Raw genomic sequence first — 143,360 nt, forward strand, 5'->3', positions numbered from 1 at the left:
ATATTAAGAGTGTCTTTGACTTTTTGATACCATCCATTCTTCCTATAAATCTGAGTTTGCTGTGATTTAAGAGTCAAGACATTAGCCAGGCGTGGTGGCACACGCCTTTAATCCCAGCACTCGGGAGGCAGAGGCAGGCGGATTTCTGAGATCGAGGCCAGCCTGGTCTACAGAGCGAGTTCCAGGACAGCCATGGCTACACAGAGAAACCCTGTCTCAAAAAACAAACAAACAAAAAAAACCAAAAAAAAAAACAAAAAGAGTCAAGATATGGCTGGGATGTTGTGCAGTGCAGAACACTTGCATTTGTCTGAGGCCCTGGTTTAAGTGAGCCTGAACTTCACAGTGAATCCTTATCTTAGGCACACACACATATGCACACATGAATCAATATGATTTTAAAGTCAAATAACTCTGGGAAATCTGAAGGAGAAGCCAATAAAGAACTACTGAGCTGTGTTTTCTTCCACATCTTTCTCCTGAAAATCTGAACTCCTAGCCTTTTATTGCCAATTTCTTTTTTTTAAAGATGTATTTTTGTTTTATATGTATGAATGCTTTCCTTGCATGCATAGCTGCACCGCTTACATGTAGCGCCCTTGGGTATCATAGATGGTGGTTAACCCCTATGGTACTGGGAATGAGCCTGAGTCTTCTGGAAGAGTGGCCAATGCTTTTCACCCAGGTCCATTTCCCAGCCCTATTATCAACATCTTGTTCAACATCTACATTTACAATGGAGACAATTGCTGTGTGCGATGGCAGCTTGACTTTCTCCAAGTAACCTTTCTTCAGTTTTCTGTTTACAAAGACACTACAGGGCTTATTATAAAGAATCTGGAAATTGGGCAAAGTGGTGTCTGTCTGTAATATTACTCCCAAGGTTCAGGCAAACTCCAGGTCAGCCTGGGCTATGTAACATAACCCTGTCTCCAAATACTGAAACAAAAATGTTAAAAAATAGAAAAAATATACTCTGTAATTCTGAGATGTGAGAATCATCACTGTTAACATGTAAATTCTGTAATTTTAATACATATTCATATATGCAAATACAGACAGGTTTGAATGCTATACTTAAACTTCAAATCTTGCTATTAACTGTGTGTGTGTGTGTGTGTGTGTGTGTGTGTGTGTGTGTGTGTGTGTGTGTAAAAGAAATGTTCTCTCATTCACAGAGGCCAGAGATCAACTTCTGATGTTGCCTTCAGGTGACATCCTTTTGGTTTTTGAAACAGACTTATCACTGATTCTGCTAAGCTACTGGGCCAGGGAACTCTCAGGATCCTTCCATCTCCACCTGCCTAGTGCTGAGATTACAAAAGTATGCCACCACAACAGGCTTCTTCTTTATTCTTAAATGCATGTTCTGGGAATTAAGCTCAGGTCCTCAGGTTTGCAAGACAGGCAGTTCACACACTGAGCTACTGCATGAGCCCCGATACTGCTTGCTTTTTAAAGCCTAAAAACTATCATTTGTATCTCATCAGTGAAGGATAATCAGTCCCATCCGCACTTGTCACAGCTCAGAGACTTGTAGTGGGGGAGGGGGTCTTGCAGCTTTGACTTGTCAGAGAACTTAGGATGGGATGGGGCGGAGTGAGTCTTGCTCAAGAGGCTTTGACTTGTGGCTCTCAAGGGCAAACATGTCTATATCCTTTAGTTTCCCTATCACTTTAACAGAGAAATAAGCCAGCTGTGGGTCTTGCCTCCTTGTAACATGAAGAGCTTGTCTCTGGTCCCCAGCAGCCTTTCTGCTCTATAAGCAAAGTGTTTCTCTTCTATGCCTGCATTGTTCCTTTTCCTCTCCCCTTCCCCACACGTCCCTAGAGTATCTGAAATCTATTACTAAATCATGGTCACTTACAACACTCTCCAGGATGCAAACAGTGAAGAGCACAGACAGGGTTTATGAAAACCATGGCTTCCTACTTGTTCCCAGGGCATTTCAATGTGTTAGCCAGAGTCACCCACCTTGATCATCTCCAGCCTGCTATTTGGTGAGATATTCCTGAAACGTTGGCAAGGATCATGCACTGAGCCAGCTAAAGTCTGTGCAAGATGGAACAGTCCCTTCAGGTTTGGGAACCAGAAGGACAAGGCTGGCCTATTTAGTCTGTTGTTCTCTGGCCACTCCCAGGTGACAGGCTTGGGGACTTCTTTATTTCCTCATACAGATCTAAGGATGTATTTTATAAACTCACAGAGACAGCACTGAGCCTCGGTAGGCTTATGGACTTTTCTAGAAAGTTTTTCTTGCCCTCTCTTTGCTGGGGAACATGGAGGGATGGACCCACAAGAGCAGATCTGGTGAAAGAGCTTAGGCTTTGGAATCAGACAAGATAAACTACTTACCCATGCTGCGGTTCAGATTTCCCACTCAAAAAAGGAATTCGGTTACACCCACATTTTCTGCCTATCATGGGGACTGTAAGAGAGAGCTTATTTATGACAAGAACACCTGCGGCTCAGTCCCCACGCTGAGCTGATCGCTCTTCTACACCCTTATAAGCTCAGCAGTGTGTTATAAGCTTCGTGTGACACACTGTGGTTACAATAGAAGAAGTACAGGACTCGGGTTTGGTCTGTGGTCTCTCAGTCAAAACCCCTCTTGGTTCTGGAGCCGCCGTGTTTGCTGACAGTTGGTGTTGTTTCACTTTGTTCTTCTGGGACAGCGACTCCTTATGTAGCTACAGCTGGCTTTGAACTCACTACGTACACCAGGCTGCCTCAATAATCACAGAAAGCTCCCTGCCTCTGCCTCATGGCATGTGCTGCCATGCCTGGTGTCTCCTCAACTTCTCCTCCAGTACTGGGTACTGAACCCAGGGATTCATTTTTGCCAGGCAACGCTCTACCACTGAGCCATATCCCCAGCCCCGGTGCCACTTTTTGTGGGATAAAATAAAGCCTGGAGAGTCTTGTGATTTCTTCTCCCGAGTATCATAGGACTCCTCTCTTCAGATCCCCATCTAACATGTTTTCCTCCCTCACATCTGAGGCATGCAAAAATAACCCAGCTTTCAGACTACAGCAGAGCAAAGCAGGCATGCTAACAGAGTAATGGGCAGCCCCAGCTCTCTAAGGCATGAACACTGAACACAAGGTAGAAAGTGATACCTGCATAAAAATGAGGTATAAATATTTGAGAAATGTCGTGATCCTCATTTCACAGATGAGGAAACAGGCTCAAGGAGATTAAGGGCTCTCTCAGATCTGGAGCACGGATGGTGGCTCACCTGAGACCTGAAATTTATCCTTTTACCTCCTAGTTCCTGTTGTTCTACAAGAGCCAAGGGTGGCGCACACCTTTAATGCCAGCACTTGAGAGGCAGAGACAAGTGGATCTCTGAGTTCAAGGCCAGGCTGGTCTACAGATAGAGTTCTAAGATAGCCAAAGCTGCACAGAGAAACCCTGTCTGGAAAAAACCAATGAACAAATGAATGAACGAACAAATGAGCGAACGAATGAATGAACAACAAAAGAGCTAAAATACCCCCTCTCTGGCCCTGTCCAAAGACCCAGTTATTTGCCCCGATCTACAGTTATGTGCCAGTTCTTCCACATGTTCACCAATTCTCTTGACTTCAGTGGACTTTTGCAGTGGGTTCTAAAACATGGAAGATTATAAACAGAGGTCTATCGTCTTTTAAAAAGAGGTTTTAAAAAGAGGTGTACATGTCTCATTTGGATATGTGCACATGAATGCAGATGCCTGCGGAGTCTGAAAGAGGATACAGAGCCCCTGGAGCTGCAGTGTCAGGAGGTCATAAGCCAACCAACACAGGTGCTCAGAACAGAACTCAGGACGTTTGCAAAAGTGGTATATGCTTTGTTTGTTTGTTTGTTTTGTTTGTGAGACAGGGTCTCTCTATAAAGCCCCGACTCTTCTAGAATTTACATCCACAGTTGAGCAGTATATGGTTTTAACCACTGAGCAATCTCCAGACCCTGATCTTTATTCTTAACTGTCAGTTTGATTGGATTTGAGATGCCCGGGACATTAGTGAAGCACACCACTAGGTATGTCTGTGGTGAAGTTCCTAGAGACAAGTAGACATAATGGATTAATCCTGCATGGATTCATAATTCAATGGCATTGTTGGGACGTGATGAAAAGAAGGAAGTAGAGCCTAGTTGGAGGTGTAGGTCCCTACTGGGCACGCATGCCCTTGGGGGATATATAATCAGGTCCCCTTCTGTATTTTCCATTTCCACTAACTGGCTGCCATGATGTGAGTGGTTCTGCTGCCATGCTTTCCCTACCATGATGGACTGAGACTTTTGAAATTAACAAACAAAATAAACAACTCCTTTTACATTGTTCTCAGTACTCTGACAGATATGTAAAAATAAGTAATTAAAGAAAATCAATAGCCAGAGTGGTTGCTGTGACTAAACCTACCCATGTGCTTCTTGAGCCTTTGGAGTTGGGATGAAGGGAGAACTTGTAAATGTTAGGAGATGTTTGCTAGAGAAGTCCTGAAATACTGTATGCACATAAGTGGTTGGTAGCTCAGAAGATACCTACAGGAAAGGCAAGCTGATGAAGGTCCCTGCAGACTGCTCCATTAGGAATAGACTAGAGTCTGCTTCAGGTTACATTCTGACAAAGATTTTAGTTACATTTAATCTGTGTCTGGAGGCTTTGTAAGGCTGAATTTCCAAGTAAAACCACTGGGAATGCAGCTCCGCCTAGCATGCTGGAAGCCTGGGCTTCAGTGTCTAGCACCGGATACATGAGAGTGTGGTTAGATGTATGACGACAACTTTAGCACTCAGAAAGTGAAACGGGCGGGGGTGAGGTTGGGGAGGTCATTAGTAAAAGATCATCCTTGGCTATAGAGTGTATTTGAGACCCCCAAAAGACAGAAGAGGGCATCTGATCACCCAGAGTTGGAGTTACAGCAGTTGTGAACTACCAGACATGTGCAGTGCTTTACTGAAATCTCTCTCCAATCCGAAAACAGAAAGGATTTTTTAAATTGCAGTTTGAAGCTGGCAGGATGGCACATTGGGTAAAGGTGCTTGCTGTCAAGCCTACTGACAGGATTGAGTAATCCTCAGGACGACATGGAAGGAGAGACTATAGTCCCACATGTCATCCTCTGACCTCCATACACACACAGTGAGACACTCACATCCGTACCTATGGGCATGTACACTCAAACTAAAAAACTAAATACTTTTAAAACATTTAAGATTTGTTTTTATTTTTTGTTTGTTTGTTTTATGTGTTTGTTTTATCTGTGAGTGCTCTACTGCATGTTCACCTGCCTGTCAGAAGAGAGCATCAGATCCCTTTATAGATAGTCTTGAACCACCATGTAGGTGCTGGGAATTGAACTCAGCATCTCTGATAGAACAGCCAGTGCTCTTAACCATTGAGCCATTGCTCGAGCCCCACAGATAAATATTTTAAAAACTATCAGTTTGGTCAAAAAAGGATGAAGTTATAGACAGTAAGGGCATGCTTGTGAAAGAAATTAGGGCCTTAAAAAAAGAAACCAACGAATTTGTATTGAGGCAATAAAAAAGGTACCTTGAGGGCATCTCATTAGAGCCCACCTTCAGCAGGCTCCTGGGTATCAGAGCAGAGAGATCCGCTGGACCCTGCTTTTGTCAAGGTTTAGCCACTCAGGGACTCAGAGGCAACTCCAATCAAGGTCCAAAGGAAGACTGGCAGACTATTGTGTCATCCATATAATGCTTGCTTTGCAGACATGCGAAATTCATGAGTTATGAGGTTCCAGAGGCTTTTACCTCTATGTCAGAGGAAGGCCTGGAGGTTAGGCAGCGAGTGACAGAGTCAAGATCTTAGAGGCAGTCCCCAAGAGAAGCTGTAAAGCTGCAGATGTGAAGCCTTAGCTAAAATGGAGACTTGGAGATGCTGGGGTGTCAGGAACATAGGACAATGTATGGCCAAGAAAACCAGATGAGTGGATTCTGCCTCAAAGGAAGGGCACACGTAGTGTAAGAGGCAAGACAGCATGCATGGCTGGATGAGAAGTCACATCATGATGCCATGTGGTCTAGGGCCAGACACGGAGCTGCAGGATTTAACATTTGTTTTTCAAGTTTTGTTCTTTCTTGAATCAAGGCTTTCCCATTCTTCTCGGTTTCGATGGGAACACTTATGCTGCCTTATTGTATTTTGGGCTATGTAAAATTTTTTATCTTTTGTACAAAGGCTTAAAGCCAATGCTACCTTGAGTCTCAGAAGAGACTTTGGACTTCATTTAGTTGGTTTTGTTTTGTTCCTTTTTCCATTTTATTTATCTTATGTGTTTGTATGAGCATGGACATTCAGGGACCATGATGTGTGTGGAAATCAGAGAACAGCTCTTTCTTCTACCACGTGGGTTCTGGGGGGGTCAAACTCCAGTTGTCAGGCTTGGAGTCACTCCAACTATCTTTGATGGCTGTCACTTGAAGGTTAACTAGACCTTTCAGGGCCATAGTGAAGATGGGAGGCCCCTCAGGTCTGAGTCCTGAGGTAGAAAAGGCCATACCTCATCTCAAAAATATCAATCAGTAAAAAATTTTAAAAGGCATGGAAAAAGACAGACAGACAGACAGATAGACAGACAAAGTGGGTGAGGTTATCAAGGGCCATTTTTGTGGGCAATGATGTTTGGAAAGCCAGGTCTGAACTATTGGAACATTCATGTTACAGCTAAATATTTGCTCCTACATTCTCAGCAAGTAGAGCTGTTTACCTGTTGACTCTCCTGTTCCCCACCCTCGAGCTCACAGCTTTGTTTTCTTTACTCTCTCTCTCTCTCTCTCTCCCCCCCCCCCCGCCGTGTGTGTGTGTGTGTGTGTGTGTGTGTGTGTGTGTGTGTGTGTGTGTGTGTGTAGTGCATGTGAGTGTTGCATATGCACACAGAACCAAGGCAGGACGCTGAATGCCTTCCTCTGTCATTCTTCAGATTATGGCCTTGATATGATCTCCCACTGAATCAAAAGGACACTGTGTCTGTTAGGCTGGCTGGCCTGGGCCTCATTGAGATCTGCCTATCTCTATTCCCCTAGGGTTACCGGGATACGGAGTCATGCTTTGTGTTTCACACAGGTGCTGAGGAGTCAAGCTCAAGCCCTCATGTGTGTGAGCTAGCATCCCCACCCATTGTTGGCTTCCCTCTCCACCTTGAGGTCATCACAGGAAGCCATGACACTATTTCCAGTACCAACCATCACAGACCCAGTAGGACCTGAATTTATCCTCCATACACAGTCACCCAGATCATGCCTTCATTTCTTGGTCTTCCCAAGCATGTTATCCTAATTTACTTTGTTTCATAGTATACTTCATGGGCAAATAGCCAGCCCTGAGGAACCCTGCCCATTGCCTGTCTCACACTGCTATCAAGCTGCCTGTGGCTAGGGACCACAACTCTATACTCACCCAATCTCCTTCAAGCTTTTGATTTGGGATTATGTCCAGCCTTTGATACAGTTCATAAACAAGTTACACAGAATTTCTCTGATCCATTCTATTTCTGCCCTCTGAAGCCCCTCCCCTCTCTTCTCTTCTCTTTCTCCCCTCTCCCTCCCTCTCTCCCTCTTCTCCCTCTCCCTCTATCCCCCTCCCCCTCTCCCTCCCCCTCTCCCTCCTCCCCCTCCTCTCCACTCCCCTCCCCTCTTCCTTTCTCTCCCCTCCCCTCTTCCCTTGTCTCCCGTCCCCTCATCTTCTCATGTACACCACACCTCTTCTCCATCTCCAGTAGAGGACGTTGATTACCAACTCTAAGTCACAGTAGACCCTTTCACCATAATCATCATAGGTTGAATTGTTAGAGTACAATAATAAAACTCTTACAAAAGTTATAGAAATAAATATTTGTGACTTTGAATTAGGAAATTGTCTCAATATGATGCCAGCATTCACAATCAACAGAATAAAGATAAAAAGGACTTCACTCAAAAATGTTTGTTGGGGGATGAGGCTTGGTGGCCGCATAAACATGAGGACCGGAGTTCAAATCTCCAGTGCCCATGTAGAAAGCTAGGAGTGGGTGCACATCTGTGACCCCAGTGCTGAAGGTGCACAGGAAAATTGTCTGGGGCTTGTTAATTTAGCTCGAGGTTCAGTGAGAGACCCTGCCTCAAGGAAATAATGTAGCGTGTGAATACAATGAGAACCACATGGCCACTGATCTTGCATCACTGATCTCAGTCTTGCCTAGTTAGGTCATTACCATGCCTGACACAAAGCTGGTAAGCAGTATATGTTTGCTTAATGATTAAATTATTGTGCTGATTTTGCTGAACAGTGTAATACTGAATGATTTACTAACTATATAAATTAATCAATTGATAAGTCCATATTACTCACCACTCTAATGATATATCTTTAATTTACCGTGGCTGACTGTGTTGGCTGGCTAGAGTCATCTGAAAGGAAGGAACCTCAATTGAGAAAAATGCTTCTGTAAGAGCCAGCTGCAGGGCATTTTCTTAATTAGGTGGGGGAGGGCCCAGCCCATGGTGGGTGGTGTCACCCCTGGTTTGGTGGTCTGGGTTCTAGAAGAGAGCAGGCTAAGCAAACCAGTAAGCATCAGCCCCTGCCTTTATGTTCTTGCTCGGCTTGGTGGACTATGATATGGAAATATAAGCTAAGTGTGGTGGTTTGAATAAGTTTAGCCCCTATGAATTCATGTGTTAAAATGCTTGGCCATAGGGAGTGGCACTAATAGGAGGTGTGGCCTTATTGAAGTAGGTGTGGCTTTGTTGGAGGAAGTGTGTCATTGTGCAGGTGAGCTTTGAGGCTATGCTCAGGCTTCGCCCAGTGTGGAACAGAGCCTCCTCCTGGCTGCCTTCGGATCAAGATGTAGAACTTCCAGTTCCTTCTCCAGCACCTTGCCTGCCTGTAGGCTGCCATGTTTCCTGCCATGCTGATAAGAGACTAAGCCTCTGAAACTGTAAGCCAGCCCCAATTAAATGTTTTTCTTTATAAGAGTTGCTTTGGCTATGGTGCCTCTTCACAGAAATAGAAACCCCAAGACACCCTTTCCTCCTCAATTTGTTTTGGTCATGGTGTTTCATTGCAGTAACAGGAGCCCTAACTAAGACACTAACAAACACTGCTGGAGCCAAGATTCTGGGAACACACAGAGATTAATAACTGCAGAGGTCAGGGATATTATATTCTCCAAATAGATGGCCAACATTTCTGGAGAGCAGATGGTCAGCATGAAGGTGCTGAAGTAGCTAAACTTGGACACTGGAACCCTCCAGTTCCCTTAGTTTCCTCCCCGCAGCCAGCATCCCCTAATGGCCACACAGCTCCTTCCAATCCTGTTTCTGAATTGTCCCTGTGCCTTGGTATTGGCACAGCATCTCACGTGGAGCAGGCTCTCCAGAAAGGTCCACACTATGGGTTGTTCCACCTGGCCTAATAGAAGGAAACATCTACTTGGCCAAAGTCCAATGGGAGGAAATCTATGGACAAAGGCCAAGACCATGGGAGGGAAGAGGTGGCAGGTCCTGTCATCCTTGTCCTTCTATTCCACTGAGGGGTAGGCCACACCCCCTCACCCCAGCACCTTGGGAGGACAACTCAGGCAGTTCCTTAGGGTGCCGGATAAGATTCTTCCTTGCTCATATGTGGCATACATTTGTGTGGAAATCAAAGGTCAATGTCAGATGTCCTCCTGGATTGCTCCTGACTACCCTTGAGATAATCTTGAAATCTGGAGCTGGCCAACGTAGCTGTACTGACTGTCTATGGTGCCCAGAATCCTGCCCTCTGCCTTTCCAGTGCAGAGCGGCTTTAACATGAAGAACAAGCACTTATGGACAGAACCGTATCTCCAGCTCCCTTACTATTTCCTTAAAGAAGTTTCCAAAATCTCCTTTAGAACTGCTGGAATCACATGTGAGCATCTAAGGTGAGAAACCTCTCTTCTCTGTTAATTCACTTAGAGTGACAACCTGGTACATGGGTGCTGTGGACAGCAGCTTCTCTCCCTTTTCAGGGTAGCCTTTCAGAAGATGAAAGCTGGTAACTGAACTTTAGATACAGAGGCTAGAAAGAAACTCACATCTAACTGTAATCCCAGCACTCAGGAGGCTAAGGTAGGACGGTTGTGTAGAGTTCAAGGCCAGCCAGAGATACATAGGAAAATCTTGTTTCAAAAACAAACAAAAATCCCACAAAACAAAAAGCAAATCCCTAAAATTTTTATGAGAGCTGGGGATATAGCTCTGCAGCAGAATGCTCTTGCCTAGAAAACATTGAAGTTCTTGTTTTGATTGATTGAGAGAGAGAGAGAGAGAGAGAGAGAGAGAGAGAGAGAGAGAGAGAGATGTCATGAAACAGCAACTGCTTTTTGTTTGTTTTTGGTTTTTCGAGACAGGGTTTCTCTGTATAGTTCTGGCTGTCCTGGAACTCACTTTGTAGACCAGGCTGACCTTGAACTGAGAAATCCGCCTGCCTCTGCCTCCCAAGTGCTGGGATTAAAGGCGTGCACCACCACGTCCGACCAGCAACTGTTTTATTTTCTGCAGTGGGTATGGGCATGTCTTCAGCTCCAAAGGCATGGAGCATGTTTGGGGATGTCCTGTTCCCTAGACTTGTCCAGTCCCTTGGTTTCCAGTCATCCCCACCTTTGCCCCGCTCATTCTTCCCAGAGTGCTATCCCAAGACGAGGGTTCTAAGGACCAACTTCCAAAGCAGGTAGACTCCACTTTATCTCCCACCTGACTCTGCTTCCTGGTGAGGCATTGCCTAAGCACTGTGGGGACAGCACATCCTGACCCCATCTCACCTCATAACCAGAACACCATTATTTCTTCCATGCCTGCCCAGAAGACCCTGCTTGGCAAGAATCCTGCCATCTCCTTACCCACTCTGTTCCTGCTAGGAAGGGTTGAGAGAAAGCCAGTATGTCTCTATGAAGACACATGCATAGAAACTTACACAGAATAGATCCCGGGCTGCCTGGGTCACTATGGGCTGACGTTAATAAACAATGCATGTTTTCTGGATGAAGAAATGGTTATTGAATGAAGGAATCATTTTATCCAGTCACTCACTCTGTTCACTGTAGACTCAGATATCTGACATTAATCAATTACTTCTCTCCAGCCAAAGAAAGGGAGACTGTGTGCTCCCACAAAAAACACTTGGCCCCTCTGCATTTGAGCTACACTCTCCAAGACCTTTTCCTCCTGTCATTTCAGCTGCCCACTCCTTATGGCCACACCCTGTGCCTCATCAGCAGCTGAAACTGCTCCACCTCTGAAATCTTGAATTCCAGTATCCCACTCTCTCACCACAACCTGCTGCTCCTCCCACCCCCTGCTTGCCTGACTGCACCTCCCCTTATCCTGCATACACAGTCTGCATTCTGTCATCTTCTGCTTGTCTCTTCCAGCTGGGACTGAGCCATGACCCAGTACCCTCAGTATGTGGATTCCATGCATCCACCGTCTCTGCTAGTCGCCCTGCCTTGGTTCAGTGAGGGCCTCTTATTTAGAGTTCTCCTCCTCCATCTCAGTCATGATGAAATGGGTCACACTGCTGGGCCAACTGGCCCTGCTATTGGCACAGGACCTTTCTCTGGCTGTCCCTTTCCTTTGGCTACTTGGCCATTCATGCATTCAGCAAATACATGTTGCACACTTGCTTTGGGTCAGTACTGAAACTGTGGGAACACAGTTATTGGCAACACAGGCCCTGATCTTGGCACTGACCTCTTATTGGGAGAGGCAGTAAATAGATGCATAATCACGATCAAGGGGCAGAATTAAGGGATGTGGTCAGTGGTTATCATATACATAAGAAAAAGGTTGAAAAGAACTTTAAAAAGGAGAGAAGAGCTTACAGTTTCAGAAATTTAGTCTATCATAGTGCAGAAGGCATGGGGGCATGCCTGGGTGGTAGCGGGGGGTCTGTCTGTGGTGGAGGCTTATTTCTTTTTACAATTATTTTTATTTTATTTTTTAATGTGCCTGGGTGCTTTGCCTACATTGATATCAGTAAAGCACATGCATGCAGTGCCTGAGAAGACCAGAAGAGGGTGGTGTATCCCTGGAACTGGAGTCACAAATGGTTGTGGGCCATCATATGGATGCTGGCAAACAAAGGTGGTCCTCTGCAAGGGCTACAAGTGCACTTAACCACCCAGCCATCTCTCCAGGCCCCAAGGTTCCTTTCTCGTTGAGGACCAGGAAGCCTAATGAGCTGACTAGCACCAGGAACAGATCCCAATCAGAGCAAGGACAACTTTCAAAGCCCAGGCTGCAGTGACCCACACCTGCCAGCCAGTCTACACACCCTTAAGGCTGCAAAACTAATACCACAAGCTAGGGACTATGGTCAAACCACAAGCCTAGCAGGGGGGACATTTTGGATTTGAACATAACAATTTCTAGAATTCATGACCTTCTTGCCCCCATTTACTAAATACTGGGATTACAGGCATGAGTCACCAGGCCCCAGGCTTGATGTCATGACAACAGAGCAGTCGTCTCCTGCAACTGGAGGTTTGGGGTTTAGTTTATTTATTCATTTGTTTTTTTTTTTTTTTTGTTTTTTTTTTTTTTTTTTTTTTTGACTTTTCAAGACAGGGTTTCTCAGGGTAGCTCTGGCTGTCCTGGTCCTTGCTCTGTAGAACACGCTTGGAACTAAGAGATCTGCCTGCCTCCTGAGGAGTAGGATTGAAGGCTTGTACCACCACCACCTGGATGGGTATATATTTTTTAACTGGCTTATGTTTTTATGAGCACGAGTCTCCTGCCTACATGCACATATGCATATTGCATGCCTGGTGCCCAACGAGGCCAAAAGAAGGGTGATTTGGGAACAAAACACCCATGGAAGGAGTTACAGAGACGGAGTTTGGAGCTGAGATGAAAGGATGGACCATGTAGAGACTGCCATATCCAGGGATCCACCCCATAATCAGCATCCAAACGCTGACACCATTGCATACACTAGCAAGATTTTATTGAAAGGACGCAGATGTAGCTGTCTCTTGTGAGACTATGCCGGGGCCCAGCAAACACAGAAGTGGATGCTCACAGTCAGCTAATGGATGGATCATAGGGCTCCCAATGGAGGAGCTAGAGAAAGTAGCCAAGGAGCTAAAGGGATCTGCAACCCTATAGGTGGAACAACATTATGAGCTAACCAGTACCCCGGAGCTCTTGACTCTAGCTGCATATATATCAAAAGATGGCCTAGTCGGCCATCACTGGAAAGAGAGGCCCATTGGACTTGCAAACTTTATATGCCCCAGTACAGGGGAACACCAGGGCCAAAAAGGGGGAGTGGGTGGGCAGGGGAGTGGGGGTGGGTGGATATGGGGGACTTTTGGTATAGCATTGGAAATGTAAATGAGTTAAATACCTAATAAAAAATGGAAAAAAAAAAAAAAGAAGGGTGTGGAAATCTTGGATTGGAGTTAAGGATAATTAGAAGCCTCTGCTGAGTGCTGAGAACCTAACCTGGGTCCTTTACTAGAGCAGCAAGGACTATTAACTACTAAGCCATCTCTCTTCTCCAGACCTGTTTTGTTTGAGACAGGGTCTAAGGTAGACCAGGCTGGCCTTTAAAGTGTTACACAGCAGGTGATGACCTTGAATTCCTAATCTTCTTGCCTCCGTTTCCTACGTGCTGATATTATAGACATCAGCTATCATGTCAGGCCAAAGCCCTGGACTTGATCCCTAGCATTGCAACAAACAACAGTGGCTTCCTAGAACTAAAAACATTTAATTTAATGTTATTGCTGTTGTGTATATGTAATGTGTTCATGTTTTATGCGTGTGAGGTAGGCCATACATGACATTGTCATGTGGAAGTTAGAGGGCAAATCTGTGGGGTCAGTCCATTTTCTACTTTTGTGAGGGTTCTAGGGATTAAATCCGGTAGTGATCCTGACAGCAATACCTATACCCACTGAGCCATCTCACTGGCCCAGAAATTTTTTATTTTAAACAACCAGATATTTATGTACGTTGTTTGGTCCTACTTTCCTGATGACTACTCATGTAGCCGACATCCACATGCTTTTATTGGTCATAAAAATACTATCATATATTTTTATTAGATTCCTTTATCTTTATTGAGTACCAGGAGTTCTGTTTGGTTTTGATTAGAAGTTATATTTGTTTCCTTTACAATCTTGGAGATTGAGCCCAAGATCTCATATACTAGGCAAGTGTTCTGCCAACAATTACAGCCATCTTTATTTTATATTTTTCAGTTTTGAGGCAGTATCTCCTTAAGTTACCTAGGCTGGCCTTGAACTATATATTTGAGAGTGGCTTCAAACATGAAATTTTCTTGCTCCAGCTTCCAGTTTCCTGAGTTGTTGGGGTTATGGGGGTGGGGTGTCTGTGGTCAAGGCTGGCTTTTGTTTTTTTTTTTAAATTAAAATTTAAAAAAATTTATTCCCCCCACAGGCCCACCTACACACACACACACACACACACACACACACACACACCTTGAGACAGGATTTCTCTGTGTATCCCTGGCTGTTCTAGAACTCACTCTGTAGACGAGGCTGGCCTCAAACTCAGAGATCTGCCTGGCTCTGTCTCCTGAGCGTTGGGATTAAAGGTATGTATTACCATACCCAGCTAATTTATTTTAAATTTTTTATGTTTGTGTGTCTGTGTAGAAGAAGTGTGTGCCCAAGTTGCCCTTAGAGGCCAGAAGAGGCCATGGGATCCCCTGGAGCTGGAGTTCCAGTTGTGAGCTGCCACATGTAGTTGTTGGGAACAGAAGAGCAGCAGAATTGCTTCTCCAGCCTTCCCTGGTGACCTAAATTAGCCATGGACTCAGAATCTTCTTTCTTTAGCCTCCCCATGGCTGGGATTACATGGGTATACCACCATGCCTGGCTAAGGGCTCTTCACAGACCCCAGACACTAGTCTGTTAAATGTGTATTTTGTAAATATTTTTCCCAGTCTAAATACATTTTCCCAATTTATCTTCATTTATTTACATATGTGTGTATCTGTGTGAATGCATATGTATCTATTTGTGCAGGTGGGCTTGTCTTGAGGACACAGGTATCAGGAGAAGGCACTGGATCCCTTGGAACCACAGTTACAGGTCTTTACAGGATACAAGGATGAGGTTCATTGTGCCGGTGCTGAGATAGAAACTCTGGTCCTCATGGGTGTGCTGTTAGCGTTCTTAACTGCTGAGCCATCTCTCGAGCCTCAGTCTTGATATATCTTCTTCATTTTCTTAAACAAGTCTTTTAATGACCACTGGCTATCATCTCTCATTTCAGCAACAGTGATGGGAAAGTGCTAAGCCATGTGTAGTAGGCCCTTGTTATCATCTCTGCCTGACTAAATCATCTACAAAAGGAGCTGTGTTCTTGAACTTCTGTGTATTTTGTCTTTTGTCATAACCTGTTCACTATGATTAGTCTGGTTAAGTTAAGCATTCACAGTGCTGTGGTTCAGTTACCAGGTCTGACCACCAGAGTTAAATGGTGAGCATGCACCAGTGTTGTGCACATTACACTGCTAAATTGCCAACCGCTGTTTACATTTATTGAACGCTCACCCGGGGAGCAAAACTTGTCTCCTCCAAAACTCGGTGTCCTGGGTCAGGCTGATGATCACCTGACTCTGTAAGGGGGTAGAAGAGGAGAAAAATACGCGCCTAAGAGAATTTAAAGCATCTTATCAGGCTGGAAAGAGGATTCATCCATGAAGAGTACAAACTGCTGTTGCAGAGAACCTGGTATTGGGCCCAAGCACCCACATTGGGCAGCTTACAACTGCCTGTAACTCCAGTCTTACAAGATCCAACACCTCTACCCTTCACTAACATTCACATACCTAAATACAGACACAACCATAACTAAAAAATAATACAATAGTTTAAGGAATTTGTATAGCTGAGAACAGCTACAAGGTAAAGTATTTCTAACAGATGTTACTGTTGTTTAGCTTATCTATAGTGGGAAAAGGGGCCCAGAGCTCACCCATGGTGAGTTCAGTGGAGAACTCCAGCTGACTCCCTTACCCTTCTTAGTTGGCTTCTGCTGGATGTTTATAAAGTGCACAAACATGGTGGGGATCTTGACAATGTGACACATTGTTCTCCCAACTGGGCCATTCCAGTCATCTCGGTGTTTTTAACACCTGATTTGATGTCTTCTTGTTTATCTGCTTTTCTGTCGGCTACCTGCTATTTATTGTTTTTTACTTTTGCTTACTTTATATTTAATAAGCTCACTCATTCAAACCCCAAAGTATGGCTATTAGAGGCCATCTCCAGGGCTGTGCAGAACAGGCAGTGACCCGCTGTGCAAGCTTTGAGGGAATGAATTCAAACATGGTCACAATGTCAGGCATCAATTTCATCATAAGGACAGGGGTCAGGATTGGGGAAAGCAAATGCAGTCTTGTGGCCAGATTGTAGTTCACAGATGAAATTAGTTAGCTTACTCTTGTTCTCAGGGAATATCTGACACTCTTTAGCCAAAGGATTCTTTTAAATACATATTAAAGCATTTTAAGATAAAGAAATGGGAAGACAGATATGTGGGGTCAGAGGATACTCTGTTGGACTCAGTTTATTCCTCCCACCTGGGGATCAAACTTAGGGTTGCTAGGATTAGCAGCAAGCACACTTACCCTATGAGCTACTTCTACGGCCCTCTGTCAAAGGATTCTACAATTAAACAGCTCGAGCCTGGTGTGGCTGCACACGCTTTTAATCGCAGTATTCAGAAATCTGAGGCAGATGGATGTCTGAGTCCAAGGCCAGCCTGGTCTGAGTGGCAGACACTCTGAAATCAGTGATTTGCGGCATTTTACTCTCACAACAGCCAGCTGCAGTATGAACCAGAGGCAGGGGGCTAACTCTCACTATGCAGCAGCACATGTTAGAGCTAGCAGTGAAGCCCAAACAGTCTAGTTCAGAAGTCTGTGTTCCACAGCCCCTCATCAAAGTTCACTGCCCCCCGCCCCCCCCCCCCACGGGGGAGACTGGGTGCCTTGTTAGACAAGATGCTAAAAGCACTGGAGCAGCACTGGAGCAGCACTCTCTGAGTCCAGCTACTCCCTCAGCTGAGTCCAGCTACTCCCTCAGCTGAGTCCAGCTACTCCCTCAGCTGAGTCCAGCTACTCCCTCAGCTGAGTCCAGCTACTCCCTCAGCGGCTGTCGGCTGGGCAAGGCAGGTCAGACCTTTGGGGTTGGATGCGCAGAGACTTTGCTCATGTTGAAGCAAAGCCTGTGTTCTCTTCTGTGCAGTTGCTGACTATCAATTGTGCTGTTCCTGTTGGAGAGACAAGTGGATGTGTTTGAAATAAAAACCATCTTTGTGGAGCTATGTGGTATCAACAAGGGCTAAAGCGTATGAAACGCTGAAGGCCTTTGGGTCAGGATAACTTCTCCCCCTTCTTTCTATTTGTGTGTGCTGGGATCACACCCACAGCCTTGAGCTTGCAGGCAAGTACTGACCCACTGAACTAAATTCCTAGCAAAGAGTGCTATGTTCTGTATGCATCTCTTCCCTCAGATTTGGATGTTGAAATCCTCAAGGGGATGGTTAGAGGAAGGGGAATGGTATTAGAGGAAGGGGTCTGGGGAGTGGGGTGGTTGCCAGTCAGCTTTCTGAAGCTGTGACTAAACACCTAAGAAAGCAACTTGAAAAGAGGACAGGTTTACACTGGTTCTCATTCTCAGAGGTGTGGGTCCCATGGCTTCGAGGCTCCATGGTGGCAGGAACATGTAGCCCAGGAGGGGATATGTGCCTCAAGCTGTCAGGAAGAGTGAGATTAAAAAAAAAAACAGGAGAAAAAGAAGGTAGAGAAAGAGGAAAAAGAGGGGGAGAGAGCTTCCATAGGCATGCCCCCAGTGAACTACTCCTCCAAGCTGGCCCCTACTTAAAATTTTAAAAAATTCTTTACATTATTTACTTTGCATGGGGGTGGGTGCACATGTGTTTGGAGGCCACAGAACAACTTGCCAGAGTTATCTCTCTCCTTCACTATATGGGTGCTGGGAATCAATATTAGATCACCAGGTTGGGTACAAGGGCTATTACTTGTTGAGCCCAGGCCCCAACTCTTAAGAGCCTATTCAGGTATCTGTTGATCAAGTTGGAGCTGTTATAATCCAATCACTTCTCAATATTATCATCAGCTGGGGATCAGTGTTCAACACATGAACAATTTTAGGGAGTATAACAGTTCATATTCAAACTATAGTGGGGGATGATAGGGTTAAGGGTGGAGTTCTTATAAATATGTTTTGTGGGTTTGTTGTTGTTTTGTTTGTTTTTAAGACAGGGTTTCTCTGAGTAGCCCTGGCTGTCCTGGAACTCGCTATGTAGACCAGGCTGGCCTCAAACTCATAGAGACCCGACTGCCACTGCCTCCCAAATGCTAGAATTAAAGGCGTGTGCCAACACTGCTAGGCTGTAACTGGAGTTCTTATAAAGTAGGTTTTAGGAAGCTCAAGGTCTTTTCTACCATGTGTCTTTCTTAGTAGTGAGAAAATGCCCATGAAGGAAGTCAGTCCTGACCAGAGCTGAGGGTACCCTGAACTTTGACTTACTTGCCTTCAGAATTCTGAGAATTTTCTGTTGTTTATAAGCTACCCAGTCTGAGGTGTTTTGTTACAGCAGCCAGAGTGACCAATGGTTTCATCTATCAACAAGTATTTACTGCGAGGGTCCTACACACCTGTATTGGCTCAGGCAGGGGCCATACCGATGTCACTGACTGAGGATGAGGGAGGTGCTCAGAGAACTACAATCCTTGATGCTAATCATAGGTTTGCTTCAAAGTACCCAATAATCCAAGGATGCTGAGGTCCCTAGCTGCCTAGTGAGGCTGGGCAACATATAGAGGCTCTAATATATTATTTAATATTTAGTGACAAATACATAAAAGTAGACCCATCCTAGGATGAATAAAGACTTGTAGGTTCTTTAAAAAGGACAATTTTTGGAGTTGGGAGAAATGGCTCAATGGTTAAGAGCATTTACTGCTCTTCCAGAGGACTCAACTTTGGTCCCCAGCACCCTGACAACCACCTGTAACTTCAGCTCCATGGGATCCAATGTCTTTAGATGTAGGTACCTGCACTTCTGTGCAAATACACACTCACACACACACTTTAAAATAATAAAAACAAAGTAAAATGAGTCCTATTAACTTCAAATGGACTGCCATCTTAAGGGAACTATAGTCCCCATAGAAAAAAGCCAACTTTAGAAACAACAGCCTTACATTTAGTTCAATACTATCAAAGTTGCAGGATATTTTAAATAATTGCAAACCAGTCAGAGAAAAAAACCCAAATCTGTTATTAATGACATTCATACAGAACAGAAAAATGAGCAATATATTTAACAGGTGAGTCTTGGTAAACAGGTAGAACTTGGGTATAAGGGCATGGGAGGTATTCTGAAGTCCAGCACAGCAAACCTTCAGATATGACACCAAATGCTCAAACATCTAGGTGCTACAGGAGACAGTACTGAGCTGAAACAAAATGGCCTAGGATCTTTAACCACATTAGAAACAGAACACATCAACAAACTGTCCAATGTTCTTGCTTTGATTTTTCTTTTAAAATGTTTATGTATTTATTTATTTGTCTATGGACATGAACATGCCACTGAGGGTATATGGAGGCTGGAGAATAATTGGCAGAAGTCTGTTCTCTACTTCTGTCATGTGGGTTCCAAGGACTCAGGTCATCAAGCATGGTGGCAAGCACCTTTACCTACTGAGCCTTCTGCCCAGGGTGGCCTTGAATTCACTATATAGGTATTATCTTCAACACCTCATCCTTTTGCCTTCTCTGAAGTGCTGAGACTGGATGCACACACCACCATGCCCAGCCTTTTTCATTCTTCCCTTTTTTAATACTACAGAGATGCCAAGGTTTAGATCTTCAATATGGGAACCAGAGGCAGAAACGGGCTACTCTACAGATTTAGCCAAGGTGACTATGAAGACAGCATTGAGCTAATAAAAAGTGCATGGTGGAACAGTGAATTAAGGAAGCTGGTTTTAGAAGTAGGCAGTCATGGTGCTGGCAGGCAATTGTGGTGATAAATAGATCACAACTAAGGTCTGGAGGCCAGAGAATTTTCTAGTTTTGAAGACACAAAATAACTTTTGATTGAGTTGAGATATTACACGCTAAGTTTTGGGATTCTAACCTCTTTATACATTTATTTATTTATTTATTTTTGTTGAGACTGTAATCCAGGCCTTGGTAATTCTCCAGTCTCAGTCTTTTAGACACTAGAATTTTAGGTGGGGGTCACTGTGCCTCGCTTGGGAATTGGCAATTCCTCAGTCTAATTTGGAATACGAGCACAAGAAGGTACTGTTTCAATCACCTAAGTCAAAAATTCTTGAGCACATCTATGGGTGATCCCAGAGGAAAGATCAGTCGTCCCAGAAAGGAGTGAAGCAGCTGTTTGAACTTTAAGGGGCTGACAGGGACCTGCAACTCAGCACAAGGTGGTCTGAGTGGTGTCTACATGGCACCATCTTAAGACCTGGGAGTCCGGGGACTGTGCCAACACTACTTGATAGAGAAACAGCACAGAAAAGTTCTGTAGCAGATCGCTCTGCTCAGAAAGAAAAGGCTTCCACCAGAGTACAAGCCTTTGCAAAGCCAGCAGGAACTAGTGAGCCATGGCCCAGGGGCAAATGAAGATGAAAGCACCCGACCGTAGTTGCCGAGAGGGCTTGAGTGGACCCTGACTATGAGAGCGTAAGTGCCTATCAAAGAGTCGACTGGAGCCAGGGTTTGATAGTGGTTTCACATGACTTTGGAGAAAGCATTACTTAACCATTCTCTCTTTCCCAGACTCGTCTTTTCATAATGTGTTTGGAAGAGGATATAGAGAAAGACTGGCGAGGGTCCTCTGCTGTTAGAAAGTCATCCCAAGGCCTCTGATGTGGACAACAGAACTTCCTAAAAATGGTAAGTGGTTATAACTGTCACATTCTAGTCTCAAACGATATCAGGTTCAAACTCACTTCCCCATCTCATGCTTTCTCGTACGATTTTTCTTTTCATTTTCGCTTTTTCCAACCCCAGAGCACATCTCCCCGGACCCGCTCTTGCCGCCTCTAGTGCCTCCGCCCTGGGGCAGCCTAGTGAGCGCGCACTTCCGGAGCCAGGAAGTGCGTCATCAGCTCGCGCCAGTTCCCGCACGTTGTGCCGGTTCGCCTCGGGTTTGGATGCTAGGGTATTCGGGTGGGCCGGCGTTCTGTGACTGCGTGCCGGGCTCCGGCTGCTCCGCGCTGCGATGCAGGTCTCCAGCCTCAACGAAGTGAAGATTTACAGCCTCAGCTGCGGCAAGTCTCTTCCCGAGGTGAGTTCTCGCCCCCTCGCCATCGCCCTGGGAGCGTGTATCTCTAACTTACCATCGGCTGACCGTGGTGGCTGGTTTTATGTCAACTTGACACAAGCTAGAGTTAACTGGAAGGAGGGAATCTCAATTGAGAAAATGCCCCCATAAGATCTAGCTGTAGGACACTTTCTTAATGATTGATGGGGAAGAGCTCAGCCCTTGGTGGTGCCGTTCCTGGGCTATGGCTCTGGGTTCTATAAGAAAGCAGGCCCAGCAAGCCAGTAAACAGTACTGCTCCATGGCTTTTGCATAAACACCTGCCTCCAGGTTCTTGCCCTGTTTGAGTTTCTTCAGTGATGGACCGTGATGTAGAAGTGTGGCTGAAATAAACTCTTTTCTCCCCAAGATGCGTTTGGTCATGGTATTTTATCACACTATAAAAACCCTAAGACAAGACCGTTGTTTTGCCTGCATTGGGTTCACGTGTAAGAACGTGCTAACTGTTTAGAAACTACTCTCACGTGCTTTAATTAAAAACCTTATTGCCTGAAAACAGTCAGAGCAATACAGTCACAGACTGCAGAGAGGAGGACTGTGGCTCACCCTTAGTCTGTTTAAAGTCTCATCCTGTTCCAAATGCAGACTGCCTTGGTGTATACTTAGGGTCTAGGGAGGTGAGTTCACATGTTTAGAGATTATTTTGCCATAACTAGTAAGAATAGTACATTGACTTTTCCCTTTTAGAAAGGATTTTTTTTTCTATTGGGGGCATTTAACCTCAAATTTATTGACGTTTTAAGCTGGACAAGTCTTGTTGCTAGTGTTGTTTGCCAGCATCCCTGGTCCATACCTACAAGATCCAATTGTGATGACAGACTAAAATGTAAAGACTTGCCATAAGCCATCTGGGAAGCAAAATTGTCCCGGTAGAGACCCAGCCACTCAGTGTCACGATAACTGACTAGTGCTTTGGTTGCTGTTCATTCAACTGTTGCCTGTAGAAGAAAATCAGCTTCCAGTGAATGTGCTGGTAAAAACCACTTCTTATCCAGGGTCGTCTATTAGGCCAGTCATAGGTCTGTTTCTATTCTTTGTAAGAAATACATTTGGCTGGCAAAGAGACACGTTTATAATCCCAGTGCTTAGGGCGCTGAGACAGGACATTTGTGAGCTTGTGTTCAGCCTGGGCGACAGAGCTTACATTGTGTGACTCTATCTTAACACAGGAATATGCACACACATTGGGTGCACTCACTCCATATAGAAATTAAAACCCATCATTTCAAGAGTTTGCATTATCTTAGCTTAGATGGATTAATTTTATGCTTTTATAATTCTTTGTAAAACAGATGCTTTAAAATTGTTTAGTATATGTAAATATATTTTTTAGAAAGTCCAGAATATGAGGGCTGGAGAGATGGCTCAGCACTTAGATTACTGACTACTCTTCCAGAGGTCCTGAGTTCAATTCCTAGCAAACACATGGTGGCTCGCAACGGTCTCTGATATGATCTGATGCTTCTGGTGTGTCTGAAGACAACAACAATGTACTCACATATATAAAATAAATTAGTCTTAAAAAAAAGCTGGGAAGTGGTTAAGAGCACTTTCTCTTCTTCCAGAGATCCTGAGTTCAATTCCCAGCAACCACATGGTGGGTGGAAATACTTTATTCTGGGATCTGATGCCCTCTTCTGGTATGCAGGCATACATGCAGACAGAGCACTTACATACATTAAAAAAAAAAAAAAAAAGTGAAAATCCAGAATATATGTTATCATGGAGTTAAGATTATAGAATAGTCCTACTTTTCATTTTATTATTTCCTGTAAGCATACATTTTCTCAAATGAACATTATTTTGCATGTGGAAGATAATTTAGGTGTGTTTTAAAGTGCACTGTCTGCTTTCTCGTAGTGGCTTTCTGACAGGAAGAAGAGAGCACTGCAGAAGAAGAATGTCGGTGAGTATGCAGGGTGCTCCAGCTTGTCATCTGCCTGTGGGCAGTGTCCTCAGTTCTCTGGCTCTCAGGCATGGGCTGTGGGAAATAAGCTTTTTGCCTTCTGTCTTTGGCATTGTTGGCCACTGTTCTCCTGGTGGTGTGATGTCCCCCTTCCGGTTAACAAGGTAGCCTCTCCCCCTCTTATGGATGGCAGCGAGGCTCCTGGGTTAGAGACACAAACTTCAGGATGCACGACATGGCAAGATGGCAGGAATTTCAGCATGTTTATCCCAGTTGTCCCTTGAGTCAGCATGGTTTGGATGAGGCCTGTACACAGTGGGTCTACGTTTCACAGAGGAGCCCAGAGGTGGGAAGCCCACTGTTTTGGTAGCAGGCAGAAAACAGGCCTGCCCTTCTATGACCTCCTTTGTCAAATTCCTCAATTGCCAACAGCCCTGAGACATGGCTCAGGTAAAAGTGGTCAGACTCTTGCAGGACTGCCATACTCAGCAAAGTGGCCCAAGGAGGACTGTCGTTCAAAACAGTTCTGTAACTGCTTTGTTCCTAATGTGTCAGAAGTTTTATCTGTTAGTTGAATCTCTGTGTTTTGCAATAGACAGACAGTAAAAGTTTTCTTTATAAACAGAAGAACTTTGTGTGTAAAATGTCTGGATGTAAACAATGAGACCCATTTGTAACTCACAGTTTATTCCCATTAAACATTTTCCAGTTCAGGTTGCCACGAAAGGAAGCTTACCTTCCTGAAGATTTCAGATTTTAGCTGAATCTCTAAAAATGGAGAGCTAGGAGGGTTTCAGCATGAGATTGAGATCTTTTGGCAAGCTTCTTGGAAAAAACGGGCTCTATATAGTACTAAAGTCGGGTAAGAAGTGAGATTTTTAACTTGGAGGAAACAAATGCTGCCTGGAGCTTACAGACTGGGGCTTTATCTGCTCCCCTTCCAGGGCGTTCACGTGTAGCAAAATGGATTCAGGTTATTTATGGGAAGAAACTGTTTTCTGGCCTGCGCAGGACTAATAGGTGTCTAGCAATTCAACTTGTTCAGTATTTGATTTTTTTGTTCCTTGTGATGCCAGGGATTGCACCCAGGGCCTCAACATGCTAAGCATGCTATTTAGCACTATGGCACATCCACAGGCCTTCCTCTAATCTTAATATCTGGGTTTTATATGCAAGGCATAAATATGTCATAGATAAGCTGTGTTCACAGTAGTGACCAGTCAGAATTCTTACCCTGGTAGAGAAAAATATAGTTTTTTGAGAGTAGGTCTTAGTGCTGTGGTCCACAGAGGCTGCACTAGGTCTTCCTCTAGCCTGGGCCCTCTTGGCCACAGAGAGGCAGAGCTAGCAGGCAAGCATCAACTCTACGCTAATTTCTTTGATAAGCCTAAGATTTTGGAGGCTATGCCTAGATATGTTTAGTGGAAATGCTGTATTTTGTTGCAGCAGTGACTGATGATGTGTTAGTGTTCCTCCTTGACTGAGGTCTTTAAACTCTTTCTGATTATCATTGTGGACTTTTCAGTTAAAGAACATGTTCTTTCTTTTTAAAACATGAGAAAAAAGTCAGTTTTCCATTACGGTAGCAGAGTACCTGAGGTAACTCAAAGGAGGAACGCTTTGTTTTGCCTGTACAAGTTGTTTTGTTGCTTTCAGGCCTGTGGTGAGGCAGCACCTAGTGGTGGGAACTCATGGTGGAAGGGGCTGTTCACTGTTTAGCATCTAGGAAACAAGAGGAGATGGAGCAAGTGAATATCCTATAGTCTCCTTTGAGGGCGTGACTCCAGTGACTAAGACCTCACACCCCTCCCCCAAAAGTTTTACTACCTCCCAGTTAAAACTGGGCCCAGGAGCCAGACCTCTGGACACTTGGGTCCCTGGGGGGTTTCGGATCCAAACTGTTGCCTGGTAGGAGCGAAGCAGAAAGCTGGGTGGGCTGCTGGGGTCGTTCTCAGGGCTGGGAGCCGTTGGATTGAATCCTGCTGCCTGCAGTAGCTGTGCCTGTCCGGCATGCCCTGTGCTCCTTCTCTGATGCTCGTGTGGAACAAGTTTCCATCTCTCCCCCTTCCCTCTTGGCAGATGTTCGTAGGAGAATTGAACTTATTCAGGACTTCGAAATGCCTACTGTGTGTACTACTATCAAGGTGTCAAAAGATGGACAGTATATTTTAGCAACTGGTAAGCATTTCTGTGGTTCCGATTTATCTGTGTTCCTAACAGGAAGTGCTCTAGTAGGAAAAGGTCACCCCTTTGTTTACCTCAGTGTTTCATTATATACCTTTTCAGACATACAGAAATACTCAGAAGAGTTTAATGAGCACTCATTTATCTGTGACCTAGATTCTGCACTGAATAGTTTACTGTGTTTATTTATCAATCTATATCTTTTTAAAATGAGTTTTCGGAGTAGGTCACAGATAACAGCTTTTTCATTTTATTTTTAACTTTTGGTCTCATTATGTATCCTAGACTGGCCTCACAGTCTTCCTGCCTCCACTTCCAGGTGCTGAGATTGCAGGCATGTGCATCCATTCCAGGTTTTGCCCATTCCATTTTAATGGCTTCATGTATACCCAGCCAATCCCTTTGTGCTGTATTGATGGCTGGCTCAGTACCAATGCTGTCCATATCTGTAACCCTGTGGGTTGGTTTTTTTTTTTAGGATTTATTATTTTTATTTGTTGTTTTTATTTTATGTATAGCAGTAGCATGTAAGGTTAATGTGTGTATGCCTAATGCCCAGAAAGCCAAAAGAGCTTTGGATCCCAGGAACTGGACTTACATACAGTTGTAGGCATCATGTGGGCCCTGGTCCTTTGGAAGAGCAGCCAGTCTCTTAACAGTGATACCTTCAGCCTCTGTTTTTATTTTGAGAAACTGGGAAAGAGAGTTGAGAAGACCTGAGATGTTTGGACACAGTTACTGAGAGCTGGAAGGAACTTAGACCTTTAATTCAGGTCTTCTAGATCCAGAGATACTGAAAGATGGGCCCAGTGCTCTTTGGGGTAGGTCAAGTGGTAGGGTTTTGTTACTATTTGATGTAAACAGGCTCACACTATGCAGCTCTGGCTGTCTTAGACCTGGCTGTGTAGAACAGGTTGGCCTCAAACGCACAGAGATGCCCTTGCCTCCCAAGTGCTGAGATTAAAAATGCATCACCAGGGTTTGGTCCCCAGCACTGAAGAGAAGGAAAGGAGCACGTGTGAATCTGGCCTGACTCTAAACTGAATGTTTCCAAAAGAAGCCAAGAGGCTGCTTAGCTCTGTGACCGGTCACAGCTTGCACATGCCCTGGTCTGATTCCTGTGGATAGTAAATGTCCCTGTCTTGACGTTTCAATCTCCAGGAACAAATTTTATCCAACTTATTTTTAGCCACAAGTCCTAGAGCAGTGACAAAGATGGAGGCAGTGGCAGAAGCCAGAGATGAAAGGCCTAGCTCTACCACCCTAAGCAGACAGCAGTGGATTCCTAAATCCACTTCTATCTCCAAGGAAAGGGCCAGAGTGGAGGTAAACAAGAGGACCCTACACCCAACCACACTGTCCCATAACAGTCACTAGCTGTACAGAGATATTTAAATTAAAAGCAATTACAATCAAAACTTCGGTTCTGGGACTATCAATGTTCATTATTGATGTTCATCATTGATGAAAAGTCTCTAAGATAAAAGTAAAGCCTACCTGGTGGTGGTGGCGGCGGCGGCGCACGCCTTTAATCCCAGCACTTGGGAGGCAGAGGCAGGTAAATCACTGAGTTTGGGGCCAGCCTGGTCTATTAGAGCGGGTTCCTGGACAGCCAGGGTTACGTAGAGAAACCCTGTCTTGAAAAACAAACAACCAACAACAACAAAGTTATCTTTATTTTTCCTCACTGCAATGCAAGCATGGTACATTATATGGCATGCAAACATTATAGAAGAACGTGACGTAAGATGTGAGCATCCCTAGGCAGTTGCTGTGTCTACACTTTCTCTACTCACCATCTCTATGCAGCTGCCTTTAGCTTCACAGAATTGGGATTATATGTACTGTGTTGCAGTCTTCGAACTCACTTCTCTTACCATTTGGGAGCTGCTGAGGTGGCTCAGCCAGTAAGGGTGCTGGCTGAGGAGCCTGAGTTCCATCCCTGGACTCCACGTGGTGGACAGAGAGAACCAACTGCACGGCACACATTGGGAGTCTGTTATTGGTGCTGCGGCTCTGCTCATCTTTGTGTGCACCATGTTTCCTGGTGGGGGTTACCACCGTTTATTTAAGCAAGGCCCTATCAGTGGAGCCTGTTTGCTTTTAATCTTTGGCCGTGTGTGACACAAGGTGCAGTGACATTCTTCCTGTAGCTGTTATGCTTGTGGCTGGGTTTCTGTAGTCCTAGTGGTGTAAAATGAAATACAGTTTCAAGGTGAATTTCTGTCACATACCTTACATGTATTGGACATTATCAGGGAAGTTGACTGACACAAATATTAAGCATCCTTTTTTGTCTTGTCAAGCTGTTTGATTGTTTCTGTCTTCTTCGCTGGATTACTGTGACTCTTCTAAGGTATTTTAATTTCATTCTCTGTGGTTCTTTGATTTGAGGATAATTATCTTACCTCAGGACAGAAAGAGCACAAAGCAGTTGTATAAGGTGTGGCTATGCAACTTTGGTTTTGCATCATGCTAATTTTTTTTATAGGAACATATAAGCCTCGGGTCCGGTGTTATGACACATATCAGTTATCCCTGAAGTTTGAAAGGTGCTTGGATTCTGAAGGTAAGAGGCCAACCCTGAGTTCATAAATAGCTTTTCATAATTGTCTATTGTACTGCTCTTTAAAATGGGAGTGAGTAGTGTGGTATGTTTTGGTTGCTGTAGATTAAGTAGTTTAATATGATGCTGCACTTAATAGACCGCAACCTGCACTGGCCATGCTCTGGGCTGCGCACAGGGCTTCTCTCAGGGGATCTGCCAGGTGGGCTCTTACCTTTAAGGCTGGTCTAGAGTAGGCTTCCAGCCTCACAAAGGTATGGCTATGGGACTATGGGTCTGGAAGGTAGTGTCTCCCTTCTTGCTGGGTCTCAGCTGGACTCCATTTGCTTTATAAGGCTGCCAGCATTTTTTAAAAAAATCTTATGTGTATGGGTATTTTGCCTGCATATCTGTGCACTATGCATGTGCCTGATACCATAGTAGGCCAGAAGAGGGCATCTGATCCACATAGACTGGAGTTACAGATGTGGTGCATGTGGGTGCTGGGACTTGCTCGAACCTGGGTGTTCTGGAACAAATGCTTTTAACCACCGAGTCCTATCTCCCTCCCCGAGAGACTTCTTCTTTTAAGAGGTTCATGTGATTAAACAAATCTTCCCTTGGTCATATTGTATAATGGAACCTCAGGGAGCATCTACTCTCAGCAGGGGCCTGGTGCCCTGTGAAGGTCACAGGGGGCATTTTGAGAATTCTGTCTAATACAGACAGCAAGGTAAAATGGCAAGGGTCAGTTATTATCAGTTAACCAGTGTTTTAGGAACAATGGGAGAGAAGTAAATGGGATACAGCGCTGTGTAGAATAACCAGCATACCTTCCTAGTCTCACCCTTGCTGCTAGAGAACATAGAAACTTTGTATGCTATTAATAACACATCTTTTACAATGTTTTTGTGTAGAGGTAAACTTGGTATAGGCGAAGAGTTACTGTTGCCTTCTTTCTTTCTTTCTTTTTTTTTTTTTTTGTTTGTTTGTTTGTTTGAGACAGGATTTCTCTTTGCAGTCATGGCAGGTTCAGAACTCATTATCTAGACCAGACTGGCCTTAGACTCGCAGAGGTCTTTCTTTCTCTCCCAAGTGCTAGGAGTAAAGTCCTGCACCACCACAGGAACACCCAGCCTGGGGTCCCATTTTAAAGGCTGCTGTTTAGATTATATTTCAAAATCTTAAAACTACTAAGAACATCTCAGCAAAATTATGGCAAAAATGTTTAGGATCATCCTAAATTTACTTTAGTTCTGTTAAAAAAAAATCTAGATGTAAGTAATAACTTTCCATTTAGTATTAGTGGGGATGTTCTTCTTGTTGCATGGAGAGGTAGGACAAACACAGCAATTATATATAATTATTCACCAGTTAAACCAGTTAAGAGGGCTGGGGAGATGTCTCGGTGGTTAAGAGCACTGATTGCTCTTCCAGTGGTCCTGAGTTCAATTCCCAGTAACCACATGGGTGCGCAAAACCATCTGTCTGATGCCCTCTTCTGGTGTATCTGAAGAGAGCAATGGTGAATACATTTAAAACAAAAACAATTAGAATCCTCACCTGAAGTTTGTGGTTTTGTTTAAACACTGGTTGATAATTGTGGTTTTTTTTTTTTCCTATTTTTCAGTTGTCACCTTTGAGATTTTATCAGATGACTATTCAAAGGTATGTTTTATAGCATATTTACTTTTTATTTTTATTTATATGCACGTGTGTGTCTTTGACAGTGAACGCCGTGCATGTGCAGTTGCCCTTGGAAGCCAGAGGGGGCATCAGATCCTCAGGGGATTGTGAGCTGCTGATCTGATCCCAGGTTCTCTGAAAGAACAGCAAGTGCTCTTAACTGCTGAACTGTGTCTCTGGCTCTGGGACTTATTTTTGTAGTAAATATTTTTAAGATAATTCCCAGCGATAAAAAAAAAAAATCACTGTGTAATAATAGGTAATATATCATTTTCTGTCATTTTTCGGCCAAGTACATGTATGATGTACAGTATCTTTAAAAAAAGAAAAACAAAACACTGGGAGTGAACTTTTGCTCACCCTAACGTCAAGTTGGTTGTCAGTGTCTCCAGGCCTCACCTTTATTCTAAGGGATTGGTAGCAGTCACCCTTTGTTAGGTACCTTATGGTCGCGATCTGTGGTTCTGATTACTGATGTTAGCCTAGGCATGTTTGCCTTCGTCTCCTTATTTATACAAGATAAGGAAGCCAACAGTTTGTTCAGTTCTTGTAACTCATCAAGAGGGTGTAGTGTGCTGTGGTGCAGGTCTGAGCACAACTGAATAGACTTCTTTTCCTAATACCACCGGTCCATCTTTAACTTTTCGTGGTCATCTTCAGTAGTTTTCGATTCTTATGGTAGCCCTTTCTCAATTTCAAATGGAAATGATGGGAAGTACATGGAACCCTTAAGTATTCACCAGTTAAAAGGATTTCAACAAACATTTTAATGTCACATGCATCCTGAAACAAAGTTGAACTTGGTAGCTAACGTGGCTTCCCTTCTGGCTTCAGTTCCTCCAACTATGAGGCACAGATTGTCTTGTTAGCTGTCGCAGCTGTTTATCTAGGATTTTGGTATGGTGATTTTTATAACTTACTTTTTCTAGTATTGCTAGATATGCATTTAAATACTATGTTAGCTTTCCATGCACACCTCTGTCAAATGTGCACATGTGCACACACATGTTTATATTTGTACAGAGTGAGCAGGGGGAGAGATGAGAGTTCTTCTTGCTCGGGTTGTTTTAGTGATGACGAAAGTTAAGCAAACAAACCTTGATTTTTTTTTTTTTTCCTTTTCAGATTGTCTTCTTACATAATGACAGATATATTGAATTTCACTCACAATCAGGCTTTTACTACAAAACCAGAATTCCCAAGTTCGGCCGAGACTTCTCTTACCACTATCCATCCTGTGACTTGTACTTTGTAGGTGCAAGGTACTGATCAGATTATTTTTGCTTTCTCCTTTCCACCTCTCACACAGGTAGCTGGCTTCTCTTTTTAGATTGCCTGTAGACTTTATCTACTTAAGTGTCCTTAATAGAGAAAGTGATGTGTCATTACTGTGAAAGGGAATCAATCTTAGAAAAAGAGATTAACACTATATATATATACATATACATATATATATACATATATATAATAGCCTATGTGTTGATATGTAGTTTTTTTTTAAAGAATTATTTGTTTATTTTATATGAGTACACTATACTCATATATGAGGGCATCTGGTCCCATTGCAGATGGTTGTGAGCCACCATGTGGTTGCTGGGAATTGAACTCAGGATCTCTGGAAGAGCAGTCAGTGCTCTTAACTGCTGAGCCATCTCTCCAGCCCGATATGTAGTTTCTAGTAGGTGGAATTATAATTTTTTTGTCTTATTCAGTATCAATGATTAATTTCTCTGTGGACCATTTTGTCACTAATGGCATATGTAGTTGTAGAGTTGGGTTAAAACCTACTTAGAGGGCTGGGGATGTGGCTCAATGCTCAAGTTCTTTGTCTGCAAGCATGAGGACCTGAGTTACGATCCTCAGCATGGCAGTGCAGGCCAGTGACACCACTGCTGGACTGTGTAAGGAGATCCCTTGGAGCTGGGGTTGCAGATGGTTGTGAGCGGTCTGAGAGGTGCTGAGAACTGAACTTGGGTTCCTGTAAGAATCTCAGATCTTAACCACCAAGATGAGCATAGTGTATGCCTGTGAGTGAGAGCTGTCATGAGCTTCTGAAGTTTATACTTACTCACCCGAAATGCTTATAGTTCACCAGATCCTTTGTCCCTTGCAGCTCTGAAGTTTATAGATTAAACTTAGAACAAGGGCGGTACCTGAATCCTCTCCAGACGGACGCCGCGTGAGTACTCCAGTTCTACTGCTGCACGAATTTTGCCCAGGAGATGGAGCCAGAGGCTCGTGTTGTTATCAAGTGACCTAGTTGCATTAAACCAGCATCCTGGGCCATCATTTAAAAGAACATCATTAACTGCTCTTAATCAGAACTGAAGGTGGTGGTCCGTTTCTTTCCTTTTCCCAAGACCACTACCACCTGACCCTATGATTTCTTAAAAGTTTAAGTTCTTATATAAAAAGACTTGTAATTTAATCCTAGCACAAAGGAGGCAGAACTGGGTGGATCTCTTGAGTTCAAGACCAACCTGGTCTACATAGCAAGTTTCAGGCCAGCTGGGGCTATAGAGAGAGACCAGGCCAGCCAGGATTTTATACAGAGACCCTGTCTTAAAACTGCAACAACAAAACTTCTACCCAACTTTTAAAAACTCAGTTTATTATTTTTACTTTTATTACTAAGTTTTCATCAATGATTTGTTTTGTGTTACTCTTTTTTTGTGAATTCCTTTTTTAAGACAGGGTTTGTTACCTTATAGCTCTGGCTGTCCTATATAATTCACTATGTAGACTAGCTTAGTCTTGAATGCCAAGAGATCTGTCTGAGCTTCCCTCCCAGCTGCTGGGCTTAAAGTTACGCACTGTCACACTCAATTTGTGGAAATCTTTAAAATTTTATTCTTGATTAGTAGACATTTAAATTTTTAGTTGTTTTTTGTTTTTTTTTCTTTTGCTACATATTCTAAGCTACCTTTTCCTTTAAAAAAGTTTTTTGGTAATTTTATTGTTCTATACTTACTCTTTTGCATTTATTTTGCTTTCTGTTCCTTTTGAGACAGTGTTTCCATGTACCCTGTGTGGTCTGGCATTTAATAGAGACCAAGCTGGCCTCCATCTTGTGGCAGTCCTCCTGTCTCCCTCTCCACAGAGCTAAGATGACAGACATTGCCACCATGCTCAGTTATACTTTTATTCAAAAAGACATTCTTCAGGAGTGACCCTACCGTCTACCTCCTTATAATGACGAGTAGCAGATGTGCAGAAGAGTGGATGCACTCCCCATGCCGAGTGCCGTGCAGCCCTCTATCTGTATCAGCTAACAGTGACAGCAGGGTCTGGTAGGGCCCGCCCTGTCTCCGTTCACAGAGGGCAGCTGCACTGGGGTAGGCGGCTTGCCCAGGGCCCTGCAGCTAGGCAGGTGTGGAAGCGGGACTGCTGCCCATCTGTACATGCAGAGCTTACTACCTGTGCCTTATCTCTACGAGAGCTTTCTGAAAGAACATGGAGTGGTAAAAATCCTGAGCTGGAAAAATGCTTTGGTTCTTCCCCTGGTTTAAAATACTTTTGTTTAAAAACTTGTAATTTCCACCCAGTTCTGCCTCCTGAGTGCTGGGATTAAATTACAAGTCTTCTTATACAAGAACTTAAACTTTTAAGAAATACATTATTATGTAATGAAAAATTACCTGCTCATCAGCTGCTTAATTTCCTGTTCATAACCTCTGTTATTTATTACATATCCTTTATACTCTGGACTGGAGCATTTTGTTCTGTGATTTAATCCTCACAGTAACCCATTGAGGAAGGTCAAAATTCACTCCAGCGAGTAAGAAAATGAGGCTTTGTTTGCACATTCAGGTCTTGAGGTTGCCATAGTGATGGCCTGTGTCCTTAAGAATGCTGCCTTGCCTTGGAAGAAAATAGAAGGACCTTTCTTCTCATGGTGGGATAGTATTTCAGAAGGAGGGCCTCTCTTGTCTGGCATCTAGCAGGTAGTGTCCCCCTGGGTATTGGGGCTCTGGTGACTGTGAGCCATGCCGTTACTCACCCGTGCCTCGGTGCATTTCCTTTGTGGATGAGCATCTGCATATTTCTGTCCACAGGCTTTGGATGCCTACAGACTTAGAGCGTTCATTGAGTGCCTCTCTCTTCCCCTGAGCTAGATGCTCCCTAATACTTTCTCCTGTGTTTGTGTTGCTGTTTAGGGAGAACAATGTTTGTGACATAAATGCAGTGCATGGCTTGTTCGCCACAGGAACAATAGAGGTTAGTGCGTGTTCACACTGAAACAAATGTGTTTCATTTGTTGACAGTTTCAGTTTGTGTGCATTCCACACTTGCCACTGTGCTTATATAGAGATAAGAAGACAACTTACTGTAGTTGGTTCCGTTCTTCTGTGTGAGTCATTGAACTCAGGTTGTCAGGCTTGGCAGCAAGTCCCCTTACCCACTGAACTGTTTTTCATTTCAAAAAAGATTTTCTGGGGTCTGGAGAGATGACTCAGCAGTTACAAGTGTACTGTTGCTCTTATAGAGCACCTGAATTTGGTGTCCACCACCCAGGTAGAGCAGCTCACAACAGCCTATGACTTGAGCTCTGGGGATCTGAGATCATCTTGCCCTTTGGGCACATGCACCCACAGACTCATACCTATATAGAGACATACAAATATATCCAATTAAAAATAGAGACCTGCCTAACATTGTGGGACCTAGGTTTGGTCCCTAGTGGTGTCTAAATTCGTGAGACAATCAGATAGTCAGTCAAACCAATTAATTAATCAATCTTTAGCTTTTAATGTATTTAAGAAAATTACACCTTTAGACATGTTGAAAACAGTTCAGTGATAGCGTCCCACACATTCCTTTTTAAAATAAACATGTCATTTTCTAAGAGGTTTTCTAAGCCATTTGAAAGTAAATTATGAACATTAAGACACTTCATGCCTAAATATTTGAAATACAATTTTTAAAAACAAGGACTCAAGCTGAGGATGGTAGACCATACCCCAACTCTTGGTAGTAGATATTAGAGAATTAGAAGCTGAAGGCTAGCCTTGTCTATACAGTGAGTGCAAGCTGATCTTGGCTATAAAAGTCTTTGTCTCAAAAAGCCAAAAAATAAGGTAGGCGTGGTGAAGCACGCCTTTAATCCCAATTTGGGAGGCAGAGGCAGGCGGATCTCTTGAGTTGGAGGCCAGCCTGCTGTACAGAATTGAGTTCCAGGATAGCCAGGGCCACACAGAGAAACCCTGTCTACAAACAAACAACCTCCCAAAGCTAAAAAAGTAAAAAGTAATCCAGATTAAAGAAAAGACCTATCCAATGATCTTAACTACTCCGGAGACTAACGGAGGAGGATCACTTGAGCCCTGGAAGTCAACGGTAGCCTGGATGACAGTGAGGTTCTTATTCAAACAAAGCCATAAAGACCTTTTTCATAAAATATAAATGTCTTCTTCCCGTGGAGCCAACTCAAGGGTCATGTGTCTAGTTGGGACTTCTTCATTTTTCTTAATTATGAAGTAAATCACCTTGTGGTGAAATACCCGACACTGCCTGCCGGGGTTACAGGTTAAAAGCTGAGCTTTGATTCTGCATGCTGGTAAATGTTCAAAAGTTTTCTAGTTACACTTTTACTTAAAATGTTTTTTTCCTCTGTTCAGGGTCGAGTGGAATGCTGGGATCCAAGAGTAAGAAAAAGGGTTGGCGTGTTAGACTGTGCATTAAATAGTGTCACAGCAGATTCAGAGTAAGTAGCAATCAATTTGCAGTATAAGTGTCAGTCAACCTTCTGATTTAAGTCAGCGTGTCAGTGTGAAATTAATTGCCAAAGGATGAACTCTTTCTGACTCACATCTGAGACTGGTGTCGGGCATTGTTGTCCTATAAAGCTGTGGGTAAGCCAGGGAGATTCCTTCTCTCCAGTACTTCTCAGAGCAGCGTGGGATTTTAGTTTTCATTCCCCCAGGATTGGTGACTGGGCAGGCGTGTGCTTTGAATGCTATGTTGAAGGAAGCAAAGGGTGACGTTTTCTTTTTTTTTCTTGTTCTTATTGGTCTACACTTAAACATTTAGAGAGTAATACATACTTGGAGAGGAAAAACATGTGACACAGGTAGCAGCTTGAGTCAAGTAAGAACGAGTCTTTGTCATCCACTCACCAGCATGGGCTGGCACAGGTTGGCACCCCTGCCCAGGTGCTGGCTGTAGGCAGACCACCCTCAGGCAGGCCTTTGCTCCAGGCTTATCTGTTCAGAAAAGCCTTTCTCTGGGCACTGCTTCTCCAGCACATCCCGTGTACTTCAGGGAGAGTTTATATACTTCATGTTGGAGGGTAAAGCGTCTGATGGTAACAGGCTGCAATGACACTAAGGACCCTAAAATTTAGTGCATGATTTCCTTTAGGGTAGGAACTCATAACTCCTTTGAAAAGATGTTTACATGGACCATCTTTGATTAAAAATAATAAAGAATGGCTCAGCTGCTGCAGCTCAGTAGGAGAGTGCCTGTGGAGTATGCAAGGCTGCAGGGTCAACCTTCACTATTACAGGAGCAGCAAGCCAGTGTATAACGAACTAATGATACCTCTTTCTAATACATAAATCTTACTCTGTATTAAGAAGTAAACTTGCGTGTTTGTTTTAAACTGCTACATTTAAAGTGACAATAGAGACATTCATTTTTCTTGATTGCTTTGGGGTTTATTTTAAAATGATAATCAACTTCACTAATCATGGCATGGTGTAGAGGATATTAAGAAACTTTAAGCTAGGAAGTTCACTTCCACATAGAATAAACTAATGCAAAAAATGCATATTAAAGGTTTTTTGTTTTTGTATAAGGTGTGCGCCTGTGCATGGGTGCAGATGCCTAAAAAGGCCAGAGGGGGCCACTGCATCCCCTAGAAGCAGAGCTTGAGTTACAGGCAGTTGTGAGCAGCTTGTGTGGGTGCTGGGAACCTAATTCTGCTCCCCTCAGAGCAGTTTGTGCTTTCCCTCAGAGCCAGCTCTTCAGTTGCCACATTGTTTTAACCCATCAGTGTTAAAAAAGAAATCAGGAAATATACTAAGAACAAAATACTAAAGTTACTCATTCTAATTTTCTCTCACTCTTAAGCATTGATTTGTCTTTGAATTATGTCAAGATGTGTGCTCTGAGTTCCGTGTGCCCTTAGCATCACAACCTGACTTTGTTTCTCTTTGTTGTTGTTGTTTCTTGTTTTTCTCTTATGAAATAGTCTCACTCCAGCACTGCCTGGCATAGAACTCTGTATACACTGTGCTGGCCTCAAATCACAGAGATCCACCTACCTCTGCCTCCTGATGCTTGGATCAAAGTTGTGTGCCTAATGACTTGAGTTCAGTCTCTGGATCCCCCAGAGGTGGAAAGAAAGAACCAGTTTCACAGAGTTGTCCTCTGACCTCTGGGTACATCCCTGCGTGTGTTCGCCCAATCCTCCTTTTGTTTTTAAGATTTATTTATTTATTTATTTAATGAATGTATGGGAGTACACTGTAGCTGTCTTCAGCCACACCAGAAGAGGGCATCTGATCCCATTACAAATGGTTGTGAGCCACCATGTGGTTGCTGGGAATTGAACTCAGTACCTCTGGAAGAGCAGTCTGTGCTCTTAACTGCTGAAACATCTCTCCAGCCCGCTTTGTTTTGTTTTAAAGCAAACAGATGTGTAGTAGTCACTGATAATACATCTCAAGGCTATTTCCAGCATAAGTGCAGTGACTATAGGAGATGGGATACTACACAGTATTAAGGACAAGGATGGAAAAAGGCCATCTTCACTTTGGTCTTTAGAAGTAATGGGAGTACTGTTTTTTTCTGTTTATGATTTTTTGAGACAGTGTTTCTGTGTATCCCTGGCTGTCCTTGAACTCACTGTGTAGACCAGACTGGCCTTGAGCTGGGAGATTGCCCTCTTCTGTCTGTGCTGGGATTAAAAGTGTGCTCCTCATTTGTATATGGTTGAAATATTGGAATTTGGGGTTTTTTTTTTTAATGAAAATTGATTCACATTTTGTACTGATTTTTTTGTTGTTGTTGTTGTTCTTTAGAGGTAAGGAATTTTCAGCTGTTGTGATAAAATATTTTGAAAATAATTATATTTAGTATAACAAAAGACACTAAGCAGTATCCGAAACAGAAAGAATAGCAGAGACCCACCTGCTGTGTAGCAGAATTTGGCCAACCAGAGCCTCTGGGAACATATCCAATGTTTGTAGTTCAGTGGTTATTTCCCAAGCATCTAGAACTGAGTTTTTGGGTTCCTGCTAAATTGTTTTACAGAAAACCTAATATAAATATAAGCATCTACCACCTTATTGAGTGGCCACTGTCTCCTTGTCCTCAGCTGAGGCTCCTCCCCAGCATGTCCTCACCATTCTTTCCTTTTCCTCCTCCTCCTTTTCTTCTTCTTTCTCTTCTTCCTCCTTCTCTCCCTCTTCCTCCTTTCTTTTCAGTTTATTACATTTGTTTGATTGACTGATTTTGCACGGGCAGGGCACACCCATGCATGTAGAGGTCAGAGCACAGCTTTGAAGTGAGTCTTCTTCCCTTCTCCCTGTGGGTCCAGTTGTCAGGCTTGGGAGCAGGTGCCCCATGGTTGGCTTCACTGAGCCCTCTGTCTAGCTACTGTTAGTTCTTGAGCTAGGCTCTCCCCCGTCCATGTGGGCTGTTAACTCCTGGGTCTGAGGGAGTCTCCTGGGTATCTGGTATATAGTAGACACACAGACACCTCTCCCGATTTATTGTTATTAGAAAGAACAGAGGTAGCAGTTAACTAGAGCTACCTGACTGCTTCACAGGTAGTGATTTTTTTTCTCTTTTTATATTAAAACATAAGTGTCAGGCTGCCTTCAGACTTCCTGCGTGGCTGAGAATGGCCTTGCACTCCTAATGCTTTTCCTCCCAAATGCTGGGACTGATTGCAGCACCCTACCCCTACCTTAGTACTGGATGTTTATTTACCAGAGACTTTGGTGAGCTCTTTATGTACAGAAAGTGACGTCTTGTTAGGTACTTTAATTGTATGTGTTTTATGAAAGAAAACTCTCCATCAATGACATACTCATTGTTCAGCTTTTGAGAATTTTGTTTCAGAAGTATGTTAGTGTAGGGAAGGGTATATAAATACCCATTTTTAGATATATACCTTTCAGTGAGAAAGAAAAACATACAGTTGTCATAGAGTTTTATTAAATTCTTATAACATTTTTTTTGTTTTGTTTTTGTTTTTCGAGTCAGGGTTTCTCTGTATAGCCCTGGCTGTCCTGGAACTCACTCTGTAGACCAGGCTGGCCTCGAACTCAGAAATCCGCCTGCCTCTGCCTCCCGAGTGCTGGGATTAAAGGTGTGCACCACCACGCCCGGCTCTTATAACATTTTTATAAAAGGACAATGACCATGACCATATGTGTTTATTGTCATCAGAAGAACATCCAGAGGCATAAGAAAATGTTAAAGATTGCTGGTTTTTCTTCTGCTGATTTTTTCAAGTGATCTTATTGTATTGTATTGTATTTTTTAAAGATTTATTTATTTTTAATTACGTATGTCTGTTTGTGTCTGCACATAAGTACAGTACCCATGAAACCCAGAAGAGCGGGTTGGGTCCTCGGGAACTAGAGTTATGGATGGGTTCTTGGAATCAAACCCTGGTCCTCTAAAGAGCAGCCAGTGTTTTTAACCTCTGAGCCATCTCCCTAGCCCCTGTATTTTTCTTTTTAATTTAGCTTTATGCTTTTCCTACAAACCTTGTAGCTTGTCACTTGTGTTATTTAGTAAATTTAGTAATTTTAGTAAAGCTAGAAGTACTGGATAGAGCAGGCTGTCTTTCTTTTCCATGATTGACTGTCTGCCTGAGAAAGTCAGCAGACTTGCCTGGAAGCCAGGGAGAATTAATAGGAGAGTTACAGGAGCTGGTTAGGAAATGAATGTGCAGAAGTCAGTGAATTTGGTATCTTAGCAATTCCCCAGAAGGAGGAGGAGGAGGTGGCAGAAAAGTTCTCATAACATAAACTACAATTATTGAAGGAGTCATTAACCTGTCTGAAGAAAGTGATAAAATTGCCTTATGAAATAAGCCTGGGAGGAGTAGGAAGATAATTCTGTATGAACAGGTATTCTGAAGTTCATTTTGAAGAGTAGGTGATGGAGTCTGAGGAGCAGCAGCCTCCTCTCCAGCCGCTGCTCAGTGCAGCACCAGGCTAAGGCTGTAGGTGGCAGGAGAGGCTTGCTAGTGCTCCGGGCATGGTCTGGCCTTGAAGGGCTGGGTGCAGAGCTGGTTTCTACTTGTTGTTGCGGGACATGATCTCACTGTGTAGTGTACCTCAGCCTCCTGAGTGCAGGGATTGCAGGCAGGCATCAGCACAGCCAGCTCTGGTCTACTTCTGACCTAATCTCTTTTTTCTACCTTAATGTTTTGGCGCTCGTGTCTGTAGCTGGTGCATGAGAAGCACGTATAGAATTGTAGCCGTACCTTTTGTTCTTCAGTACCATCGAGATTTAGGTCTTAGGCTTTTATTTTAGATGAATGAGGTTGATCTATTTTATTTTTAAAACGATTTGAAATTTTGAATATGTGTGTGTGCCCATGAGTGCAGGTGCCTGCAGAGAGCAAAGGTGTCAGATCTCCTGAGCTGGAGTTATAGGTAGTTGTGAGCCACCTGACTTGGATGCTGGCTGGAATTCAAATTTGAGTTCGTTGCAGAAGCAGTGCATGTTGTTAACAACTGAGCTCTCTCTCCTGCCTTGGTGAAGTTGGTTTTACATCAGAAGTAAGCATACCCACCCATATCCCAAGATAAATTGTTTCTCTGAGAATGATAGGGATGTTTGAGGGCTGGGAAGATGGCTCATTCAATAAAGTGCTAGCTGTGAAAGACATGACTTAGTTTAGATCCCCAGCATCCATATAAACCAGTCACTAATCTCAGATCTGGAGAGATGGAGACAGGAAGGTCCCTGGGAGTCCCTGACCAGCAAACTCCAGAATCACTGAACATTCTATTCCAAAGCACACATGGATCGCAGATATCTGATGTTGACCCCTGGTGCCCCTGCACACACACGGACACACACACACACACACACACACACACACACACACACACACACGGACACACACACACACACGGACACACAGAGGGAGAGAGAGAGAGAGAGAGAAAGATATCCTGGAGAAGTTTCTGAAAACAGTGTTCTATTATCTGAATAGAATGGAAGATGAAGGTGGGTTATGGGATTACATTTGTATGGGAAATGTCTTTTTTATTATGAAAGTTTGGATAGAGTTATAAACAAATAGCTGGTAACATGATTTTCCTTGTTAGATTTGAAGTGAGGACAAACACTTGCTTTTCAGGATAAACAGCTTACCCACCATCTCTGCATTGAAGTTTAATGGAGCCTTGAGCATGGCAGTTGGAACATCCACAGGGCAGGTAAATGTCACATGTGAGCATGTGAGCCAGTATTTTGGATGTGTATTGGAAGGCACTTGGATAGTGAGTGAGGCCGGAGTGGAGAGGTGCTCCAGACTACTAGGTCCTTTTAGCACCTCGGAAGATCGGTCTAGTCCTTTGATGTTAGAGTTGAATCGAGGTAGTCTTCAGACATTCCTGATAGGGGTTTGGAACAGTATTTTTTAGAGTGTGTGGCCCAAATTTGGGATTCTAACAGCTTTCTACTCTTGGAGAGTCACAGTGGATTTAAGTACATATTTTGAAGACCCTGGGAATCCTGCAAGTAAGAATTGTGTTCACTAAATATTTCCAAGATGTGTGCATGCAAAGAGCCTTTTTTTTTCTTTTTCTTTTGAGACGGTCTTGACATACAATGCTAGCTGGCCTAGAATTCTGTGTAGAAGAGGCTGGCCTTGAACTCACAGAGATCTGCCTGTCTCTGCCTCCCAAAGGCATGTGCCACAATGCTTACTCAAGGTCACTTGTTGCAGCAGCACCTGCTGTGTCCTAGGCCACAGATTTGCTAATTAATTAGCAAGCAAAACATTCTTATGAATATCTGTCCCTTTCTTAGTATAGATCAGTAATTATCAAATTAGTGGATCTAAAAACTACTCCCAGGGTTAAAGTCATAAAACTTCCAAGAGCTGACTTTAGTGTTAGGCTCTGACTAAGTGTGTTTGTCATGTTCATAGAAGGTTATGAAATAGGTGGCAGTCATTATTCCAACTTTTTTGTTTTTTGTTTTTCTTCATGTGTATGTTTGTGTATGAGGAGGGGAGGGGTCTCTTATACCCCATGATGGCTTCATACTTGATATGTAGCCAAGAATGACTTTGAATTCCTGATTTTCTTGCCTCCATAATCCCAAGTGCTGAGACTACTGGCATGTGCCACCATGGCTGGTTTTGCTGGGCTGGGGAATGGACTTGGGGCTTTGTGGGTACTGGGTCAGTACTCTAGTAGCTGAGCTGCCTCCCCAGTTCCCATTACTCTGAGTATTAAATGTGTAGTTTGGAAATGGCTTGTTTGACTAGAATTAACTTTTCTCTTCTAGGTGTTGTTATATGATCTTCGCTCGGATAAGCCGTTGCTAGTTAAGGATCACCAGTATGGGCTGCCGATTAAGTCAGTTCATTTCCAGGATTCCCTAGATTTGGTTTTGTCTGCAGACTCTAGAATTGTCAAAATGTGGAACAAGGACTCCGTACGTACTTTCTGCTGCAGTTGCTCTCTGTTTTCCTTGCCTGTTCCCAGTGCTTCTTTTTTTCTGTGTGCTTTGGCAGCTCCTGTGGGTCCTTGAGAAGGGGGTGCTGAGCAGCCATCTGGGAACCAGCATATCAGTCACTTTAGGTCAGGGTGTGTCTGTGCTGGGGCAAAGCTGACCTGCGCTGGCTTCAGTTACGGAGCATCCTGATTTACGTGCACTTGTGCATGAGGAGGGCTTGGACTCGGGTCATCAGGCTGGTGGTTAGGGCTTTTATCCCCTGAGCCTAGTTGCCAGGCCCCTGGCACACATTTTATTGGACACGTGTTAGATGGAGAGAAAGTCACTGTGAAATAGAATCTGCCTCTGAAGAGCCTTTTGGTCCTGCCCCTACCATCTTGATTTTATTTTATTACTACTGCCTGTGAGAATGGCTATGTGCCATAATGCACATGGAGGTCAGAGGACAACTTGGATATTACTCTTCCACCATGGGTTCCAGGGTTGAATTCAGGTGGCACAGCAAACACTTTGACCTGCTGAGCCAGCTTGCTGGCTCCATCCTGAGACCTTTCAGCTCACTGACTACCCCAGCAGAGTTCTGGGAGCTGCTGATTTTCTTCCATTCTAGAGTCAGTGCATGTCCCAGATTCATACCCTGTCCCCATCTCAAACAAGCAGGGTCTAGAAATAGTAAGGACATAGTAATTTTGTGTATTGGTCAGTCTGTCTGTCTGCCTTTCTCTGGTGGTAATTCTAGGGATTGAACCCAGGTCCTTGTGTGTGCTTAGCCAGTGCTGTACCACTGGGTTACATCCTTAATGTTCTTTGTACTTTTTATTTCAAGAGAGGGCTTCAGTCAGTTACCCAAGTTGACCTTGAACTCACCCTACCCTAGGCAGACCTTCAGCTTGTGATCCTCCTGCCTCAGTCTCCCCAGTTGGTAGTATTACATGCCTGTGCTTCAAGGCCTGGCTAACTTTGTTTCATTTTTTTTCAAGTAGTGTTTTCTTAAGAATATTTTAGTGTTTCCTCCAACTACAAATGTTATTTTAAAAGTACTGTTTGGATTGCTGATTTTAGTCTGCCTTCTGCTTTCACTTCATGTATGTAAAGATTTTTTTTTTAAAGATTTATTTATTTATTTATTTGCTTTCTTTATATGAGTACACTGTAGCTGTCTATAGACACACCAGAAGAGGGATCCCATTACAGATGGTTGTGAGCCACCATGTGGTTGCTAGGAATTAAACTCAGGACCTCTGGAAGAGCAGTCAGTGCTCTTAACCACTGAGCCATCTTTCCATCCTCCACCTCCCCCCCAACCCCCAGTTGTTTTGTTTGGTTTTAAGACGAGGTTTTATGTAGCTCAGGATAGCATCAGATTTGCTGTGGGTCCCACCGTGCCTGGACTCTTTTTTTTTTTTTTTTTTTTTTTTTTTTTTAAATTTGAGTATTAGCTGGACGTGATGGCTCACCCCTGACATCTCAGTACTTAGGAACAGAGGTAGAAGATCAATTCAAGTTCAAGGCTAGCCTGGGCTACAGTGAGACTTGTCTCAAAACCATTTTGAGAGGACTGAAAGTAACTTTATTACGTTAATAAAATAAATTCAGTACAGCAAATTACTTCTCTTACTCTCTTTTAAAGATGGAAAAAAAAACAGTTTTATTCATGTGTAAGTGTGTATCTTTGTGTTTGCTACATTGTTTAGGTGACCTCCTGGGAGCAGGAATTACAGGCATTTTGTGAATTGCCTTAACCAGGGTGGCGTGAACTGAACTCAGGTCCTTTGGAAGAGCAATAAGTGCTTTTAACTGCCGAGCCATCTCTTTAGCCTTACAAACTCTTAATAATTTTGATTTCAATAAACACATTAATTCTAAAGGCTAAAGAGTGAAGGTAAAAACAGTTCTGAGAAGACGCTGAGCAGAAGGCCTATGCCCTCCTCACTCACTGCCTGGAGTGGGTACCGGGTTCTACAGGCACCTGCTGTGTTTGGTGTGGATAATGGTGGGTCAGGCACAGTCCAGCCACCTGTCACTTTGGCTTTTCTAGCCAGTACTTTTGAGTTTTTTAAATTTTGCATTTTGGGGCTAGAAAGATGGCTCAGTGGTTGAGAGCATTGACTGCTCCTGCAAGACCCAGGTTCAATTCTCAGCATCCACATGACAGCTCACAACTTTTTGTAACTTAGCTCTCAGAGGCGCAGACGCCCTCTTCTGGACTTTCCAGGCACTGCATGCACATTTTGCATAGGCTAACAACTCAGGCTAACAACACTAATACACGTAAAATAAAAATAAGTTCTCAAGATTTTATTTCTAAGTATGGCAGTTTAATCTCCAGAAGTGGTGACCTTAGTTTATTCCTTTGGCTCTGTCTTGAGATGTATCCGTTCTAGTTACTGTTTAACTTAGCAGCGGATGACCAGCTCACGGCATTCCTGAGTTCTTGGAAACACTACCCTGATGCTTACAGGAGTTAAGCATTCTGCTTGGTAGGCTTTGAGTTTAAGGGTTTTGAGGACTTGTGGGAAACTTTTCATATCTTAGATCAATAATTTTTCGGCAACCCTAACTAATTGATAGAAAAACACTATTTCCCTATGCAGAGTGTACTTGCACACTTCTACACTTAAGAGGCTGACTGAGGCAGGAGAACCAAGAGTTTGAGGCCAGCTTGGACTATGTAGTGAGACTCTGGATCAAAATAATAATAATAATAATAATAATAATAATAACACCACCACCACTAATCAGTTGTCTTACTGTTTTTCATTGTATAAGTACATACATGGTGTGTAATTAGAGATAGTTTGACTTTGTAGATAAGGCTTACCTGGAACTCACTATGGAACCCACACAAGCCTCAAACTCACCATCCTATCTCTACTTTCTGAATGTTGGGATTATATTTGTGTGCTATCGTACTAGCTCGTATTTCCAAGAACTCCCAAGATAGTATAAAGGTGTTCATTTGACCTGGCTCCCATCCTACCTAAGCCTAGCAGTAGCTCCATTTGGATGTGTCCTTCCAGACCCCTTTATGCTATGTTTCCCGTGCCCTGGGTTTCTGGGACCAATGACCCCTTTGTCTCTTTTGATCCATGCTGTTGTAGTTCTTGTTCTCTTCCTCTTTTCTTTGCCCTCTCCTTCCCACTTCAGTGGGAGCTTGCTAGGCGAGTTTCACTGTTGAACAAGAACTTGGCTACCTTTTTTCATCAACCTCGAAATAACCATCCTGCCTGGGCTTCAGCTCCACCCACTTCTGCCCTGGGTGCACCACATCCTGGTGTCTTCTGGTAATGACTTATCGCTGCAAGAGCTGGCAGAACTTGTCAGCATCCCCATTTGAAGACATCACACTGTAATTACAGCAATCAATTTTATTTTGGTACTTTTTGTTTCTTAAGACTAAGTGCTTCCTCTTGACTAACAGATTACCTGGCTTTGTGTGACCTGCTTTCCTTGTTTCTCTTTTTTCTTGTCTTTTTCCATTCCTGCCTACCTCTGGGCCCTCTTCTTAGTTTTCAATAGTACAGTAGATGTCTCTCCACACTTAAAGTGGAATGTTGGAGCCTTCACCATATAGTGACTGATGCTCTGGCCTCACAGGATTCTGGGTTGTACTTGGTTGTCTCTGGGGTTTGGTGGCACTGCTACATAGCTTCCCTTTAACCCTAATGTCTTCTACTGTGCCCTAGCACCTCTGAGACTTTGAGTCTTCTTCTGTTTTGTTTTGAACAGGTCAATTCATTTCTAAAACAAGGCCGTCTGATATGCTGATAAGACAGAGAAGATTTTTGAGTCTGAGTCCTTTCCATTAGCTTCTTTCTTTTATGTGGCACTATCTGGGTTGTGTCTCCATTTTATTTTCTCTATGTGCCATTGCTAAAAGCTGTCTTTGATGATTTCAGTAATTCACTTTTGCTTACTGTTTTAGGGGAAAATATTTACTTCGTTGGAGCCAGAACATGATCTTAATGATGTTTGCCTCTATCCCAGCTCAGGTAGGCTCACGCTCCTGCGCTTGAGTTTTAACTGCATTTGCTTCATAAGATCACACTTGGATTGCTCAGGACAGTTCTTGAGTTTTTCATCTACTTGGAAGAAGAAAGGACAGGAAGTGGTATGGATGATTCAGAAAGGCGCTCATGACTCAGTACTCAGCCCGCCTAGCTATTAGTAGAAACTAGTAACAAATGTAGGTAGGTGGCAGGTGAAATGCTATTTTGGTGTATTCTTTTATGTGATTAGTAATGGCATGTGGAAATTGAGGTTAGAGATTTGAAGGAGGATGGTAATAAAGGTTTGGAGATACTCTGCATCAGGTACTGTTCAGCAAATTATATGATAGGTTTTGAAATTCAGCAGTACCTTCAGGGCAGCTCTCAAATGGGGTCTGAGAAAAGAAGGAGAGAGCCCTCCCACTCTCAAGCCCTGTCCTCTGTTGACGGGGTAGAGAGGAAAGCCTGACATGCCCCACTGCACACATGCCGGCAGTACTGTGCCAGCATGTCACAGGGAGTCGTGAGCCAGAGCTGGGGGTGGGGCGGAGGAGCAGGGGAGGCTTTCAGGGTCTTATGTGGAGGGCAGTCACGGAATGGGGTTAGAGTGGCTTTGTGGGTAAGGTGATTCACCAAGAAGACAATGTCAGAAGAGTAACAGGGTCGTGGGAGGGCTGAAGGGAAAGGACAGGTGGGTGCAGGTGGTCACCTGACCAGCTGGGCTCCATCTGTCACCAGAGGGCCCACACAGATAAAGAGTGGGCCGCCTTAGAACTGCAGGACCCATGAAATAGTGTCCTGAGTTGAGCAAGCCAGCATGTGTGTTTCTGGCATTTACGTATTAGGCATTGACAATGAGGGGTAGTGATAGTTTGCCACAGTTCAACACCTGGCACACCGTAACGTATATGTCTAGGTTAGCAGGTAAGAATGTTCTTAAGTAAGTACAGATTGATCATTGAAGAAGCCAGAGTGGGTATGAAGACCCAGGGGACATAGGAGACTTGAAATAGCAGAAGCCATTCCATTTCGAGCAATGGGGAGAAGAGCGAATGGATACAGCAGCATCAAAGAACCATGTATTACTGATGCTCAGGTCCAGCCTGAGACAGAGCCTGTGGCTTTGTACCTGGGGCCTGGAGGAAAGAGCAGACTCACTGCTTTGAGTATGAGTGAGAAATACAAGTCTATCACTTATCGTATTATAATCCTGTATAATCAGTGGCCCAGAATTAGTTCTTTCTATCTGGCTTTTGGGTTTGTTTATTTATTTATTGCTTGCTTGTTTGTTTTTGTTTTATTGAGATTCTCCCTATATATTTCAGCAGCTTCCCTGAAGCAGTTTCTTGCCCAACCAGGCTTCAAACTCATGATCCTCTGCCTCGGCCTTCTGCGTACTGCAATTGTGGGCTGGTGACATCATATCCAGCCCTCTGTCTTGTACCACAAGTGGTCATAGAAGTAGGGTAATTTACCAGGGTTAGTTACCTGCCTGGTATAAGGCAAGGCCTTGGTTAGAACCTTCTGAAGTGGACTCTAGTTACATGCTCCTAGTGGGGAGGGACAGGCGGTGGAGGGCCTTGTCATTTCATTTATTAGAGTTGCTGGGTCTTATGCTGATGAGTGTGGTCACTTCTGCAAAGTTGAGGGACTCATTGAGGGGAAGGTGCTGAGGTATTGAAATGCCCTCATGTGGATTCTGGGCTACACAGAAGCTCAGTGAGCCCAGTGAAGTAGTAGATGGAAAAGGGGGAGGAGAAAGATTGGTAGGTGAGGGAGAAGCAGTCTGAAAGGGTGGCAGAGAGTGATAAGGGGACCTCACTCAGGAATATACCCCCTCCCCCTGGCACAAACACACATTTCCTCTTCCTCATCGTGTTAACTTTTCTAAGGTCAGACCAGTCTTCTGGTAGAGTGTATGTCTCTTGAATATATGTGGTTGTTCCTCCCGGTGTCACTTAGCGTGTTTTCTATCCCGTGCTGAACCTAAAGTAGCAGTGAAGGGTTGCCTGAATTTAGTAGTGAGGTCCCCCAACTTGCTAGAATTCAGTAAGGTCTCCCTGCTTGATGAAATGTGTTTAGGTTTATGGACAAGCCAGGTGTGGTGGCACGTACCTTAATCCCAGCACTTGGGGGCAGAGGTATGTAGCAGAATGTGTGATCACACTGTGAACCCTGAGAGTGTGATATTTACTGAAAAAACCTTTTTCTAGTGGTCATGTGGCTTAGCTCTTTAGCACACACCTTTAATCCTCTTGGCTGGAATGCCTTAGCACACACCTTTAATCCTAAACAATGAAGGTAAAGCTAGTTTGTAGAAGGAAGCACCCACAGTTGAAAGTGATGTCTTATTGATTGGCAGACAAGTGATGAATCAGAGAAAGATTTGATAGAACAGAATATGCCCAACTCTTATGAGAAGAAGGAGGAAAGGGAAGCTACTTAAGAGAGAGTGCAGAGAGAGAAGGCAGGCAGTTTTACCAGGACAGTAATAAAGAGATAGGTTGCAGAGAGAATCAGAAGATTAGAACATATGGCCAAAGTGAGACGAGGCCAAGCAGGGCAATTTATTAAGAAACTGAGAGAAGCTAGCTTGAATCAGTCAGCTTGAAGAGGAGTTGAGCCAGAACAGCTGAATAGGACCAGCCAGCCAGAGATCAGAAGGAACTAGAAAGGGTGAGCTTATTCAGCAGTAAGTCTCAGAGGCTGAAACATTCTAGGTCTAGATTAGAAGCTTCCAGGACTAGGCCTAGGTTAGCACATGGAGGCAATCAGCCTCCAAGATGACAATTAAACCAGGAAAATAAAAATTACTTTTATAGAGGTCAGTAAATCTCTTGAATTTGAGGCCAGCCTGGTCTACAGACCTAATTCTAGGACAGCCATGGCTACACAGAGAAGCCTTGTATTTTGGGGAAAAAAATCATGAAGGCACCTCAAGCCAAGCTGCAGGCTCTGCATGCCAAGTATCATTCCAGCAGATCATCCGTGTGAGCCAAGCTGCAGGCTCTGCATGCCAATTATCATTCCAGCAGATCATCCGTGTGGGGAGGGTAAAGTTGGTTCAGTGTGTTCAGGAATCTTTTACCATGTGTAGTTTGGACAAGGAATGGCTTTTTCTGTCAAATGACTTAGAGAAGTACACCAGGCAGGCCAATAATTGTTTCGCAAGACAGTGTGTGCTGCCCTCGCAGGTTGGCTTGGGCTCCTTGCTGTGCTCAGAGGTTGTGCTCTGCACCGGCTTTACCGTACCCATCTTCCCTCCACTCTGTGCTTTGTCTTCATCACTGTGTGCTTAACCATAGTTTAGAGAAGGTAAAACCTCATTCTTTTCCACACACTCAGTTTTGGAATAATTCAGACCTAATCATGGCACATGTTTAGTAATAGTTTCTTTGTACTTGCAAGGCAGCTCAGAATATTGAGAAATGATTTTGCCTTCCTGGCCCTTACCTGACTGCTTACGTGGCACAGTTTCTTACATGGAGCAGCCAGCCATTCTGCAGGTCAGGGCACTGCCAGAGGCAGCACAGCTCTGGGACCCAGTGTGCATGGTGTGACGACACAGGAAGCATGTAAAGATGACACATGTGTGAGTCCCACCCCAGCCTGTTAAAGCAGGTCCAGAGGTCCAGAGCCATTGGCAGAAGGGAAGAAGGTGGGCTTTGGACTTAAGAAAGACCTGCTTCAGGCTTAATTATGCCCATTATGACCCTCAGCTTTCTCACCCACCAAGAGAGAGCTGTAAGAGACCAGCAGGACTGTGGAAAATGTCATAGCTCTTGTCCCTGTCAGCATCCTCCCACAGGGTGGCATGAGGAACAACCATGGGGCATTTGCACATAGCACTCACAAAGTGGAGTCTTCACATGTCAGTGAGAAGCTGAAGATGAGACACATGTGTCCCTGCTGCCCCTCTTCCCAGAATGTCTGCCTTGAGCCATTGAGAGTGCTGTTGAAGCTGTGTGTTTTAGTGTGGTGCTTTTCAAACATGGTTGGCCAGCCACCTGCCTATAGCCTTCCTTTTCATCCCTGTGATTGATTCTTTTGTACATTACAGTCAAGATGAATACCTAGCGAAGTGTAACGCTGCCTGTGGTTTTGTTCTGTCCTTTCTTGACACTGCTGTGTTGAGCTGCTGCCTACAAGCTTTAAGTTCCTTCCTTTCTGTGCTTTTATCACCCAGCTTGGTAGCGGATTGCAGATGGTTCAGGGAGCTCCCCCCCTCCCCGCCCCCCCAGCAGACCTGCCATAAACACTGTTTCTGGTTTTGTGTTTTGAGTGTTGGTGAGCCTTTCTATGACATACACCCAGATGAGTTCTGATTCAGACATGTGTCTGAGGAGGGCACTGCTTTATCAGATCTGTCACCACTGACACTGGAGGAGAGTGCCTTGGACTCTAGTTGCTGGGCTGTTTTCCTTCTCTGAAAAGTTTTCTCTTAAGAACAATAAGCAGTAGCATCTTGAGAAACTTAGTAGAACTGCTGTTCGTAACGCTGCCAGCGTCCTCAAAAACCACTACTGCTTATTAGAAAAAATGCCTCCGTTAACTCCATGGTCTTAAGTTAAGTGGCCTTTGTGCTATTCTTGGAATCACCTTTGCTGTTTGTTTGACATTATGTTAGAAGCATCAAGAAGGTGAGCCAGTAGATCCCATGTAGACGGTGGAATTCTTTTTTCATTTTGTTGGGTGGTATTTAGACTACTTAATGGTTTATTTGATAACATAAGAAGCCTTTTCTGTTTTGAGTGGAATTTTTATTCTCCAAATTATATGGGGCTGGTGAGTTTATTTTGAAGGGTGCCTTGCTTGCTGAGATCATGTACAAGCTTATAAAGGATCCTGAATTACCTGTAAAGGGTTGGGGAGATGTCAACTGATATTGTGTGTAGTCATGAGAGGGTTGGCTGTAGAATATCTTGCCACCTTGAAGGTGCTTCAGAAAACTTTAGAAAACTATAGTTAACTAAAATTAATTTCTCTAGTGGTTCATTCTTTTAAAACTCCCTAAAATGATCATGGCATTCTAAGGGCTGTTTAGTGACATATGGGTCTTAAAAATATTTTATGTGTGTGAATGTTTTGCCAAAATGTATCTATGTGCACAACATGTACAGATCATTGTGAACCATCAGGTGTGTGCCAGGAACTGAACCTGGCTCCTCACAAGAGCAATAAGTGCTTTTAGCCACTGAACCATCTCTTTGACCCTGATATGTGGGTCTTTTGAGGTAAGTTCTATATTACACTCCTATAATCATTTCAGTCTGCAGTCTGCTGTGAAGTTTAATGCAGAAATTCTGGTGCTGGACCTTTTGGTTCCTTGACTCCTGATTCCAGGAGGGGAGCCTTTCTCTCCATTATTATTCTCATACTGTACATACATATGAAGCTGGAAACTCCCCAGACCTAGTATAGAGCTGAGTGCCTCTCCGGAGCCTGCTCATGGCTTTAGCTCATCAAGCCTGGGTAGTTCACAGACAGGGATAGCAGCTCCCACAACTGAGGTCTCTTGCCTAAAAGGCAAGACTGGCGAAAGGGCAACTCAAGCATTTTACATTTTGTAGAAATGAGTACTTCTCACCACTTGTTTAATTTGTTCATTGTATTTATTTTTAGGAATGCTTCTTACTGCCAATGAATCCCCCAAGATGGGCATTTACTACATTCCGGTAAGAGCACAGCAAGTTTTTGTGTTTGAACTGGTAGTGTTGACAGCCCTTGGGCTCTGTGTAGCTTTGCTGCACTGTAGATTCACTGTGGATACAGTGTGTTCTGTGGCCCAGTAGAGTAATGTCTCAGTATTATGTTGGCCAAATGTTTGTGCTGTTTAGCATAGGCTTGAAATCTAGTAATCTTCAGATATGCTTTGTTGTTTGTTTTGCTGGGAAATATTTCAGAATCTAGAACTTAAAACTATCAACTAAGCAGAAATCTAAATCAAAACTAAGAGTCTAGAACAGTGATTCTCAACCTTCCTAATGCTGCGACCCTTTAATACAGTTCCTCATGTTGTGATCCCCATCCATAAAGCTATTTTTGTTACTACTTCATAACTATAATTTTGGTACTGTTATCGTAATACAAACAAATATCTGATATTTATGTAATGTAAATATCTGATATTCGACCCCTGTGAAAAGGTTGTTCAACTCCCAAAGGAGCTGAGACCCACAGGTTAAGAGCTTGCTGGTTTAGTGTTCTTCTAGTTACCTCACTATAGTTTGCATGTTTTAGAAATAAGTTACACACTCAAGAAGTAGGATCATCAGGATTATCAGCAATGACATATAGTTTAGATTATCATATTGTCATTCTTAAAGAATTGTTCTTCTACACCAGGAGCTTCTGTGCTTTACCTTTTGGTCTATAGAAGGAGAGAAATGGGGATGTGTTCTCTTAGTCAGTAAGGCAGCCTTCATGTAGAGCTGGCACGAGTGACGGGTGTTACCAGTAGGGAGACTTGAGAGCAGTGTGGGCTCTCACTGCTGCCAGCCTCCCATCATGGAAGTCTTGGTTGGAGTAGTTGGGTTATCTGTGGATTGGTTTTCACCAGCATCCACCTGCTGCTGAGTTTCTGTTGTCTTAGGAGGCTGATGCTGCAGTGCTCTGTAGTGTTTGCTCTGAGTGATAGTAAAATGAAGGCTGTTCAAACAGGAAGCTGCTGTTCTCCTCTATTGTCAAATGCTCCTCTTCCCAGCCTCACGCATGCCGTTTTACCCATCTTCCCACGTTTTTGTGGCTTTATAGGTATTTGTTTGTTGCATCAGCTGTGTGCCAGGCACTGTGCTAGATGCTGCAGCACACAATACATAGTATATTAGCATTGCTTCATCCTCAGGATTAAAACGGGAAGAAAGGTGGTTTCAGGTCTGCACCATGAGCTGTAGGAGGAGGACTCTTTGAGAGTGCCTGGGAGGAGAGACCCTTCCTCCAGAGTGGGCTAGGTGCCTGTGAGAAACTCAGTAAACTACCCAGAGTGACTTTGGGGAGAGACTGGAGCTTGAGTCTGTAGACTAGGTGGAAGGATGGGGTGAGCCACAGAATGGGAGTAGCATCGCAGCCGCAGGAGAGTGCCTGTGGAGAGCGCAGGGAGAGGGTCTCATGGAGCAGAGCAAGTGCCAATTGGGAAGGGTCTGGAAGTGTGTGCTAGGGAGGCGTGAGAGCCTGGCCCATCATGAGCAGCAGAGTGAGGAAGCCAGGGCTGCCCTTTGGAAAGGTTGTTTGTCTCTACAAAGAGAATGGCATGGGATCTAAGCTGGAAACAGCTAGAACAGGCTGTGGCAGTCTCCACGAGGGAAGGCAGTGCTAGGCTATACTTTTCAGCATCAGGACTTCGGTAGGTCCTATAAATAAAGAAACAAATCTGACTCAGAGTTAATGTCCACCTGTGAAGATGCAGGTGGACTATAAGAAAATGTTCCTCTTGCTCGCACCTCCCTGTCAAGGGTAGTCTCTTCCTTCTCCCCAGGGCGTACTTACTGTACTTTTGAGCAGCTAGTGCCACATCGAGAGGGAGGCTCCAGAGTACAGGGTGGTATCAGAGCGGACAGTACAGGCCAAGAGCCCGTGTGCCACGTGGCACAGAGGAGGCAGGTGTGGGTAGGAAGATAGACTTGGTAATAAGTTTAAATATGGGTTGTGAGGAAGAGGAAAGAAACAAGGGTGACTCCAGGTTCTGCCAGGGCACATGTGTGCATGCTGATGTCATTTCCATCCAGGAAGAGGTGGGTGAATAATAAAAATATTTTCCTTTTGATGTTTTTTACATTTTGAAATGACCTTTTGCAGAAATGGCACAAATGTTTTAATTACACAAATAATATATCCATGTTCTTATTTTCAGTATTTTACAAAGTATAAGAGGAAAAATGCATACTCTGCCCCCATAGATACTATTCATATTTGGAAACACCGTCTTTCCTGTTACATTGTTAAATATGTGGATTTGATTTGATTTTTTTAATATTCAGTTTTGCTTTTGTGTGTGTGTGTGGCTGGGTCTCTTGCAGCCCAGGCTGTCCAGGAATCTGCTGTGTAGCCAATGATGACCTAGGGCTCTCCTGATCTTGGCTTTGCCTCCAAGGTGGTGTGCTCGACTATGAATGGGGACATGGTGTTCTATAAGTAAATTGTATCCAGTCCTATAGAATCGATCTTAGGTATAGTAACTCCAACATAGTCACCTAAAGCTAGCATTCACAGGCACTGGAAGGGAAAAAAAATCACCTAAAATTGCCAGACACATTGGGTATACCCATGACTACAGAATTCGGGGGCAAAGGCAGTAAGACAGCCTTGGCTACATAGCAGTCATTTCCACTATATTGCTTCTTTTTTTTCTTTTTCAAGATGGGATCTCACTGCCTGGCCAGGTTGGCCTAGAACTTGAGCTATGTAGCCTGTGCTGCCTCAAGCTCTTAGTCTTCCTGCCTCAGCCTCCTCCCCTCCCCTCCCCTCCCCTCCCCTCCCCTCCCCTCCCCTCCCCTCCCCTCCCCTCCCCTCCTCTTCCCTTTTCTTTCTCCCCTCCTTTCTTTCTTATTTTCTTTTGGGGGGTGGTGGTGGTAGTTTTAAGACAGGGTTTCACCGTGTGTAACCTTGACTGTCCTGGAATTTGCACTGGCCTCGAATTCACAGAGATCTGCCTGCCTCTGCCGCCCTCCACCCCAATGCTGGGATTAAAGGTGTGAGTCACCACCATCACCCACCTCTCCCTAGGCCTTCTATAGTAAGTAGGATTGCAGGTGTGTGTGCCACCTTGTTTGGTTTCTCTGTTGTATTTTATTGCTGGGCATGTGTGGGCTATTTTAAAATTGAGGAGACCGCTTACCCATGTAATTCTTTGGTTCTGTTTTGAGGTTGCGTGCTCCTTTCCTGTCCTTTCTTGCATTGGGCATCACACCAGGGCTTTGCACCTCGTGCTGGCTAAGCACTTTGCCCCCAAACTGTACTCCAGCCGACAGTAGGGGTTTGCTATTGTTCCAAGGGACAGCAAGAGCAAGAGGAGCTATGGTGGCTAGATGATGAGAAGGTGCTCTTGACTCACAAGCCTGCCTCACAAGGCCCCTGAGTTCCAGCTTAGTAGCTGAGATTTGACAGGCAGATATGAAATGGGCCCAAAGCACTCTCCCAGGTGCTGCACATCAGGGACCAGTGTGCACAGGTCTTGCTAGGCCGAGTGCTGAGCTGCAGCTTGCCCTCTGCTCTCCTTCCTGACCCCACGGTCTGCCTGCCACTCTTGCACCAAATCATATTCTGCAGCACCGTTTGTCTTCACTTGGCACCTGCTCTTTTTACTGCTCCTTCAAAGCAAAGAGCAAGCCCCAGGGCTGAAAGCTTGCCATTTACCGGAAGATTAATATCAAACTTAAGGAGCTGCATTTAGCTCGTTTGAGACCTGTAGAGCTAGAGAACTGTGTGTTTAATATGTGGCTTGTGCCAAGTTTAGGAGGTCTGACCTGTGATTTGTACGAACATCTTATAAATCAGTACAGGCGTCCCACACATCCCTGCAGGCTGTGCTACAGAAAAGGCAGCATGTTGTTCTCTTAGCGTGTTCGTGGTTGCCCTTCTAGCCGATACCATCTTTCCTGAATACTTGGACTCTCTGGAGACTAACACAGTTCCTGACTTTAGTGACCCGCCCCTTACATAAGCTAGGGAGACCAAGCGAGTGTCCCCTCATCCTCATCCCACTTTCCCAGTCCTGTCCTTTGTTCTCTTTCAAGGGAGTTGCATTTGTTTCCTCACTTGCTTCAGCATCTAATTTATCAGTAGATTAGTAATACAGGGCAAGAACAGCTCTGACTCAGTTTCAGGTTAGTTCTGCATAGTGAACACCTTTGACAACTGCAGACTCCTGAGGGAATCCAGCCATGAAATTGATACTCCAATGGGAATGCTCCGGATGTTCAAGGCTCTGAGTATAGCAAGTTCCTATAAGTTCCTAGGCTCCACAGCCAGGAGCCCCTGCATCCGGAGCTGCCTGCATATTCCATAATGGATGTACATGCTTATCAGAGGAAAATGTATTATTGTTTTGAAAGATGTTTGATTTAGAAAACAAAATAACTGAGTTACTTAGAGGTATATATTTTCAATTTTGTTTGAAATGTAAATTTAAGCTGCTATAAAGATTATATGAAATGTCATTTAACATACCTTTCAATCCTGGCAGTTACTTTATTTCAAAATAGTTTATTAGAAAAAATATTCTATATTTTCTGTATTTTGATTGCTAATTATAAATCATCAAAATATACTGACAAAATATTTTAACATCTACTATTTAATTTAAAAATTGGAAGGTATTTTTGGAATACCTTGTCCCTACAAATAGGGCAGATTAAAAGCATGAAGGATGGGGTAGGGGTGCTAGGGAGATGATTCGGTTGGCAGATGCTTGCTGTGCAAGTCTGAGGACCAAAATTCAGATCCTTAGCATCCATATAAATGCCAGGTGCAGTGGTGAGTCCCTATAATCCCAGTGCTGGATGCAGAGATAGGCAGGTTCTGAGAACCTGCAGCCAGCCAGTCCAGCCAGAAACTAAAGCTCCAGGTTCAGTGAGGGACTCAAAAAGCAATGTGGAAAGCAACAAGTGCATACCTGCAGTGCCCTCTGTCCTTTATATGGCTGTGCACTCGCACACATGTGCACGCACACATACAATCACTAGTAGTAAGAAAGCATGCAAATCTTAAAAACAAAACTAACCCAAAGACTGTTGTCTAACCTGCACTAGTGCTTATGGTAAGAAATGACATTTGAACTTGAGCGAAACTGATTTGGTGCATAGAGGAGACAGGATGCTCAGCAGCAGAGCCTTGTCTCAGTCTCTGCCATACTTGGATATTAACCCTGTCCCGCTTACAAGTAGTATGCAAATACTTTAAAAGCAGCATCTCCACTTTCAACTTTTGAAGGCCTGAGGCTCCATCTTTGTCTGTGATCACAGCACAAACCTGGGTCTGTATCGTAAATGCCTGGAAACATAACAGTAGCAGGGTAAGGGTGGCCAGGGTCCAGGCTCTGCTCTTCCTGGACAGCCGGGTGTACAGGCAGTCAAATTCCCTCGACTTTGATATGCACGTCATGTGCACATCAGAGTTGTCTTCCATGGTGACTGTGACTCCGTGCAGCTTTATGTTGTATGTAACACTACATTCCCCTGTTTGGCCCTTTCATTCTCTGCTGGCTCTTCTCTCCCATTGATGTGTCCCAGGGCCCGGGTTTGGCTCTATTCTCTCCCTCTAAAGGCGTGGAGAGCCTGCCTTTCTGTTTGAATTCACTCCTTGGTAGCTCGTTGCCCCATGCTTTCTGACCAGCTACCAGATTCCTCGCCAGCCTTCTCCTCACCTGATGTATGTCTGCTCTGGTCTCCTCAGCTCTTCCACTTGGATGTCTCAACTGCATGTCCTGTGTCCATGAGCGCTACCTCAGCAGTAGCCCTTTGCCTGCCCGTGCTTGGCTCACAGGCTTGCCTTGACCTCTTAATTCAGGTTTCTCCTTTTACTTTTGTCCCCCTTGCCATTTGCCTTTTGTGTTGTTGTTGGGTTGGGTTTTGTTGTTGTTGTTGTTGGGTTTGTTTGTTTGTTTGTTTGTTTGTTTAGCAAGGGTCTTCCTGTGCGATCCAGGCAGTTGTTACTACCTTGGCCTCTAGTGTTCTGGGATGTTGTGTTTGTTTGTTTGTTTGTTTGTTTGTTTGTTTGTTTGTTTAGCAAGGGTCTTCCTGTGCGATCCAGGCAGTTGTTACTACCTTGACCTCCAGTGTTTTGGGATCGTATTGCACGTTCCCATAGCTGGCTTTGCAGTCTGTTTTTCTTATAACATCTAGATTGACTTAAACAGTAAAAAATGCAAACAGAACAAGTATAAATCCTGTAATCTGCTTAAAACTGGTTACTAGTCCAGTAGCCAACCTATCCATTTGCCCAGAGTAATGTCCTAACTGCTCGCACAGTTATAGATGTTCTTTAAGGTAGACAGAAAAGGCTAGAGACCAGATTCCCTGCTGAAAACAGATCTTGGTAAGAACCATTTCTACTTATAGGGGTCACCAAATGGTCAGACCACATTGCCAGCTAAGCCAGCCATATATTAACCAAAATGAAATATTAGAGAGGAATTTGTTTTTTTGGGCAGGTGGTGGTTTCTGGTATGCTGGTTGGTTTGTTAGCTTGATACAAGCTAGAATAATCTGGGAAGCTGGAATCTTGATTGAGGTATTAATTGCCTTTATTGGGATGCCATAGGCAAGGTTGTGGGCATTTTCTTGATTACTGATTAATGTGTGGTGTGGGAGGGCCCAACCCACTCTGGGCAGTGGTGACCTAGGCAGGTGGTCCTGGGTGGTGTCAGAAAGCAAGGCATGGTGACACATGCCTTTAATCCCAGCACTTAGGAGGAAGAAGCAGACAGATTGATCTCTGTGAGTTCAAAGCTAATCTTGTTGAGTTTTAATCTAGCCAGTGATACATAGTGAAACCCTGCCCCAAAGGAAAGGAAGAAGGAAAGATGAGGGCAGGGTGTGAAGAAAGGAAGAAGGTAAGATGAGCAAGCCATGAGGGACAAGTCAGTAAACAGCAGTTCTCCATGGTTCCTGCCCTAACTTCACTCAGCCGTGGGCTGTGCTTGGGACGTGTAAGCCCAATGAATCCTTTTCTCCCCGACTTGCTTTCAGTGTTTATCATAGCAGTAGAAAGCAAACCAGGACACCCAGGGATTATCCCTAGGGCCCGTGCATGCTAGCCAAGCACTCTGCCATTGTGGTACATTCCCAGCTTTCTAAACAGAAAAACAAAGGTTAAGAACAAAAGAGCAGAATTCTGCTGCTTCTTGGCTTCATCTGTGGAAGCCAGGCCCCATGAAGCCTGGACAAGGAAAGTCTACTCATGTCTGTCTGTGGGGGCAAGAGACCTCCAAAACTGTTAAAGGATAACTTTTTTAAAAATCTGTAAGTTTGACTCTTACACATAGTACCAAAAAAAAATTGTGTTTTGTTTTGTTTTTTGTTTTTTTTTGGAAAATAACAACCTATTAATTAAGCAAGGGAAGGAGGCGTATTTCATAACCAGACCCTAAGAGAAGTATAGGAAGTTAGAAGTTCACATGGAATAAAGTTACATTGAGTGGAGATGCACAGAGGCACAGAGGAAGCTTGTCAGAAGGGGGGGACTGACCACCAGACAGCTTTTGGCATTCGTTTTGGGCAGCTCCTGGCTACCTGTGTCAGATCCCATCATACCAGAGTCAGACAGTCTTGATGCTGTACTGTATGAAGACCAGGGGCCTGTGAGGACCAGCTACCTGTTTTGTAAGGTTTCTACAGCTAGGACTTAATTCCAAAGGTCTGGTGGTGATTCTGAGTGTAGGACAGATTGGTTTCATCCTTTTCCTGGACGAAAGCCAAGGGTACGGAGCTTTTGCTGTATGTTTATCAACATTTCTGCAAAAGTTGCTTTGCATGTAAGGAATAATTGCTGCTGTGGTACATGTGTGAAAGGCCAGACAGGGTCTTTGCTTTTCTTCACGTATGGACCTGTGCTATTCACTGGAGTTTGTGGAAATTCTGTTGAGTCCCCTGCTGGATGAGCCCTGTGAAGTTGCTTCAGTGCAAGGCTCATCTTGAGCACTGACTTGATACTCCAGAGAGCTCCCTAGATGAGCTATCTATTGGCACAGTACCATGTGCTGAATTGTTGTTACTGTAGTGTGCACGTAAATTTTGGAAATGATTGATGCCATTTTCCTTTAAAAGGCTGATTGAATCTGAGAACTCTTGGATACAGTAACAAGTAGTTGTGTTAGAAATCTCTATTTTATAGGACTAGTAGCAACATATTCCTTTGGTTTGGGGGAAGTAGTGCTATAGGCCAAAAAAGAAAAAGGAAAAAAAAAAAAAAAAAACCAGCCCTATCCCCGAGGGACTCTGCCAGCAAGCAGAGGATATACAAGACAGAACACAAGCAAGACAAGTTTCTGCTGAATGCCTCCTTACTACAGGCATGTTGGGTGTGCTTTGAAGGGAGGAGGAAGCTTTTGAAGCCCAGAACAGAGAGCAGGAAGGAATCTTTGAGGTTGGCTAAGCCATCACCTTGATTTATAGCTGAGGCATGGGATTATTTGTTCAAGGTCAGATAACCGTTCGTTAGCAAAGCTGGAGCCAGGGTTTCTTTCCTTACTCTGTCTGTCTCGCCCAAGGTAAGGAAGGAGCTTAGGTTTCGGAGTAGGTAGAACTGAGTGAGTACTGGCCTCAACACTCACTCGCTGTCTTCTCAACCCCGTTTCCTGATCGGGGGAGAGCGGGGATCCCGCCAGAGCATGTGCACACCGTGTGAGCATTTTCAGTTAGGGCTTGTCTTTTGCTGCTCTCCAGGCACCTGTCTTGGACTAATCTTGACCTGGGAGAGCTTTTTCAGCAGAGAGTGGTGGCTTCTTCTTTCCTTCAGCTCTGATTGCCAGGTCCCTTCCCTTCTGCATCTAGGACAGAGCTAGTGATGTGTTGTTCTTGGGAGCTTGTAGGAGCAGCCATGCAGTTCTTTCTGTGGTGCTCTGTGGTTGATGAGCAGCAGCCCCAGGACAAATACTGTGGTTTCCCCACATTTTCACAGTGACAGCACATTGGGAGGGCTCTGGGCATGGCTCATCACTGGGTGCGCAACACCTGCTTGTTTAGTGTTGCTCCAACTGAGGGAATGCTCCAAAGGGTTTTTAAGGTTTGATTTGGTTTGGTTGTAGGACTGGGGATGGATGCTGGGCTCTTATGCATGCCCAGGAGCCTGCTACCTCTAAGCTGCAGCCCCAGTCCTTTTCACACTTCATTTTGAGATAAATTCCTACTAAGTGTCCAGCTTAGCTCTGCAGTTTAGCAATCAGTCTTGCTCTGTGGTTCAGGCTGGGCTTAATCTCAAGATTCTTCCTGCCTCAGTCAGCCAAGTGGCTGGCACAATAGTGTTGCTGGTCTTTGCTACTTTATAGATTCTTCTTTTTCTCACCCTCTATCTCCCCTCCTCATTTCACCTCCTATCACTAGATAGGAGTGAAAGAAGGATATGGGGAAGAGAGAAAGATAGAGATCTCTGAATCTAATTTCTATTTTCTTGTTTCTTCTTTGCTTGTAGCTGGTCTTTGCTACTTTGTGGGTTCTTCTTTTTCCCACCCTTTATTCCCCCCCCCCCCGGCCCCCAATCCTTGGTTTTACCCCCTATCACTGGATAGGAGAGAAAGGATAGAGAGACATAGTGAGAGAGCAAGTCATAGCTGCTACAAAGTAGCCTTCTATCCTCACTCCTGGGATTAAGAGAAAGCATTCTTACTATATTTCTGTGTTTTGTTTTGTTTTGTTTTGTTTTGTTTTGTTTTGTTTTAAGAAACCAAAATTCTAGAGTTCATTACACATAGGTCTGTGCTCCCAGAATTTTCTTTGTGAGACAGGGTCTTACTACACACCATAGCTCTAGAGCCTCCTGCCTCCACCTTCATCTTCCAAGTGTTGAGAGTACAAGGCATATGCTACCACATTGCCCATGACATTTTAAGTTAATTTTCTGTTCCATTTGATTATATTCAACTTGAATTTAAAACCTGCTGTCTGTGTAAGAATTTAAAACAATGAAATTGAAGCTAAGAAACATATAATGACCAAAATACAAAAAGGAGGGAAGTTTATAAGATATAGTTAGAAAATTTAGAATGGGCAATGAAGACCACATCTATAAAAAACAACAGAAGACTTTGTTCAGCTAATGAAGTCCAAGAGCCTTTGAGACACCTGTGTACATGGGATATATGACAGAGGGGACAGTGAGGGGTTCTCCTGAAAGTCTTTGTATTCATTGAGAAGTTTTTCTGGTAGTTATAGATTGGTGAAATTTAGAAGTTCAGGAATTATCAGGTATAACCATTCTCAGAAAGCATGTTTTCATGATGTAAGGAAAAGTGAGATCTTAAAGGCAGTGTGCGTAAGGTGAGGCAACACCAACAAACTGGACTAAAGCAGAGATCTGCCATCATTGAGTGTGTAGGAAGAGCCCTCGGGTGTGAGGACAGACACATCGAAGCTGCCAGAGCTAAGAGAAGTGGGATTTGAGTGAAAACATGGTGTACTCTGATTAAATTCAGATTTGAATTTAGAGACAGGTAGTTTGCAGATGTCATCAAAGGATGCTGCTTAATGTTCACCTACAGGAAGGGTGGAGAAGGAAGCTGGGTCTGGTGGGGGGGGGATTTGGAAGGATGTGGATATTGCAGATGCTAACTTAAGGGGGGCGAATGTGAGGCTAATGAGCAACACACTTCAAGTGAAGGAGTTGGAATCCAAGTTCTGAATGTTTTCACTAACTTCAACTAACAAAAGGAAAGGAGTGGTCTTCAGATTTCTTGTTTGTTTCTTTGTTGACTAACCCAAGCTCACAGCATTTCTTCCTAAATGAATTGTATCTGTAAATGAGTTTAAGTGTGAGCTTGTTCTCCAGGGCAATGCTCTTGTTTGGTACTGTTGTTCATTTATGTTTATATCTATGAAGTGAGAGGAAATACACAGTGTTAGATGGCAAGGTGTGCTGTTTTCAACTTTCCAAAGAGGAAATGAGAGCTTCCTATTCTAATCTAAACACTCTTGGGCAGTAACAGTATCTGTGACATTTTTCTTAACAGAGGAAACCCTCTCCACTTCCCATCACAATTATTGGGCAACAAAAATAGCAGACATACCTAAGGCATTAAAGTGTATAAATCAGGAAGTAATTTTCTGAGCATCCTGCCACATTTTCAAACATTGATTTCAGTTCTGGTTGGTTTAAAAATATGTAATTTACATGTGGAAATATTTGCTACACATATGGCATATGTGACATTATGTTAATGTATCAGATGATTCCTATTTTTTCTTAAGTGAGCACATGTCTAATGTTCTTTCTTGAAATGAATGACTTCCTGTCTGACAGTAGTTTGAGTCTGGTGATGACCCAAGCCTTACCTACCAGCTCTATTCTCCCATCTTGGGGCTTTCCTGGCTGATCTCTCTGTCATTCTTCTTTGGAAATGAATCCTATAAGCCAGTTTCCTGTGAGTGACGTCATTCAGATGGCAGCGGGAGAGCACGTGTTTGCACCGTGGCTGGAACTGCCTGAGGATGTCAGACTGAAGTCAAGACTTAGTCTCTTTGATTCATTTCCCCAGGAGCTGTATTTTCTTTTCTTAAAAATAGAAGGCAAAGGGCCAGAAATGTAGCTGAAAGGTGGAGATATTTGGGCTTACACAGAGCAAAGGGAGACAGCAATCGGATGTGTACTGTCTGTCTTCCTGTTGGCTGTGCTCCCGAAAATCTGACTTCTAGTCCCCTTAACACAGAATTATCCCCAGTGAGGGAGAAGCTGTGTGTGGCTTTGCTTTTTTATGTTTATTTATTTGTTTGTTTGTTTAAAATTTATTTATTTAAAAATTTAAAGGCAGAGGGTCTTGCTATGTAAGCTGACTGGCATTGAACTCCCTGGCCACTTACTTTCTTTGACATCAGGCCTCAGTTGTGTTGCCTAGGGTGATCTCAAACTCCAGCTCTAAAGCAATCCTCCTGTGTCAGTTTCCTCTGTATCTGTGACTAGAGGTACACACCCAGCTTAGTATGTTTTTACCTTCTTATGGAACACAGTGGTATTGTTGGCTGGGAATCAAGTGACAGGTCGGAAGTGAAGGAAAGGTCGGCGTGCCTGTCTGTTCCTTGCATGGCTGCCCATAACCATATGCCATCATTCACCTGCTCCTCACTACAGTTTCTAGACGGCTTTCTAGCTCACAACAGACCAGGGAGAAGGGCCTGCCTTCCTATCAGTAATCTGTACAGGGTGGCATATCTCTACACTGCTGAAGCCACGCTGACTTAACATCATCAGCCTGAGTCTACAACTTGCATTAGTGGCCACTCAAGGTGTTGTGCATTGGTGAATTTTCACAGATGACTGTGCCACTATATACCATGATGGTGTCCTATCAAAACCTGTTCCAGCCGGGCGTGGTGGCACATGCCTTTAATCCCAGCACTCAGGAGGCAGAGACAGATGAATTTCTGAGTTTGAGGCCAGCCTGGTCTACAGAGTGAGTTCCAGGACAGCCAGAGCTACACAGAGAAACCCTGTCTCGAAAATCCAAATACAAAAACAAAACAAAATAAAAAACCTATTCCTCCCTCTCTCAGCCTTGCAGGCCTCAGTAGATCCTGACCTCCTATTTGTCTTATAGGCTTGCCTTTTTTCTAGAATACACAGCTCTATCTATCTACTACATAGTCATTTCAGACTGACTTTTCCTATAGTAATCTGATTCAGGTTCCCGTATCCCTTCTTGCAGCCTACTTACTAGATTATTTCTATCTTTTATGTCAAGACTGACTGTGTAGATGTGCAACACTTTGTTATACCTGCTAACAAATTCCTTATTTACCCATTGCTGTGACAATAGGCTAGTCACATTGTGTCCATAGTCAGAGAGCAGATTGGGGTCTGCCCTGGTCCTTACTATACCCAGGGTTACCTGGGATGTGACCAGGATGCCTAAAGGACTGAGTTTTTCAGTTTTGTTCCATCTTAATTTTTCTTTAAATAGCCATATGTGGCTAGCAGTGACATGTTGGAATGTTGCACGGTGCATCTTAAATACCCCAGAGTCAGTCTTAGCTGTTAAGTCATGTAACTTAGACCACTTAGCTTCAGTCTTCATAAATGACAGCTCAAGTCAGATAAAGTTTTTGTAAACCTCTCTTAAAGGGTGCTGTACATTCTGAAAGGCCCGGATGGACCTGTGAGAGACTGCTTCAGTTCCGTTTCAGAAGTGGGTTTCTCCTCTTACGTTATTGGTATGCTTCCTTCCACCAGGCCACTGGTCCTCTTTCTTTGCTTTGGTTGTTAAGCACTGTGGGGCTAAATCTTTGCTTCACCCAGAACAGCTGCTTCCTAACAGATTGCATGGTTCTTCCCTGCCCAAGAGCTCTCTCCCTCTCCGCTTTTCCTCTTCCACCTTCTTCTCCACCTTCCTTCCCAGCACCCTTCTTTCTTTTTACTCTGAGATTATTTATTTATTTTTATGTAAAGCTTTCTTCACAGCCATGGTAATGGTTAGGTTTTTTGCATGGTGCTTGGACTCTATCTTGAGACATCACTAAAAAAGATTATTAGGACACACACTCTTCCCTTTTCACAGCTTTACACACACATTTACTATCTTCAGATCCTTGATATGGTCAGTGTGAGAGTCTTTGACCTCAGAGAGAAACGTGAGCATTGAAGTTGGCATTTTATCTGATTGAATCCAGATTGGTGGTTTTTGTTTTAGTTTGGAGGATTTTGTTTGTTTGTTTTCCATTTCTCCTTTGACTGCATTTGGGGATGTAGGAAGTCTTTTGCTGGGTTTGAAATGTCTCCTTCAGGATTTCCTAGTCCCCATGCATGCTCCCCTGGAGGTAACGAGGCAAGAGAGTTTTTGACCTTCCCAGGATAGCACTGTTAAAATGTACAACTCTGAGAAGACGTCGTAAGCCTTCTTACTAGTTTCTTCTCCCTTTGTTTGTGTGCTTCTCCTTCCCTGGGTGTTTTGTTTGTCGCAGCACCGTTGGCTTTGCTTAGACTTGAGGGGTGGTTCTGAAAGCACAGACAGTGCGCAGAAGGCTTACTAGCACGTCCTTTGCCAGCAGGACGTCAGGTAGAGCGGAAGCAACTGCTGTGCTGACAACCAAGGACAGCATCCTAAGCCATCCGGGATTCTTGGCAGCCTAAAACGGCAAAGCAAGACTCGCTTCCAGGTGCTTGATCAAAGAGAGAACTCCATTCTCCGCTGTCGAGTCGGCCTGGTGCCTCTCATGTCTGTGGGGCCTGTGAGGTTGAATTTAGCACTTAGGAAGGTATAAGAGGAAAAGGCTTTAAGCATAAAACATCACTCAGCAACTTGTTAATGCAGTCTTTGGGCACAAACCCTAGGAAATACTCTGCAATTCAAGTGCAGTATGATAGACATCAAATTGTAGTCTGTAGCTGAGATGCAAGGCCAGGTTCCTTGGGAAAGAGTAGATGGGAGACCTTAAAAAAATGTGCTTCTCATTTAGCCGACAGAAAATGAAACTGTGGTAACATTGCTCTACTTGTTTTGTTTTGTTTTGTTTCAATCAATGCTGAAGGAAAATGAAAGCTGAGGAGTTTTTATGTCATTTAATATGCCATTTGTGGGGCTGCAGGGGTGGCTTGGCAATTAAAAACCACACTGTTCTTCCAGAGGGCCTGAGTTTGATTTCCAGCACCCATGCAGCGCAGTCATGACCACCTGTAACGCAACGCTAGGGGCTCTGATTCTTTCTTCTTGCCTCGAAATGAATATGTCATCTATATTTTTAAATGTAAAACAAACAGATACGTTTCATTTTTACTTCATGAGTTGGGTTTAAACTCTCTCTCACTCACTCTCGCTCTGTGTGTGTGTGTGTCTGTCTGTCTGTCTGTCTCTGTCTCTCTCTCTCTCTTTCTCTTCTCATTTTGTTTTTTGAGACAGGGGTCTATTTAGTAGGCAGTCTTCTCAGGTGTGGGGTGTGGCCTTGACAGTACTCGGGTCTTTCTGACCTCTGTGGCTCAGCTTTGCAGGAATGGCTTCGGCAAGTTGGCTCCCAGAACCAACTTGTTACCTCCAACTCAATTTAATACCAAAATTTGGAAACAAATGAAAAGATATAAACATTGATAAAAATATAAGTTCCATGAAGCTGAGCACCTAATGCAGAAATTGTTTCCGTGATAATCTTGGCACATGCTCCCTAAGACTCCTGCCAGAAATGTTAACTGGATCTCATGAAGAACTGTCTGTATGATCTCATTATGAGGAGCATACTTCAGGACGGGAACCTGGACAATTCAGCTGGCCCCAGCCCCAGAGAATGTCCCCATCTGAAAGTCAGGAATGGTAGAGTTGAGTCTTCTAGATAAGTGCATCATGTGATCCTTAATTCAATGTTTAAAAAACAACTTTGTCAGAAACTCTGTCCTTTAAAGGATATAATCTAGTGGCTTCTCATGTACCCAGAATCATGTTGTCACCACCGTCTCACTCTCAGGTCCTTCACACCAAAAGGAAGCTCCCTGCCTGCCGCCTCTCTCCTCATCCCACCAGCCACTGTAGCGCTTGGGGCTGCTTCTGAGCATTGCATGTAAGTGGAATGCTCTGATAGCTGCTTCGGGGTTTCCCTGTGCTCAGGGTCCGGCTCTGCTCCCTTTCCCTTTGTACGGAGTGGTAGGTTTAGTTCACTCTGTGTGTACAGCACCCCTCCCCCATTGTCAGCTGCTGAGCATCTTTATGACTGCATGCAGGTAGCTGTGCCTAAGGCAGGTTCTGTCCATCCCCAGCACATACAAGGTATTTCTTACCCCGTGTGCCCCTCTCCCCATGTGCCCCTCACCTCCATTTTTGTTGTTGAAAGCTAGAAACTTTAAAGATAATGTGGAAATTATCGAACTCCGCTCCCCACATGCAGAGTTTGTTGTTTATGTAGTAAGACTTCTGGACTAACTATAAAGTCTGATTTCTTTGTTAAAGAGAGCCACAGAAATCTCGGTTTGCCTTGCTTAGTCGTCAGTTAATGACTGAACAGAGTTTCTTTAAATCCCTGGAATCGGCAAGTCTCTCCGCCTGTATCAGAGTGATCTTGTAAATGCAAGTCAGATCGTGTCAACCCTGTGCCTCGGCCCTCTGATGGATGGCCTCTGTTTCACTCAGTACAAGAGATCTGAGCAGCCTGTAAGATGGCCCCTTTTGCCTGTGCTGGGCAGGTCTTTTTGCCAACCTTACAGTTCTGAGTACGCTGCCTTTGCAGTTGGCAGATGTGCTCCGCAGTCTCTCCCTGTTGGGCCTCTGTCCAGTCACATTTCTCCTCCTGCCTTGCCCACAATGCCTGTTCACAGTAGAATCTGTTCCTCATGGTTCCTGGAGGGCTTAGCTTTACTCACTTTCTCTACAGTGGAAGGTGTCTTTGAATGACGGTCTTGGTTGGATAAGGGCATCTTTGGCAGTCCATTCTTGCTTAGAAATGAGGCAGTGGAGGCTGCCTATAGATCCTCTGTAAGAGTGGAGCAATGTGTTCCTGAGGACTCTGTGTGACCATGAGCAGGGGCTGTTCCTGGGCTCCCTGTGTGAGAGTGAGGCAGTGGACTGCTGCCTGGGAATCCCTTTGCACCTTGTCTTGTCCCCTGGACGTTTTCCTTTTGATCCTTTGAGCCACTGTTTCCAGACACCAGTGCCTCAGGACCTTTGGTTTTCTTCAGAGACTACTTCCTGGGTTCTTCCTGAGGTGCAAGCACAGCAGTGCCCACTTGGCCTCTGGTATTTAAGGGACCGGGACAAAGGATCTCAGGGCCTGACATTTGGACAGTTGTCATTTTAGCCCCACAGCTTGAGTCATTTCCACCTTTGTCCTTTCAGCCCCAAAGCCATGCAGTGCAGCTTGGGTTTACCAGAGATCTGTGTATTCTGTCTCCCTAGAGATGGTGGGAATTAGGTGTCCCCAGCCCTGTCACCCCCTTCCTCGTGCCATGCCTCCTCCTGTCTGCCCAGGCGCACCGTGAGGGACGGTCTCAGTCTTCCCGCTCTTGCCGCTGGCCTTCTGTCTGTGCGCTTGCTGACGAGGTGTGCTCCCTGCGCCACTGTGCCTCCTCTGTCCTAAAGTCCTTTTCATACGTGTTTACTGTCATTTTAACAAGGCTTAGGGGTAGGAGCTGCTGTTAGTAACTGACAGCTCCTTGTAATTCTTAATATTGGCTTTACTTTTGTATTTAACTGTTTGCTTGGGATGTCCAGTCTTCCTTGGCTCTTAAATGTAGACATGCTGTCTGCTCATTTGTACTGTCAGAGCCTTGCGTAGACCAGCCGACAGGGAGAGAGCACCATAAACAGGGTCTGTCTTATTTAGCCTTGTTTTTCCTATTTTTAGTATATAAACTATGTTTCTAAAGATTTATTTATTTAATTAATCTATATGTGTACACTGTAGCTGTACATCTGGTTGTGAGCCTTCATCTGGTTGTTGAGAATTGAAATTTTTTTTTAGGACCTCTGTTTGCTCCAGTCAGCCCACTCGCTTCAATCAACCCCTATCGCTCAATCCCTGCTTGCTCTGTCCCAAAGACTTATTTATTATTATACATAAGTACACTGTGGTCCCTGCTTGCTCTGTCCCAAAGATGTATTTATTATTATACATAAGTACACTGTGGCTGTCTTTGGACGTACCAGAAGAGGGTGTCAGGTCTCATTATGGGTAGTTGTGAACCACCATGTGGTTGCTGGGATTTGAACTCAGAACCTTCGGAAGAGCAGTCAGTGCTCTTACTTGCTGAGCCATCTCTCCATCCCCCAAAATATGTTTCTAAACTAAATCAAAAGTAAATCATGGCAGATAATTTTTCTCCTTTTCAAAAGTAAACACTGCTGAATTATAGCTCATGCCTATGGTCCCAGCACTTGAAAGACAGAGGTAGAAAGATGAGCAGTTCAAGGCCATTCTGAACTCAGTGAGTCGAGACCAGCCTGGGCTCAGATTGTTCCCCAAAATAAAATAAAGCATAAGCACTGAGATTAAATTGTAGTAATGCTAATCTGAGTTTTGGGATCAGAGGACAAAAGGCTACTGCAGAGCAGTGCACCTTTGGATGACTCATAGTACTCAGGCTAATGCCTGTAAACTTGGATGTGCAATTAGGCAGCTCATTATGCTGCAAATGCAATTACATGCTCAAAGACAGCTCCTCCCTTTGGCTCACCCAGTCTGTGATCGCTCATTATAAAGCCTCAGCTGTCAAAATTGGGAAACACAAGTGGTGCTGGTGGGTCTTATAGCCAACATGGAATAAGCTATAGAAGGAAATCTTTATATTATAACTTAGCTAAGTTTGATATTTATTTGCTACAGGAAGCAATAGTGTGTGTGTGTGTGTGTGTGTGTGTGTGTGTGTGTGTGTGTGTGTGTGTGTATTCTAGTACAGTACCATCATCTCTTTCTTACCTGTAATTTTTATTTTTAAAAAACTATTGTTTTCTTTTTTATAACTGACCTGATTCCTTAGGACTCAAGTTTTACCTGGATTGACATTAATGAGGCTTTCTTATCTTCATTTTGTCTTGTCTTAACGCAGTGATATGAATATACGTGATTCTGTTATAGACATTCTTAATGTGTTTAACAATGGGACACTAACCCAGATAGCACCTGACATTTCATATAACCTACGTTATATTTACTCTATTACTATTTTTTAAGATGCCAAATGTTCTGTGCTGTAAAGCCTGGGCCCAGTTATTTCTGATGAAGGTGATAGCTTCATGGGGAGAATGGCAGTTTACTGTTTGGACCTAGGTTTAAGCCCCAGGAGTCTGACTTTATCCCTTCGAGTGGTCACTGAGGTCACAACAGTGTGCACTTGGCCTCTGGCATTCAAGGGACTAGGAATGGTGGTGTTTTATTGCTTGAATCCCAGAATTTCTGTCTGTTTTTTTTTTTTTTTTTTTAATTTCTGTCTGTTTTTAAAATGCCCTGAAAATAATTAAAATAACTTAATAGTTAACTTGAGTGGCTGCCAAGTGATAGGATTATTCTATAGTGACCTCAGTGACCACTTGAAGGGATAAAGTCAGACTCCTGGGGCTTAAACCTAGGTCCAAACAGTAAACTGCATCAGCATTGCTGATAGTCAGCAACTATAGTTCTGTTTTTTTTTTTTTTTTTGGACTTGCTTACTTATTTGTGTATTGTATATATATGTGGCCACACACGTGTTGTGGTCAGAGAACAACTTTTTACACCATGTGGGTCCCAGGGATAGAACTTAGGCTGCCAGGCTTAGGCAGTGGGCACCAGACTAGACAGTGGGCGCCTTTACCACGGCCAATTGAGCCATCTCATCCTCTCAGGACCTGGAATGTGTTAAGTGAGTTCTCTGAGCTACAGCTCCTAGCTCAGAAAGCATGGCATGGCTGATGGAAAGTTAACAGGTCATCAGATGTTAAAAAAAAAAGTTTTTCTCAAGTTATAAAAGCAAAACTTAGTAATTAGTGTGTCTAAGGAGGATTATCTGACATGTAACATTATGCCTTGGAAGACAGCAAGGGACTTTGATACGTTAATATGTAGTCATTGTAAATATAACAAATCATGACCATGGTTTTTTCAACTTACTGGTAGGTCTGTGAGGAAAGCCCTAGTGTGGAGGAGTGCAGAGTTAACACCTTTAGTAAGCTCCACTTCCTCACGGTGGCTGTGAGGTCTGTATGGAAAGGAAGTGGGAAATGTGCTCAATAAAGTCACAAATAGGTTTAATCCTGGACTTGGTGGAAAATTTAATGGCCACAAATCTGTTTGTAGAGATTATTTATCATAAGTAGGCCTGTCTCCCGAGAAACAAATTAAAATAATTCCATGAAAATCCAGGTAAGTAATCAAAAGGAAAGTCACAAGACATTATAAAAGAAGCCTGGGGCCCTGTGAGGTGGCTCAGCAGGTAAACGTGCCTCCCACTAAACCTCATAACCTGAGTCCCTGTAACACACATTGTGAGGAAGAGGGCCATTCCCTGACAGTTGTCCTCTGACCTCTGTAGGACACCCCCCCATATACTAATAAATAAATGTAATAGTAATTTTTTTTAAGGAGGCTATGGAAAACTAGATTTGTATCTGGTCTGACATTGTTATTCCTATCACCATCCCTAAGAGAAATCAGAGCATGAAATCCACAAATCCATTCTTGGTCCTTCAAGTTCATGCCTATAGCTGCCTTGATGCTAAGATTCCACCTGGCCTCATCTGTGTTTCCCTCACCTGCAGCCAGTGGGCTACAGATTGAAAATACTTGCAAAATATGATCTACATACTGAGTATATACAGACTTAGTGTCGTGTGGCAAAACTTTCTGGGAAGATACAACACACATCTACTCACCCAAGTGGGTATCCTATAACAAACTGAGGTACGAATACCACCAAAGTCCAACTTGGTGAGCCACGAGTTTTATTGGGATTACTTACAGGAAAAGAAATGACTCAAAAGACGGCTGCATCACCAAAGCCCACCCCAGAAACTCACAAAAACTGGGAACCTAGAGCACAGTACACAGCTGGAGGCAGCTCAACAGGTTGAAGAATGTCTTCCTAGGTGTCTCAGCTCAAGTGGTCTAAACCGCTTCTGGGCAGCTGGTCTGGTCTCAGTCTTCTTTGCAGCTTGTCTGAGAGTCTTCTTTGTAGCTCATTGTTTAAGAGGGACTCTCAGCTTCTATTGCTTATTCTGGTAGGGAAGGCCTAGTGAATCTGGTCAGTTTCAGGGACTTCCTGAAGCTATTTTGAGTTGTAGAGCTTCTCTGCAGGGTGAAATGTTTCAATCCTGGAGGGAACTGTTATACAACACTTGGGATTTGGGCTTTTAGATTCCAGGGCTTTGAAGGTCACTTTGCCCTAAGCAATATAGTGTACTAGTTCTTTACAAAGCACTATATTAGCTTTTAAAAAAACTTGTTTTCGCTCGCGCACGCACAAGTGTGCGCACCTCTGCATGAGTTTTAAGTATACCATGTTCATGCAGGAGCAGAAGACTGGAAGAAAGTTGGGTTCCCTAGAACTGGAATTACAGGCAATTGAGAGCCATCTGATGTTAACTGAATCCAAATCCTCTGCAGGAGCCTCACCCCAACCCCCAAAATTTAAAAAAAAGAAAAAAAGTTACGTACTTTGTAAATAATCAAGAGATGGTGTTTTTCAGTGGTGGGGATTAAACCTAGGCCCACACATCTGCTCAGCCAGTCTTGCACTGTGATTTAAACTACATAGGAGAACTTGTCTCGTTTACAAACAGAAGCTGTGCTGTTTCATCAGCACCTGCACATTTTGGTGTAGGCATGAGTCTCAGGGATTGGTGGTCTCCTGGTGATACCCAGGGCACAGCTCTGTGTTGTTTTGCTGTCCTATACATGACAGTCCCTTGCATTGGAGTCAAACTACATCTGATGTTCACCCAAAAGTGATCTTATAGCTGATAGTTTTATAAGCTACATAGACATTTTTTTATCTGAATAAGGAAAAGAGACCATTTGGAAATAGTTTTGCCAGAGACACTTTAAACTGTAATGTCCATGTATGTAAAGCCTGTACATGCTTCTTAAAATTTGGAAGACTGTCCTAGGTGCCATGACTTCAGCATTAGCAAAACTGATGAAGGTCTCGAGTCTTGATATCTGAGGCCTCGTGTTGTAGAAAAGTAGCAGTGAAGATGGCCTTGCTGGGAAAGCTTTTCTCCTTCAGGTTTCCAAGGGACCTCGAGCTTTCTGACTTGTCGCTGTGTTTATTTCAGCTGAAGTCACTTTGGATTTGGTTCATTGCTTTTGTTTCATGTGACGTGTGTGTGTACACTTACATGCACACACCATCCATGCCTTTTCTCTAGGTGTAGTTTCAACTTTAAAGGGATCATGGCCAAGAAGTACTTTATGTATTGTAATGTTGAGTATAGGTGCCTGTTGATTTTAAGCTGCTACCCCACAATTACCTAAAACCACAGCAGTTCCTTTAAGAGGGTCCTTCATGAATTTTTTTTTTAGGTGCCTTACATTTTTTTTGAAAGCTAATCTGTGTTTGAAATCAAACCATTTCACTTATCATTTAACATAGCATAAATAGTAGTACTGGGAAACTGATCTGTAAGGCTCCTCTATGCTCAGTAAGACTTGTTTTCATGTAGCCTCTTGAGTAGTACATTGGCTGCCCCTGCCCCCATCTTCCCCCTTTGATTGAAGAGGTGTTAACACAGGCTATTTTCCTTTGCTATGCCTCTTCCTACTATCTTCTCAAAAAAGGTTAAACTTAATTTCATAACTTTCACTATGATTTGGTTGCCCTCCACCCCCCATAATTACTGCTGAAGTAAACAAGTAGGTTATCTTTGGAAGTTCTGTTGTGCTGACCTTGGGTTCTCTTGTCTGTAGTATCCTCTAGGAATGAGCAAATTTCCTTTGAATAAGCACTGACTTCAATGGGTGTGGCACAGTGCAGAGAAAGATACTGTTAACAATAAAAAGCTATCCAGAAATCGCAAGCTAAATGTATGTTAGAGCATATTTATGATACTAAATATGTGTTATAGAATTCTAGTACTGTTTTGAGTGAGGGACATGATAAATAAATGGATAGAAGTTACTATAAGTATCTGAATTCCTTGTCTCTATTTTGATAGTTGTGATGTAACAGCTTAGTACCTTTGTATCTTTCCCCTTTCCAGCCTAAATTCTTTTACTTTGTTTATTCCCTTTCCATTGTATTCTCTGTCATGTTTACACATATTGTAGCTCTTTCCTCTGGTTGAATGGAATACTTGCAACCATTGTTAAAGAATTTTGGCTGCAAAGTGAGTGGTGTTTGACCTTTTAATGTCTCCTCCCAGGTTTTGGGTCCTGCTCCCAGGTGGTGTTCCTTCCTGGACAACTTGACAGAAGAGTTAGAAGAGAATCCAGAGAGCACAGTGTATGATGATTACAAATTTGTCACCAAGAAAGACCTTGAAAATTTAGGTAAAATGTGATAAAATGTTTATGAAATTGTCTTATTTTTACATTTGTGGGTTTTGAACATTAGAATCAACTGAGCCATTTTTATCTGATCTTTCCAAATGTCCCGTTTCTGCCAAATCAGATATCAGAGAGTTCTAACCTTATAACCTCTGCTCAGAAAAGCTTTGGTAAAATCAATTGGCTGAAGCCTTTCATGCTTTAACTGGGAGAGACTCCTTTTCAGCAACCGACATCCTGTCCTGAGAGTGGTGTCTCTCGGAGTGATGGGAGTCAAATGTGGCTTTGAGAGTGTGATAAATGTAAATAAATATGACACCTTGAAACTCTCTCAGACTGTAAGCATATGGTTCTTAGATTTATTCATAAAAGACCTAATCCAAAATTTGGGATTCAAACCTTGAAATAGAAAAGACTCTTAATGCAGGCTGGATATTCCAGCCTGAAGTCTGAAGTGCTCCAAAGTTCAGAACTTTTTGAATCCTGAGTTGCCACTCAAAAGTTTCAGGGTTTTGAGTCTGGATTTTAAAATTAGGGATATGCAGCTTTCCATCACTGTAGCAAATACCTGACTTAGTTTTCCAAGAGATTTTAGATCAAGGTGTGTAGAGTTTGCAGTCTGTGACTGAGCGCACGCATGGTTTTAGACCTGCAGTGGGGCCCAGCACTAACGAGCAAGACCCTCAGTTCCCTAAAGACCTTCAGATGACGTCATTAACAGATAGTTTATGTTGGCTAGTTAATCAGACCACATACTCTGAGGAAATGTTGGGTGCTAAGTCCATGCAGACACATGAATACATTGTGCGTTAACTCCTATTGTAACTAATTGAAGAACATCCTAAGATTAATTTTTCCCTTCTGTTGTTGTATGCATACTACTTTAAACTATGTGATCTATTTTCAGTATAATTTTCAGGTCTAAATATGGAAGTCAATATTGAACAATAGCGAAATAGCCTGTGGCCTATTGTCTCATTCACCCAAAAAACTGAGGTAGTTCAAAGCTTATCTGGGATGCTTAGTGAGACCATATCTCAGAATAAGAAGTAAAAGGCTGGCAAGAGGTGTGTGTGTCTCATGGCTAAAAAGCTTACCTACCAAGCACAAGACTCTTCTTAGTTCAGGTACCACCAAGGAAGGAAATGACTTGGTACTATACCAAAGCTGTAATTCACACATGGTTCCTTTGAGGATAAATTGTCTCGTGACAGCCATGGTGTGTTTTCTCTCTCTCTCCCTCTCCCTCTCTCCCTCCTTCCTCTTCCCTCAATATTTGCACCTAAATAATTTCTAGGGAATGGAGAGATGGCTCAGCAGTTAAGAGCACCGACTACTCTTACAGAGAACCTGAGCTGGGTTTGGAGCACCCACATCAGGCAGCTCACAGACACCTATTACTCAAGCTACAGGGGATCCAACAACTTCTTCTGGACAACATAGGCACCTACACTCACACATGTATAAACACATACATGCATAAAAACATGTTTTTTAAAAAGCAACTTTCTGTGACATAGCAGAGAGTTCATATGTGTTCCCTAAATGTGTCTACACTTAATGTGTTCCTAGTCTAAATTTTTTGATTTATTACTACACGTGTGTGTGTGTGTGTGTGTGTGTGTGTGTGTGTGTGTGTGTGTGTGTGTGTGATGTGATGTGCTTGTGTGGCATGCATGTGGACGACACACTGACAGCTTTATAGAGTCGGTTCTGTCCTTCTGCCTTTATGTGGGTTCCAGGGATGGAACTCGGGTCATCAGGCTTGCATGGCCAATGCTTTACCTGTTGATCCTCTTCCTAGCTAGCCCTTGTATTCCTACTCTAAATGTAATCATTAGGAAAAGCTACGGAAGAGAAGATTCCCGAACATAAACTGATAATGACCTCCAGTTGTGTACTGGCAGCAATGTAGATGTTTGTGATGCTGAAACTGTGAGTGCTATACAAGTATTCCAGCTGACCTGTACCCCCAGCCAGGAATGGTCCTAATATGCATGAGCATGTGTGTATGTGAGTTAAGTTTGTCAGCTGTTTGTGCTTGGAGGACCATGCTATCACATTGTCCCTTGTTTCTGGAAATGTTGACAACGCTGCCCCAGTTTTTGCTTTCACCATTCCTACCTAACAGTATATACCTGGGAACCACCTTGGGGGTGGCGACAGGGGGAGTGGATCTCTATGAGTTGGAGTCCACATAGAGAGTCCCAGGACAGCCAGGGCTACATACAGAGACCCTGTCTCAATGAACAAATGAACGGTCTGTTTCAAAATCTAAGACCACTACTTTAAGGAACCCTCTTTACCACAGTCATAGTAAAAAAAAAAAAAGACTTTTCCGTCTTTTATACTTAATATGACAAGGGGAATGGTATTAATGGAATTACTTATAAATTCCCATGAATATTCAAGATTAACAGTCCTTAATTATGTTACTTTAAAGGGAAACCGTATCATAATTAAAATGTTGTTTAAGAAAAGCTTAAATTGTAAAGACTGGAGAGAGCTCCATGATTAAAAGCCCTGTCTGCTCTTCTAGGTTCAATTCCCAGCACCCATGTGGCTGCTCACAACTTCCTGTAACTCCAGTTGCAGGGGTCCACCACCCTCTTCCTGACTCCACAGGCACGGCCTACATGTGGTGCACAGACAGACATACAGACAAAACACCCATACACATAAAATAACCATTAATAAAGAAGGAAAGAAAAACTTTTAATGTCTTTTAATAAAGACATCATAGAGATTTATCCTCTTCTGCTTAACTTTGGCAGGGCTCACACATCTCATTGGATCACCTTTCCTCCGAGCATATATGCATGGGTTTTTCATGGATATCAGACTCTACCACAAGGTAAGTACTGCTATGGATATTTCAGGTGATAGTAAGCCATCCACAGCTGCTTCTACCTACTTTTGCCTTCACAAAGCATATGTCTGCATTGTGAGGGATCTACTTTCTTTGGTACAATAGTCATGGTATGTATATGCTACTAAATACTGATTCTGATTAATTTCATTTTTTGTTTTGAAAAGGTGAAATTGATGGTCAATCCATTTGCTTATGAAGAATATAGGAAAGATAAAATTCGACAGAAGATAGAAGAAACACGTGCACAGAGAGTCCAATTAAAGGTAAAGATCTACTCAGCATTCCGATTACCGGGGGAAAATAGTTAATCTTCATTCTGTGTGTTACTCTGAAGAAGTCTGCTATCATATCCATGAATTTCCATCTTCTAGCTCACATCTTTTGCTTTCTTGGTGTACTTTGTCATGAGGGTGGTTGGTTAGGTGTTTGGGTAATAATATGTACTTGATAACAACCAAAAGGCCAAGACACACTAGGCTATAGTGTTTTGATCTACAGAGCTGCTGTGGACCACACTGAAACACCTGATAACAGTTCCCGCTGCTTTCAGTGTGACAGATGTTAGCAATCTGCTTGTCTCCACCTCCTGCAAGTGAGCTTGGTTTTCAGGCTCTCTGCATCCCAGGATGCAGAGATGTAGACAGAGTTGGGAAACAGCCAGCACCAGTTGTATTGATGGAGAGAATTAGTGTCTGGAAGGCATTTGAGCTCCCAAAAGACAGAAACACTGAGGTAGGAGAAAAGGAATAGTAACTTAGATCCAGGCGGCAAGAAAGGTATGGGCGCAGGAGGACCCAGACTCCTAAGGGACTGGCAGGCTGGTGGTCTTGGCATTTGAGGGTGATCCTAGGTGTGTTGAGAACTGCAGACGGGTGAATACCACTGCTGCCAGAACCACCTGCTAGCCCCCTGGTAAAGAACTGCTGTTGGTTATTTCAGCCAGACCATGAGCAGACAGGGTGGAGCTTCCTGTCTGAATGTTCCTGCCTTCCTGGCTCTCTGGCGTCCCATCCATTAAGTCAAATCACTGAGTGATAAAATCTTTATAACTGAACATTGGTTTAAAATATGGATGTAATTTACACACTCTCACCTACAAAAAGACTAGTGACTGAGATGACCTCAGTGCTCGTTCCATTTTCCACAGTTATTCAGTTTATAACAGCAGTGATTGTGAGTATGCATGAGTTTTAGCAGAAGGGGGTTGTGTGCCTGCCAGAGCTACATTTTACTTAGTACAGTAGGTGAGCATGATGTGAGAGAAGGCAGTAGGTAGCCCACCACTTATCTGAGAGTCCTTACGCTCCCACCTAGACTCTAGGAATTCACCTTTTACAGAGCAGGAAGCATTTCAGAGGTTCCCACAACTGCAGCAGAGAGCAGGGCAGGTGGCTGCAATTGCAAGGGTCCTAGGCCCTCTGTGGCCAGCTTTCTAGGGATCTGGGAAGGCAGTATGCTCCCATTACAGGCCATGCTTACCATTCTGTGCCATTTGGCCCACCTGCTGCTCTTCCTTGGGTAATTCTTTTCCTACCATGGGCGGTCAACTAAGAAGTATGGGGGACTTTTGGTATAGCATTGGAAATGTAAATGAGCTAAATACCTAATAAAAAATGGAAAAAAAAAAAAAGAAGTAGGAGTGAGCTGCCCTTTGTGAACTTACACTACTCACAGACCTGCTGACCTTTAATGTTACGTGTATTTATCTCAGTGTCTCTTATTTCCATCTCTTTACCAGAAACTGCCAAAAGTTAACAAAGAACTGGCACTTAAATTAATTGAAGAGGAAGAGGAGAAACAAAAGTCTACGCTGAAAAAGAAAGTTAAGGTAAGATGTCCTAAGGCACATAAAGTATCAGTAAGTTGATTTGCAGTCCATGGGTAGTTATGTATACCTTTTTATTATTGGGGTTTCCCCACCCTCCATACTTGCTCAGTATGAGAAGTTTGAAAAATTGAAAAAAGTTAAAAGCCACCGCCACCTTCCACACCTATAGAAGAAAAGCATTAGTATTGGGCCGATTCCTCCGCATCAGTCCTCTTAAAGGTATACACTGTATTAGCAGTTTCACATGTTGCTAGATTCTCTGTATTTTAAGTGGCTATATATTCTGTGTTAAAATTTACTTAATCCTTTGCTGCTAAATTGCTGTTGATTTTTTTTCTGTACTGACTAGGTTTATTGGCTCATAATTTACTTTTATTTGCATTTATTTTATGCTGAACTTATTTCTGTGCTCAGGAACAGTTTACTTCTTTTGGTCAGGATCATGTGCATATGGCCGGGAAAGCTGGCATTAGAGTTGACCCACTGTGAGCTTTGGATGTTCGGTGGCCATCGGTTAGCTCACAGTGTGGACAGTGACTAGATAATCATTACTCTCTGAACCCAGCACTGTTTGTACCCCCGACCTGTGTCCAGCCCCACTGTGGCCTGGGCGCGCCTCATTCTGCACCATTATGTCGTGGACCAGTACACATTGCTTCCTTAAAGTGATACCTTTCAGACACATGGTGGCTTTTCAGATACTTACACCCTTAATGGCCTGGGCAGTTTTACGGATTTTCTGAAAATGAACATGAAAATTTGAGCTTCTTGATTTTCATGATTTTAAAGGTCAAGAGTTTTTTTAACTGTAGAAGTAACTGCTTTTTGTTTTTGACATGGCATTATGGGAGGGTATGTGCTTCCATGTAGCTGCTACCTGCCTGCCTTTTCTGAGGTAACAGTAGACAGGGAGCAGCCATAAAATACTAAACGTTAGCACAGTATTAATATTGTCCCGAGTTGGGAAGATGTACCTAGTTTTTCCACATTTATGAAGAGTCAGGAGTCCTCCCCTGTCCTGTCCCGTCATCTGCTGAGAGCAGTGTAGTATCCACTGCCCCCAAACCCTTGCCCAGCAGAAGAGCATGCAGGACCTGGAGTCAGGGCCTAACCTTTTGGCCTTGGGCCCTGCAGGCTCCTTGTCTGGTAGCTTATTCTTTGCTCTCCAACCAGGTATGTGAATGTAAGCTATAGTTGCATGAGCCCTACTGTGCTCTTTGGTTCCTCTGCCTTCCTCAGAAGCCAGGCTCTTATTTGGTTCCTCAGCTACACTTTCACCTGTAACCCAGAAGGACAGGTAGGGGTCATCTTACTGCTGTCATTTCTGTGGTGTTCCGACCAGAAGCTTTACTCTGCTGCCTTCTCTCTCTTCTCTTCGGTAGCCTCTCCCAATAGCCTTTTATCCTGGTCTACTACATTCTTTAAGTAAATTATTTAAATCTTTGGAAGCCCCTTTAAAGTAAAATACATGGATGGTTTTATGTTTCCCTGTCCTCTGCATGAATAATAAACCAATACTGAGCAAGCTTACTCATTTAAATTCACATTTTTGCGCTGTAGCTATGTACGCCAGTGTGTGACTAAGTGTGTATACCCTGAGTGTGTGTGCCTACAGGGTGGAAATAGTGGCTTCCTGCTTTGCTGGCGTCCTCCCCAGAGCGTTCACATTGGTCTTGTTAGCTGAGTCTGAGGATGATGAGCCTGTGACTGTTTTAGCTTTATAATGTCCTTTTACAAGCCGTGTGGAAGTGATCATTGTATCGTCTTCCTGAAGCTCCTAGAAAAAGAGAGTGGCGCAGATTTAGACTATAGATGTGTGCATTTCAGGTAGGCCTTGTGCTCAGAGTCCTTGACACAACCATGCTATAGGGTACTTGGACTAAACTCAGTTTCGCTGTTTTGAGCAGCATGGTGTATGGCAGAGCCTTCTTATAGGTTGTGTGATGAAGATGCAGAAGTTGGTGCATTCCCTTTGGGAGACCCTGTGTGTTGGGGAAAGGGTCTTGGTGTGTGTTCGTGCACTGAATGGCCCTGCAGTCCTCAGGTGCTGCTACACTGGTTTTGGAGACTCTCCTGGTGCCTGGGATTAGGCTCGGCTAGATGGCCAGTGAGTCCTGGGTTCTGATTTTCTCTCCCTCCCCAGTGCTGAGATTATAGGGACACACTCCCATACCCAGATTTTCAGGTTGGTTCTGGGGACATATTTAACTAACTGAGCCACCCCTTTCAGCCCTTCCTCTGGGAGGCTTTTGTTGAGGTTGGATGGAGGCGGGGTAGTATGGAATGGTAGAAATGACCTGGAAAGCTGGAAGCACACAGCGGTGTTCATTTTAGTGAAGAATTACATTGCTCCTCCCCTGACGGTTTTCCCAGAACTTTAGGAACTCTCTCCTGGTCTAGGGAAATGAAAATAGGCAACTGAAGCCTTTTAAATACACTGTTAATTAAAACAGTAGAAAATATCCTAGTATTTCACTTTTTAACTTATTTTGTAAAAACTGTCAAGAATATTTTGAACAATGCTTGCTATTTTCTCTTCCCACACTTTCAATGTGGACCCAGTGTTTTCGTTTGCCCTAATAAATTGTTGCTTTTCAAAGTTTCATCCAAGGCCCTCTTTATATCATTAACTCCAAGAGCACGTTCATTTCTGCAGTGCTGGGATTAACCCAGGGTCCCATGTGTGCCAGAAAAGCTCTTTGCCACTCAGCCCCATTCTAGCTGTTCTGAGAGTTCCTTTAATATGACGGGCTTTGCTGGTGTCATTGCAAGTGACATGTTTACCTTCTGTTACTACTGCTTTCTAATTTATTTTGAGACATTTGCTTCACACTGTTTCTCAAATTGTATCTATTAAGTCCTAACCAGTGGCAATGTCCCATTTCCCACTCCCAGCTTCTTCCTCTGTACCTCCTCTCCTCCCTCCTCCCCTTCCTCCCTCTGCTACATTTTCATCTTTTTCTTCTTTAATTACCAACTTTGTGAAGAGCCTTTAACATGGGATGCAAGGTCCAGCAATGCTGTGCTCCTGTGCTGTGTAAACTGCTGGCCATAGGGGCGCATCGCTCACTGAGAGCATTGAAAGACACACCATGGTGGCTGCTGCTCGTGAGCCTGCCTCCTGTTCACATCAGAGTGCTAGGAGTTTACACTTCATGCTGATACCACAGTTGAGTAACTTCAGAAGTCTGAAAATTGAATCGTGGTGTTAAGGACATGCTGGTGTTTAACTTAATCTGTGGGCTCTGACTCTCTGGATGGTACTTCAGGCAAGCATTTACTCTTGCTTCCACCTGTTGTGTACTTCATAACCAAGACAGCATGCATTCCCTTCAGCATCTATCTTAGGGGGATAGTTATTGGGTTGGTACTGTTTGCTAGATTCAGAGAGGACAAAGCCTATATTCCTCTGTCAACTGCTGTGTCTTCCTGGCTCTTTATAACCAGTTGTGTCTTTATAGCCACATCATCTGATCACCAGATTCTTCTAGGAAGCTTTGTTAATAAAATGGGCCCTGACTTGCTTTTTATTGACTTAATCTAAATCAGGTCCTATTATTAGAGTTCCATCTTACTCCTGAAATACAGATATAGTGTATGGTCTTTTAAAAATCTGTTCTTGGAGTTGTATAATTCATCATCTAATACTTTTATCTTCAAACCAAATTGTTTGTTCATAAATTAAAGAAAGCTCCCCTTATCAGGAAGGAAGATTTGAAAGAGTTGCAAACTACAGCAGGCCATCAGTTTCTCCCATGAGCAGGACACGTCAGATCCTCCGAGTGTCACTGCTGCCTCCTGACCCTAAGGAAGCTCTGCCTTGACTGATCCCAGTTACTGTTCCCAGTTACTGTTCCCACTGATAACGTCATGGAGTCTAATAAGCTGCATACTCTACACTTGATGTTGAGTCTACAACAGGAAGTGACCTACCATGTAGACTACCATGCAGACAGACCATCAGTGAGCGCTGTCTGGCTGCTGAAGGAACTTAGAACTTGGTGATGTTAATTAGATTACCTTTCAACAAATGCAAGTTGAGCTTCCCATATGCTCAAGCATCTTTGAGATGTATAGGCGCCTGTACCCCATTTGGCTTTTAAGAGTCCATCCAAGTGGGTGGGACCATTTCCCCCACAGCACGTGTTCTACATGCCAGCCCTTTTTACTCAGTTTCTCTCTGTTGCTGTGGTCTGTGTTGAGTGCGTTGTTCCTGGGTTCTGTGTGAGAGAGGCTGTCTGTGGACTGGGACTAGAAAGCCACAGAAGCAGTGTCTTCGTCTCAGGAATCAGTAAATGACATTAACACTTTATAGTAAAGTAATAATTCATCGCTTTGGGGAACAAATGTGATTATGTGCAAACATACTGAGTTAGATCAGATAGTTTTAACATTAGAATTTTGTCATTTAAAGTTTTTTTTTTAATTGCAAATTACAATTACAGTGATATGAACACTCAAAACTCGGTGTTTTCACAGGGGCTCCTGGGATGGTTGGATATCACACCTCTATTCCCTTATCTTCCCTCCCTGCCTTGCTTGTGCTTCTGTTGGGACCCACTCTCCCCTCTTTAGCTGCTTATTTTGGTATAAAACTCTTTCCTGCTGTTGCCTGTGATGCTGCGTCTTGACTTTTCCTTCCTGCTGGAGCTAGATAGTAATTTTGGTGAAGTCAATATTGGGCTTTACAATGCTGTAACTATGTAAATGCTCTTTGTAGTCAAGTCACCTCACATGACTTTGATTTCCCCTGGAGTAAGTTTCTGTGTCGTTATCACCAATCAGCCCCTTGTTCTATACCATAAGTCTGGACCTTGTGGCAAGAATCTGTGTAACTCAGATGAAGAACTCATTTCTAAGTCTTTGTGGATTGAGCACCTTCAAATCCTGGGGTCTCCCTGAACTGTTTCATGTAATGTTCTCTACGTTGGACAAAGAATTGAAAGAACTCTGGGTCTTTGAAGGAATGCAGTTTCTACCCAGATACTTTGCATTCACCAGATGAGTGCCCAGTGAGGGCTCATGAGGGTAAATACAAGACACAAGTTCTCACAGCAGCGTCACACTGCACCCTCCAGACGGTGCTGAGAGGGCTTACTCCTGAAATAGGAGAGGCACTATCCTGGCAAAGCTCTCGTGACCACCGTGCCGTGCTAGGTGCCTTCCAGGCTGTACTCTGGCCCAGATGCATCGCTGGCTGCTTGCTGAGCCACTCAGCCTAGAAACCTGGGTCTTTAGTGTAGAGGGAATTCTCTTGGAAGAAAAAATTATTATTTCCTGCCATGATCTTGATAATTTGTTCATAGTGGGGGTGGGGACCTAGAGAGCTGCATGAAAATACAGAGGAGGGGACAGGCTGAGATATTTGGGGGAGTACCCACCGTCAGCCCTCTGAGGTTTGTCACTTGCAGGCTGGGAGAGCACCCGCTGTGTGCCAGCCAACCTTCATTTCCTCCTGTTACTTCTCACTTCCCTCTCACAACCCGCCCAGCCCCGCTAGACCTCCTCCTCTCCCTCCTTCCTTAGGCTAGAGGTGGGACTAGAGAATCAGGGTTTTAAGTAGCAGGTAGTCTCTGTATGTTTCTATATTGGGACAAGATAATAATAAGTGTCTGCTCGGAGCTACAGAAGTGATTCTTTGAGGTAGTGCTGAAGGTGGTATTCACATGTTTTCCAAACACCAAAGCAAGTGTTGAGCATGTGTATGTGTGTGTATTTATAAGACAGATCACTAGCCAGACACTTGTAAACTACTTCAAGAACATCACTATCTTATTCTTTTTTCTTTTAAGACAGCTGTGAAAATAAGCAATTAGACAAGCAGAAGTCCTTAGGGGAAATACTTTTACAGCTGGGTCAAAGGAGTTTTTATTTTATAATCGTTCATCTAACGCATACTTGTCTTTAAGCAGGATAGTTTGTTTGTTGTAAACTAACGGGGAGAAAAATCTTTAAAATACCAACAACATACTCTATTTAACAGTCTCTGTTATTTTAAATATAATAATTTTGGCAAATACATCAAGATGTTAATTTTTTCCTTCTTTGTTTTTTAACCTAATAGGCACATGGCTTTTGATGTGAAATATTGGTTGATTACCAATATCAGCTTTCTCACATTTATAAGTGACTCCAAAATTTACCTGGCAGCCCCCTCCTCTCTCCTGAGTCCTTGTTGTATGAATTACTGCTCCCAAGACACCTATTGGTGTCAGTCAGACTGTGGATGATGTCTGTGACACACTTAGTCTTAAATGAACATCATCTCCCGCCCTTCGCTCTAGCCTACACTTTTTACCCTGATGCTCTAATGGTGGCTCCAAGCTCATCATTCCAGCGTCTGCCCACACAGACCAAGCAGCTAAGAGCTGTTTCCAACCCCATGCTTCATCTTTAGCTCTCTCCTCTCATCCAGCTGCTGCTGCTCTAGTTCCATAGAAGTGTGTTTCACAGGGATTGCTCCCTGGCTAGAGTCAGTCCCACCCTTTGATTTCCATCACCTTAGTGCAGGCCCTGCCTCTTCATCACTTCCTAGGATGCCTCTGAACCTTATAATGGTTCTAGTCTCTTTCTTAGCCCTGTGCCATGCACCATGCTGCTGCCACCTCTTAAAGCAGTTTGTCACCGTGTCCTCCTCTCTCCTGACTCTTTCTCTGAATAGTGGCTCCCCCCAAGTCTTCGAAGAACAGTCAGAGTAATTAAAGTATTTATAGTCTGCCTTGGTTGTTTTTAATTTTTGTCTTTTAGGATGTCTTTTCCAAATTGCCAGTCTGCTCTTGTCAGATAATTCACTACTCCTTAGTCAGTTGATATGCTGTCTTTGTATTTCTTTCTTTCTTTTTTTTTTTTTAATTTTATGTATGTGAACACGTTGTAGCTGTATAGATGGTTGTGAGCCTTCATGTGGTTGTTGGGAATTTAATTCTAGTACCTCTGTTCCCTCCTGTCAGCCCTGCTTGCTCCAATCGGCTCCATTCGCTCAGTCTCTGCTCGCTCTGGCCCAAAGATTTATTTATTACTTTATATATAAGTACACTGTAGCTGTCTTCAGACGCACCAGAAGAGGGCTTCAGATCTCATTACGGGCAGTTGTAAGCCACCATGTGGTTGCTGGGTTTGAACTCAGGACCTTTGGAAAAACAGTCAGTGCTCTTAGCCACTGAGCCATATTGCCAGCCCCGTACCATATTTCTTTTTCTTTTTTTAATTAAAAAAAAAATTATACTGTGTGTATATGAGTGTAGGCTTGAGTATGTGTGTACATGCACGCACTCACACGCGCGCACTCACACACTATATATATATATATATATATATATATATATATATATATATATATACATACACACACACACACACACACACACGCATACAAGTACCCATAGAAGTTGGAAGATGTGGATCCTCTGGAACTGGAGTTACAGATGGTTAGTTGTGAGCTGCCTAGTGTAGGAGGTACTGGGAACAGAACCTAGATCTCTGCTAGAGTAGTAAGTTCCCTTAACTGCTGATCATCCAGCCCTTCTTTTCCAATTTCTACTTGTTGAAACCTATTCGGTTTTAGGTCTCCTCAATGCCATGTCCCCAGGATACTCTCTTGGCTATATTTCTATTAAATTACTTTTTTTCCTCTGAGAACCTTCATACACCTGAACATCCTTCATACATTCTGAATGCCCTTTATACTTTCTGAACATTTTTTTCATACAGAACTTTGTAGCAAACACTTTGCGGTTTTTTTCTTCCCTCTGAAATTGGAGTTAGACACTAGGTCTTTTCTTTCCTTGGTCTATTTTAGAAATGATATTTACTCAAGGGTGACTTTTGAACTTGTATCTCTTGGAGTTTTAGTTAAGGGGTTATAGTTTATAGTTTCATACAAGTAATAAGGGGGCCATACTTTGGCCGTTGATTTGCTGTGTTTTTCTGTAGCTCTGCTACACAGATGCGGCATTCAGGACTGAGTTCAGAAGTGGAGCATCAGCCAGTTTGGTGAAGCGAGAGCCGTCACAGTAGGCTGGCGCTTCCCAGCTCAGTTCTAGGCTGGCGCTCTGATTTATAATCATTCCTGGGTGACTGGTTTCCACTGGCTTCCAGGCCCTGAGTGTGAAATGACCATCATCTGAGTCAGTGAGCAAATGTGTTTGTTATACACGTGTCTTAGTCAGGGTTTCTATTCCTGCACAGACATCATGACCAAGAAGCAAGTTGGGGAGGAAAGGGTTTATTCAGCTTACTCTCCCACATTGCTGTTCATCACTAAAGGAAGTCAGGACTGTAACTCAAGCAGGTCAGAAAGCAAGAGCTGATGCAAGGCCATGGAGGGATGTTCTTTACTGGCTTGCTTCCCCTGGCTTGCTCAGCCTGCTCTCTTATAGAACCAAGACTACCAGCCCAGAGATGGCACCACCCACAAGGGGCCTTTCCTAATAATCCATGGTCCAAGGAAGAACACCAATGGAGTTATCCTTATAATGCATGGAAGTGTTCCAGCTTCATAGTTGGGAATTTCATAGTTCCTGTGTTGGAGACAGTAAAGTACTACTGCCAGCTACACCACCACACTGACTGACAGCTTAAACTCCTTCCATTGTGGACTGTGACATTGGAAAGCTTTCATATTTTACTTTACTATGATAGCTATACTTTAGAAGCCATATCCTATCCTGGTAGTGGTGGCACACACCTTTAGTCCTCATACTTGGGAGGCAGAGGCTGGAAGATCTCAGTGAGTTAGAGGCCAGCCTGGTCTACAGAGAGTTCCAGGAAAGCCAGAGCTGCCACACAGAAAATCCCTGACTCAAACAAACAAAGCCCTATCTTAAAATTTGAAGAAAATTCTTTCCTATATAGTAAGCATAATATTAACGTAAAGGTTCATTTTTAGATCATTATGTATAACAGCCAAGAATTATCAATCAGCTGTTAAATTTACCAATAGAATTTGTTTTGTTGTTGGAAAGTAAAACCTAGAATCAATCAGAAAGTTCTAGAAATTGTTTCTAAAGAAATTTTGAACATTTTATGTCAATAGTCTATACCTTATGGACTAAGTGTTATAAAACCATTTTCTGGTGGTTTGTTTTGTTTTTTTAAATTCAGACACTGACTGGTCCCTGTCTCTCTTGCAGAGCCTCCCTAATATCCTCACGGATGATCGATTTAAAGTTATGTTTGAGAATCCCGACTTCCAGGTGGACGAGGAGAGTGAAGAGTTCAGGCTTCTCAACCCCCTCGTCTCGAGGATCAGTGAGAAGAGGAAGAAGCAGCTGAGGCTCTTGGAGCAGCAGGAGCTCAAGGATGTAAGGCTTAGCTGTGCTCAGTCAGCTGCTGGTGGCTGCTGCTGCTTGTTTGCCTGCTTTAAAGACCTTTTGTTCTGCGGTATACATGGCCCTGTGTTGCATAAGGACACTTTGACACAGTCTACTGTGTCCCCCTCACCCTTCTCCTCCTGTTAGTCCTCTTGTTCCACCGAACGGTCGAACTTCTTCTCTCATGTCATACGTGCACACGATTCTGTGTGTGCACATGTGTATTCTATATAAAATCTAAGAGCCTCAAGTGAGGGAAATCATGACATTTCATAAAGACAGATACTGTGTGTTTACAGCTTCTTAACATACAGTCTCTGATTATACATGAGAGGTAATTAGTTGTATACTAATTGCTTGACATTCAGCCTGGAATGTATCTTATTAATTAAAGGCATTTCTTCTGATGCTCCATGGAGCAGCTGTCATGTAATCTGATGGGCTGATGTCTCTAATGGTCCATGTTTGGCCAGGGGAAGAGCTCTTCCTGCTATTTTTGATTTCAGGAAGAGGAGGAAGAACCGGAAGGAAAACCCAGTGATGCAGAAAGTTCAGAGAGCTCAGATGATGAGAAAGGTTGGGTTGAAGAAGTCAGGAAGCAGCGCAGACTCCTTCAGCAGGAAGAAAGAGTGAAGCGGCAGGAGCAACTGAAGGAGGACCAGCAGACAGTCCTGAAGCCCCAGTTCTACGAGATCAAAGCAGGCGAAGAGTTCAGGAGCTTCAAAGAGTCTGCCACCAAGCAGAGACTAATGAAGTGAGTAGCCTGTGGAGTCCAGCCATGCTCCTTCCTCTCACCTTCCTGTCCTCTCACACCTGTTCTCTCTGGGTGGTGGGTACCAGAGGAGAGGGTGGGGGTGCTCCCACCCCGCAACCCAGCAGGAAAGTCACCAGTAGAAAGAACCACTGGGCCCTCCCTGCCCTTTCAAGTCTTCATATATTAACATATGTTAGAACACTTAATCTCTGAAAGCCTCACTCTTGTCCCGTGTTTTCCATTGGGTTGCCCAAGCCTTTAGGTACTTGCTGTGTCCACATCCTGCGGGTCAGACAGCATAGCAAAGGCCTCTTAACAAAAGTGATGTTTAATTAATTTGTTGGTTTTGAGAAAGTTTTGTTAGGAAGCCCAGGATGCTTCAAGCTCCTTCTCCTTCCTTGCATCACGTTTGAGGCTTACAGAGCCTCTGGTTAACACCCAGATCAAGGGCTGGGGGATTCAATTTTGGTAAAGTGTTTGCTGTTCCAGTGTGAGGGCCTGAATTTGATTCCCAGCACCCATGCAAAAGAACTAGATGCAGTTGTTCATGCCTGGAACAGACTGATCCTGGAACTTGGCCAGTCAGTCTAGCCAAATCTGCAAAAACCAAGATCAGTAGGAAATCATGTCTCAAGAAAAAAGAAGAAGCTGGGTGTAGTGGCATACACCTTTAATCCCAGCATTCAGGCAGCAAAGGCAGGAGAATTACAAGTTCAAGGCCAACCTAGACTCCTAGGAAATCCCAAGGCTGTACAGAAAGACCCTGTCTCAAAAGTAATTTATTAATTAATTAATTTTAAAAAATGGAGAGTAATTGAAAAAGGTACTCAATTTTGGCCACCAGCCTCTGCGTACATGTGCGTACACACACACACAGACAAACATAGCAAACCTTACCTAGTTCAGTTACCTGATTATTGGAAATTTACTCAGAATTTTGCTTGAAATATTAAGTCCTTTACAACTGAATGGAGAGATAGAAGATGAGTAGAGTAGTCAAATACAGGGAGATAGGAAAAGTGGTGGCTGCCAGGGCCTTAGAGACAGGAGAGAGGAGCACCTTTTAGTGGGTGCCGAGCTTCGGTGGGACGCCAAGCATGCCCTGGAGATGCTGTGCAGCATGTAATATGCGTGCTGCTCCCAGGCTGTCCACCTCACATGGTGTATATGGCTCTGTTCTAAATGTTCACCAGCCTGAAAGCGCATCAGCCCTCAGAAAAGTGGTACTGTTTTGAACTATTTTCAGTTGTCAAGTATCAAAGTGCATCTTCCCTTTGAGACTCTGTAAGCAGAGCATTGAGATAACACTGGACACTCTGAGTGATCTTGGAGAGAAGAGTTGGGATGCCCTTGGGAGCAGCTGGTTGGGCCAGAGACATTCCGCAGAGCCAATACTACTGTGCCTCTTGAGCTTTCTTCTCCAGCACTCAGTTTTCCATTCAGGAACAGGGATTTTTACAAAGTCCAGGGGAAGAAAGGTGGGGTGGGGAAGGCATCAGTGTTGCTGCTGGAGTTCAAACATGTCTTTTCTCATCTTCACACTTCTGTCGCTTATCTAGCACAGCGATGGTGAGCTGCTCCTTCTCCTTAGAACCAAGGAGCACATGTGTTCCAGTTAGCAAAAGGTGTGCTATAAAGAAGCTAGTGGCAGCCGGGCGTGGTGGTGCATGCCTTTAATCCCAGCACTTGGGAGGCAGAGGCAGGCAGATTTCTGGTCTACAAAGTGAGTTCCAGGACAGCCAGGGCTACACAGAGAAACCCTGTCTCGAAAAACCAAAAAAAAAAAAAAAAAAAAAAAAAAAAAGAAGCTAGTGGGGGAGAGAGAGAGAGAGAGAGAGAGAGAGAGAGAGAGAGAGAGAGAGAGAGAGAGAGTGTCATGGATAGAGTTTTTTCTGAGGCAGCCATTTGGTTAGTTTTGGTTTTTTAGAGACAAGAGTCACTCTACAGAGAGCCCAAGCTGGCTTAACCATAGCTCAGGCTGGAATGTGTTTTTACCTACGTGAGTGGAATTGCAGTCATGTTGCCGCTCTGTCCTTAGCCTTTAGAGAAACTGCTAAATAGCTTTGCAGGGTGGGCACACCATAGCTGTGCAACTTGCTTTGTCCAGGATTACTCTCAGACCACTGCTGCAGACTGCTTTTATTGTTTATTTTCTGTTGCATTTGTCTTGCTTCGTGCGCTCCCAGCTAGTGCTTGGAATGGAATAGACACTGGAAGGACAGCCTGTCAGCTGCCCCTTCAGGTCTTCTCAAGAAAACCTCATGTCCTGGTAAACGCTGGTAGGAAGCGGCAGTGATTGTGTTCAGTGTAGCCATAGGAGTTAGGCCACTTTGGGGGGTGGAGGATGGCTGAGCTTGAGAACAGTCTTCCTGTGGGCTGGAGCTGGATAGTCACGTGACAAACAAGCAGGAGAAAAGTTTGTAGTTAGGGGCTAAAGAGATGGCTCAGAAGTTAAGAGCATCTGTTGGCTTTTTGGTTTTTTGTTGCTTTCAACAAATAGGGTTCAGTTCCCAGCACCAACATGGTGGTTCACAAACATCTGAAACGCCAATTCCAGGGGATCTGATGCCCTCTTCTGACCTCCACAGAACCAGGCCCACACATGATACATATATATGAAGATGAAACACTCATATACATAAAACACAGTTTTAAAATACTTTTAGGGTTTTTAAAAATTCTTATTTAGTAGAGCAGAAGAAATGGCTCCATGGAAGAGAGTGCTTGCTGTTCTTTCAAAGAGCCTGAGTTTACTTCCAGCACTGACATCAGAAGGCTCACAGCCACGTGTAAGTCCAGCTCCCAGAGAACCTGCCTCCCTCTTCCAGCTTCACTCTCGTACAGCACACACTCATGCAGATTGTTCCGGTAATTTAAAAAATTTTAAGAGTAAACATCAGGTCTAGCAAGGTGCCTGAATGGGTAAAGACACTTGCTGGCAACCTAAGTTTGGTCCTAGATCCCTCATGGTGGAATGAAAGAGCTGGCTACTAGAGGCTGTCTGACTACCCACAAATGCTCCTTCTCTGCACTAAATAAACAAAATGCAGTAAACAAGAAATAAACAGCAGCTGAGGGAATCCCTGCAGCGAAGCACAGTCGGTGGGAAAAACAGTCGCTATGAGAAGAGCTGGGGAGGTTACTTAGCTTGCTTCTTAAAGGGCTAACCCAGTGGGGCTGGCTAGCACTGGCAAAAGCAGTTTACCGAGTGCTAGTCTTGACTGGATTATTGTGGTAAATCCTGGGCTTGCAGATTTTAATACAGCTTAGTAAAGCATTGAACCATTATCCTTTAGAGACCTGAAATAACTCCTTATGTTTATCCCATGAGTCACCACAAGGCAGTCCAGGAAAGACAGCAACAAAATGGGATGTATTGTGTTTAAATATTCACTCAGACTTGCCCAGCTTGGAAATTATTTTTGTAGCAGAGAAAGTAAACAGTCAATAGTCAGCAGGTTTTAGATAAATACACATGTCCATCAACACAAATTTTCATGCTTTACACGTTGCTGTGTTTGTGAGTTATTTACCCACTTATCAGCTTCCCCACCCCCTATCCATTCATCAAGCATCCAAGGAATGCCTGGTATGAATGAACTAAGACCCTCCTAGACGCTGAGGACAGGAAGGACACATGTCTGTTACTCCTAGCCTAGCAGATATCCTCTGATCAGAGAGGTGTGGAAGGGAGAAAAGAAAGAAAGGGGCTTGATTTAGGGAAAACTCAGGAAACCGTTTGTGAGAGTCCTGTTGGAACTGGTCTTTTGAAAGGTAGAGTGCTGAGCATTCAGTGGGGTGTGGACAAGTCCCAGCAGACCCCTGGAAAGCCATGGAGAACTGTCCAGCTGAGATTAACATCATCGGACCTGTCCTCAGCAGTCCCTCCCTCAGTAACACAAACACCTTGTGTAACGATACTGCGTGTTCATCGGAGAATTAAGTCATAGAAGCAGAAGAGGCCCCTGTTCAGAAACCCATGGTCAAGTCTCTCAGCTTTAGACCAATGGTATGAAAGAGACTGTACTTCCAAGGAGCCACTCAGACTGTCAAAGAGAGTCTGAGAAGAGATAGAGCTGTCCCTCATACCCAGAAAGGTCCATGTGCCTAGACCCTACCCAAGGCCAGGGGCAAGAGGAGCTTACAGACTCAGAGCCAGGTTATTACCCAAAAGGCTGTGTGAAGGTAGGGGAGGCAGACACCAACTCTAACAGTGGCTCCTGATTTAAACCCCGAAGCAGAATGGAACAGTTGAGGGTAGCACTGAAATGTCCAGCATGTTCCCTGTGAAGTGAAGCAAATCTGACATTCAAAGCATAGAGCTGGAATTGCAGCTTGTGTTCATAAGGTGTCTTCTTGGTGGTGTCCCAGTGGACACATGGAGCCCTAAGGCTGGGCTTGTGGTATGTGTTCATTTGAGAGATGCTAGCCCTTTTGTATGATGTGCAAGGCTACAGAATACTGAGGACATGTTTAGTAAGAAATAGAATCCCAGGGAAAACATGTTTGTTGAGTCAGATAAATGCCATACATCTGGTTAGTTGAGTGTGCTGAGAGATTGAAACATCACATTTTTGACTGCTTAATTGATCACCCTCACTGGAGCTTATGAAGCACCACTTGCAAACTAGCAATATTGAGAGTATTTGAAACTTTTATAGGAAAAGCAAAGTTTTGTCAGTTATTTAAAAGATGCACTTATTTAGTGTGTATGTATATGTGCTTACCTGAGTTTATGTGCATGAAGTATGTGCAGATACCCTGGAGTTTTAGACAGATGTGGTCTCTGATGTGTGCTGGGAATCAGACTGGGTCCTCGGCAAGGACAGAGATGTTCTTAGCCAGTGGCCCCAGCACTGGTGATTTAGGAGTACCTAGTGTTAAAACGTGAAACACTAAAGCACTGTTTATATTTTATGTTTGGATTCCATTTACCATGTAACTAGAATCTGTTCTGGGGAACATTGAGGTCCGTTGCCTTCTGCTTTTTAGCTTGCCTTCCCCTGCAGAGGGATTAAAAAACTGGTTGAAGAGTGATTTTTTTTTAATTAAATGTTGCTAATTAAAGAAATTATAACGTATGTGTGTATTTTAAGCCTCAAAGAAGTAAGTCGTTCTCCTTTCCTGGGGCAGCTAATAAATAACTCATTTGATTTTTTTTCCCCCTTGTAGTTTATGCCCATTTTCTTTTTTATATTAAGGTATCCTTACTAATCGTTTAGGCTCTTCCCTTTATGTTCTACCCTGGATAGCTGGGTGTTTCAGCTCCTAATCTTAATTCCTGTGTCTTCTCTTTGTAATCAGCATAATGTTTTTTTAACTTGTCCTGCTTATATTTTTTTTTCCTGAAATACGTAATTGTACCAACTAGAAAGTGTCTGAAGTGACCTGAAGCCTGGGCTCGAGGGGATAAGGAGGGCCTGAAGTAAAGGAAGCCAGCCCATCCCCTACCTGCCTGCTTCCCTGCATCCTGTCCCATGTGCTGCTGCACTGTGTCTGTCCTGCATCTTCTCTCTGACCAGTCACACTCAAGCAGCAGACGATGACCTGCCGGGTAGCAGCCACACACTGATGTTCAAAGGGAGGGGAGGGGAGCTTGCTTTAATGTAGAAGTCTGCACACCATCCGAGCTGTCTCTGATCTTCTGCCATGGCTCGTCCTAACACTCAGCTTGCCTCTCTGAGCAGCCTAGACAGAACAAGTTTTTACAGGTACAGGAGGAGAGAACATTGGGAGAAAGGCAGTTATGTGCCCTAGTGTGGAGGAAGTCGGGGTGTTCTTAAAGAGTAGTAATTTCCCACAATTGACTTGAAAAGTCTTTTACTTCCCAAATTAAGGTGCTCTGTGGCCCACTTTGTCTCGGTGGCTCCATAGTTCAGAATTCCTGCTAACTTTGAAGCTCGACGTTTCGAGCTGTAAAAAGAGCAGCCGTGACCAGGTTGAGGAGTCTGCCTAGATGGACAGCCTGCTGCACCAGTCAGCTCGTGCCTCACTTTTGAGTTTTTTAAAAAATTGCAACTAGATTTTAATTCCTTCCAGTTTGTCATATGGAAGCTTGTCACTGGGAACACTTGATGGACATGTCTCCTGAAGAGATGTGTATAAATCTGTGGTCTCACACACACCTGAAAAGCAAACTCCCTCCTGGAACCCTGGCTTTAGACTTGATCCACATACAGCCTGGAGCAAGTCATTTAACATTTACCTCCCTTTTGCCATCTATAAAGGATAAATACTTCTGTCTCAGGGATGTTGAAAGGATTAATTAGTTAGTCTGTAAAGAACTTTGAAGATGAAAAGTGCTTTAAAAGTGCTTCTTAATAACGTGATCGCCTAGAAAAGAGCACCACTTTTCTGCTAACCACTCATGCCTCAGACTATGTAACGAAGGTGTGCTTAGCACGCTACAGGTAGCTATAAAGTGCAGTGAACTTCTCATGGTGTGAACATCAAACCTTGGCTTTAAAATCTCAAAGGAACTTCATTGTGTAGTAGCTCCCTCAAGAGCAGGGATCCACTTGCAATCAGTCACAGAGATTATTCCAGGGGACAGAGGATGCCTCTCACAAACTGCCCTGCTCCTTGTTTTATCAGGTTTTTAGTAGGGACTTTAAGAGGTCCTCAGTGGGGTCTCTCAAGGGAAGGTGGGAGATGGAATGGGCCTTGAGCTTTTATTTTATTTTTGTGCACTCACTTGGTTTGAAAAGGAAGAAAGAGAACTGCAAGGGAAACAGCACTCTTCCTTTCTGGTTCCCTCTGCTGTGCTCTGGAGCAGGCAGACTAGGAAGGCTAAAGCAGATTGCTTAGAATTCAAGACCAGCTTGCACTATAAAGAAAAAAGTCTTTGTCTTAGTATAGATGCAGCACGCGCGCGCACATACACACACACACACACACACACACACACACACGCTCTCTCCCCAGCATTGGAAGCACATAAGGATTTTTCAGTATAAAGAAGAAAATTACAGATCAACCAACAGTTAGGGAGATAGCCATTGTATAAAGAACCTAGAATAGTTTAGAAAACCTCATCAAGAAGTAAATTGAGATTCAATTCTGGAACAGAGTGTCAAAACCTTAAGATACCAGCAGACATCTCAATGGAAAGAAATCAGGTAGAATTTGCTCAGTATGTAAATTGTTTCTGTTCCCGGTCAGTGTGGACAGAATTTGTGTTCGGTTGTCCATGCAGAAGATGGGGATTGACTAAGGTTGATGAAGAAAAACTAAAGGTGTCAGAGACCCCCTGTGACTGGAAACTCGACTTGCACCCAGTTCCTTGTAGGAGGTGAACAAGGGACTGCATGGCCACCCACCTCGCTGGTTTAAATATAGAGTGACCTAGAATCACCATCGCTGCAAACTACCCCAGGAGAACACAGGCCAGAAACATTGCTCCTTGCATTTTAGCTCCAGAATTATAATCCAGTGAGCTAAGTGGCAGCCATTGAGGTTGAGGTCCTCAACTATTGAATTAGTTAGTGTTTTTGTCAGCCACTGTTTTTACAGTGTGCTTATGGAAAATGACAGTTTGAGGGCAGCTGACTCTGGGCTCTGCTAGACAAGGGTTACTGTTTATCATGTGCATGAAAGACTTGTTCATATGATCAGTCCTAATTAAACCTTATTCCAAATAGTCAATCAAAGCATGTTAATGAATATGTTGTTCTTTTAACCTCCTACAGCAAAACTCTGGAAGATCGTTTGAAACTTGAAGCAAAACATGGGACATTGAATGTATCGGACACCACTGTTGGCAGCAAGCAGTTGACATTTACTCTCAAGAGGGTGAGTAGTTCCATGACTTTATTTTTAATTCACACAGAAAAGCTCTAGGTATGTGTATGGCTTTGGGACCTCTCTCCCAAGCTCTTCTCATTGAGAAAGCTGTGTTCCCTACTCCAGTGTTTCCTATAGCCAGAGCCCCAGCTGGGTGACAGCTACAGAAAAACAGTCAAGGGGGAAAAGCCTCATGCTGGAGGCAGCCCTGCTTGGTAACCTATGTTCCTCTGGGTCTCTCTGGCCCATCGTACAACCTAGCTACACAAGAGCTCTGTCTGAGGGAACAAGGAAGGGGATAAACACACCCAGTACTTACCTAGAAAGGACTACCAAGAGACTTGCCCAGATAAAGTCATTTCCCAGGGTGATTTCTCAGTCAGTGATAATCTGTTTTAAATTGTCTTGAAGATGCTTTTCCTTCTCCCCTCCCCTCCTCTCCCCTCTCCCCTCCCCTCCCCTCCCCTCCTCTCCTCCCTCCCTGCCTCCTTTTCTCTCTCTCTCTCTCTCTCTCTCTCTCTCTCTCTCTCTCTCTCTCTCTTTTAGATTTTTGGCAAAGGTGGGGTTTCTCTGTGTGTATCTCTGGCTGTCCTGTAACTCACTCCGTAGACCAGACTGGCCTCAAACTGAGAGACCCACCAGCCTCTGCCTCCCAAGAGCTGGGATTACAGGTGTGCACCACCACTGCCCGGCAAAGATCTATTTCTTATGCGCACTGTAGTGCTAATGCCTTTTGCACATTGTGGGAGGGACTAAGTTGCTTAAGTATCTGCCATTAACTAACAACTAAAATGACAGGTGTCTTTTCTCAAAAAGATAATTTTCTCTTTCTCAGTCAGATTCCTCAACAAAGTCATCAAGTACAAAAAGGGTGTCTGCAAAAGTGATTGCCATTCCCTATGGCTGCTTCTCTAAACTGACATGCCACTTACGTGCCATAAAATCCCTCGAGGTTTTCTTTTTCTCAATATACACAGGAGGAGCTCTGTGTTTCACACAAGAACACACACTTAGCAGTGTGGTTCTTGCAGTGTTCTAAAACTCTGTCAGTCTGTAATGTATTCTCAGAATTTTAAGCTAAAACCACTTGATACATTAGCCTTTTTCTCCTGAAATCAAATGAGCAGAGTATGACTTGTCAACACAAGGCTTATTGTGTAACAGGGCTTTTTGTTAGCTTTGTTATCTGTAATCTATAAGGGGCAAGTTTGTGTCACCTTTGAAACAGGATCCATCTCTAGGAACAGATCCACAGTTTCTCTGTGTGGCTCTGCCCGACAGACCGCAGGGCAGCACTGCTCCTATTCCATAACCATAGCCCCTGTAGCCCGGTGAGGCAGGCACAAGCCTGAGCCGTCTGAGCTGCTCACTGGTCAGTTCTTTCCGTGAAGTTGGAAAACTCGACAGAAAAGGGTCACTCCCTCATGCTCTCTTTTCTTTTTCTCTCCTACCGCTTACTAGCGGTTCCCCAGGCCAATGCACATGCAGGTAACACTACTGCTGAACTCCATCCCCACACTCAACAAGCCAATCAGTGCTTTCTAGTATGTTCAGTAGATCTGTAACCGTCCCACTCGAAGCTTTTGTCTCAGAGCTGGGGAGATAGCTCAGTGGGAGGATGCTGGTCACAGGCCTGGCTCTGGCAGTGAGAAGACGCAGTCATTTCCACGCCACAGAACTTTCAAGTCAGAATGCACAAAGTTGAATGTCATTTTGTAAATTTGTAGTAAAATGAAAAGATGGGGAGATACCCTGAGACTTGCTTGAAGTGACATCAGAGCTGAATCAACTGTAGGCTTCAGAACCCTTTGGGAGAATATGCTATGTCAATTAATGCTTGATTTATGAGTTTTATTACTTGATTGGCATGCTCTTAACTATTTAGTATATCACTGTTAAATATATATTTAGAAACATGTTTGTGTATTTGTTTATAGACGTTTCCCTTTGCTCTATGTTTATTGTATATGATACACTGAGGCAAAATCGTGGAGTTGCCCAGGATGTCTGTAGGTGCTTTCTACAGTGCCAGTAGAATTCACAGGGAGAATGTGTGTATGTCTCCACAGCTAGCGTCTGTCCTCTCCCCTGCCCCACGAGGGCTGTAGGCTGCAGCTGCACAGGAACAAGGAGAAAGAGGAAAGCTGACTTGGAAAAGAGCTAATTGCCCTGTAAATCTTGATGAGTGGGTGACACAGTGGCATGGTCTCCCAGCGCAGCCTTGGGGAGAGAGGCTAATGATAGACCTTGTGTGTGGGGAGCTTTGTCCACAGAACAATAGAGGCCTCTTCCCAGCTCCTCTGGCAGCTCTTGGCCTGGAGAAGGCTGAGAAGCTGTCCAGAGCTGCCCACAGTCCTGCTTCATACTGTAACAACAGGCCCACACTCCAAAAATCCTTAGAGCTCCCAGCATTCTGTCTATCTGGATTCAGCACATCTAAAGACATGCATTTTAGCTGGGCAGTGGTGGCACACGCCTTTAATCCCAACACTTGGGAGGCAGAGACAGGTGGATCTCTGAGTTTGAGGCCAGCCTGGTCTACAGAGTGAGTTCCAGAATAGCCAGGGCTACACAGAGAAACCCTGTCTTGAAAAACAAAACAAACAAAAAACAAGACATGCATTTTAGAAGCCAGACCTGGTAGTGCATACCCACAACCCTAATCTGCTCTTGGGGCTGAAGCAGGAAGATGATGAGTGTGAAGGTAGTCTAGCGATGCAGACACTGTGGAGGGTGGGGAGGATTAAGGGGAACTTATTAATATGTAGGGCAGAATATGCTCCCCCCTCTTCTGCCCCTGCCCCCCCCCCAAGTTCTCACTGAAACAAACGCAGAGCCTCATTCATCAGAATTAAATAGTTGTGCTAACTCTGTGAGGGTCTTGATGATGTGCAGTTTAGTCTCCAGGGCAGTGTAGTCCCTAGGTGCCAGAGTCTCCCTGTTAACACAGGAAACCAGTGCAGTGCTCTGACTGGCTGCGAGGCTCAGCCCATTCTCTCTGCTAAGGAAATAGGGCAAATGACACATTTACCAAATTAGCCCAAAGTAAGTGCTCTGGTGGAGGAAGTGCCTGTGAGCTCATGGCAAAGAGTCTAAGCAGTGTGTTAGGAAGCAGAGGCCTGACATACAGTATTTTCTATATATTTGTGTGTGTCCGTGCATGGGTGCCATGTCATGCATGTGGAGGTTAGAGGGCAACTTGAGTTAGTTATTTCTCTCTTCTACCATTTGGCCCCCCCAGGTGATCAATTTCAGATCACCAGGCTTGGTGGCAGATACCTTCACCTACTGAGCCACCTCACCAGCCTGACGTAATGTTGACCATAGGAGTGAACCAGGAAGATGTGGTTACATCTCCATCCCCTACTCCACCCAGTGAGAAAGGGACCCTGGAATTGCAGAGGGAGGCTGCCACCTGAATCGGAAGGGCATACTGGGCAGGGTTTATTTTGAAAATGCACAGGATATATTGGTCATCAGAAATGGACCTGGAGTAATATAGGAACCCAAGCTACCAGAATGCAGAGATGGGCCCTTTGTGGGCTCACCATATCGTCCCACACCCTCTCTTTAAACTCAGATGGTTTTTTCAAGAGGGAAACACTGGTGAATATCTATCTGCATTTTATCCAAGTGTGCTAAAGCTCCAAGTGCCAACAGCAAGTATTGGTATGGATTTCAGACTCCTTAGCTCCTCTATTCAGGAGGTTCTGCACTGATTGTCTGCTGAGAGTGGGGGTGCCACTGGAAAGAAAGTGGGATCTGGGAGCATTGCCACCTCTCAAGCAAATGAAGATAGAAAACTCATGTGGAGACCATCCCTGCCAGACTGCCAGGGGTCAATAATAGCAAGTCTGTTCTTCCCCTCCTTCCCTTCCTCTCCCCTCTTTCTCTCTCCCTCCCTAGCATCCAAAAGCTCTTTGGAGCCAGCCCTAATGAGTTATCTAATCAGGTGTAGGTCATAATGCACTTTAATATGTGTGTGATAAAAAACACGTTTGATATGCATTTGATAAAATGCAACATTTTTTGTTTGTCTTTAAGTCTGTGAATGAATTCAGAGTTTCAGTGTGCAAGCAGAAGTAGGCATGAGTCCTCTTAGAGCATCCCGGTGTGCGGACACTTCCCGGTGTGCGGACAGACACTTCCCGGTGTGTGGACAGACACTTCCCGGTGTGTGTGTTCTTTTTGCCCAGGGATTCAGAATTTCTCCTTTGACAGTGAAAATTGTTCTTTGTCCAACTCCTGCCGCCACCAGGACGTGATGCTGAGCTGCACAGTGTTGGTCGCAGGACTGTGTGTCTGGCAGCCTTTGCTCCTCCCTGAGGGTTATAGCAGACCCTTTCCTCTACTCACCTCACTTTCTTTTAGTCTGAACAGCAAAAGAAGCAACAGGAGGCTGAAAAACTGCATCGTCAGGAAAGGAAAAATCTGCGCAGGTCGGCCAGCCACCTGAGGTCCAGACCCAGAAGAGGCCGGCCCTTTCACTGACCAAAGAAATGTGCCCACGAGCAACTAGACGCTGTGCTTCTCCCCATGGATTCTCACAAGGGCATCACACCCAGGCTCCGTGTAGATGTGTGTGCATGGTGCTGGTGGTCTGACTGGCCCACTACCCACCTGGAGAAGTCCCTGGCCCTGGGTGCTTTTTCCAAGTGGCTGCCCCTTTCTCTCTCCCCCTCCCCCGCCCCCCTTAAATCTTGTCTTCTCCCCTGCTGATGATCAGGCATCATTTCAGATATTGGAAAGGCCTCCATGAAGTGAAAAGTTCACCCTCTACTGGAAACAGGACATTATCATGCTGTAAGAATGGCTTGGGTTAGCCCAGCCGTGGTGGCGCACGCCTTTGATCCCAGCACTTGGGAGGCAGAGGCAGGCGGATTTCTGAGTTCGAGGCCAGCCTGGTCTACAGAGTGAGTTCCAGGACAGCCAGAGCTACACAGAGAAAACCTGTCTGGAACCCCCCCCCCCCAAAAAAAAGAATGGTTTGGGGTTTTTTGTTTTGTTTTGTTTTGTTTTTTTGTCATTTGTTTATTTGAGACTTGAGTCAGGGTTTCTCCGTGTAGCTCTGGGTGTCCTGGAATTCAATCTGTGGCCTTGAACTCATAGAGATCCACTTGCCTCTGCCTCCTGAGTGCTGAAGTTAAAGGGATGCACCACCAGGCCCAGCCAGAGTGTCTGTCCCCACTGTCTTCTGCCCCTCAGGACTGAGTCACATGATGACTGCTGAGTGGCCCTGTTTATGTGCATGAGTATGTTGGCAGGCTGACTGGCTTGCTTATATTCCTTTGTATAGTTTTTAAGCTATTTTTATATCAAGGGTATAAATTAATAAATAATAAGTGAACGCTACTGGCTATTTGTTTAGCTTATCACAAAATTACGTAGTTATTTTCTGATGAAGTACTATTTGATACAGGCAGCGCCTATAAAAGGAGATGCTTTTCTTTGGACATTTTCTCTGAGGAAGACTCCTGCCTGTGGAAATTTAAAATTCACTTTAGCTTCCATACTTTGGAGTTTCTCATGTAAACAAATAGAATGGGAGCTCGTTAGGCTGTACCTATGGTGAGTCCACAAGGCAGGACACATTAGTTAGCAGTCAGTGTTGTTGGACCCTTGTCTCTTTAGCCTGTGATGTGTACTCAAGAACTTTCTGACTGTTGGTACATGAATCTGCACATGCGCATGCACGCACCCACGTACCCACGCGCACACACACTCCTACCTCTTTATTAACTATTAAGCAGATCCCTCCTGGGGCTGTGAGCCCCTGGTGCCCTCTCTTCCCTTTCTCAAAGTTTCCCATTTTAAAATTGTTGTGCATGCTGGTATCCCACTCTGTCATTTTTCTGTGTTTATATCAGTTGCTTTTGTACACCTATCACCAAAATAATCAATATGGACTTAAGGGATTCATCTTGGCTCTTAGTTTCAGAGGGTGTCAGGGTGTGCAGATGCTGTTCACATCACTACAGGCCAGGAAATGGAAACCCAGACAGGGCCTTAAAGGGCTTGTCTGAGCAACCTGTGGTTGACCTCTGCCAGCTAGCCTTCACCTCAAAGAACATCCCCACACATCCTAACTACTATCTGGGGACAGATGTTTAAGTTAGAGGCCTGTGGGAGACATTTCAGGCTCAAACCCTAACCTGTGATTGCTCGTTACCAGCACTAGGATGTGGCTTTGTCCAGTCCTGCCAGCAGCTGTCCTTCCCGGTGAGACTTAGGAGCTAGTGTGAGAAGTGTAGCACCAAAGCTGGGCACCAGGCCCTGGAGGACTGGGGTTCCTGAGTGATGTGTGCTCTTCTGCTCCAGATCCCTCTCAAAGCTTTAGTATCCCAATCCCAATGCCTAAATCTTCTGTTTCAAGTATTTTCATCAGTAACCTTTGAAGGAAGCAGACATGCTGGGAGGGGCAGGATTAACACAGGGCAGACAGCAGAAAATACAGGCCCAGGGGTGCGGGACTTAGAAGGGCTTCTGGGAAGAAGATTGAGTTCAGATCCTTTCCTCAGAATCCTCCCCTGGTTCTCTTCTCATCCAGTAACATCCTGAGTCCCTGAAGGACCCTGCCTGGCACAGACTCCTTTGTTTGCTGTCACCACACTGACCTTCCTCTTTCTAGAACATTCCGGGCATTCCCTCAGCTCCCCACGCTCCCCCAGGCCTCTCAAGTTACTTTCTCTCCTGTCTGGTCAATTCTGCCCCATTTACATTGTCACATCCCAGTGTCAGCATGTGTTTACAAATGGTACTCCATTTAATATGCTTTCAAAACGTCACCACGGGGACCACAGAGTCTTCTTGAGTGGAAGAAGAAAACCAAATACAGTAAATCATATCTGACCTATACATGAGTATCCATGCTCATATACTCATGCACACACATGTGCACACACACAAATAAGTATAGCATAAATTTAGAACCTTACTATGGAAAGTGTCGGGTACACACAAGAATGGATGGGGAACAGTCGAGTAGACCAGCATGCCCCAGCAGTGTGCAACGTGCTCACGGTGAGTTCTCAGCTAGCTTGTCCAGTGTCAGCTCCTGTTTCCAGAATGCCAACTCAATAAGGACTAGGGGGAATGTTTTAATCAGTATGTTTTGTTTGTAGCTGTGTATCTTAATCTCTCGAACAATGCCTACCACATCATGCAATGTTTATTTAAGCCGTTATGGGGTGCCCACCAGAGAAAACCACTCAGACGTAGTCCATAGCTGCCAATGGTGACTGCACTCAGGTCTTTGAGGCCCAGTACAGCACCAAGCTTTTAGCATAAGGGGTTTTTAAGGCAAAACCACATCCTGGTATCTCACTTGGCAGCTGCAGGGAAAGAGCTGTACAAGCAAGCAGTATAACAGAAGCCAAGGTAAATTAGCTGGAGCATCTTGACCTCTTAGAGTTGGTAATTATTTCCCACAGGATTCTCCATGGAGGAGAGCAAATTCTAGTTAAACCTAAAGTGGCCTCAGCAAGAAGACAAGCTAGAGGAACGCTGTGTTCTCCTGCCCTGTCACAAATGACTGAGTGGGATGGAATTGAACATTCAACTTTCTACTTTTTTTTTAATTAGGTATTTTCCTCATTTACATTTCCAATGCTATCCCAAAAGTCCCCCATACCCTCCCCCCACCCCCCTACCCACCCACTCCCACTTTTTGGCCCTGGCGTTCCCCTGTACTGGGGCATAGAAAGTTTGCAAGTCCAATGGGCCTCTCTTTCCAGTGATGGCCAACTAGGCCATCTTTTGATACATATGCAGCTAGAGACACGAGCTCTGGGGAACTGGTTCGTTCATAATGTTGTTCCACCTATAGGGTTGCAGATCTCTTTAGCTCCTTGGGTGCTTTCTCTAGCTCCTCCATTGGGGGCCCTGTGATCCGTCCAATAGCTGACTGTGAGCATCCACTTAGGTGTTTGCCAGGCACCAGCATAGCCTCACAAGAGACAGCTATATCAGGGTCCTAGCAGCACAATCTTGCTAGTGTATGCAATGGTGTCGGCTTTTGGAGGCTGATTATGGGATGGGTCCCCAGATATGGCAGTCTCTAGATGGTCCATCCTTTTGTCTCAGCTCCAAACTTTGTCTCTGTAACTCCTTCCATGGGTGTTTTGTTCCCAATTCTAAAAAGGGGCAAAGTGTCCACACTTTGGTCTTCGTTCTTCTTGAGTTTCATGTGTTTTGCAAATTGTAACTTATATCGTGGGTATCCTAAGTTTCTGGGCTAATATCCACTTATCAGTTCAACTTTCTACTTAATGTCAGACTTTAACCTTTATGCCTAAGAAGTGATTCCCACCTGAGCTTTCAGAGATGAGATGCAAAAAGATGAAATTGCAAAGGTTGACAGAGGGACAGGGAAAAGGAAGTTGAAAATATACGTTATAAATAAATAACCTTTAGGGGAAAGTTTAACATAAGGAAACAGAAATGGAACTTATGTGGTCAAGAGGGCATGAGAGAAGGGTCAGTGTGTGGGTGAGGGACTGGCTGGTGAGATGTCTCAATAGGTGAAGGTGCTTGCTAACAAGCCTGATGACCTGGGTTCAGGCTCTGAAATCCACATGGGAGAAAGAATTGACTCCCGTAAGATGTATTTGAGTGTGTGTGTGTGTGTGTGTGTCTGTCTGTGTGTGTGTGCTTCCACGTGTGCACACAACTCAAGTAAATGTTTTAGTAAAAACTTTTTGTAAAGAAGAAAACATGGCATTAGAGAAGTTGGTTCCTGATCTGTGTCTGTAAATGGATGGCGTGCCGCATACTTTGCAGTCAACTAAACACCACTAGGGTCATTTTCAGAGAGAACCTCAGTTGAGAAAGTGTCCAGCAGTGTCCAGTGAGTGGGCTTCCATAGAGGCTTGGCAGCCTGGAATGGGAGTTGCAGGAAGGTGGAGGCCTGCTGTGCTCCTGGGCTTCCTGACTAGTGAGATGCCCCAACACACACACATCAGATGGAAGAGGAAGTTCTCATCCTTTGATGATCCTTGCTCCCAGCCCAACCCAATAGGACTTCAAAGCTGACAGGTGGGAAGGAGTCCAGCTATGTACTTGAAGTAACCTTGAGTTTCTTTTAGATGTAGGCCAGAATGATGCATCCTAGACTTGGGAGTTGAGGGGGTTTCGAGTCCAGCTGGCCGGAACACCTCCCCAGTTGGATTTCCCCATCCGGCCTCCCTCAGTTCACTGCCCAGTTTCTGCTCACACACCTGGTTGACCCGGGGGCAGCTTTCTCTTCCTCTAACCCTTCTTGAGTTCTGCAAAATGGGTGGAATGTTGGAATCTCTCCTCCTCAGGGCCCCACTCTGCTCCTCTGTTGGAGCTCCACTGTGTCCCTCCAGTCTTGCCAAGCTTCCCTTGCCTGGTCTGTGGTTGCCTCTTAATGAAACTTTTCCTTCTGGACTTAGTGCTACACCCCCCTACACACACACACCCATCCCCCATTCCCTTTCACACTGCACTTAGGCTCTGAGGTCCTTCCCCAGCTCCTCTTCCTCCCCCTCCCCCTCCTCTGTATTATGGTCCTCTGGTCCCTCGTACTCAGAATAAAATTCATCACTGCCCCCCCTCCTTCCCTGCCCCGCCCCATGTTATCTTTATTTCCTCCTCAGGCCCAACAGCAAAGCCATGGTTTGTTGAGTTGATTCACTGACCGCTCCTTGCAAGTAACTAAACAGATGGATGCCCTGCTCTGGTGCAGTTTCTGTCTTCACCGGAAAGCAGAAGAGTCACAAGAAAACAAGCAATATAGACAGGCAGTGGTGTCAGCATCGGGAAGCAGAGGCAGGAGGATCCCTAAGTTCAAGGCCAGCCTGTTCTACAAAGTGAGTTCCAGGACAGCCAGGACTACACAGAGAAACCAAATGAAGCAAACAACAAAAAAAAAAGTTTAGGGCTGGTGAGGTGAGATAACTCAGGTGGTTAAGAACACTTGCTCTTGCGGGAGTCCCAGGTTCTACTCCCAGCACCCATGAAAGCAGGAGGAGGAGGTGAAGGAGGAGGAGGAGGAAGACATGACAGGCAATACAATGAGTAGTGTGGAATAAGGCTGAATGAAATCGGAATAGACCCCAGGGCATACAGCAGATGCCCCAGGAAGACCTGTAAAACAGTTCTGAAGCCATAGAGCCTTACCCAGGAATCCCAGAGCTCCAGCACAGACTCAAAGGGCAACTTTGCTGTGGTGCTCAGGGAGGACAGAGCCTTGGCCAGTGTGACTGGCACAGGACAGAGGACTTAGACTAGAACAGGAATGGCTTGATGTCAGCATTGTGGGCCCTAGGACATCAGAATGGCTGATGCTCCAGTCTTAGGTCATGTCACCCTCACAGGTGGGTGTGCCCTCTGCAGATCTTCCCATTTCTGTGGTCCCATGGCCACAACCCCTGCTCACCGTTTTTCCTCTGTACCACATCAGTGTTTGTACATAGATGGCAGAGTCAGGGATCCCCAGACCAGGCTGTGAGAAACTAATCCTTTAATGATGGAGGGCTTTCCAAAGCTAGCATGGAGTCTGTTAGAGAAGACAACAGAGGAAACAAGAGGAGACCTGGGTCTCGTCTAGACTTGCTCAAGGCTAAGTTGCCAGTTAGTGGCACAGCCACTTAAGACTGCTATTCCTTGGTGTGTGCATCTGTAAAGTGGGTTTAATAGTATCTGTCCCCTGAAGACTTCAGAGAGTGTTTGTGGAGCTTAATGAGTGAGGTCCATTAAAGCCCTCAAAAGAAAGGTGGAGCTAAATACAAAGCAGTATTGTAATTACCCTGCATGTTCTCTGAGCCAGGTCACATCTTGTTTTAAGAGGGTTACCATGACGATGGGTTTGCTTTAAAAACTTGAGTTTCAAAGGCATAGCTGTAAGTCTCCAGTAAGGAGTGAATTTCATTTCATTACTTTTTGTCATGGGGTGGGACAGAATCTCACAGCTATTTAGGGACTGTCATGGTGTGACAGCTACTGTTGCTGCTGAGTGGCAAAGACCTTGCTTGTTACCCGTCCTGAGCACCTGGCGAGTCTTAATGAAGGTTATTCCGTCAGTAAATCCCCAGCACACCCAACATGCCACAGGCAGGCTGAGGGTGGCTGTTGGCTGTGTGGGGGTGACACATGTTTTGCTAGAAACAGAATTTGCTAGAAAGTTGTTACCTGGAGTTCTGAGAGGCTGAGGACCCTCCATGGTCTGCAGTTGGCAAGCTGAGATCCAGGACAGCTAATCATGATAGACGCTGCAGTTCACTGGTCACGGTTGCAGACCTATGAAGAGCTGATGTTTTAGACCCACTCTGCCTACAAAAAGGGCCAGTGCTGTCCCAGCTGGAGGGCATTCAGCAACTTCCCTCAATCCACTCAGGCCCTCAGTGGGTTGGGTGAGAGGGAGCCACAGGTCATAGACATCTCTATCCAGTGTGTGGACGGGGCCCTGTCAAGCTGACATAGACTTCCTATCACACTGACGTGTGCCAAATCCAGTAACATGATAGGCCTGGAGCTAAATGGTTTCCATGCCATCTTGTCTGATGCTACTCATTGATCTGAGGCTAAGTTCTTTCCTGTCTGGACCCCCATGTCCTCACCTGTAGGATGGGACTAGGAACTGTATCCACCTCACAAGTCACCCTCAGTCAAGGTGTCAACAGCAAGCCAGCTCACCACCCTTGTGTGTCACAGGAGGTCCAGACCTTTGCCCAAGGCCCGTTTCTCCTCCACAAATCAAGACCCACAGGCCCCTCTAAGACCCTATTGGATTATCTCTGCAGTAGTCACCTAAGGGTCTGGGTCACCTAAGGCCAGATGAGTTGCCCTGCCTTCTAGAATACTGCAACAGCATCCCTACTGTCACTGCTGTGGTGACTACGGTAACAGAGACTGGGATGGAGGAGGGTGGAGCAGTGAGCACACAGCTGGTGGGTCTGAACTGAGGTAGGTGGCCCAGCAGCCTGCACAGTTGGTGTTAATGGAATGTGGGTGTATGGAAATCAGAGACTGGAGGTGTGGCTCAACTCTGTTTGATTTCTAATATCTAAATATACTAAAATAAAATGAAAGTAAGGAATTTAGGGAAATTTTGGCCAGTCAAAAGCAGCTGGTGTGAGTTTGGTGGACAGTTACCACCCGTCAGGTACCACACCCGTCAGTGGTGGCAGTTAAGAGTCCTCCCAGCCTACCCCTAAGAGTCCTCCCAGCTTATCCCTGTGTTTTAGGCCAAGACTGAAAATATGTGAGAGCAAACAAACTCTAGGTGTCATTTGCCTTCTCTGAGCATTGTTTTCCTCGAATCAAACCTGAAGTGACAGTCCTACATCACAGGGTATCTGGCGAGTGGCCTGCTTATCCTGAGCAGCAAGATGTCAGCCCCCTTCTCCACCTTTCCTCAGGACCCAGGGGAGAGTGTCACGCAGTAAGTTCTTCCTCTACTGAGGCTCATAGAACCTGTCTGTGGATCAGTGAGCATTTGGCCCTGAGGAGCCTGCCCTCTGGCTTCAGCAGTTACCAGCGCAGTGTTTCGGTGTGTCAGTGAAGAAGGTTTGGGAACCAGCGGTAAGACTCAGGAATCAACACTGAATTTAGAAATGAAATTTCAGATTAGAGAACAGCCCTCTGAGCCGGGCGGTGGTGGCTCACACCTTTAATCCCAGCACTTGGGGGGCAGAGACAGGCGGATTTCTGAGTTCGAGGCCAGCCTGGTCTACAGAGTGAGTTCCAGGACAGCCAAGGCTACACAGAGGAAACCCTATCTAAAAAACAAACAAACAAAAGAGAGAGAGAGAGAAGAGAGAGAAGAGAAGAGAGAGAGAGCAGCCCTCTTAATTAGTGACACTGATGAGGATGGTGAGGTCAGGATCAGAGATAAGCAAGGGCTGCTCCTGCCCACGCAGCTCCTGGTGTGGTGTGTAGTGAGATTTTCTTACCTTGTTGCTATGGAATCGATTCTGTGTACCTGAACTTAATGGGGCCTCATAGAGTCCTCCCAAGCCTCAAAAGCTAGACCAAAAGCCTTGACCAAAAGCCAGTCTGGAGCACTCACTATAAGTGGAGCACTCACCACAGCAGAGCACTCACCACAGCAGAGCACTCATCACAAACAGAGCACTCATCACAAGCAGAGTACTCAACTACAGCAGAGCACTCACCACAAGAGGAGCACTCATCACAGAGCACTCATCACAAGCAGAGTACTCAACCACAGCAGAGCACTCACCACAAGAGGAGCACTCATCACAGAGCACTCATCACAAACAGAGTACTCAACCACAGCAGAGCACTCACCACAAGAGGAGCACTCATCACAAACAGAGCACTCATCACAAGCAGAGTACTCAACCACAGCAGAGCACTCACCACAAGAGGAGCACTCATCACAAACAGAGCACTCATCACAAGCAGAGTACTCAACCACAGCAGAGCACTCACCACAAGAGGAGCACTCATCACAAACAGAGCACTCATCACAAGCAGAGTACTCAACCACAGCAGAGCACTCACCACAAGAGGAGCACTCATCACAAACAGAACACTCATCACAAGCAGAGTGCTCACCACAAGCAGAGCACTCACCACAAGAGGAGCACTCATCACAAACAGAGCACTCATCACAAGCAGAGTGCTCACCACAAGCAGAGCACTCACCACAAGAGGAGCACTCATCACAAACAGAGCACTCATCACAAGCAGAGTGCTCACCACAAGCAGGTTTGCTGCTCTGAGCTCACAAAGCACCCAGAGAGACTGCTTACCGTGACTGGAGGACTATGCAGCCAGTAGAGGGGCTTGGGCTCATGTGTGTGGGACTTGGCCACATCTGCTATGCTCACTGAAAGGACGGAGAGCGCCCCAGTATGTCTGTGCCTACAGCACTCCAAGGGACACAGATCTGTGGGTAAATGTCCCCACTGCACCTTGGGAAGATCTAAGTGACACAAAGTGTTGGAGATTCAGAAACTCAGGCTTCACAGGTAAAAGAGAGAGACAGAGTAGATAGAGCTGGAGCCCAGTTGGCTGAGATGCTGCCTGGCACGTCTGTGAGGTGGCTGAATTCCAATGGGGGACAAAGAAATAATTGGCAGATAAATGGCAAAGCCGGGGTTTAAAAGCAGTGAGGCTAATTGGCAAGTCCTGGGGACCGGACAGAGCAATGGCAATAAAGCCCCTTGTGTGGTTAGGACCTACAGAGGAAGTATACTTCAGAGAGAACTGGCTGAGGCCAACACAGAACACTGAGGCTCCCTAACAGAACGTCCTGCAGAGGGAAGAAATAGAAGCAGAAGCAGGAGGCCTGGCCTGGGTGGGACTTCACTGGGGAGGTCAGATGTGGGGAGAGCCCCCTTTATTGGGGCACTAGCTGGTGAAGAGTCTCAAGCCTGGATTGTTCCAGTCCTGTGAGCTTCTCACCATGAAGGGAATGAGAGCAAGACACTTTTTGAAGAGTCACTGAAGACATTTCTGCTGAAAAATTGTGATTTCCCCTCAGGGGTTGGCTTTACAAGTGAAGAGCCATTGCCTTTAATGTAACTAAGCAGAGCTCCCTGTTAAAAGAGGTAAGGAGAGAGGCAGGGAATGTGTGTACCATGAGACTGCTATGGCTTGCACCCACATCTCCTCTGAGTGCCCACAGCCTGGGAGTTCTCAGGGCACATTCAGTGCATAGGGCACCATCCTAGAGTGGTCCACCCCACCCCACCCCTACTCTTTAACATCTTAGCTCCGCTCTTGACAGGCCTAGCTCTTGACTTAACCCTCACTTTAGCCACCCCCAGCAATGGCAGGTTCCCAGAAGAACACTGAGTGCTTGACTCCTGGCCAGGTGATACTAGGTGACCACGGTGATAATGGGCAAAGGCCAGGAGCAGAACATGTATGTCCCCTTCCTGGGGAGCGGAAGCCATCAACCTGCCTGAGTTAGGTGAGGGCTACCAACTATTCAGGCAAGGGTTCCCGGTAACCATGGCGATACCATTGGAAACGCTGCCATGCCATCCTGTGCCCTCACCCGCAGAACCCCAAGGACCGTGATGACCACACACACTCTAGGGCAATGAGCAGGTTTATACCAGGGTTTGCATTTAACTGAGGGGACAGAGGTAGCAGTGGGGTATATCAGAGGAGAAGAGATGGGATGCCCATCTGGATATTATTCTTATCCTTCCTGCCAGGGCCCCAGTCAGGCACATGACATCGGTGGACTTGGAAATATTGATAGAGAATGGAGCTGAGGAAGTGGGACAGTGAGAACGTTCCACAGGGCTTGGGGCAAAAGCTGTTGCTCCTGGTAGGCCTTCAGAGCTAAAGGCGCGTGCAGGGGAATCCCATGGGTGGATCTGTGGGTTTCTAGGCACTTGGGAAAAGAAAGAGGAGGCTGAAGCCCAAGCAAACACAACAGGATCCTCCCGGGGTCTTGATTTCATTGGGAGCAAAGGGAGTGAGCACCCTTTGGGGACTGAGTGGCCTCCAATCTGCTCTATTCTGGTACCGTTTTTAAATTTTAATTAATTAATTAATTGCCCAGAAAGCAAGCTAGGAGACCCCAGGCTTCCTGCCAGCTGCAGCCTTTTCCTGTAGAAGCCCTGGAGGCACTGGGCCCCAGATCTGGAGTGTGGCCGGCTCCTCCCGGATGTATTTGTAGAAGTGCTCGCCAGCACGCCCCATTTGGAAATGTCTTAAGATAGGAAACACAGTTGTCCCCGATGAGCAGGCTAGGTGACAGGGGAGGCTGCAAAACAAAATCATTTCCTCTGAGGATGCCAAGTTGAGGGGGGGAGGTCCTGCCGGTACTGCCTTTGCACATCCTGCAGTAATGACTCAACTTGAATTTCCCTTCTGGCTCTTAAGTGGTTTCCATGCAAAAGGCCAGTGCCCGAAGGAGTCACATCTGCAGGTCCAGGGAGAGCCAGGCAGCAGAGCCAGCCTCCCGCTCCACTGCCATACTCGTCTGTTTGGCACCTGGGCCCAGCTCCACTTCGCACGGTGAATCATGATGAAAACTTGAGAAAGGGTTTATTGGGGTCACTGTTAGGGAAGTCAGTGCATCGTGGAGGGGTACTCCTGAGGCACCAGATCCCATTGCATTTGCAGTCAAGCAGAGAGGTGGACGCTAGCACTCAGCTCTCCTTGTCCTTTGGATTCAGTGCAGGACCCCAGCCAGGGAATAGTGCTGCCCACAGTGTGGGTGCATCTTCCCACCACAACCATCCCATCTAGAAACTCTCTCAGGCATATGCAGAAGTCTCTCTCCTACATTCTAGACTCTCACATTGACAAAATAACCACCATTTGGGGTATGTGTCATACGACCTTTTAAACATTTTTTTAAAAGATTTTTAAAATGTTATATGTATGGGACTGGAGAGATGGCTCAGCACTTAGAGCACTGGCTGCTCTTCCAGAGGACCCAGGTTCTATTATCAGCACCCACATGGCAGCTCACAACTGTCTGTAACTCCAGTTCCAGAGAATCCGACACCATCATGCAGACATAAAGACATATATGCACAAAACCCCAATGCACATGAAATGAAAATAAATCTAAATTTGTGTGTGTGTGTGTGTGTGTGTGTGTGTATGTAAGTATGCATGTGTGCAGGTGCCTGAGGAGGCTAGAAGAGGGTTACTTGCAGTTGTGAGCTGCCCCATGTGGGTAATGAGAACTGAACTTGGGTCCTTCTGGAACACAAGCTCCTTTCACTGCAAAGCCATTGTCTCTAGCCCTTACTTGAACCCTCTTTTAAACATGAAATTCAGTGGCACTAAGTATGTGCCACTGTGTGGCATCTCCACTGTACTCCTCCAAAGCTTCGTTACTGCCCTGCTGACACCCTGTGCCCCTTGACTGCTAATCTGGCCAGCTGCTGTCGACCTTTGCTCTAGTTGCTGACTGTGAAGTTGCCTCATCGCATGGGCTCGTCCAGTCCTGACCTTTTGTGTCTAGCTCATTTCATTTACCATGTGGTGTTCAAGGTTGATCTCCGCGGTAGCATGCTAGCATGCCCCTCTTTCTTGTGACTGAGTAATAATCCTGTTTGCTCGAACACACCACATTCTGCCCATCTGTCCCTTTGTTACTGCAGAGACTGGCTCGATCCCGATCCCTGCTGTTTAGCATGCATTATGCAGCTGTGAACACTGTTCAACTATGTAAGGAGTTACAATGCCCCCCCCATCATTGTAAACAAAGATTTATTTAGTGTGCATGTCTGTGTGTCCATATATAGGTCAGAAGACATCTCCAAGGAGTTGATTCTCTTTTTTCACCTTAGGGGTCCTGGGAATCGATCTCAAGACACACTTGACAGCAAGCCCCTTTACCCACTGAGTCACCTTGTAGGCCCCTCCTGTATCTTTGATTTGCGTTTCCCTGTTGCTGCTCCACCTCTTTCTGGGTGTGTAGAGACCATCAGCAGCCACTCTCCAAGACCTTACCTGCTTTCTAGTTGGGTCCTATTATTTACTTACTTACTTACTTACTTACTTACTTACTTACTTACTTACTTATTTGTGTGTTTCTTTTGTTTTTTCAATGCAGGGTTTCTCTGTCTAGCCCTAGCTGTCCTGGAACTCACGCTGTAGATCAGGCTGGCCTAAAATTCAGAGATCCTCTTGCCTCTGCCTCTCCAGTGACAAGATTAAAGGTGTGTGAGCCATCACTTCCCGGTGGTCCATATTTTTATTATTGTTGTTGCCTTATGGAAGTTGTTAGCATTCCTTCTAGGCTCCACCCCACAGGTACCTGACAACAGTCAGGTATGCCTGACTTAGTATAAAAGGGGCTGCTTGCCCCCTCCTCACTCCTACTCTTTTACCTCTTTGTACCTTCTCTCCCCTTTCTCTCCACGTGTTCATGGCTGGACTCTCCTCCTCTCTCTCTCTTTCTCTCTCTCTCTCTCTCTCTCTGCCTTTCTCTGTCTCTACTCCCTCCTCAATCCCCCCACCTAAATAAACTCTATTCCATAGTATACCTTTCGTATACCTGGGGGTGGGGGAAGGGATGGATCAGCATGGGCCCACCGAAGCACTCCCTTCCACCTCACCATACCACCCTTCTACCAAACATATTCCTTGTTCTTTCTTTCTTTCTTTTTTTTTTTTTATAAAACACAGCAGAAGTTATTTACATACTCTGGACACTGTCCCCTGTTCTGGTATTTAATTTGTACCTGCACATGCATTTATAGCTGCAACAGGAAGTCAGATTTTCGGGAGTGGACTAGAAGGCTTCTTAGCCCCTTTCTGTCTCTAGTGTTTCTTGAAGGAATCCCCAGGGTACCCCATGATCAGTGTTCAGGTTCTTTGTATTTCAGGCAAACCGTCCAACAAGAACAGAGTAGAATCTAAAATGCAGATTTATTAGAGATGGGCATAGAATCAGAGAACGCAGTCCACAGAATGGGAGTGGACTCCAGTGGACAAGTGACTCAAGAGCCCCAGTCTGGGGTCCGGAGTCCGGAGGGTGGACCCTTCTTTGGCTGTTGGAGGTGATGGATTTTCACTGTTTTCTGGAGGAGGGTATTTAATCATTGTAGTGGCCTAGGGTAGTCTGAGTGACAGGTCGTTTGGGAGTCCTTGAGTTAACTTTTTTTGTTTGTTTGTTTGTTTGTTTGTTTGTTTGTTTGTTTTTCGAGACAGGGTTTCTCTGTATAGCCTTGGCTGTCCTGGAACTCACTTTGTAGACCAGGCTGGCCTCGAACTCAGAAATCCGCCTGCCTCTGCCTCCCAAGTGCTGGGATCAAAGGCGTGCGCCGCCACCGCCCGGCTTTGAGTTAACATTTTTATGCCTCATAGCCATGTGTTGCTAGTTCTCTCTTCCTGCCTCACAGGGAAGATAAATTCCCTCAATTCATGGGGTGGCTTGAAGACTAACTTGGGAATGGAAGGGGCAATGTCAGAGTCAAGCCCACCCAACTCTTCTGCATCTATAGTGAGCAACGTCTGCAGTGCAGTATCTGGAAGGACCGGTCCTGGCCGGCTGTATGTAAGTCTGAATTCTTCTCTCATATATTACATGCTAACAGCAACTGGACCTTTACAGAGACAGTCAAATCAAGATTCTGTGATTAAGGTGAACTACAACCCCATGTGCCTGGTATCCCAAAGGAAGTAAAATTTGAATACACACACACACACACACACACACACACACACACACACACACACACACACACACACACACGGAGGACACCGTATAGATGGTAGCAGAAACCAGAACAAGAAATCCATAAGCTCGAGTCATTGAATCACACCGGAGAGAGCTGGGGTAGACCCTTCCTGCTGGCCCGAGAAAGCGCCTGCCCGGAGAGAGCTGGGGTAGACCCTTCCTGCTGGCCCGAGAAAGCGCCTGCCCTGCCACATCAGAGCCCCTGGCTTCTAGCAGCATAATAAGCTGGTGTCCAAGCCATCCATTGTTAGAGACCCATTACAGCAGTGACAGTGGGCCCACCAGCATTCTAGAGACCCTAATCAGAGCACTCTACCCTGTCCACGCCCTTACAGGTCCCTATGGCATTTATTGCTACCCCCCCCCCCCTTGATCCCTCAAGGGTCAAGGGCAGAGAAAGGACTGGTCCTGTGAAGCTGAAGTTCCACCCTGTAAATCGGGCTGAAAAAGAATGTTCTGGAGAGGAGAAATCCAAGGGAGCGAGGCTGTGGGAGCACAAATGGCCCCTGAGGAGTCCAACAAGACTTGCTTGCTGGTGCATAGAGAGGTTGTATCCCGAGGGACTCAGTGTTCATGGTTTGCAGACGTGGCCTGCTGCCTGCCATGCCTCTCTTTCAGGGCCTGAAAGCGAGGTGGGATTATTGCTTCCTTGATGGCGAGGGTTAGGTTTCCTTCCTGTGACCAGCGCTCCTGGCCTAGCGGCTCCCTCCCTGGAAAAAAAGCTTCAGACACGTGTATCCTGGCCATCTGGGGCGAGCGTATTTCCTCTTGATTGTTTAAAGGAAAGTTCACGGGTAAATATGGAAAAAGCCAGCAGAGCCTGGGCAGGTCACCTGAAAGTGGAGCCTGCCTGAGAGTCTGGCGGCCCTGCTGCATCCCTAGCAGGTCCCAGCCCTTTATGCTTGGGGGCCACCTCATAGCAGTGACTACAGTTTCCAGTTTCCACATCCCACCTTTGCAGCAGGAGAGTCCAGAGAGCTATGGGGTCTGGTAGGACAAAGGGGAGTTTTCATTCCGGGTATGGGGCCTGCAACAATGTGTGCAAGTGGATTTCTGAGTTTGAGGCCAGCCTGATCTACAGAGTGAGTTGCAGGACAGCCACGGATATACAGAGAAACCCTGTCTCAAGGAGATAAGATGAGTTGTTCCTGATGGCACCAGCCACCCTTCCATTGTCCCCTCACAGCCTCACCTTCTCTTGTCCTTCAAGGTCCAACACGTGAACACCTTGCAGATCGCAAAGGCCTATTTGCCAACTGTCACTATCCCTTGGACTTAGAGTGACACTGGAATGGGAAACCACTCCTTAGGTCCTTCAGCTCCTTCCGGCCAGCACGAAGCAGGCTGTGTCTTGTTACCGTGAAGGAGTGTTAAGAGCACCCTGGAGACCAAGCTGAAGAAGGTGACAAGAGCCTATGCACAGATCTCCTCAAACAGCAGGTTTGGGGACAGAGGCCCTCACGGGTGGAGATTCTGAGAGTCCATGTGACAGAGCCTCACAGGCTAGTCTGCATTAGGCCTCTGTGTGTGGACCCAAGGACAGGGACGGACAGCTTCTGCCAGCTGCCTGTCATGCGCCCGTGTTTCCTTGTGTGTCCTATGGCACAAAGCTTACACCCTGGCTCTCCTCCCATCTCCCAACACACCCTGAGCAAAGACTGCCTCCGCTCTTTGTTGTGTTCAAGGAGACCTGAGCCAAAATGAAGCATCCCACATCTGGAAGCTGCTATTCCTTAAGAAGTGAGCGTCCTGCCAGACACTGGTGGTACACGCCTTTGACCCCAGCACTCAGGAGGCAGAAGCAAGAGGATCTCTGTGAGTTCAAGGCCAGTATGGTCTACAGAGCTAGTTCCTGGAAGCCAGGGCTACACAGAGAAACCCTGTGTACATGTGAGCTACCCACATGGCAGGTCACAATCATCTGAAACTCCAGTTGTAGGGGGATCCTAAGGACCCCTCTGTCCTCCGTGAGCACCATGCACTCACGTGGTCCGTAGACATACATGCCAGCAAACACCCATGCATATAAAGGAAATCTTTAGTAGGATATAAGGATCCTTTCTCATATCTCCTTTCTTCCCAGTGATCGGAACTTCAAGATCATGGGTCAAGGTCATAGATAGTGCCAGCAGCTGGACTGGGGCAGGACAAGAGCTGAGGGAACACAGCCAGAACTGAGAGGCTACAGACGAAATAGCCGCCTCCGCTCCCTCCTCCTCCTCCTCCTCCTCCTCCTCTTCCTCCTCCTTCCTTCTCTGTATGGCAAGGTCTCCTTGGCTCTGGGCTAGATTTGAACTTGCTATAGAGCTAAGAATGACCTTGAACTTCTGTCGCTCCTGCCTTCACATCTTTTTTTTGGGGGGGGGAGGTTGTTTGTCTGTTTGGTTTGGTTTTTGGTTTTTTGAAACAGGGTTTCTCTGTGTAGCCCTGGCTGTCCTGGAACTTACTCTGTAGACCAGGCTGGCCTCGAACTCAGAGATCCACCTGCCTCTGCCTCCCGAGTGTGGGATTAAAGGCGTGCGCCACCACTGCCCAGCATGCCTTCACATCTTAAGAGCTGCAAAATACAGTCTTCCACCATCATGCCTGGTTTTTTTTTTTTTTTTTTTTTTTGTATGTGGTGCTGAGAGTTAAACCCAGCTTCAGGCTTGCTACACAAGCCCTCTACCAACTGAACTATATCCCTCAACACAGTCCTAATCTCTCTCTCTCTCTCTCTCTCTCTCTCTCTCTCTTGGTTTTTCGAGACAGGGTTTCTCTGTGTAGCCCTGGCTGTCCTGGAACTCACTTTGTAGACCAGGCTGGCCTCGAACTCAGAAATCCGCCTGCCTCTGCCTCCCGAGTGCTGGGATATTCTCTTGAACACAAGATGACACTACTCGGGGATTTTCTGCCTGGAGACAGCCAGACCTAACCACTGTGGCTGGTTTTCCTTGAAGACAGTGCCTAGTGTTTCCTTTCCCTCCCTGTAGCATATAGTGTAGAGTCAGGGCTTTGGTTTGATTTAATGTATGCTTTTAAAATCTGAAGCATGACACAATTTGCATGACTTCCTGCTATCTCCAACAATCCTTCCATTTTCCTCCTGAAAATTGCCTTGAGACAGACAGTTCCTGACAGGCTCCCTTGGAGGGATGCAGAGCTCATTTCTGACCTAGTCCCTGCTGGTCAGGCTAAGCCCAAATGACCTCACTTCTTAGATCTAATCTTCCAGATGGAAAGGCCTGAGTGGGGGAGAGGGGCTGCATGGAGCACTGGCTACGTGTCAAAGGATCATTTGAGTGAGGCCCACACGTCAGTCTGGAGAGGGGGCAAAGAAAGGCTTCCTGGAAGGAAGGGCTGAGGTCAAGACAGAAGCACAGCCCACAGTGGACTGGACCTCCACACATGGGGTGGCTGCAGTCCTGAAGTCACTGAAGGCTGGAGGATGCCTGGGGCAGCCGACACTTGCTCTTGTGCAAGGCATTTACAGTGACAGGAATAAACAGGCCACTATCTATCAAGGCCATAGGGTCTAATCTAGAGGTGAAATACCTGGAGGATGTTTTTCTCCACTAGCTAGAATCTCACCCTGACTGGAGCTCTTTCTCCGGATGCTGGCGAGAGGTGAGGAAGTTGGAATGCTTTGGATTTCTCTATGTACACATTAGTATTAATCATATTTTTTTTATTATTTTTATTCATATGAGTATACTGAGCTGACTTCAGACACACAAGAAGACGGCATCAAATCCCATTACAGATGGTTGTGAACCACCCTGTGGTTGCTGGGAATTGAACTCAGGACCTCTGCAAGTCCAGTCAAATGCTCTTAACTGCTGAGCCAGCTCTCTTGTTCATATTTTTTAAAAGTTTGTTATTCCTTCCACTTAGAATCATGTAGACTTTCCAGTAACGAGGAAAATGTGACTCCTAGAGCCCATCCACTGTCTTCTCTGAGAATGGAACTCGACACCCTTGTGTTCATCAGACAAAATGTCACTGGAAAGAAACTCGAGTCACTTCAGGTCTTCCCACTAGAGCAAAATGTTCACATCAAAACAGGCATGAGATGGCTCTTTCCTTTGAACACAAAACTGTCCCAGCTCCCAACATGTCCCCCTTGTCATGTGACCAGGAGCCAAGCTCACTCCTGGTTTTCTTTCTTATGAAACTGAGACCTAGTGGTAGGGTGTGGGCTTGGGAGTTGGGTGATGGTGGCAGCCCATGAAGACCCATCAGTGCCCGGGAGAAGCAGTGTTGGGGGGAGTTGTGAGGGCAGGGCTGGAGATGATCTTACTTCTCTGAGTTTCTCTTATGGCTCCCTTATAAGAAGAGCCTGCTGCCTCGGAGCTCTGGGGTTACTTCCTGGTAACCTGCTGCCTCGGAGCTCTGGGGTTACTTCCTGGTAAGGAAAATCCAGATCCAGGTTTGGGGGGGGGGGAGTGTACCTTCTGCCATGCCATAAATCTTGGGGACCTGACTTCAGCAAACAGGTTCCCCAGGCAAAGCAGACCAGTGGGATATATGAACACATTCAGAAAGCGGGTAACCATTAAACAAGCTGGTTTGTGATTAGAGAGGGAAAGAGGTACCAACATCCATATAAGGCTGAATCTAAGGACCTGGGAACCTGCAGCTTCAACATCCAAAGACAGAAGATGGACATCCCAGATGAGCAGAGAGCATGTTTACCCTTGCTTGGCCTGTCTCTCTGTTGGTTGCTGCTCACCCATTCTGGTGAAGGTACAGCCCATTCAGTCAGTCTGTCTACTAATTTAAATGTTAGTTTCTTCTGGACACCTCTTCAAAGGCACACCAGAAATAATGTTCAATAGGCTATTTGAATCTCCCTTAGTCCAATCAAGTTGACCCATAAAATTAGCCATTATCATGACCCCAAGAAAGCCTCTAGCAGCAATATATATACTGTATATGATTCTTCCTACTTGGTCTCTATCAATTGCCCAAATGGCCACTGAACGGCCCAGAAGGAATTTGAAACCATGCCTATTAGTCCTCCAATCTGAACTGTATGTACTCCAGGCTTCAATGGTCTGGGCTGGCTAAATGGGCTGGCAGGCACTCTGTGTGCCTCAGAACTAACTAGGGTGTTAGAACTAAGGTCGCTCCTGTTCCTGCCCCTCATGTTTACCTACCAGCCATTGGCTGTGTAAAGTCTCATAGCTCAGCTGAGGTAAGCAAGAAGTGACACCAAGTTTTCATCCCAGGAGCTGGCATGTGACTGGGAAACAAACACATATGGAAGACGTACAGAGGCCCCAAGAGACAGAGAAAGCCACTCCAGGGACACAACTGTCATAGAGGAAATACTTCCTGCAGGAAACTGGGCCTGAGCTGAGCTGTAACACACAAGCAGGGCTTGAGAAGGTGGAGAACATTCCAGAAGGGAATAGTGGAATAAGCAAAGCTCAGAGGCAGGCATTTGCAAGGCATGATGGGGGGGAGGGGGAGATGGCCAGGAGTAGAAAAGCTTGTCGCACAGCCTGGAGGGAGATTTGTGGAACACAGAATTAAATACAGTTTAGCCTTTAAAAAGATGGAGATTCAGACACATACCATGGCTTCCCTTTGAAGACATTAGGCAAGGTGAAATAAGGTACACAAAAGGACAAAGAGGTACCTGAGGTCTCTAGAGTGGCCAGATGCATAAAGCCAGGAAGCTAAGTAGCAGTTGTCAGGGGCTGGTGGGAGGAGGGATGAGGACTTGGTATTGAATAGGTTTAGAGTGTGAGATGAGAATGAGAAAGTTCTGGAAATGGGTGTTGACCATGGCTGCACGACAATGAACTACACACTCACACACGGTGGGGGCGATGTAGGCTGTGGTTGCAGCTCAGGCGGTTGAGGCAGAGGGGCCATGGGTTTGAGGCCCTGTAGTGATAAGTTGCATGTGGCACATACATCTGCTGAAAGGCTAAGTGCCACAGACTGAGGACTTTGCACAGCAGGCCTTCTCAACACCTAATGTTTCCCAATAGCTGCTGTTTCATCAGCCACAGCTTTGCAGGTCTAGGAATCTGGGCAGGGCTCAGCAGGGATTCTTTGGTGCCAAGTGTCCTGGCTGGTTTTTACCTCAACTTGATACAGGCCAGAGTCATCAAAGAGGAAGTCCTCTTAATTGAGAAAATGCCTCTGTAAGATAATAGACAGCTGTAGGGCATTTTCTTCATTAGTGATGGGGCAGTCAGGGCCCAGCTCATTTCGGGTGATTCCATCCCTGGGTTGGTGGTCCTGCAGGGTTAGAATGCAGGCTGAGTAAGCCGTGGGAAGCAAGCCAGTAAGCAGCACGCCTCTATGGCCTCTGCATCAGCTCCTGCCTCCGGGGTCCTACCCTGTGCGAGCTCCTGCATCACTGCTTTTGATGATTAACTCTGATGTGGAAGTGGAAGCTGAATAAACCCTTTCTTCCCCAAGTTGCTTTGGTCATGGTGTTTCATCACAGCGATGGTAACCCTGACTAAGACAGGTGGGGTTGCTATCATCTGTAGCCTGGGGCACTCAAGATGCTCTGCTCACGTAACTCAGATTTCAGGGGTGTACAAAGACTAGCACCTGTCTCTGCTAACTGGCTGGCTGGATCCAAGAATGAATTCCCCCCAGTGACTAATGCAGACCTCGACTATCTCAGAGCCAGATTTTTATAATACCATATAATATTAGCCCACCGCCTTCTACTACTCCACACAACCTCGGGTTCAAAGTGAAGTGAGAAACTACCCCCTAAGGAGAGAGGTCAAATCAGTTTGCAAAAAAAAAAAAAAAAAAAAAAAAGCAGATGTGGAGAGAAGGCCCAGGCCTGGGTTTGGTTCCCAGAACTCACATGGATGGTTCACAACTGCCTGGAACTCCAGTTCCAGGAAATCTTACTTCCTCTTCTGACCTCTGTAGATACTGCACATGTGCGCACTTATGTACAATCAGACACACTCACTAAATTAATTTCTTTTAAGTAAGGGAAATAGAGATTATTATGGGTCAGAAAACAATGTTCTTGGAGCAATATTTATGCGTTTTTCTTTATTGCAAACTATGCACACAAGTTCTTTCTCATATCTGTTTATGAAATTCACACCAAATGGGGAGACATGTAAGGTGTGAGTAGTAATACCTTTTAATCATTCCAGTGTGTGTCTTCATTAATGGCACAAAACGTTCACCCTCAGACACCAACAGTGATGTGTTAGTGGCAGGACACCACCACAGGGGACATTCCCTTCCTTAGAGAGACACCCGCCTTGGTGAATTGCTTAAAGAGCTGAAGGTATGCTTTTAAGTTGTTGATTTACTTCAGATTTGGTTTGGAAAATACCTAGCCAAAGATACAGACAAGGGAAGCAGCAAGGGCTTGGTTGTTCACCGGGTTGAACTTCTTTTTAAATCCATCAGTTGTTTTCCTCTAAAAACGTGATGAATTAACTTTCCATTGGCCTCATTAGGAGTCTTTTCACTTTTGCAAATTGACCAGGGAGGTTTGGGTCTCTGTCTCTTTCTGTCTCTGTGTCTCTCTGACTCTCTCTGTCTCTGTCTCTCTGTCTTTCTGTCTCTGCCTCTCTTTCGTGTGTGTGTGTGTGTGTGTGTGTGTGTGTGTGTGTGTGTGTGTGTGTGTTTTGAAACAAAGTCTCTCTCTGTAGCCAATGGTTGCCCTGGAACTCACTATATAGACCAGGCTGGCCTTATCTTCACAGAGATTTCTCTGCCTCTGCCTCCCAAAAGCTACAAGAAGATGTATGCCACCATGCCCCGCTTCTGTTTTTATACTTTTAATAGCTGTGTTGAAAACCCACCTGCTCGCTTCATTAGAATAGATTCTAAATCAGAGAACTGCTTCCCAGTTTGTCATCATTGTTGATCTCAAGTTTTTTAGGTGCACAGATGTGAATTTTTCTTACTGGACACTAATTGTCAATTGTTAACATAGTCTGGTAATATTTCTTAACAGATTTTTCAGAATGTTCAATTGTACAAATAAAGCAGTTGCATTCCTCTACTTAAAAATTTTTATGGTGCTGGACATTGAACCCAGGGTTGACTTGTATCTTCATCTCAATAATTACCTTCTTAGAATGAGACTATCACTTTTCCCCTAGGATACTTCTGTGTGTGTGCCCATGTGCATGTGAGTGTGTGTGTATGCGTGTGCCTGCCTGTGTGTGTAAGTGCAAGCATGCTCATGTATGTGTATGTTAGTATATGTGTATACTTGTGTGAATGTGCATATATTTGTGTATGCATGCCCATGTGTGTGTGTGTGTGCACGCGCATATGGCTGTGTGTTTTCAGAATCTAGGGAGCTACCCACACCAACTAACATGAGAAGAAAGGGCAGTGGGTCCACAAGGCCAGTCTTTGTTTGTTTTAAATTCACTGGATCTTTTTAATGTTCTGTCCTGTGATCATCTGTGACTCTTTGGAACAAAAGATTCTACTCCCTCTTTCCCTCATTTCAAAGCATTGGAAAAATCCATGTCTGCTTTAAGTTCCTGTTTGTACCATAGGGACAGTCCCATGGAGTACGTGTCCTCCCCTTCCCCCTGCCTGAGGGACAAGGCCATGAATTCCTGTCCTATCTCTGAAACTGGAACCTGATTTTTTTTTTTTCTTTTCAAATTCCAGGTCAAATGCCATTTCAATGGCTCTGAGTATTTCAATAACACATTGTTTTTACCTGGAGAGGTCAGGTACAGTTGAGAAAATACTTTGTCTCCCTGTCTGTCCCCAGTGACTGGAAGCAAAAGCAAACCTTGCCAGCTCCAATTGCATTTCCAGCACACAGCAAAGCGCCCACCGAGTAACTCTGCTGTGACAGTTCCCTTTTCCAATAGTGGGCTGTTGTTTCTTTTCAAAAAAGGGTCTCGTGTAGCTCATGTTGACTTCCAACTCCCTGTGTAGCTAAGAATGACCCTTGAACTTCTGGTCCTTCTGTCTCCATCTCCAGAGTATTGGGGTTCCAGGCATGTGCTCCCATAACCAGTTTTAACCAGTTTTATGTGGTTCTGGGGACCAGACCCAGGGCTTGGTACACATTAAGCAAATACTCTACCAACTAAGCTACATCTCTAGCCCTCAATAGTAGCTTATTTGCTAATTTTTTAATTAATTAAATTTTAACGTACTGTATGTGTGTTTGAACACTCACCGGTGCCAGCAAGTATGGAGGCCAGAGGCTGGAGTAGGAGGCCATCCCTCAGCTGTCCTGGACCTTACTCTTTGAGACAGTCTCTGACTGAACCTGAAGCGTGCCAGTTCAGCTAGATTGGCTGTCCGGCAAGCCCCCTGGATCTATAGACCCTGTCCTCCAACACTGGGATTACTGACTCATACAGCCCTGCCTGGCTCCTAATGTGGGTTCTGGGGAATCTGAACTCGGGCCCTCAGGTTTGCAGTGTGCAGGTTAGTTTTATGTCGACTTAACACAGGCTAAAGTCATCTGAAAGGAGGTAACCTCAGTTAAGAAAGTGCCACCTTACGATAGGGCGACAGACAAGCCTGTCATTTATAGCGTGTTAAGTACTTGCCTGCTGTTATTGTCTCTTAGACATTTTCTACTAAAGTGAAACAAAGCCGAAAACTAACCAAACAAATTTCTTAACAATTTTCGTTAAGTGCTTAAGAGTTTATGAAGCGCTTCAGGCATCAGCAGCCACGCTGAGGTTTGTCCCGGGGATTCGGATGCTCCAGTCTCTTAACAGAAGTGGCTCCATGAGTTTTCATCCTGAGCACGGCACCTACTGAGAGCCAGGCAACTCCTTAACAAGCTGAGCAGCTATGAAGCCATATTCGACATAGAGGTCGAGTCCGCTTTACTCTGCACGGTCTCTGTGAGTCACAGCTCAGCTTACCTACTCCGCTGAGTTGTGTCTGTTCTCACCAACGATCAATTCTTGACACCAATTTAATGTCAGGCAATTTAATCCAATCCTGACACTATCTGCCTGCAGTTGGCCCCAGACTTCAGAAATGGAAGGCCTCACTCCAACAAAGACTACCCTCTCAGGTCACTTGCCAGCCATACATGGGGTCACCAGAGTCAGCTCTCCTACCCAGCTGACAGCACCGATGGCCCCAGTCCCCACCCCTCAGCTGTGGTGGGCTCTCGGGGCTCAGGGAAGCACTGCTTCCTGGCACGTCACCATTTATCACAGAGGATGCTGAAGCACAACCAGATGAGGAGGTTCATCAGTGAGGTCAGAGGGTTCCCCCGAGCTAGAACATCTTTTCTGGCATGTGAATGTGTTAGTCAACTTGAAAGCACTCTGAACTTCGTCTTTTACATTTAAATTTACCAGCTAGTCATCTTGCTTTATTTTTAGAAACATTTTGCATGGAGTGTGTGTGTGTGTGTGTGTGTGTGTGTGTGTGTGTGTGTGTGTGTGTGTGTGTATGTAAGTGTGTATGTCTGTGTGTGTGTGAGAAAGAGTGTGTGTCTGTAAGTGTGTCTCTGTAAGACAATGTGTGAGTGTGTATCTGTGTGTGAGTGTGTGTCTGTGTGTCTATGTGTATGTGTGTCTATATGTCTGTCTGTGTACGTGTGTATGTCTACATGTCTCTGTGTGTGTGAGAGTGTGTGTGTGAGAGAGAGAGAGAGTGTGTGTGTGTGAGAGAGAGTGTGTGTGTGTGAGAGTGTGTGTCTGTGTGTGTGTGTATGTTTGTCTGTGTGTGTCTGTGAGTGTGTTTCTGTGTGTGAGAGTGTGTGTGTGTCTGTATGTGAGAGAATGTGTATATCTGTGTGTGTATGTGTCTGTAAGAGAGTGTGTGTCTGTATGTGTGAGAGAGTGTGTGTATCTGCGTGTCTGTGAGTGTGTCTCTGTGTATGAAGATGCCCATATGCACCAGGTGCCATGCCATGCCATCTTTTTAGAGGTTCCGAGACAACCTGTAGGAAGTTGGCTCTCTCCTTTGACCTTGTGCATCCTGGGGATTGACAGCAGGTACCTTTATCCCAGAGCCAACTCTCAGCCAGGCCCATCCTCTTCTCTATTTTAGTTGCTTTGGTTACAATTAGCTAATATAATCTAATATCCCCATAGTGAACCTTCTTCACAGGACACAGGTGATGATAAATGTCACATGATGAATCAAAGGGTCAGGTATAGGTGGGAGTCTGTGTCTTCTTCGTGCGATGTTAACTTGACCTATGTCCCAGAGGGTACTGGCAATAATCCGTGTGATAAACATTTGTAAATCTTACTTTGTTAAGAAAGAAATTGAATCATGGAGGATCCTTGAGAGAGGATGACTCATGGGTCCGTCCACTCCTTGAACGTGCCTGCGTGAAATCACAAGGTTGGATGATAGCACCCTTGCCCTTGAGACGCCCACAGTTCAGCCATCTAAGGGCAAACAAAAATTCCATCACTGGATACAAGAATAGTTGGGGGTTGGAGGAGCTGGGGCAAGGGAAGTGGCTTTTGGTTGGTCCTGAGTCATATGGAAAGGGTTAAAGATAAACTTCCTGGAGGAAGTGAAGCCTGTTGCTAAATTTTGAAGGTCAAAGTGGAACTAGGACCGAAGTTGTATCAACAAGGTTCAGGAAACTACCAGAGTAGAGTCAAGGCTGAGGCTGGCCTGGAGGAAGAGAAAGGTCAGAGGTTAGCTCTTCATGCGCAGAGCAGTTTTGACTTTACCCAGAGGGTAACAGGAGTTATTCAGAGGAGGCCAGGAGTACCAGGCTCTGTGAGTGTGTATTAGTCAGGGTTCTCTAGAGTCACAGAACTTATGGATAGTCTCTATATAGTAAAAGAATTTATTGATGACTTAGAGTTGGCAGCCCAATTCCCAACAATGGTTCAGTCGCAGCTGTGAATGGAAGTCCAAGGATCTAGTAGTTACTCAGTCTCACACAGCAAGCAGGCGAAGGAGCAAGAGCAAGACTCCCTTCTTCCAATGTCCTTATATTGTCTCCAGCAGAAGGTGTAGCCCAGATTAAAGGTGTGTTCCTTAAACTCAGAGATTTAATCTTCTGGAATCCATAGCCACTATGGCTCAAGATCTCCATACCAAGATCCAGATCAGAACTTCTATCTCCAAGCCTCCAGATAAGGGTCACTGGTGAGCCTTCCAATTCTGGATTGTAGTTCATTCCAAATATAGTCAAGTTGACAACCAGGAATAGCCACTACAGAGTGTTAAGACAATCTCTCTCTCAATAGGTGGAAAGAATATGGCAAGGGAGAGCCAGGAGGCATGAGACCAATGAGAGAGGTCAGCATTGCTTCAGAGTGAGGCAAAGAGGAGGCCTCCAGAGAGGAGGTGCTACCTAGAGTCAGTCAATCCCAAAGCTAAGGACAGACCACACAGGGCCAGCCATGGCCTTAGTTCCGCACCAGAGGTCTCAGGCCATGTCACTTTAGTCCAGCTGACTAATTGTAAAGGTCTCCACAGACTCCCTCAGTTTCTATAATCCCTTAGAATGATTCACAGAACTCAGGAAAGCACTGCTATCCTGAAGGGTTAGTTTAACTTTAGTTACTGTTATTGTGGTGGTGTAGGATGTGGGTGGGTGGGTACATGCTACTTTGTGCAAGTGGAGGTCAGAAAACCACCTCCTGGGACTGGTCCTCTCCCTCCACCATTACCTTTTCCAGGGACTAATCTCGGTGGTTGGGCTTGCAAGGCCACTCCTTTACCTACTAAGTCATCTCCTGGCCTTGTTTGTTCTCCCCCCCCCCCTTCGGTTGGTTTTAGTTTTGTATCAAATGGGTACAAATTAGAACTGATCAAGGAAAGAGACTGGGGAGGAACGAGTAGGCTCCCAAAAGGAAGCTTCTGTCCTCAGGGTCTCATTAAACTGAAGAATGAGATATGCAAAGACGATTGCTACTCAAGGATGCTTGAACGTCTGGCCAGAGCCTCGATGTCTGGGTTTTACAGAGGTTCCATTACATACTCATAGGTGTTGTTGAACTCAGCTACCAACCTTACCTCACATTCCAAATTGGTTTGACCTCTTATGGCTCAAACACCAAAAAAAACCTTCTAATGCCACACTGGCTTCTGGTGTCACCAGTTCTCTCCCTGAGTTCCGAGTTAGCTTAATTTTCTAAGAAAATTGCCTCGTTAGTAACTGTTAGCTGTGGTTCCAAGAGCCCACTCTTATAACCCAAGGAATCTATAGGGTTTAGAGGCTCACTCCCCCGGGCACTGGCCAGTGAGATGCCTCCGGTGCTGGGGTGAGAATGCACAGTGACAGACATGAGGAATGCAGAATTGTATAAGTTGGGTAAGATGGATCCTGGGATATGGAGGTTTTGAGTATTGATGGTGGGTGCGTTGCTGAGGTGAGAGCTGCCAGGAAGTGGAGCCTGTCATTTAAAAAAAAAAAGATTTATTTATTATTATACATAAGAATTATGTAGCTGACTTCAGGCACACCAGAAGAGGGTGTCAGGTCTCATTACGGGTGGTTGTGAGCCACCATGTGGTTGCTGGAACTTGAACTCAGGACCTTCGGAAGAGCAGTCAATGCTCTTACCTGCTGAGCCATCTCTTCAGCCCTGAGCCTGTCATTCTTTTTTCTTTTCTTTTCTTTTTTTTTTTTTTGTTTTTTTGTTTGTTTGGTTTTTTTTTGTTTGTTTTTTTGAGACAGGGTTTCTCTGTGTAACCTTGGCTGTCCTGGAACTCACTGTATAGACCAGGCTGGCCTCGAACTCAGAAATCTGCCTGCTTCTGCCTCCCGAGTGCTGGGATTAAAGGCGTGTGCCACCAAGCTAGACTGAGCCTGTCATTCTTAATGTCCTCATTGGTTGTGGAGTTCTTGCTGTAGTGGCTCAGCTAGACACAAGTAGGTAAATGCAGCTTGTACCTGATCAGGCAGGTTCCACCTTTCTTCCTTTTTCTGTATCTTTTCCATTTCTCTGGCTTCAAGGTTGCCCATGTAGTGAGTTACTGCCATCTGAGCCCAAAGAGTCAAGAGGATGGAGCCTTCTGTCTACAGAGTAGGTGGATGTCTGCATGCCTGCAAGAGGCCTGTCCTGACAGTGACCCCTCTGAATGATCGTTTTGATGTTTATAAGGATAGCAGGGATGGAGGGGCCATATTCATATCCTTAATCAGAAAGACACTTGCATACCATAATGTAAAAAAGGAATCACTGCAGACCTGCTACTGCCAGCAGGCAATGGTTTGTTTGCTCTGAGTTAACCCCTCCCGGTCCACATGCCCCTGGAGGACTGTAAGGTTGAAAGCAGCGTACGGACTTGACTCAGCCTTTCAAGTAGTGTTTGAGAGGGGCTGGAGAGAAGGCTCCATGATTATGAGCGCTGGCTGCTCTTGCAGGGGGCCTGGGTTCCACTCCCAGCACCCACATGGCAGCTCATAATCTTCTGACTCTAGTATTTTGGGAGATCTGACACCATTTTCTGGCCTCTGAGAGTAACCAGGTGCACAGGTGGTACACAGACACGTACAAAAGTTCAACAACCTACACATAAAAGTAAAGTTTCTATTTATTTATTTTGGTGTGTTGGGAGGGGCTTTTTGACACACAACGGAACACATACATAAAAATGAAGACGTGCCCAAACCCAGACATCGCAGAATGAAAGAGGATAAGGAGCAATGCAGGCATCCCAGGTCTCAGAACCATGCTGACCACCTGCCAGACGGAATCGTCTTAGCTCCAGAATAATTGACCTCAGTCCCCACACTCTCCTACTCCGTGTGTAACGTGCTGGCTGGAAATGAGATGAGAAACAGATATTTAGGATGCTTAACCCACTATCTTCTTATATCTCAGGCTCTATGATTCCATCCCTGTCTCTGTTTACTGATCATCTTTTGTCCTCTTGACACAAGCTAGGATCATCCAGGAAGAGGGAACCTAAACTGAGAAAATACCTCTAGCACATTACTCTATGGGCAAGTCTATGGAGCATTGTTTTGGGGGTTGTTTGTTTTTTAATTAATAATTGATGTGGGAAGGTCTAGCCTATTCTGGGCTGTGCCACACCTGAGCTGTTGATGGTACTGAGGTGTTTAAGAAAGCAAGCCGAGCAAGCCAGAAGGAACAAGCCAGTAAGCAGCATTCCCCTGTGGTCTCTGCATCAGCTTTTGCCTCCAGAATCCTGCCTTGGCTTCCTTCTGTGACAGACAGAGATTCAGATGTGTTACACACATAAACCCTCTCCTCTCCAAATTGCTTTTGGTCATGGTCTTTATCACAGCAATAGAAAGAAAATGGAGACTGCATCTGTAAGTGAAGGCAACAATAAACTGTGGTGTCCCACTTCCATATTCCCCTGGGACTCCTCCTGCCTGCATATGTGACAGACTGCACATTTACCTCACTTTACCTATCCTCCAAGTGATGGCTTTGTTTTTGCTCTTGGCACCTTTTTTTGCAGGTGTTGTATGCTGGCCTGCACCTTACAAGGACCGGGAACACCAGGGAGGCAGGCTGGGGCTGAAAGAGACTTAGATGGCAAGAGATTAATGGAGCCAAGACATGATTCTGTTCAAGGCCCGCCAGTTTACTAAGAGAGTCTACTTATAAAAGGGGAAGGCCCATCCCCCGCCAGTCCATTCTTGGTGTCTGGAGCCAGCCTGTAGGTGATGTGCAGAATAGGATGTTCCTCCAGAATGTCTCAGGGCTTCTCAGTGGGTAGCAGTGTCTTGGAGAGAGCAGTGACAGGTGGCAGAACAAAAGAGCCATCTAGGTCGGAAGGCTCCACCTTAGGTAATTTCCTTCTCAGTGGCAGCAAGGTCAAAATCTGGATCAGCCTACTTCAGGGCTGAGGGAGGCTACAATTCCTCCCTGATTATATAATAAAAATAGCCAGACTGAGGCATAGAATTTATTTATGCTCCATAGTCCTGCCTGGGAATTATGGTGGCTGGCAGCCGTGCCTGCCTTAGGATCTCAGATCTTCTAGAACCATCCAATTCCGTCATAGGAGGCTACATGCAGCTAGTTTGTGTAATATTTCACACAAACATGGCTCTGTGGTGTATTATCAACAGCCACAACCTTTTGGCATGTACCCCTGTCTTAGATTGGTATGATTCCAGATCTGATTGCCCGTCATTGACTAACCGGCCCTCATAGCACACCTTATTCCCAAATCAGACCAAAGCCACAATATGTACTTAGAATTCTTCTTGATGAAAATTAACCTGTTGGAGGCAAGGTTTTACATCTGCTGTAGTCAGGCTGAAGGGCTTTGCTGGCTTGCTTGAGAAACAAATGTGGGACAGTAAAAAGCAACAGTATAAAAGCTTCTTTGTGGAAGCCCAGGTACTTTATTCAGTTGCAAATTAGCAACAATCAAGCTCAGGCTCTGGCCTCTAGGTGTGGGGGAGCTGGCTTTTAGAATTAGCAAAAAGGCCAGAGATTCTCTGGAAATGGAGGCTGTGTTCCAAATTAACTTTTTCCGGCTAAAAAGGAATTTCAGCCATCAAGGAGGTTAAAATCATACTAGAAGATTCAGGATCTGTGTCCACTTGACAAACCAGTCTTTCAGGCAGCCATCGTGCTCCATCTTCTTTTTGTGAAAAAACACATACAGAACCTCTTCTCCAGATTAAAACGGGGTCCTGCCATTTAACCATGGCATAAGAAGTGGAAGTAACTGGATGCCAGTGGCAATCTGCTGCATACTGACCTTTAACATCAGTTTGCAGGAAATTTAAAACAAACAAGACAAAAGTAAGATGTGCTTTTGGTGACTTTGGGGGGTAAAGCTGCCCCTGTTTCATTTTAAAAAGCCAGTTTTTCAGAGTGTGATGAGCACATTCAACAATTCATTGTCCCATGGGGTTATAAGGAATTCCAGTTTTATGTTTGATACCAAATTCCTTACAAAATGAAGTAAAATTGTTGCTACTATAGGGTGGCTCATTTTCTGTCTTAATGAGTTTAGGCAATCCCATAGCATTAAAGGCTTGCAAACAATGATCAATTGCATTTCTAGAGGCCTCTCCTGTATGTAGAGAAGCAAAAAGAAATCCTGAACAGGTGTCAATACTAACATGTATGTATTTTAATTTTCCAAATTCTGCATAATGAGTTACATCCATTTGCCAAATATGATTAGGCATAAGACCTCATGGATTAACTCCTAAATGCGGCACTGGAGAAAATGTAATACATTTAGAACATTGTGTTATAATCATTCTTGCCTGCTCTTTAGTGATATTGTGTCTGAGCCTTAAGGTATGGCTAGAGAGATGAAACTTATCATGATCACGTCTAGCCAAAGCAACAGGATCTGAAATTAAGGCCTCTGCTGCCAGAGCCCTGTCGATGTAATCATTGCCTGCAGCTAAAGGTCCAGGAAGACCAGAATGAGCTCATATATGACCAATATAAAATGAATGTTTGGGGCTGGTGAGATGGCTCAGTGGTTAAGAGCGCCGACTGCTCTTCTGAAGGTCCTGAGTTCAAATCCCAGCAACCACATGGTGGCTCACAACCATCCGTAACGAAATCTGATGCCCTCTTCTGGAGTGTCTGAAGACAGCTACAGTGTATTTACATATAATAAATAAATAAATCTTTAAAAAAAATAAATAAAATGAATGTTTTCGGGCAAGAATGATGTTTTGCAATTGTGCAAACAGAGATCCTGCTGGTGTATTAAAGTTAAACGTACCATAAGTCTGCAATAAGGGAATTGATTGTGCAACATATAAACTATCAGTAAAAATATTAAAAGCATTACTTACAGACTCAAAGACATTCAGTACTGCTGTCAGTTCTGCTAACTGAGCTGAGAGGCCAGGAGTCTCTATAACTATTTGTTGACAAAACATCTCAAATACTTGACTGTTATAGTCAGTTTTAATGTAACATGGGCAGTGACTAATAGCACTTTCAATTGTTTCTCTTGAAGAGCGGTTGTAACTAGAAAGCTTGAAAAGTTATTAATAATCACATGAGTATAATTTATTAAATCAGAAATAAGAGCATTTATTTGTAGCAATTTATTAAGTATAAGTCCTCAAGAATTAACACTATTATGTGGAAACAAGTAGTAACTGAGGATACTAATAGCAAAGAATTTTTTATAATTTGATATGCACAATTTCTAAGAATATTAAAATATTATCTTGAACCATAACTGTTTAGAATATATAAAGAATGAGATTATATATCCAATCTATCTTATATGTAGGACCTATAGACTGCCTGAGATATAAATCCAGCATGGCATTGCTTTAAGATGTCAAGGCAATCTAGAACAATTTATTAAATGTCTAAAAACAGCCTTCTTAAAAGGATAGCATTTTTTCTTATGAGTTGTATATGCATAAGCAATCGCAAATTTGAGAATTAATAGCATCTGCGGGACAAACAATCTTAAGCAATTGTGAGCTCTGAGATATAATATTGACTATTAATATACAAATTAAGGTTTGATTGTTCAGCATTTTAAAACACCATCCACAGCACACAACTAAATTATCTGTGCTGAAGCAGGGGGAAGCTCAAAAGAATAAGCGTGTGATCTAATTCACGTCTACTTATTTCTCATAGAGGGGTTGTTTTTAAAAACAATAATTGGGATGCATGCATGAATTTATAGAAGAAACAAAAGCATGCATAAAAACAATTTTTAACTTATCTTTGGGATATTGATTGTCAATTTTATTTTAAATGATGGTATGCAATAGATCAATTATTAATATTCTGTAATAACCAATTTGATTGCTGCTTGGAACAAGGAACAGACACTTAGTCAGGTTTTTAAGACACAAGTTTTGTTATAGTTACCCCAAACTGTATGGATTTATCTTATAATTCTTTGTTAGCACCACAGCGGCTTAATAGGATACTGAAACTATGCTTTGAGGTGAATGCCACCTAGGCCTTGCTCTTGAGAGGCATTAGCGAATAAAATACTTTTCACTTAGGAAACAATATACACTGAAAGATTCAAACTCTTAGCTTCTTGTATAGAAGCAGGAATGATAAAAATTTTCTTATATAATGTAAAGCTGTGTTAGCCATACCTACAGCAATATTTTCCAGTGATTACCAGTTCACTAGCAGCAAAACTCTTTACAATTATCAGAATGTAAAGGAAAAAACAAACTCTTAAATCTATAATAACTTTACATAAAGTAGGCAAGTCAAATCACAATGTCCTGATAAATTGACCCTTTTTATAAACTTAGACTTTAAACTTTATTAGAACAACATCTGGGTAGATCTGCAATAGTGTTCTTCCAGCTAAAAGAAATTTCCCCTGGAGGCAAGTTTCCAGAGCTTCCCTAGGCACCATTTGCAAGACAAAAGAAAGTCACACAAACCTGCTCTGAGCTTAGTTCCTCTTGTCATGAGGACAGATTTTAGAATTACTAAGTTTCTTTTACAATATTAGACCATAACTACAACTTTGGGAAAGCAAAACCCAATTTCAAAACAATTCATCACCTTTAGAATCAATATTAGAAGCATTACTATCATGTTAGGAAGTTTGGCTATCAATTTATACCTATGAATGCATGACAGTGCAAGCTTTATTGCTTCATTAAAGAAACATTGCTGTAAAAATTATCTTCAAATTTACTTTCTAGGATAAGAATCACATTAAATATTATCTCAACTAGAAGTATCCTTAGAGGCCTAGTTTTTTGGCCCGCTTTATGCCACGTGTTTGAAAGACTCTAAACCTGTTTACCAATTTAAAGCTAACTTTCTAGTAACCAGTGTTACACCTTTTTGATCATACCTAATAACTTATAAGCTAATACTCTATGATGAAGACATGTAGAGCATATTACACCTCTAAGACCAGTAAAAAGCCAAATGAAGCGGCTACACTTAGGCCAATCAGAGAATTTTAATTTTTCTAGCTATAATTATAAGATAAAAAGCACTTTGTCATTTGCTAAACACATTAATCATGATTGCAGAGAATTTTCTTAGGAAAAAATCATCTATCAGCTTTTTCCACCCCAAAACCAAGATGCTGCAGACTCCTTTTCTAAAAAATAGTTTTTCCAGCAGGAGCCCTCCTGCTGTGCCTGATCCTCTGCCAGACAATCAAAGCCACTCTCAGCTTTGTTTATGTCAGCCATCTTTTATTTTTCAACACAAAACACAGAACATTCAGTCATTCAGATGACTAGACACGAACACACATGAATTGAACACGTGGACGGACTGGTGCACCAGACATTAGACAACACAAAGAGGGCAGAGAACTTCTGCTGTAGAGCCAGAGAATAAAGCAGGGCGCACCCCCCTCCCCCAAATTCTCTCTGTCTCTGGGAGAGTTTCAAAATCCATTTTCCTCTATATATTTTATTCCATCATTTTAAGCCCTATTCCTCTAGCCTGATGCAGTTCTTGACTGCGGACAACCTCCTGTTTCATCATTTTAAATCCTATTCCTCTCACCTGAAACAGCTTTTAAAAGCTGTGGACAACTGCCTGATTCACAGTTTCTAGTCCCACACATATTTCGCTGTCAAATCCTAAGTGGAAAAAGCCCCCGGTTAGCACTATTCCAAACTTAGCCCGTATCTTTCCCCACCTCCAGCAATCCATTTTTTTTTTTAATGAAGTTTAAAGCCAGTGCTAGCATAAATACCTGTTGCTCACCGTGCCCGATATGATCTGATTTTTTCCTTCCCTTGGAGCTCTGTACAATACAGCGATTCCCTCAGTGTTTTCCTGCCATTCCCATAGTCCCTGGCCTGGGCACCAATCTGTTGTATGCCGGCCTGTGGCTTACAAGGACCAGGTACACCAGGGAGGCAGGCTGGGGCTGAAAGAGACTTAGACTGCGAGAGGTTAATGGAGCCAAGACATGATTTTGTTCAAGGCCCGCCAGTTTACTAAGAGAGTCTACTTATAAAAGGGGAATGCCCATCCCCCGCCAGTCCATTCTTGGTGTCTGGAGCCAGCCTGTAGGTGATGTGCAGAATAGGATGTTCCTCTGGAATGTATCAGGTGCTTCTCAGCAGGTAGCAGTGTCTTGGAGAGAGCAATGGCAGGTGGCAGAACAAAAGAGCCATCTAGATCGGAAGGCTCCACCTTAGGTAATTTCCTTCTCAGTGGCAGCAAGGTCAAAATCTGGATCAGCCTACTTCAGGGCTGAGGGAGGGTACATGCAGGTACTATAGGTATGTAAGCACAACTTCACAGTGGAAAAAACATCTTTCCTCTGCCAGTCATCTGATTATCTCTACCTGGAGCTGTGCAAAGGAGCCTGTCAGAGCAGGCAACGAGAAAAAGACAAACAAGCTTACAAGCAGGTTCACACGTCTGCTTTCAGAAGAAGCTCACAGGGGTAGGCAGGTGGCTTATACACTTTATCCTGGTTTGAGTGATAAATGTCCCCCACAGTCTGTGGGTTTTGAGTGTTTGGTTCCCAATTGGGGCTTCTGTTTGTGGAGGCTTGGGAAGTGTGACCTTGCTGGGGGAAGGATGCTAGGGCCTAGGCATTGAGGTTTCTGCCATTTCTGTCAGATCTCAAAGAAACCCTGGAAAAAATGGCTAGCTATGGTGCCTATTAGCATACCGAAGCACACAATGGCCACCGGCTCAGTACCTTTGGCTCTTCTCCCCTCTCCTGACCCTCCACCCTAAACCTCTTAAGCCCAGGAGCTTCCCTCCCATCCTAACCCCCAGCTTCTCTTTCTTATATAACCCTGCCATTTCTTGATTCCCTTGGCACTCTCTAGATCCTCTTGACTTTCTCTCATCTCTCTTCTCTTCCTTGCTTCCTTTCTTGCTTCCCCCCTCCCATCCAACCCCCACCCCAATAGCCCTGTTCACTCAAATGGTCATTTCTAGTCTACTGTCTTCTCTTCCTGCTCTGAACTCTTCCAGATGCCTCGGGCTGTCCTCTCCCCCATATGTACAATAAAATCCTTCTCCTCAACCGAGGACTTGTCATGTCCTCCTCTTCGTTCTATTCCCGGTGTGCTCGTCCTGCTTTCTGCTTATGGTTTAAGATGCGAGGTCTGAACAGATCCAGCCACCATGCCTAGCCTGCTCCCCTGCTTCTTCCCCGCCATGTTGGTGATGGACTCTTGTCCCTTTGGAACCATAAGCCCAATTGACTCTTCCTTCGATAAGTTGACTTGGTCATGGTGACCTACCAATAGAAAAGTAACCATTACACATCAATCATCCCAGCTAAGCCACAGGGAAGGAGCTTGGGTGACAGGAAGGGAAGAACCAGCCTACCTCCATCTTAGGCTTGAAAGCCATCTTAGAGTAAAAACACATTAGGTTCATTCCTGTTTATGATTATTCTGTTTCTCAAAGACTGAGCTATGCCCTACCTGTAACCTTAACTACTGCCTGTGCCAGGGATGGAACTTTGCATGACCTTGAATTCCAAGTCATCGCATTCAGGGTGATTCTGGTCCTTTGGATATCCTTTTCCAGGGATCTCCCAGATGACATACAGGGCTCTGATGATAGTTCTAGATATAGCGAGGACCTCCACCCCCAACCCAGTCTAGTTAGCACCAGCTATAGAACTTGAAAGTCCATTACAAAATAAAAGCACAGGACCTCGGGTCAATGACATTCACAAATTTCAGAGTGTAGACAGCAGAGTTCCTATGGCTGTGTCAGCTGTATCCTGAGGGCTGGGAAGGAAACACTAGGCACCCCTGCCTCTGCTCTACATCTCCAGCCTTATTTCTAGATGTCACGGTTGTCTGTGGGGAAAGGTGCTGATTTTTATGACTCATCTTGTGTGTGTGTGAGGGATGGATTTTAGTTTCTAAGGCCATCCTCAAGGTAGAATGGGGGAATGAGAGACTGGAGGGGAAGAGGAAGTCAGAGGCATCCAGGGCTGAGGCTTCTAGAAGGCCTGCCAGAGGCACTGTGTTCTTTCCACGTTCTAGGTGAGGGGTTTGTCTGGTGATTGGCAAGCTCATATGCCTCGCATTCTGGACACAATAGATTCTCGAATGCCTTTATTTACCGATATAGATAGCAATTATCAACTCACGCCTCCTGGCACCTGGCAGGTGTGATGGATTTATTAAAGAAGATGTTGAGTCATTCTTTCTTGAAACTTACACTTTAAATGGAGTAACTGGGGCCACTGCTGTTGCTCTAGGAGAGAGAGAGAGGAACGGAAAGCAAGGCTGAGTACAGCCTGAGAGCCACTGATACACATGGAATGGAACTCAGCCGGCCCTGCCAGTTCCCCAAAACCAGCACATTTCTACTTCCTTCTGGCTGTCTTGTGTAGCTTCCTGAACACCCATAATCAAAGTCTCTCAGGTTTGTGACTTACACAGCAGCAGGCTCTTCTTGCTGGCACAGACCTCCCGACATTTGGAGTTTCAGTGGTCCAGCAAAGCCAGTGATGGTGCCAAGAAGGCTCTGGAGGCCTGAGGTCAACCCCCTGGAAAGGAGGAACCACGGGTGCTAAGAGGGACCGAGCAAAGTCATGCGCTCATCAGAGAACACCTATCTCCATTTGAAAGATTTATCCATGGCTGGATGTCAGCTGTGGGGAGCCCAAGAATAGCAGTGTTCCCTGAATGTGAGCCCCTCACAGAGTTGACAGTGACAGGAGTGAGGGAGCTACAGACACTGGCTACTCCCTGGGAAGGGGAAAGCTGGGCTAGAGAGGCGCTGAGGTCCTAGGTGATTTGAACGAGCCTGTATCCCAAAGAAGGTCACAATAGCCACTTGTATATTAGCTTTCTGAGGGCTTCCAGAGCAAAGTGCCATAGTCCGATGACTTAAAGGGCAAAATGCATTGTCTCGCAGCTGTCGTCGATGGAGGTACCACTGTGTGGCAGGGCCATATTCCCTTGGAAATCTATGTGTGCTCTCGCGTGCATGTTCTTCCTGTGTCTTCTAGTTCCTGCTGGCACCAGAGATTTTTGGTGTGTTTCAGTGTCCCCTAAGACTTCTGCTCCTTCACTCAAGGCCTCTCGTGTGCTTGGCTCTCCTTCCTTCCTACACAGATCATACTGGATTAGGGCTCTGGTATGTTCCAGGAAGTCTGTAAGGACTTCATTTACAGACAAGGTTGCATTCCAAGGTGTTAAGGGGTCACGACTTCAGCTGGTCTTTGGGTGGGATACATGTGTATACCGGGGAGAAATCTGCACCTGGTTTATGGATGATTCTAAATGACCAGCTGATGTGACACCTGCCACTGTGGCCTCCTCACAGAGCCCTTAAGCCCAGTTCTGAGGGTGACAAGCAGCCCACCTGTCAATCCACATCCACGATGAGACTAGAAAGCATCCATCCAGATTTGCTCTTTCACCTTCTGGAAATCAGACACTTTGCAAGAAATATCTTCTTCTGTCAAATATCAAGAGAGTGAATAACAAGGTGGGAGGGAAAAACATGGTGTTCCTTGTGTAGCTGCAAACAGCAGCTTGGAGGCTCCTGTGTCACTTAAGGGATAGATAAAGGAGAAGCTAAATGGAGTGTGGCCCTGGGCTGGTTGTGTGTGTGTGAGTGTGTGTGTGTGTGTGTGTGTGTGTGTGTGTGTGTGTGTGTGTGTGTGTGTGTGTATGTATGTGTGTGTGTGTGGTTTCATCTAAAGCCTCTATTAGGGCTGCTGTAGGGGGAGGGGAGAAAAAGCAAGGTCAGGGGATTGTGGCCTTGAGGAGAACAGGAGATAGAAACTGGTCCAGTAGGTCAAGGGACCCTTAAGCAGCAGCTCTGGAATGTCCTTGCTAGAGGCCAGGATGCAGAGAGAACTGTTTCTTTGTTATCTCACATCCCTGCCTGGAAGCTACAGCGAAAGCCTGAGGAATCCTGACAGGAAGCAGCTGGACAGCTCATGGATGAGCCGACAGCACGGACCCCAGTTTCTGCCATCAGTCCCACAGACAGCCCCAGACTACAAGCATCTTGAGGGCACCCTGTATGTGGGGACCAACATTTTTCAAAACTCTTTTTCTGTGGTCTGTAAATTTCATTCATTGGCTCGGGGCAGCTTTAGCGGCTGTTGAATTTTCTGAGACCCACCCCTGCTCCAGGCTCATCAAGAGTCAAGAAAGGCTCCTTTGAATTCAAATATTCCCCAGAATATCCTGTATCATCCTAGGCTCTGACTCCCACATTTGGCCTCTTAGCAGGAACACTGAACACCGGACACCAGTCTCAGGAACTGCTTTGTGACAGATGCTGGGGACAGGAGACAGGGTGGATCTGGGTTTTCTGGTCCTGAGGTTTATTCTGTTTCCAAAACCCAGTTTTAAACACACACACACACACACACACACACACACACACACACACACACACACACACACACACACACACACACAATTATGAATACAAAATTACTATCTCCACTAGGTTCCTAGAATAGCTGTGTCCAATGGGGTCAGGGTCCATTGGAGAAGCCTCATCAGGACCCAATGAAGGAGCCTGAGTGAGGCCTGCCGATGCCGTAGCTCAGAGGGCCCTCAGGGACTTGAGAAGAAAGGAGACAGAAAGACTCCTGGGAGCCTGTGTGGGGAGTCATCCTGTGATTACAGGAGAGCAGGAGTCTCGGGAGCAGTTGAGTAAATTAGAGGCCTGCTGAGAAGGGTGCCTGGAAGACAAGGCAGGCAGTGTCCAATAAGGGGGCAGGCTGCTTCAGCACCGGGAAGGCAGGGTCTGCCCAAGGCTCCGCGCGGCAAGGCCCAGATCGGGGAGGAGAACAGAGTCCCACCCCAGGAGGAAGATGGGGGAGTTTCAGGCCAGCCTGGGCTGCAGAGGAGACCCTGACTCAAAAAACCACGGAGAAGAAGAAAAAGAGTAGGAGGGGAGATGACTGAGTGCCTAGCCTCTCTCCTGCAACCTTTCCCACCATCTTGCCCACTCCCACCCCTTCGCCTCCTCAACCAGAGGCCAACTCATACACACACACACACACACACACACACACACACACACACACACACACACACACACACACACACACCACAAGTTTGCCCCTTCCATAGCTCAATGGTAAAGACCCTAGGTATGCAGAATTGGGGCAAGATTGGCTACCAGTACACTTGAAAGGAGACAATAACTGTTCTGGTTAAAGGAAGGTCTCCCCAAAATGAACCTGGCCTGGAGGGTCAGTGGATTTGTGTGCTGAATAGACAACCTTTGCACTTCTAACCTAAGAGCTCTGAGATCCAACTCTCCATCGACCGTTTAGAAAGACTGAAACCGGAAGGGACCAGAACCTAGCCCTCTTGCCCTTTGCCCTCTGCCTAGCTACCTTTTCTGAGCTCTGTCTTCCCCTGGGACGATAACACCCACACCCACGCCCACCCCAAGCCAATGAAGAGAGGAGAGCAGAGCTCTGAGGAGGGACTGTTCGGTGTCACAGGGTCACATCCAGCCTGCTGTGGCTCATTTAGACCATTTCCTCCTTAGCTCAGAGGACCTGGCAGCCCACATTCTCCAGGCGTCCCAGGATCTACAGCTGTGATCTTCATTTTCTGCTTGACTCAAACTTAAAAGTGAGCCTGGGATGAAGCAGTGTAGGTTTCCAGGCTCGGCCCACCCGCCTCACTGTGTGCTGGGTATAGTTACAATGTGTATTGTTTTTTATGACTGTGGAAGGATCTGGGCTCCTGAGAAAAGCAGAAACCAAAGGTGAGAGGAAGAAGACAAAGATTCCTGATGATCACTCAGGGAAGGAACCAGGGTAGATGTCCATCTTTAGATTCTTTGCAGTGTGTGAAAGCAACTTCAGGGTCAGGCCTGAATCCTTTAATCCTAGTACTCAGGAGGCAGAGGCAGGAGGCTCTCTGTGAGTTTGAGGCCAGCCTGGTCTTTATCACAGTTCCAGGCCAGCCAGGGTTACATAGTAATACTTA

General features: G+C 44.8%; 1 protein-coding gene, 3 long non-coding RNA genes and 1 other non-coding gene across 7 annotated transcripts; 3 read left to right on the forward strand and 2 right to left on the reverse strand.

The window, feature by feature from the left end:
• Positions 1–16,683: 16,683 nt before the first annotated feature.
• Positions 16,684–21,117, reverse strand: Gm46336. The gene is made up of 2 exons (XR_001780553.2): positions 20,997–21,117; positions 16,684–17,263 (listed from the first exon to the last, which is right to left on the reverse strand). It is a non-coding gene; the product is annotated as a predicted gene, 46336 (long non-coding RNA).
• Positions 21,118–21,135: 18 nt separating this feature from the next.
• Positions 21,136–102,810, forward strand: Nol10 (nucleolar protein 10). Of its 2 annotated transcripts, none has more exons than XM_017315015.2 (21): positions 21,136–21,334; positions 23,209–23,276; positions 25,356–25,454; positions 27,952–28,029; positions 29,636–29,673; positions 30,817–30,953; positions 31,805–31,870; positions 33,849–33,909; positions 35,310–35,395; positions 41,024–41,102; positions 42,181–42,330; positions 46,277–46,343; positions 51,963–52,015; positions 74,788–74,914; positions 77,686–77,765; positions 77,948–78,046; positions 79,522–79,611; positions 88,743–88,913; positions 89,429–89,676; positions 97,365–97,467; positions 101,830–102,809. In XM_017315015.2, the coding sequence occupies exons 3-21, from the start codon at positions 25,394–25,396 to the stop codon at positions 101,947–101,949; spliced, it is 1,914 nt and encodes a 637-aa protein (XP_017170504.1). In that variant the 5' UTR covers positions 21,136–21,334; positions 23,209–23,276; positions 25,356–25,393; the 3' UTR covers positions 101,950–102,809. The 2 variants fall into 2 exon arrangements, with proteins under 2 accessions (XP_017170504.1, NP_001008421.1); NM_001008421.1 differs by having other exon boundaries at positions 21,208–21,334; positions 23,231–23,276; positions 101,830–102,810.
• Mir3066 (microRNA 3066) lies at positions 28,107–28,189 on the forward strand. The gene has a single exon (NR_037226.1). It is a non-coding gene; the product is annotated as a microRNA 3066 (primary transcript).
• A 6,434-nt stretch (positions 102,811–109,244) lies between the features above and the next one.
• On the forward strand, positions 109,245–118,414 carry Gm36752. The gene is made up of 3 exons (XR_381308.3): positions 109,245–109,383; positions 116,271–116,425; positions 117,819–118,414. It is a non-coding gene; the product is annotated as a predicted gene, 36752 (long non-coding RNA).
• A 12,624-nt stretch (positions 118,415–131,038) lies between these two features.
• On the reverse strand, positions 131,039–132,032 carry Gm46325. Of its 2 annotated transcripts, none has more exons than XR_001780523.1 (2): positions 131,893–132,032; positions 131,039–131,284 (listed from the first exon to the last, which is right to left on the reverse strand). It is a non-coding gene; the product is annotated as a predicted gene, 46325 (long non-coding RNA). The 2 variants fall into 2 exon arrangements; XR_001780524.1 differs by lacking the exon at positions 131,893–132,032 and adding an exon at positions 131,560–131,644.
• Positions 132,033–143,360: the final 11,328 nt, after the last annotated feature.

This window comes from Mus musculus, chromosome 12, assembly GCF_000001635.26.
Source record: "Mus musculus strain C57BL/6J chromosome 12, GRCm38.p6 C57BL/6J".
NCBI lineage: Eukaryota > Metazoa > Chordata > Mammalia > Rodentia > Muridae > Mus > Mus musculus.

Excerpts from the sequence above, each read along its gene's own strand:
- Nol10 (NM_001008421.1), top strand. The coding sequence starts at position 21,269 with ATGCAGGTCTCCAGCCTCAACGAAGTGAAGATTTACAGCCTCAGCTGC. Across the intron at positions 52,016-74,787 it reads TGGGCATTTACTACATTCCG|GTTTTGGGTCCTGCTCCCAG; the intron begins GTAAGAGCACAG and ends GTCTCCTCCCAG. Across the intron at positions 79,612-88,742 it reads CGCTGAAAAAGAAAGTTAAG|AGCCTCCCTAATATCCTCAC; the intron begins GTAAGATGTCCT and ends TCTCTCTTGCAG.